Source organism: Salvelinus namaycush, chromosome 30 (assembly GCF_016432855.1).
Source record: "Salvelinus namaycush isolate Seneca chromosome 30, SaNama_1.0, whole genome shotgun sequence".
Classification (NCBI taxonomy): domain Eukaryota; kingdom Metazoa; phylum Chordata; class Actinopteri; order Salmoniformes; family Salmonidae; genus Salvelinus; species Salvelinus namaycush.
In genome coordinates, this window is record NC_052336.1 from 22,160,694 (window position 1) to 22,304,872 (window position 144,179).

A 144,179-nucleotide genomic window follows, 5' to 3' on the forward strand; every position below is an offset into this window, starting at 1 on the left:
CAATCCATAATAAAATAGACGAACTACGATCACGTATACCCTACCAATGGGACATTAAAAACTGTAATATCTTATGTTTCACCGAGTCGTGGCTGAACGACGATATGAATAACATACAGCTGGCGGGTTTTAAGCTTCTTCGGCAGGATAGAACAGCAGCCTCTGGTAAGAAAATGAGTGGATGTCTATGTATTTTTGGTGCATGAAATCTAAGGAAGTCTCAAGGTTTTGCTCGCCTGAGGTAGAGTACCTCATGATGAGGTACTCTACCTCAGGCGAGCAAATTCATGCACAGCTGGTGCATGAAATCTAAGGAAGTCTCAAGGTTTTGCTCGCCTGAGGTAGAGTACCTCATGATGAGCTGTAGACCACACTATTTACCAAGAGAGTTTTCATCTGTATTTTTCGTAGCTGTCTACATACCACCACTAACCGATGCTGGCGCTAAGACCGCACTCAATGAGCTGTATACGGCCATAAGCAAACAGGAAAACGCTCATCCAGAGGCGGCGCTCCTAGTGGCCGGGGACTTTAATGCAGGGAAACTCAAATCCGTTTAACCTCATTTCTACCAGCATGTTAAATGTGCAACCAGAGGGGAAAAAATTCTAGACCACCTTTACTCCACACACAGAGACGCATACAAAGCTCTCCCCCGCCCTCCATTTGGAAAATCTGACCATAATTCTATCCTCCTGATTCCTGCTTACAAACAAAAACTAAAGCAGGATGCACCAGTGACTCAGTCAACGTGGAAGTGGTCAGATGAAGCAGATGATGTGGTGTACAGGACTGTTTTGCTAGCACAAACTGGAATATGTTCCTGGATTCTTCTGATGACATTGAGGAGTACACCACATCAGTGAGCTAAAGGGTAGAGCTGCCGCTTTCAAGGAGCGGGACACTAACCCGGAAGCTTATAAGAAATCACTCTATGCCCTCTGGAGTGCCAAGTCTAGGTCCAAAAGGCTTCTTAACAGCTTCTATTCCCAAGCCTTAAAACTCCTGAACAGCTAATCAAAGGGCTACCCAGACCCCTCTTTTACGCTGCTGCTACTCTCTGTTTATTATCTATGCATGGTCACTTTAATTCTACCTACATGTACAGAAACAGACAGAAGCAAGGGGGAAAACGCTGGTAGGCTTGACAAACAAAAGAAACTGGCAACAGACAGAGAACTAAGGTACTAGGGATAATGGGGAAGATGGGCGACACCTGGAGGGGGGTGGAGACAAACACAAAGACAGGTGAAACAGATCAGATCATATTACCTCAATTACCTCGACTAACCGGTGCCCCCGCACATTGACTCTGTACTGGTACCCCCTGTATACTGTATAGCCTTACTATTGTTATTTTACTGCTGCTGTTTAATTATTTGTTACTTTTATTTTACATTTTTCTACTTATCTATTTTTTACTGAACACATTTTTCTTCTTAACTTCTTAAAGCATTGTTGGTTAAGGGCTTGTAAGTAAGCATTTCACTGTAAGGACTACAACTGTTGTATTCGACGGATGTGACAAATACAATTTGATTTGATTTGATACAAACAACCAAATAGTACAAACAGCAACAAAAAAGGTTCATACCCTGCTGTTCCATGAACCACTTTTTCACGTTTTGTGTGAACTCACCAACACTTGCAACACATTTTAAACCTTCTGGAAGTTGTTTGTAGTGCTTTTACAGCTTTTACAGAAAATGACAACTTTGTATTGTATTGACATTTGGAATATATTGTGTGGGTTGTGAGAGGTCGACTGAATACTGTAATGAAGTTCTGTCTCGAAGAGTAAAATGTGTCATCTTCTTTTGTACGTTTTTTTCATTTTTCATCTTCCTCTGGTTTTGTGTGTTCAAATGGAAGACTGAGGACAGCCAACCTGGCAGTGACACTCACATTACCAATACCAGATCTGCCTGAGAACAAAAGTCTGTTGTCAACCAATCCAGCACTATTGTTATCAATGTTCATTTCAAACTTTATTGAGATTTTTTATTTTGAGAATACTTGCCCTAAACTGTGGACCTTCGAAAGTGTCTACAAACCACCCACTTGTTTTGTACCAATACAATATCATGTCATTGTTTAGTTATGGAATGAAGGAAGGTGTTATCAGTACTGTTTTCGTGTGTGGTTTGTTCAACTATAAATCATGTGAGCCGACAGGATCTGATGTAATGCTGTGAGATCCTATCCCTCACTAGTTGATAAAACTGCAACAGAAAATACATATGTTGACGTAAGCTGAACTATAGCCTATTCATTGATGCTCGGCTCGAGCAAGCTGAAGTTCGGACTAGATTTGCATAAAACAAATGCAATGCCACCAGGTTCCTCTAAAGGTAACATAAACGTACATTTTGCAGTCACAAAATGATATATGACTATGAGCAATCATGACATAAGCTAACATTAGAAGAGAAGGGATTTTATTGTGTTCTCTCTACCAAGCACACAGTGGTTTGACGGACCATTTTCTCACCCCAAAAGGACATCAAATTGTGAGTGAAATCAACTCCTAGCATGTAAGTAAGTGTATGTGTTTGTGTGTGAGGAATATGATTCAATCATATTTTGTCGTTGTAAAGTTCAGCCATTTGAGTAGATTTTTTGTTACATTTTTTTACCTTTATTTAACTTGATAATGTTGTGTCGGTATCTTACCTGAGTGATGGCAAAATGATATGTCTGGTAATAAGCAGACATCACTGTGTTGATAATCAGAAAGCATGGCTAGGTTTTGTTAGTGCTGACGCATTGTTGAAAACAAACAGAATGTGTTAGGCATACGTTGTGGTATTAAGTAGTGTTAGCCTAGGTGTCAAGCTGAAATGTAATTCTCAGGCTGTGTAGTGTACTTTACTGAGTGTGATGTTGAATGAGTGGTAAGGACTATGACAGTATGTTGAAGACAAGGATGACTTTGTAATGTATGTTTTTGTCATTCATATTTTGTACTGTTCTACCCTTAAAACAGCCACAATGTTTCCTCTGCATCTACTCCTACTGATATCTGGAACACTGGCTATGAATTGCTCAAATTCAGGTACTAACACACTAATGATCTCAAACTGTGTTTCATTTTAATGCACTGTGGGACCAAATCAGTGGAGGCTGCTGAGGGGAGGAGGGCTCATAATAATGGGTGGAAGAGAGCTAATGAAATGGAAACCATGTGTTTGATGTATTTGATACCATTCCACCTATTCCGCTCCAGCCATTACCACGAGCCCGTCCTCCCCAATTAAGGTGCCACCAACCTCCTGTGGACCAAATATTGTATAAAGTATTGATAGGGAGGACTTAAGTACACTTGATTTGTGTTGATATTGATCACTGACAATGATGAGACAGCCTATAGGAAGGAGGTCAGAGAACTGGCAGTGTAGTGCCAGGACAACAACCTCTCCCTCAACGTGAGCAAGATAAAGGAACTGATCGTGGACTACAGGAAAAGGCGGGCCGAACAGGCTCCCATTTAACATCAACGGGTTGTAGTGGAGCGGGTCGAGAGTTTCAAGTTCCTTGGTGTCCACATCACCAATGAACTATCATGGTCCAAACACACCAAGACAGTCGTGAAGAGGGCACGACAAAACATTTTCCCCCTCAGGAGACTGAAAAGATTTGGCATGGGTCCCCAGATCCTCAAAAAGTTCTACAGCTGCACCATTGAGAGCATCCTGACCGGTTGCATCCCCGCCTGGTATGGCAACTGCTTGGCATCTGACCGTAAGTCACTACAGAGAGTAGTGCGTACGGTCCAGTACATCACTGGGGCCAAGCTTCCTGCCATCCAGGACCTATATAATATGCAGTGTCAGAGGAAAGCCCATAAAATTGTCAGAGATTCCAGTCACCCAAGTCATAGAGTGTTTTCTCTGCTACCGCACGGCAAGCAGTACCGGAGCGCCAAGTCCAGGACCAAAAGGCTAACAGCTTCTACCCCCAAGCCATAACACTGCTGAACAATTGATCAAATGGCCACCAGACTATTTACATTGACCCCCCCCCCCCTTCCTCTCCATTTGTTTTGTACACTGCTGCTACTCGCTGTTTATTATCTTTGCATAGTCACTTCACCCCTACCTACATGTACAAATTACCTCTAACCTGTACCCCCACACATTGACTCGGTACCGGTACCCCCTGTATATAGCCTCGTTATTGTTATTTTATTATTTTTTACTTTAGCTTATTTGGTAAATATTTTCTTAACTCTTCTTGAACTGCGCTGTTGGTTAAGGAAGCATTTCACGGTAAGGTCTACACTTGTTGTATTCGGCGCATGTGTCAAATAAAGTTTGATTTGATATTGGTACAATTGGTGTATTATTTTATACTGTTGTAATAATTAGACAAAAAGTTGTAAATAACCCCGTTCATGGTTGTTGTAACTCCTCATTTGAATTATGGGATATCAACCAAATAATAATAATACATGCTATTTCATTTCCATAGACAATAGCTTTTATTTAAACACCACAACTGGGGTGATTTCAATGGCAATAAAGATTCTACAAGAGAAGATCACCATCAACGATAAAGCTGAGGATACTTTGAAATGCTATTGGGCGTCCAGTGAAAGCTATGTTGATTGCACCTCAATGAATGTGACCTCAATGAACCTAACTGACTGTCGGACGGTGCCGATTTCTTTGGTCAATAACTCAATCAGCAAGTTCATCTTCAACATATGTGAGCAAGTCAACTTATTTTGTTTGTATATTCACAATATAGAAATTCTGGATGAAATGTGAAACTGTAGCTGTGATTCCTCTGTAATGTCATAGGTTTGATATAACCCCTCCTAAACTGTAATGTTAGTACAAGGCCCCTTTTTTGTCCCTCAGCTTCATCCACGTGTGAAGTCACCAATTGTACAGAGACAGCGATCAATGCCCTGGTGAGAGAGATACAAGACCATCCCAGTGAAGGTCCAAAGGAACTTAGAAGGATCTTGAACATACGAAGTATGTGTGCAGACCTGTTTAATAACAATCTGACCATGAGGATGATGTTTATTGGGTAAGTAACCAGCCAACCTATTTCCATTTACTTCTGACAGAGAGGTAACTTTGATAACCTGCCCTGTATCTGTGCTGTACTTGCAGCGTTGAACGGGGCCTCATACACAGCATCATGGACATCTCATTCACTGGAGAGTCTGTGTACTACGACCTCAGGGATCTGGCTCTGACTGTGTTCAACCTGGCCAACCTAACCAGTGCTGATGACAAGATGCTGCACATAAAAGTTCCAGAGGTAGGGCTGCTTTTATCTGGGTTTGTGTTTGGGCATCTTGTTTCAGATTGAGGTCAGAGAGGTACCCAACCTATAGAGCATGTGTAAATGCCAAATGTATACACTACCGTACAAAAGTTTGGGGTCACTTAGAAATGTTCTTGTTATTGAAAGAAAAGCAAATATGTTGGCCATTAAAATAACATTAAATTGATCAGAAATACAGTGTAGACATTGCTAATGTTGTAAATGACTATTGTAGCTGGAAACAGATGATTTTTAATGGAATATCTACATAGGTGTACAGAGGCCCGTTATCAGCAACCATCACTCCTGTGTTCCAATGGCACATTGTGTTAGCTAGTCCAAGTTTATCATTTTAAAAGGCAAATTGACCATTAGAAAACCCTTTTGCAATTATGTTAGAACAGCTAAAAACTGTCATGCTGATTACAGAAGCAATAAAACTGGCCTAGAAGGCCAGCATCCCGGAGTTGCCTCTTCACTGTTGACGTTGAGACTGGTGTTTTGCGAGTACTATTTAATGAAGCTGCCAGTTGAGGACTTGTGAGGCGTCTGTTTCTCAAACTAGACACTCTAATGTACTTGTCCTCTTGCTCAGTTGTGTACCGGGGCCTCCCACTCCTCTTTCTATTCTGGTTAAAGCCAGTTTGCGCTGTTCTGTGAAGGGACTAGTACACAGCGTTGTACGAGATCTTCAGTTTCTTGGCAGTTTCTCGCATGGAATAGCCTTCATTTCTCAGAACAAGAATAGACTGATGAGTTTCAGAAGAAAGTTAATTGTTTCTGGCCATTTTGAGCCTGTAATCGAACCCACAAATGCTGATGCTCCATTTACTCAACTAGTCTAAAGAAGGCTAGTTTTATTGCTTCATTAATCAGCTAACATAATTGCGAAAAGGGTTTTCTAATGATCAATTATCCTTTTAAAATGATAAACTTGGATTAGCTAGCACAACGTGCCATTGGAACACAGGACTGATGGTTGCTGATAATGCCTATGTAGATATTCCATTAAAAATCATCCGTTTCCAGCTACAATAGTCATTTACAACATTAGCAATGTCTTTACTGTATTTCTGATCAATTTGATGTTAATTTAATGGACAAAAACTGTGCTTTTCTTTCAAAAACAAGGACATTTCTAAGTGACCCCAAACTTTTGAACGGTATTGTATGTCCTGAGTAAATATGTTGTCTGTGTATATTTTATGTACATATTGTAATACTCTGACTGCAGAAGGGGACCCTCTAATGAGAATGAGTATAGTATGTCAGCACGGTACTTATTTTCTCGCTGAAATCCTTTAGCATCTCCCTGAGAACAACTCTTACATTTCGGAAATATGGATCCCTATTGATGCACTCCAGAACATCCCAGAGGGAAAGAGGAAAGTGGCCGTGGTCACCTATAAATCACCCAATCAGTTCTTGGTAGGACTTCTCATATAGTGCATCTATTCTATAATTCAATTCAATCATTCTTCCAATTCAATCAATTTAAATAAATTAAACATTTTGTGATTTGATGGACGAGGCTTTCATGAAATCGCAACCCTCATAATCCTCCAAGTCATTATCACCCTCTTCTATCCAGTTTAAAGAGGAACTCGTGAGAACCAGGGTCATGCGGATAGAGGTGGAGGGCGGCAGACAACTTGAGAACTTGACCACTCCACTGAAGATGAAGTTCAAATTGCTTGACACTATAATACCAGTAAATTGTCATCATACGATTTAGGATGTTCCTGTACAAAACAACATTTTTGGTGTTTTTGGCTCTGTACTCCAGAACTATGAGTACAGAGCCAATGACTATGAGGTTAAAGTTCAGACTGTCAGCTTTAATTTTAGGGTATTTTCATCCATATCGGGTGAACTGTTTAGAAATTACATCCCTTTTTGTACATAGTCTCTCCATTTTAGGGGACCAAAGGTATTGAGATTAATTCATTTATATGTGTATTAATTAAAGTAGTCAAAAGTTTAGTATTTGGTCCCATATTCCCAGCACGCAATGATTACATCAAGCTTGTGAATCTACAAACTTGTTGGATGCATTTCTTGTTTGTTTTGGTTGCGTTTCAGATTACTTTGTGCCCAATAGAAAGGAATGGTAAATAATGTATTGTGTCACTTTGGAGTCACTTTTATTGTAAATAACAATAGAGTATGTTTCTAAACACTTTAACACATTAATGTGGATGCTACCATGATTACGGATAGTCCTGAATCAATCGTGAATAATGATGAGTGAGAAAGTTACAGACGCACAAATATCATTCCCCTCACAAAAATGCTACCCTCCCCTGTTATTTTAATGGTGAAAGTTTAGCATGTCATAGCGGTATGATATTTGTACGTCTGTAACGTTCTCACTTGTCATTATTATTATTTATAAACGGTTCACCCGATATGGATGAAAATACCCTTAAATGAAAGCGGACAGTCTGCACTTTAACCTCATTGTCATCAAATCTGGAGAACAGAGCCAAAACATCAACAAAAATGTGTCACTGTCCCAATACTTTTGTTTCTCACTGTAGTTCACCGTTGATTCTATTATTGCATTACCGTATCAGTGGTTTTTCTCTACAGGTGAATTACAGCCTGTCATGTCAATATTTCAATGAATATGGTGGGTATATTTCTGTTCCAGTAGTAACAGTGTTTGCATACAACTACAGTCCTTTGCATACCACAGTCCTTTGCATACCACAGTCCTTTGAATACCACAGTCCTTTGCATAACATTTTGTTGTTGTCTCATATGACAATATAAGCTGTACACATACCGACTGCATTTGTGAATGACTAAAAAGGGTATTCTCTTCCAAAAAGGGAACATAAGCCTCCCAGACACTGTCTTTTGGAAAACGGATGGATGTGTTACTAAGATTAACGACAGTGTGGTGGAGTGTATCTGTAACCACGCTACCCCGTTTGCCGTGCTGCTGGTGATCCATTTATATTAAATCCATTGATCTATCTACATCATTCTATCATAAATGTCATCTGGTGTTAGTTGTCATGCCTTATCCATTCTTATCCCCTCCAGATCGCTGACCTATCTATTGGCAGTGTGCACTGGCAGGTCTTGTCTTACATCAGCTATATTGGCTGTGGCTTGTCTGCCTTCTTCACAGCCATATCCTTCCTCGCCTACGTCATTACCACGTATGTGACCCCACCTCACCAAAATGTCACGTGCCCACTTTTTCCTTCTTTCTCAATTTTGAATTGGATCACTTCCGTTGTATGTTTCATCCCGTGTCTATTTCAGCATGGCCCGTGTACTTATCCCTGCGTCTGTATAGATGACTGCACCCGTACTAGTCATCTATCCACCCTGTTATATCAGCTGTCTGATACTGTTGTACCCTTACTTTAGGAACTCCAGGGTGGACAACGCCAACAGCATCCACGTGTCACTAAGCGGGGCTTTGTTTCTGCTCAACACCTCTTTCCTGCTCAACGAGTGGGGGGCCAGCCTGAACATCAGGGGCGTGTGTATCTTCATTGCGGCGGCCATTCATTACAGCCTCCTCAGCTGTTTCACCTGGATGGCCATTGAAGCTGTCCACCTGTATCTCCTCCTGGTCAAGGTGTTCAACACTTACTACCGACACTATATGGCCAAGCTGTCTGCCATTGGCTGGGGTAAGTGAATCAGTTATAAACATGCTCTTTCAGGTGAGAGATAGTGGAACAAGACATTGCGTACATGGAACCGGGGTCAGATATGTGAATACACTCATCCTGTGTGTGCACTGTTCAGGGGTCCCTGGTATCATTGTGGGAGTTTCATTGGCAGTCAAGGATATCAAACCATTATATGGACCTACAAAAATGACTATGGCAGACACTAACCAGACAAATACAATGTGAGTAAATGTTATCTTTCTCTTATCAATACAATTTCATGGGTGGCCCAATGTACAGTATAGCTATGCTCCTAATGTGGAGATCAATAGGTGAACGTTAAGGACAAGGTGATTATGTGTTTGGTAAAGACCAGATGCAGTTTGTCCAATAGAATCTCTGTTTAATCACTGTGTCACTGCATTTAAAAAAATTCTGCTGCAGCTGCTGGATCATGGACATCCCCTTCTTCTACGGTATGAACCTGGCCTACTTCATCCTCATCTTTGTCTTTAACTCTGGAATTCTGTTAATGGTGACCACCCGGATCTGCCAGCTGCAGTGCTATGACAGTAAGGGCAAGCCTGGGAAGGCAAGCCTGGCCTGGAAGGACATCTGCACCGTCCTGGGTCTGACCTGCCTGCTGGGCATCACCTGGGGCCTGGCCTTCTTCAGCTACGGCTATGTCAACCTTCCCATCCTCTACCTGTTCAGCATTTTCAACTCCCTCCAAGGTGACCCAGGGAACATCACGAAAGACAGGGACAGAAAGAGATAGTAAAGCTGATGTAGAGGGGGTGAAGGGAAGAGAGTGGAGATCAAATAAGATTATGTACAAAGGGAGAGGAGTGACAGGTAGAGAAAATTGGCCCTGTGACCAGCCCCATGATCTTGAATAGTTTGAAAGCACCTATTATTGAGCACCTGTGTGGGTGGAGTCTGGGTGATGATCTGTCTGTGTTTCTCTCTCTAAGGATTCTTTATATTCCTATGGATCTGTGGCACTGCCAGGAAAGACAGGAGCACATCAGCAGCTCTGAACACCTCTACAGCCAAACCCAAGGAGGAGATGTATCCTGGCAAGAACCCCGACCAGTAAACAATGTCTGTCCACAATAGAGATCACTCATATCTACTTCGATGGCAAGGGGAGTTTTTGCTTTGTGTCTAATGGCATGTGCATTGTCTCTTTCTTTCTCTTTCACAAATATCATTCCCCTTGCCATCTAAGAGGTAGTCACCTCAAACAAGTACTTGGGAGTATGGCTAGACGGTACACTCTCAGCACATATCAAAGCTGCAGATTAAAGTTAAATCTAGACTTAGTTTCCTCTATCGTAATCGCTCTTCTTTCACCCCAGCTACCAAACTAACCCTGATTCAGATGACCATCCTACCCATGCTAGATTAGAGAGACATAATTTATAGATCAGCAGGTGAGGGTGCTCTCTCGAGCGGCTAGATGTTCTTTACCATTCGACCATCTGATTTGCCACCAATGCTCATTATAGGACACATCACTGCACTCTATACTCCTCTGTAAACTGGTCATCTCTGTATACCCGTTGCAAGACCCACTGGTTGATGCTTATTTATAAAACCCTCTTAGGCCTCACTCCCCCCTGTCTGAGATATCTACTGCAGCCCTCATCCTCCACATTCAACAGCCGTTCTGCCAGTCACATTCTGTTAAAGGTCCCTAAAGCACACACATCCCTGGGTCGCTCGTCTTTTCAGTTCACTGCAGCTGGCGACTGGATCGAGCTGCAACAAACACTCAAACTGGACAGTTTTATCTCAATCTCTTCATTCAAAGACTCAATCATGGACACTCTTACTGACAGTCGTGGCTGCTTTGCATGATGTATTGTTGTCTCTGCCTTCTTGCCCTTTGTGCTGTTGTCTGTGCCCAATAATGTTTGTACCATGTTTTGTGCTGCTACCATGTTGTGTTGCTACCATGCTGTGTTGTCATGTGTTGCCGCCTTGCTATGTTGTTGTCTTAGGTCTCTCTTTATGTAGTGTTGTGTTGCCTCTCTTGTCGTGATGTGTGTTTTGTCCTATATTTATATTTATTCATTTTTTAAAATCCCGTCCCCACAGGAGGCCTTTTGCCTTTTGGTAGGCCGTCATTGTAAATAAGAATTTGTTAACTGACTTGTCTAGTTAACTAAATAAATATATAAAGTTGTGTTGATGTATTTTCTTCTGTATCATTCCAATGTATTTATTGGGAAAGTGCTTTGAGAGAATGACTTCATTTGAAGTGTATGTTGTTTATGATTATCAACCTTCATTAATATGTGATCTCAAGTTGCTGAACTGACTGTTGCATAATTAACCAGTGACAAACCAAAGGATTTAGTTTCCTGTTTCAAATTAGTTCCTATAATGTTTTACAAGAAGAAAGTCCATGTACCATCAAAGTGAGTTTGTGCGATCTTGATGACATAGTGCAAGAAAACGTAAACTGTTACCTAGGTTTTTCTGAATTTTAGGATAAAGCCCACATAATACACGTTGAGACAAAGCACGCTTATGTGATAGACCTTTTCACACAGCCTCGTCATTATTAGTTTCACAATCTATCTCTTGCTTTTCCACAGTCTAACCAACTATGGAAAATGTGTTGCAATCTGGTCATGTTTTTTACATGTGAAATAATATCACTTCTGCAGAAAGTGTCTCACTGTGAGCAGTAGGTTCTCAAACTCACTCACATTTGACCATTTCCTTATGATTGGGAAACAGAGACATCCTCTTTTCTAGTGATTTTCTGGTGAGTAGCAGAATGAGTCTTAGAGATGTTGTAACGATGAAATCCGTATCAGAGAAATGCCACCATCTAGGATTTGTTTCTGATTCTAACTGAAATTATTTTAATATATTCATTTACCTAACATTAACCACTCAAACACCAACCCCCCCCCAAAAAAATGACTACAAAGGAAATATGCTTATAAGCTCTATTGTGTTATTCTTGATGATTTTATGTTGTATGATAACAAATTGAATCACCCACTAATAAAAGTGCTGTATTCATTCCATGCTGTGTTTACAATAGCCTACTTGTATTCCTCCAGTTTTGAAATGACTTCCTGTATGTACAAATATGTCCAACCCCCTCTCTAATTGTTGTGATGATATGAAATCAGGAAGCATCAACACACGAGCAAATATCAACAAAGATGACAGACCATTAACCCATCAGCGGTCACAGACTGAAAGAAAGAGTGATGAAGATCAGTGATTTAATTCTCATATTTATATGCATCCCTGCAACCCTGAGTACCAATGGTAAGCTCCTGTTTTGTTTCTATGTGTTGATCAGGTGTTAAAATGGATGGCATGTGTGGATGAGTATAGGTCAAGGTTATGTAAACATGTTTGGACATTCATGGACATCAGTGAAAATGGGTTGACCAGTTAAATATTAAAGTGCATTACTTATATCTGGGGTGGACAACCCTGGCCTGGAGAGCTGTCATATACAAATAAGATACCTAATCAAGGTCTGTTAAATATACGTGATTAGTTCAACCAGGTGTGTCTCAACTGGGCTGAAAAAAAGCTTGCACTCACTGCGGCTCTCGAGGACCAGGGTTTGCCACCCCTGATTGACGTGGTCCCCACTGAGGTTTTGTCACCCGCATTGGCTTTAGTGCTAGAGTGCCTACAGTGTTTTTTCATCTGGTTGTTTTGATGTGTTTGTCTTGAAATGAAGCATTGGTACCTTGTATGGATTTGAGTCATTTTCAGAGTGATACATGCACCATAATGGCTAACCTTGTCGATAACGTTTCCAGACTATCTTCCAAACTGTAAAGATGCTCTTGAAGATTGTCTTCGCCAAGAAGTGCCATGGACCAGGTACTCCAATAAAAGTCCTGTACCTATCATCCCCTATTGTAAGGGGATTTTAACGTGCCATGGATATTACGAAGAAAGTCAGTACCTGTTTATCATTTTAGCTACACAGTTAAACATCTACCTAGTCCATATGGGAATGTCCATTAGGTTTACATTTTTGTTATTTAGAGCTCTCATCCAGAGCAACTTACACTAGTGAGTGCTTACATATTTGCACTTTTACATACTGGTGGTCCCCTGTGGGAAACAAACCCACAACCCTGGTGTTGCAAGCACCATGCTCTACCAACTGAGCTACACAGGATTTGATATCCATGTATTAGAATGATTAAGTTGAATATAAGAAAGGGTCAAATCGTTTAAGATGATTTGTGTTTTTGGTAGGTGTTATGAGGATAGAATTACAAGATGCATTCAAAAGACCAGACTGCACATCCCAAACTTCTACAGATGGTCTGTCAACTCATCCAATCAGGTGAGATCATGAATTCATTGCTGTTGATCTCACAACCTTCTGGTTCAGTCATATATACCGGGGTGCAGCAACAAAGACTTCAGATACAGCCTAATCTCTTGTTTTTTTTTTACTGTTGCATATCGCAATTTTTGGTATTTCCGATGCACTAACAATTTAAATGTCCGTTAATAATTCCACCATAGGCAGAAGCGGGCACGGATTCTGGACACAGAGTGCACTTCCCTGCACATGCCCTCCAGAGAAGCAAGAGGAACGACTCTAATAGCACTGACTATGTGCACATTACTATGGCTGTACTCAACAGCTCTCTATTCAAGGTTGGTAACTGACTCATAGGCCATTCTTAGTTTTAGCTGAAACCAACCAATGGTAACGGACAAAATCGTATCACTGCTGCCATATCAGGTATACAATTTATCACTACAGTAAAACAATGAATATATGATTTAGTATCATGAATTCGTTAAATACAGATGTTTCCCTTGAGGAAGGATTTTATGAAAGCAAAAGGCACATTTGATCTCTGAATGACATTTGCTCCTCTGTTTCTTCTTTCTGTTGCACTTTCCTCCAATGTCGCCAACAGCTTGGTCCAGTTCGAGGCAATAGATCAGGGGAGGTCCTAAGGCAGTCTGTGCTGGCTGTGAGGGTGGGGGACCACGGTGTGAGTGACCTTGACCAGCCTGTCAGAATCGCCTTCAGAAACACAAATGTGGTGGGTGAATGGACAAACTGTGGAATGGAGGCCACTCGAACTTTAGACACTAATTGGACGAATAAGACTGTGACTGTGCATCTCTAAAACAAATATTAGTCTAGTCTATACTTCAATGAAGTAACCATACATTTTACACACTGTGTGTTTTACATTGCCTTTGTTTCAGGCTGAGAGAGGGACTTGTGTTTTCTGGAAGGACTCAGAAAAGAATAATGGCGAAGGTGGGGGCTATGGCTTGACTCATCTTTTAGTGGTTGAACCACTGCTGTGGACTACCATGTTATTTTCCCGTGTGTGTGGGTGTTTGTGTGTGTGGTTGTGACATTTGTGGCTTTTCTGTCTGCAGGGGACTGGAGCTCAGAGGGTTGTAATACCACCCTTATTCACGGAGAGTTTGTGTGCAGCTGCAACCATCTCAGCTTCTTTGCAGTGCTTGTGGTAAATACTTGCTACAGTTGTTTAAATAGATGATTACTTTCATTATTTGAATAACTCTATACAAAGCATAGCTGTGTAAGACATGCAAAGACTGATATAGAAGTCTTCAAAACACTCACTTTAAAGGGATACTTCACCCACGTGACAAAATGTCATAATGATTTCCTTACTGTATAAGCAGTCCATCGACAAGATATAACTGCAATCCATGCTTTGATTGGTTAACCTGGCCATGTTTTCCAAATGCTAATGTTTTAGCATTTTTTGGCACAAATCCAATGCAAGGCAATGATACAGATCTTATCATATTTTGCGCTTCATGTCCAAATCATCTATAAGTAAGTTAATTGTGCTGTGCAATCAATAGTAGATACTTTAGGATAATTTGGACATGAAGTGCGGAAAATGAAAATAGGTACCATTGACTTGCATTGGTTTTGTACCACCAACGCCAAAACGTTAATTTGGGTGTACTATCACTTTAATAATGACATAATTTTTTGTATGGTCAGTCCTACCTGGTAACATACTCTTGATTCCTTATCCTATTTTCCCACTGACAGAACTCAAAGTTGTCGGTAGACCCTGTGAATGCCGCCAACCTAGGCTACATCTCCTACATTGGTTCATCATTATCTGTGGTTTTCACAACAGTAAGCCTTGTCATGTACACATGTCTTTGGTAAGTATTCTCTTCCTTGAAAATAAACAGAGTAGTTAAACCATCCACAATGCAGCTACACAGTAGTAGACATTCATAAACGTACGTGTCAAAAATATTAAGCAATAAAATTCAAAGTAGAGGTAAGCAAGAGAACTCACTTTAGCCCTTTTAATATGTCCACAGACAAAGGCCTGATCACAGAAATAGAGCATAAATGGTATACATTATATAAACATCTCTGTGGGCCTGAGCCTCTTGTTTTCTGTCCCCATAGGAAGGGGAGTTCTGAACATTCAATAGGTATTCATGTGCATCTGACACGAGCGCTCCTGTTTCTGCACCTGTCCTACCTCTTGAGTGAGTGGTGGGTGTGGCATGAGGCTGATGGGGCTGAGGGACGTGTCTGTCTGGCCTTTGGGTTGATGCTGCACTGGGCTCTCCTGTCCACCTTCACCTGGTTGGCCATTGAAGGCTTCCATCTCTACATGCTGTTAGTCCGCATCTTCAACATCTATGTCAGGAAATACCTGCTCAAACTGAGCCTGTTTGGATGGGGTGAGATCACAAGTTTCACTCATAAGTATTTTTTTTTCTTTGACAGTTGAGTGATATTCTGCACCATACAATGTATAGTCTAAAAGCAGTCTTTGATCCCAGGCATACCCACTGTGACTGTGGTGGCCTGTGGTTTCTCAGGAGTCTACGGAAGACATAGCTTCTACATGAAGGGGGCCAATAATGGCTCATCAACAGACATGTGAGGTTCAATTCACAGTATTTTGTGACAGAAAGTTAATATTTAAATATATATATAGCCATGAAAACAAACAAAGGTTCAAATGGACTCGTCTAACTGCAGATGTTGGATAAGCAGTGCTACAGACAGCCCTGGAGTGGTAGTCAGCTACGTCACAGTGAGTGGATACTTGGGCCTGGTCTTCCTCTTCAACACAGCCATGCTAGGTGTGGTGGTGGTGAAGCTTTGGGGGCAGAGAGGGAAGGGTAGGATGTGGAAGGACTGGGCCACGGTCCTGGGTCTCAGCTGTGTGCTGGGAGTACCATGGGGGCTGGCGTTCTGCACCTACGGCCCCCTTTCTCTCCCTGGACTGTACCTCTTCAGTATATTCAACTGCTTCCAAGGTCAGTATCCTATCACACACAACCTCTCTAAGGAAAGATATATGATTGACTGCTTTAAATCTGAGTGATCGCTGAGTGATTTGTTGCTTTTCAATCCCTCCTACAGGTGTCTTCTTGTTCCTGTGGTTTCTTGCCCTTTTACATAAGGGCCGCCCAGAGCACTCCTCTGTGAAAGACTCTTCCAGTCAAAAGATGGAGACAAACCTCAACTGATACGTGCAACACATTCCAGCATACCTTTAGTAGTGTTTGCAGACCAAGTCCCATTCTACCCATGCATACACTGAGTTTAAACCAGAGGTGAAAGTCTAATTAATTTCTTCCCGGTACAGACCTCTTATACCGAGAAATAAAATGTATGGGCCTATTCATAGAACTACATATAGAACCCCTATTCATTCAATAGCATCTCTCTGGGCCTAGTCGTAAAGATTTGTCATTTCACTTTTAAAATGTATGACCTTTTATTATGGCATAAACACAACCAGTCATGATGTTTTCATCTGATTGTCAAACAAGGGCTCCTTTACTAGGCTACCCGCGCACATTCACCCACTCGCAATATATTTCCAGCCTCCAAACAGTGGTGAATGGAAAGAGACAGCTGTTACACAAAACACCAAAAAGTGTAATGGTATTTGGCGTCTGTTATTAGGCCAGAATGTATGCATCCACTGCTGTCTGCGTACATCTCGGTGTCGGCCACTCATCTCTGCCTTGGCATAATTTCAGTGTTTCTTTTCGTCAAACCACATTACATTTTGGAGCATTTGCCACCTGTTTTCATGTCCATTCGCAAAATGCTCCTGACTCTGACATGCGGTAATGATAAAACATAGTATAATAGGCTACATTTTTTTGTTGACATTTTGATTGAAATTATTGTGATAGGCTCATATTTTACCGGTACAGCGTACCCCCACCGTTTATTTTGTGGACGCCAGACCGTACCGCTTTACTTTCACCCCTGGTGTAAACATGACATTTATGATATGACACATAAAGTGTGACACATGGAGCAAATAGCCATTAGCACACAGCCTATCTACTGAATAAAATGGTGTTGTGGTGTTAATCAGATAATTGAATAATTTTATGTTTTCTTATTGTTTCATTAAAATAATTTACCAACACTATCTAACCTATGATTCAGCCTTTTCCCCAACGGTTTAATGATGCATAGAATGTCACTTTGAACTTTAATGTAATGTAATTTATTGTAGCAAGAGCGTGGTGAACGGATAGATGTGGTTATGGACAGCGAGGAAGAAGGAGAAGAGGTGAGTGTAGTGGAAAGATGTGTGTTGAGGAAGAATGGCGCCAAGTATAAACCATATTCTGCTGTCTCTGATGGCTCAGACATTGAACCTGACGAGAGTGAGAATGAATTACCTGTGGTGGCAGGTGTGTTGAAGACCCCTGAGCCCGTAGTCTCAGGCTGGATAGAAAAGATGTTGGGTACTGTGAAACCGGTGGAGGTTGCTCGAAGTGGACTTGTGATGATTTTCTGTATTTCTTCTGTCCAGAGAGAGTGGGTGCTTCTTTTATTTTTTATTTTATTTAACCTTTATTTCACCAGGTAGGCAAGTTGAGAACAAGTTCTCATTTACAACTGCGACCTGGCCAAGATAAAGCAAAGCAGTGCGACACAAACAACAACACAGAGTTACACATGGAATAAACAAACACACAGTCAATAATACAAGAAAAGGTCTATATACAGTGTGTGCAAATGAGGTAGGATGAGGGAGGTAAGGCAATAAATAGGCCATAGTGGCAAAATAATTACAATATAGCAATTAAACACCGGAGTGATAGATGTGCAGAAGATGAGTGTGCAAGTAGAGATACTGGGGTGCAAAGGAGCAAAATAAATAACAGTATGGGGATGAGGTAGTTGGATGGGCTATTTACAGATGGGCTATGTACAGGTGCAGTGATCTGTGAGCTGCTCTGACAGCTGATGCTTAAAGCTAGTGAGGGAGATATGAGTCTCCAGCTTCAGTGATTTTTTCAGTTCGTTCCAGTCATTGGCAGCAGAGAACTGGAAGGAGAGGTGGCCGAAGGAGGAATTGGCTTTGGGGGTGACCAGTGAAATATACCTGCTGGAGTGCTTGCTACGGGTGGGTGCTGCTATGGTGACCAGTGAGCTGAGATAGGGCTGGGCTTTACCTAACAAAGACTTATAGATGACCTGGAGCCAGTGGGTTTGGCAACGAATATGAAGCGAAGGCCAGCCAACGAGAGCATACAGGTCGCAGTGGTGAGTAGTATATGGGGCTTTGGTGACAAAACGGATGGCACTGTGATAGACTGCATCCAATTTGCTGAGTAGAGTGTTGGAGGCTATTTTGTAAATGACATCGCCGAAGTCAAGGATTGGAAGGATAGTCAGTTTTACGAGGGTATGTTTGGCAGCATGAGTGAAGGATGGTTTGTTGCGAAATAGGAAGCTGATTCTAGATTAATTTTGGATTGGAGATGCTTAATGTGAGTCTGGAAGGAGAGTTTACAGTCTAACCAGACACCTGGGTTTTTGTAGTTGTCCACATATTCTGCCACGCATATCTTGCCATGCGACTAGGGGCAAGATATGTGACTTGCTTTGCTCTGGAGCAACTGAAATTGTAAATTCATGTGTCTGTGACGCCCGACATTTGGTGCGACACAGACCCGGTGTCGAGCATGGTGAAACCGAGAAGACATTGTCTGTCCTTTTGAGTTTTGAAGCAGAGTCTTTACCTGTTAAAGTCATGTTAGAATATGTCAGTTATCCAGTGAGAGCTTTTGTGCCAAACCCACTAAAGTGTTTCAGATACCAAGTTATGGTCGTGTTGCAGCTGTGTGTAGGAGGGAGATTTTCGAGATATGAGAAGTGTGCAGGAGGGCATGGGACAAAGGAATGTGTAGTATTGTTGGGAAAAAACTGTGTGTCAATTGTGTCCAGTGAAGTGTCCAGTGCGAGAGAGACAGGCTGAGATTGCCAGGGTCAGAGTAGAACAGAAGGTGTCTTATGCTGAGGCAGTGAAGAGAGTAGAGGATGATTGGTCAAGGGTGAGTAGTAGGCCTAGGCCAATACAGATTGATATGAATTTGTGTTTCAGTAAGGTTGGCTTCTAAGCATTTATTGCCATGGATATCAACTGTACCGCAGAAATGGAACGCAAATCACAGAATATAGATGTTGTGGAGGCAGTTAGAGGACGTCCTCCGGAAGTTGTCATAATTACTGTGTAGGTCTATGGAAGGGGGTGAGAACCATGAACCTAAGTTTTGTATTCAAGTCAGTGTACCCAGAGGAGGACGGAAGATAGCTGTCCACCAGCTACTACACCATGGTGTTACCCTACAGAGTGCTGTTGAGGCTACTGTAGACCCTTCACTGCAAAACAGTGTGTTTTAATCAATTATTTGGTGACGTGAATATATTTAGTATAGTTTTATTGAAATAGGATAACTTTTTAAATGGGGAGGGGTGTTGCGACTGAACACTAAAGCAGGCAGTACAGTCACGTGAGTGAGAGGAGACAGAGCAGCATGCGTGCACATCATGACAACTTTTTACCAGTTGTAGGAAGACTACTTAGATTGTCATTATGGAGACACCCATTTCCAACCCGTTTTCCATTAAACATATTAATACGCTAGAACTGATGTGCATCAAGAAATAACGGCGACAACAGTAAAATGATTTTAGGCACTCTAGAGTGCATTAGATACATTCGCTCGCAGGTGGTTTAAGCTTAATTCTAATGTGGACTACTTATAGAAAAAAAGGCTTATACGCATGCTCAGTTCTTAGGTCTCGAGCGCTGCACGAGTGGACATTTGAAATGGAAGACATGGAACTCCCTAGCATGCGTCCGTTATAGGGAAAAGTCCACAATGAAACTGACATTAAATGTGGAGAATGATACATTTGCATCTGGAGGCTACTGTAGCCTACCATGTTATACAATAAATATGTTTAAATTACGATATCACTGGAGTCATTGCAAATCGATTTCTGCCACTTGTGTAGCTTACCTGGAGCTGACAAACATATTTAATCAGTGGTGAAAAAAGTAGTTCACCCAAATGTCATACTTGAGTAAAGATAGAAAAATAATAGAAAATGACTAAATTAAAAGTGAAAGTTGCCCAGTAAAATACTTCTTCAGTAAAAGTCTAAAAGTATTTGCTTTTACATATACTTAAGTATCAAAACTAAATATAATTGTTAAAATATACTTAATTAAGTATCAAAAGTAAAAGTATAAATAATTTCAAATTCCTTATATTAAGCAAACCAGACAGCACCATTTTCTTGTTTTTTAAATGTACAGATAGCCAGGCGCTATCTCCAACACTCGGACACCAGTCTCAACAGCAACAGTGAAGAGGCAACTCCGGGATGCTGGCCTTCTAGGCAGAGTTCCTCTGTCCAGTGTCTGTGTTATTTTGCCCATCTTAATCTTTTCTTTTATTGGCCAGTCTGAGATATGGCTTTTTCTTTGCAACTCTGCCTAGAAGGCCAGCATCCCGGAGTTGCCTCTTCACTGTTGACGTTGAGACTGGTATTTTGCGGGTACTATTTAATGAAGCTGCCAGTTGAGGACTTGTGAGGCGTCTGTTTCTCAAACTAGACACTCTAATGTACTTGTCCTCTTGCTCAGTTGTGTATCGGGGCCTCCCACTCCTCTTTCTATTCTGGTTAGAGACTGTTTGCGCTGTTCTGTGAAGGGACTAGTACACAGCATTGTACGAGATCTTCAGTTTCTTGGCAATTTCTCGCATGGAATAGCGTTCATTTCTCAGAACAAGAAAAGTCTGACGAGTTTCAGAAGAAATTTAATTGTTTCTGTCCATTTTGAGCCTGTAAACGAACCCACAAATGCTGATGTTCCAGATACTCAACTAGTCTAAAGAAGGCCAGTTTTATTGCTTCTTTAATCAGAACAAGTTTTCAGCTGTGCTAACATAATTGCAAAAGGGTTTTCTAATGATCAATTAGCCTTTTAAAATGATAAACTTGGATTAGCTAACACAACGTGCCATTGGAAAACAGGAGTGATGGTTGCTGATAATGGGCCTTTGTACGCCTATGTAGATATTCCATCAAAAGAATCTGCCGTTTCCAGCTACAATAGTCATTTACAACATTAACAATGTCTACACTGTATTTCTGATTAATTTGATGTTATTTTAATGGACAAAATTTGTGCTTTTCTTTCAAAAACAAGGACATTTCTAAGTGACCCCACACTTTTGTACGGAGTATATGTTTCAGTAGGATTGGATTTTTAGCATTTATAGTAATGGTTATCAACTGTACTGCATGGATGTAAGTCGCAGAAAATGTAGGTTGTGGTGTAGGGTTAGATGGTAGGGTATATGTTGATTTATTTATTTTGTGAAGATTTATTTTAAATATAAGGGAATTATACTCCAGTCTAGTAGGTGGCGGTAATGCAACATTTATTGGATGCCAACCGCCATTCAACCTCATAGAAGAAGATACAATAGTGGAAAAATAAGAACCCTGCCTCCTCTTTCACAAGTGCGACTATAGCTAGCTAGTTACGGTAGCGCCAGCTGGAGCAGTAGCCATGGATCCAAGCACCACTATTCTCCGGGTGAAAAGAAAGAGAGGAACTGACCCTGCCGATGCTTTGCTGCTTGCCTGTAAACGTATTCGACCAGAGACCACATCCCAGACCGCTGGGGAATCTGTGCCTGAGCCCGATGATACAGCGGTTGAGAATTCAGTCTTCAAACTCGTGGCGACCGTAGCATCACAGGTATGGGCCGCTGTCAAACCACGGTGTTTCGTGGGCGCTGGACACAATCGGCTGGTGCTGCTTAAGACACTCGAGTCTGCTGTTTAGCAAACTAACTATGGTTAGCTTATCAGCTGGTTAACGAACGTTATGTTTATTACTAGTTAGCTATCTGCATTAGATTTTCTCTCCAGCTCAAGTCATCCTTACTTAGCAAACTGGCTAGCTCGCTTTGTGTTGATTAGCAAGCTAGCTAACGTTAGCTGGCTAACAACACAGATGGCTATCGTTAGCAAACTAGCTAGCTAGCTAACCAGCCAGTCTGCCTGCGTTCTAGATAATGGTGCTGTGAAGTTAACGTTATCTGGTGTAACTGGCTTTTGTACACATGCAAAAGCAAGACATGCAAGACCATGGGACAATATTAATTTGTGTAGCTATGAGGAAATAATCCTTCGCAACACCTGTTTAGGTAGAAAATAACTTTTGTTGGCAGTTGACTTGTGTGGTCATGGTCCTGAAAGTCAGACAGTCATAGCTAGGTAGCTAGTTTCTATGACCTATTTCTTCTACATTGTTTTATTTTCAATCTTAATCTGTTTTTAGCACTCAAACAGTTCAGTTAGCTAAGTTAATTTAGTGAATATTTAATGTAATGTACTGCCAGTCTTATTAGTCTCTCAACCCTCTTTGTTAGGATAACTGTTAACCAACATTGTCACTATCCTCAGGATGCCCCGGTCCAGACACATGTTCGTGAAGCACTGACCCGCCCCCGCATGGCCCACGCCCTGCGCCCCTCCGCAGGCAGCTCCCAGAGGATTGTGGGAGATCTACGGAGCGCTAAGTGGAGCACCAGGCGGGATGAGCGATACAGGATCCTCTCCAGCCATCGAGCAGGGCTGCCTGCAGAACAGCCCCCCTCAACGCAGCCAGAGCCCACAGAGGAGGAGCCAGGCAAAAATGCCTGGAGCCTGGGTGAAGTTCAGGTGTTTGACATTATCCAGGAAGATGGGGACCAGGACAAAGCTTCTAGCAAGGTAAGTGTGAGCTGGGCTCCCTAATGTTTAGCTAGAGCTGGGGAAATGTTCTTAAAACCAGGATATCCTATGTAAACATATCAGTGCCAACAGTTCCCATATGATGAATTAAGTTGATCCAGATTGTAGCCTACGTGCCACTGACACACATGCCTAATATTTGGATGGCTTGAATTTGATGCTTATTGTGTGACTGCACTCTATTTGCCAGTTGCTGACCCCTGACCCAGAGACTATCCTGTGTAACTCGATGAAGATGATCCGTGAGAAGCTGAGTGTGTCTGGAGAGGGTGTGGGTGTTGAGCATCGTGAACGGGAGGATGACTACGTGTATGACCTTTACTACCAGGAAACAGTCGCAGCAGGCTGGATCCAGGACATCCTGTCCGTCAGGCCCTACTCAGACGAGGGAGAGTTGGTAAAGATCAGAACACAATACTCAAATGCAATGCACATTCATGATACAAGTATGACCATTCACAGCCATGCAGATAACTTAGCCTAACACATAGACCAATCTCAATTGTACCTGCATAATTGATTTGGTAAACCGCTGTGATATCTGACTAATCTCGTCCTCCAGCCGACTCTTTCTCTTTCAAACTGTCTGGTTTCACAGCGCCTCAGAAAGGGACTTGAATGGAGCCTATGGCAGGAATGGGAAGAAGTCCAGCTGGATTTCATTAGCTGATCTGTCACCACCATCTAGCAGAACCCTCAGAACCTCCCCTCTACATTGGGGATTTCAAAGTGCAAGCAGTAAAAGTGATTTTAGGCTAAACAAGGAAGTGAAATGGGAAAGTTTTCAAACTGTGCCCAAACTCAGAATCAATTGGGCTTCCCAAAACTATGGTTGCCGTTATAACTTAAAAGAATTCTAATAGAGATGTAGCAGGCTCTCTCACACCTCGATTTTAACCCATGCCACTTTCAATTCAAGGCCCACTTTGTTGCACTGTGTTTCCAGGCTCTATATGCGGTAGCAATTGAGCCTGGGATGAGGTTAGTATCTGAATAACATAAAATGGTGCAGGAGGAATAACCTTGATGTCTTGGTTTTCCAGGTGCCTGACTTGGTGGTGAATGAGGAAGAAGTGTATGAGGACGAGGATGATGAGAATGAAGAGGGGAACTGGAGGAATGACTACCCAGATGAAGACGGTGAGGATGGCAGCGACAGAGAGGAGCGCTATGGAGGTAGGCTAGTACTTTTTTCATTGTACAAATTTCACAAAAGCTTCACGCAATGATTATCAAAGCTCCCATATTAAGAATAGTTGGGTTACTAGTTTCTCTCCGGAACCTAATTTTGCCGTTCTCATCCTGAAGGGCACTGGGAAGAGGAGCACTCGTACAGTCGGAGATCCTGGGACCAGTACCAGAGCGAGGTGATGCAAGAGTTGGATGATGACGATGGAGACAAGGATGACTCCGACTGATCTCCAACTTCGAGTATTGGTGGATGTGTTTGAGTGTCCTTTTTTACTGTACAAGTGTTGGTGTGAATTTGTGTGAGATGTCGCACAACCGTGGTATGCTTTGTGTGCTTCTTGTTAAATTTGTATGTTGGTGAGATGGTTTGGACTGCGTGTTTGCCTTTTGTGCATGTTAGTATGTACATGTAAGCGTATGGTAGTGAATCATTGTGTGTTAATGTTTGGGGATACATTCCCTGTCACATGGAGATTGTACTCTTGATATGTGAGCGATGTTTGAAAGATTAACTCAATCCCTTTTGTAAATATGTAGATGTGTATAAAATAAAGCTTTCAAAATAAATGTGCATTATTGCTGTAATGAATTAAAATATACTGCAAACTGGGTAAGTTTTATTGATAAATTAGAACCATCAAATCTTCCATGGGGCATTTCGTGAAGCTAGATTTAGAAGTTAGTTGGCTCAGTCATGTTTGCCAGCTGTCATTCCCCAGAAAAAATATACTCAAGTTCAGTGGCTTCATTAGGTATTGGCCCAGGAGATCCTTTGCATGGTTGATTTACATGTACAATAAAGTGAACATTTGTTTAATTCACTGCTGCTGCCCCAATAAGCCCATCAAGTGATCCCAAACTGTTGGTAAAGCTGACATGACCTCATGAGTAACCCTCCAAAAACCATGTTGGCATTTGCCATTGCTGAGATTACATGACATTTAGTTGGGGCTGCTGCACATTTTCCAAAGCAATACAGAGAATGGGTGGGATTGGTTTTTCAGGTTAATGAATATTGTATAATTTGATAGAGGTCCAGCCCCATTACAGAAAATGTAATGTATGGACAAATAGTTTACATAATTGAATACTACGTTAACCTTTGAGGTCAGTCAGCAGTTCACAGAAAATTTTGCTTGTGATAAAAATGGAAGTTTTCCAGAGGGCTGGAAAAAACACTGAACTAAAGGACAGTAGTGCTGTGGTGAACCACATAGCAGACGGAGTCATTTGTTCCCCTTTTTGAAAAAATCATCCATAACTCAAAAGCTCCACAAAAACACAGACCTTTCCATCACTTTTAAGAAATACATTTTAATATTTATAAAAATCAGTCTGTTTGCATGTCCCTTTGGGGTATGTTGAGTTGCACCCCCTTTGGCCCTCAGAACAGCCTCAAGGTGTCGAAAGCATTCCACAGGGATGCTGGCCCATGTTGACTCTAATGCTTCTCACAGTTGTGTCAAGTTGGATGGGTGTTGGACCATTCTTGATATACACGGGAAACTGTTGAGCGTGAAAAACCCAGTAGAGTTGCAGTTCTTGACACACTCAAACCGGTGCGCAGGACAGCAGCTACCATACCCCATTCAAGGGCATTTAAATATTTTGTCTTGCCCATTCACCCTCTGAATGGCACACATACACAATCCATGTCTCAAGGCTTAAAAATCCTTTAACCTGTCTCCTCCCCTTCATCTAAACTGATTGAAGTGGATTTAATAAGGGATCATAGATTTCACCTGGATTCACCTAGTCAGTCTATGTCATGGAAAGAGCAGGTGTTCCTAATGTTTTGTACACTCTATATGTTTTTGACAGGCACAGCACATTAAAATTCTAAAAATGAAAGTGTACTCAGATCATAAAACAAAATTGTCTAACCTCTCTAGGTCATTCCATCACAAGATAAGAGATGTATTGCCATCTTACATGGATCTCCAGCCCTTGAGAAGGGAGAGACCTCCACAGGCTCTGATGTGGATCTCACCCCCTCAGCTCATACACCAGGCAGGGGACAATGCTATGTCAGGAGATGGGGAGAAGTGAAACTATGAGTAGGATAATGACATAAGGAGGAGGGGATGTCCCAGAGTACTGGTCAGATGACCATGGCTTTCCTTGGGATCTGTCCTTGCCCAATACTTAACTTCACATGAACCATCAGGCACCAGGTTGGCGGCAGTGAAAAGCAACTGGAGTCCCACACTGTCACCTCTCTATACCTGTCTGTGCGTGTAAATGTGTGTATAGTGTCCCAAATTGCAAACTCCAGACTAATGTAGTAGTTAGACATTCAGGTAAAATGTTTAACTATTCCCTTGTTTTTGCAAAAGAGGTGAATTTCCATGAGTTGGTCCCATGTGTCTGTTTGTGAATTACAAAGGGAGGTGGGTAACATGGTAAGAACTTTATGTCATGGTTGGGAGTGAGGTTTACTCACTGATGTCCATCTCGGTGAGCACACAGAAACAGGTGAGCTGGGTAAAGCGTGTGAAAGTACCTAGCACAAGAGAAAGAAAGAGTTAAGAGCAATCAGAAACGCACTAAAAGAAATTACTGATTCCACATCTCTCAATGGAATTATTGTAAACTATTATACAAGACAGGAATATAAATCAGTTCTTATTTGAAAACAGGCTGAGGAAAGGGTCTTATTTAGAGAGGGTAACTCACGTAGTAACTTCGTAATGTAGGGTGGGCGTTTGGACTCGGGCAGGTGGATGCCCAGGAAGTAGACTGGCACTCCTGAGAGGGCAATGGCGATGCCAATGAGAGAGTTGATGGTGTCACTGTACAGTGGCACTGCCACGAGGAACACAGTGCAACAACAGAAGATGATGGGGTACAACAGGGTCAACTGCACACAGGAACACAAGGACAGACATGGAAGGAAGAAGAAGAAAATAACATGTATTGTTGCCTTACATGTAACTACTTATCTTTAGTTTATTAATTGATAAAGTATGAACATATTGGTTCATGGGTGAGACAGTCAAGTTATCTCATCTCACCTTGAGTGGTCTGGGTCTGTCTGGTTCCTTCCAGCGCAGGTAGATCTGCCCGGCGATAGACAGACCCATAAAGAACCAGTAGCTGAAGCTGTAGTAGTTGATCAGCTGGAAGACATCCTCCACAGTCAGGTATACCAAGGCCATGGCACACTGTGGATACACACACACACACAAAAAAAGACACTGGTCAACAGAGGCTGAATATATGACTCGCCAGCAGGGGGAGACATGGCTCATCAGCATCATCCACACCAGATAGTTAGGAAGCTGCACTGGGCGAGATGATTCTACTTTGTTTGTTTGGCATAGAAGTTGATGAAATTGTTCTAAAGTATGCGATGTAAGTGATGTAAGGAAAGGGGTTGCTTACGTTGAAGATCAGAGCAGGGACAGGAGTATACCTCTCCGCATGAATCATTGATAAGGCGTCCGGGAGGTGACCTTCACGAGCACCCACGAAGAACAGCCTGCCAACGACAGAGGTATCACTTAGAGATTGTGTTGAGCGATTAGTGCTTTTTTTGGTCGGTTCAGTTTCGGTTAGATTATTTAATGCACTATGCATTATGTGGGTTGAACAACACAGAATTTAAAAAATCATAAAAGTCCCATGATGGTAGTGCCTGCCCATTACTGTTTATCACTTATTAATCACCAGTTATTCACATGATTTTACTTAAATTATTTCAGTTGTTGTATAAATTACATTTGATGACTTTATTATTTAATTCCAATTCATCACCTCATCTCTATAGAGCTCCTGCCTATGTTGTCTGACAAAATCACATTTTCTTATATTTAACCTTTATTTAACTAGGTAAGTCAGTTAAGAAATTATTATTTACAATGACGACCTACCCCGGCCAAACCTAGACGACGCTGGGCCAATTGTGCGCTGCCCTATGGGACTCCCAATCACAGCCAGATGTGATACAGCCTGGATTCGAACCAGGGACTGTAGTGATACCTCTTGCACTGAGACGCAGTGCCTTAGGCCGCTGCGCCACTCGGGAGCCCAAACTATTTCAATAGTTCTTCAAAGTAAATAAGGCATACTTTTATGACTGCTGAATACCAACTGTCCATCACTTAGATCATGTATTTTCTGGTAGAGATACCTCACGAAGCAACTGCTCGCTATCCCTCTCAATCGCGCCTCTTCTGTCTCTCTCCGTGGCTAAACCAGACAAATAGCCGTACAATGGATTATGGTCATTGTAGTTAATAATCACGTTTTCTGCGCTAAACTATGTAGAAAATTGGCCTATTGGTAACTACAACTCCCTGCTACATCGCACAGTTCAGGCATGATCTGATTTATGACTAGTGAAACTGCAGCCAACGTGTGCATTGAGACCTAAAAAAAAAAGAACAAAACGGAATTCAAATAATTTAACAGATGTCGGTCAATTACAAAAATAACATACATTTCGGTTAATCGCTCAGCTCTAGCGGCCACTAGAGTATCTGGACAACATAATGGTAAATCTGTGGCATACAGCATACACTATATATACAAAAGTATGTGGACACCCCTTCAAATTAGTGGAATCGGCAATTTCAGCCACACCCTTTGCTCACAGGTGTTTAAAATCATGCAATCTCCATAGACAAACATTGGCAGTAGAATGGCCTTACTGAAGAGCTCAGTAACTTTCAAATTGGCACAGTTATAGGGTGCCATCTTTCCAACAAGTAAATTAGTCAAATTTCTGCCGTGCTAGAGCTGCCCCGGTCAACTGTAAGTGGTGTTATTGTGAAGTGGAAATGTCTAGGGGCAACAATGGCTCAGCCGCGAAGTGGTATGCCACACAAGCTCACAGAAAGGGACCACGAGTGCTGAAGAGTTCCAAACTGCCTCGAAGCAACGTCAGCAAAAATAACTGTTCTTCGGGAGCTTCATGAAATGGATTTCCATGGCCGTGCAGCCGCACACAAGCCTAAGATCACCATGCACAATGCCAAGTGTTGGCTGTAGTGGTGTAAAGCTCGCCGCCATTGGACTCTGGAGCAGCGGAAACGTGTTCTCTGGCAGTCCAACGGACGAATCTGGGTTTGGCAGATGCCAGGAGAACACTACTTACCCGAATGCATAGTGCCAACTGTAAAGTTGGTGGAGGAGGAATTAATGGTCTGGGGCTTTCATGGTTTGGGCTAGGCCCCTTAGTTCAGTGAAGGGAAATCTTAACGCTACAGCATACAATGACATTCTAGACGATTCTGTGCTTCCAACTTTGTGGCAACAGTTTGGGGAAGGCCCGTTCTTGTTTCAGCATGACAATGCCCCCGTGCACAAAGCGAGGTCCATACAGAAATGGTTTGTCGAGATCGGTGTGGAAGAACTTGACTGGCCTGCACAGAGCCCTGACCTCAACCTCAACCTCATCCAACACATTTGGGATGAATTAAAACGCTGACTGCGAGCCAGGGCTAATCGGCCAACATCAGTGCCCAACCTCACTAATGCTCGTGGCTGAATGGGTACGAGTCCCCGCAGCAATGTTCCAACATCTAGTGGAAAGCCTTCCCAGAAGAGTGGAGGCTGTTTTCGCAGCAAATTTTCTTTTCTTTTTTATTTCACATTTATTTAACCAGGTAGGCAAGTTGAGAACAAGTTCTCATTTACAATTGCGACCTGGACAAGATAAAGCAAAGCAGTTAGACACATACAACAACACAGAGTTACACATGGAGTAAAACAAACATACAGTCAATAATACAGTAGAAAAATAAGTCTATATACAATGTGAGCAAATGAGATGAGCTAAGGGAGGTAAAGGCAAAAAAGGCCATGGTGGCGAAGTAAATACAATATAGCAAGTAAAACACTGGAATGGTAGATTTGCAGTGGAAGAATGTGCAAAGTAGAAGTATAAATAATGGGGTGCAAAGGAGCATAATAAATAAATACAGTAGGGGAAGAGGTAGTTGTTTGGGCTATTTATAGATGGGCTATGTACAGGTGCAGTGATCTATGAGCTGCCCTGACAGCTGGTGCTTAAAGCTAGTGAGGGAGAAGTGTTTCCAGTTTCAGAGATTTTTGTAGTTCGTTCCAGTCATTGGCAGCAGAGAACTGGAAGGAGAGGCGGCCAAAGGAAGAATTGGTTTTGGGGGTGACCAGAGAGATACACCTGCTGGAGCGCGTGCTACGGGTGGGTGCTACTATGGTGACCAGCAAGCTGAGATAAGGGGGGACTTTACCTAGCAGGGTCTTGTCGATGACCTGGAGCCAGTGGGTTTGGCGACGAGTATGAAACGAGGGCCAGCCAACGAGAGCGTACAGGTCGCAGTGGTGGGTAGTATATGGGGCTTTGGTGACAAAACGGATGGCACTGTGATAGACTGCATCCAATTTATTGAGTAGGGTATTGGAGGCTATTTTGTAAATGACATCGCCGAAGTCGAGGATCGGTAGGATGGTCAGTTTTACGAGGGTATGTTTGGCAGCATGAGTGAAGGATGCTTTGTTGCAAAATAGGAAGCCAATTCTAGATTTAACTTTGGATTGGAGATGTTTGATGTGAGTCTGGAAGGAGAGTTTACAGTCTAGCCAGACACCTAGGTATTTGTAGTTGTCCACATATTCTAAGTCAGAACCGTCCAGAGTAGTGATGCTGGACGGGCGGGCAGGTGCAGGCAGCGATCGGTTGAATAGCATGCATTTAGTTTTACTTGTATTTAAGAGCAGTTGGAGGCCACGGAAGGAGAGTTGTATGGCATTGAAGCTCATCTGGAGGGTTGTTAACACAGTGTCCAAAGAAGGGCCAGAAGTATACAGAATGGTGTCATCTGCGTAGAGGTGGATCAGAGACTCACCAGCAGCAAGAGCGACATCATTGATGTATATATACAGAGAAGAGAGTCGGCCCAAGAATTGAACCCTGTGGCTCCCCCATAGAGACTGCCAGAGGCCCAGACAACAGGCCCTCCGATTTGACACAAATGGGGGGACCAACTCCATATTAATGCCCATGATTTTGGAATGAGACGTTCGCGAGCATACTTTTGGCAATTTAGTGTACCTCCGTAGCCATTACCAGAAAGTAACTCCAGATGGCTTTTATTATAGAACGTCAATATAAAAACCATTGGAGCTCAACATAACCAGAGATCTAACCAGATGGAACATGGGAATCGAGGCCTTAGACTGTACAGCAAGACTATAAAGTTTAGGGCATTGTATGGGAGTGTGAGTGTGTGTATGTATGTGTGTGTCACAGGGTTTACCTGGATGCGGCGATAATAGATGCGTTTAGCCCTCCGTAACAGGACAGAGCCACAGCGATGGGGATGGTCCAGCTCATCACTCCCAGAGTGTGGTCGGCAAACGTCTACAGAGGAGATTTTTTTTTGTTTTAACACAGAATCTCAAAAACACACTTTTCCAGGGGGCACTTTTACACATTTATAAAGAAAGATCCATATCTAAATGGGAGTCTGTCGGACTCCAATTAAACATCCAGACTCTCACTGGGCCGGGCCAGCCGACACAGTTGCCTGAGGGTGAGCAGACACTTATAGAATCAAAAGACAAACAGGCCTAGGAACAGAAGATCAACTCAATGTATACATAAATAAAAAGCAAGGGCATTAATCGCCTGGTAATAACTTCAACATGTAGCATGTGGGTCGGCGCTGCATTTACCTCTCAAACTACATTTCCGGAAATCAGAGCAATAATCTGCTCTTCAACAGCTCTATTCCATGATATAAAAGTGAGAGCTCTTAATTCTGAACTCACCACAGCCACGGCATCACTGGCGAGGATGGCACTCATGTCCAGCACGGCGTAGTAAGCCACGTTAGTCATGATATATATGATCGTGACGATGGGCATGGAGATGGCAATGGACAGGGGCAGGTTCCTATGGAAACAGGGTAAGAGTTCAAACATTATCATTCATACAGTATACGTCTCTCTCTCTGCTTGGCATATACTCTTACCGGAGTTTACTTGCTTAAACCTACAGTGCAACATGGTGGTAAGGATACATGTCAATGGCGTTAATGTGTGAATGTACATACAGTAGGTTCTACTTTGGAATAACAGCCAGCTGCCAGCGATCACTATGGCACTCCATTATCTACCACTGCATTTACACATCCTTGTTACCAAAGCTTCCTCCAATTAGTAACAGAACCCAGTTACCGTTCTAGCACGGGAGCGGAGCAGTTTGTGCTTCAGCCGACCTCTCGGCTAAAGCACAAGCAGATCTGTGGCCAGGCTAGTTAATGACTGACTATAAAGGCGGAAATCAAACCGGTCAATAACGGTATGTTTGGTATGTGTTTGTCAGGGTGTCAGGATGAGTACCTCTCTGGGTCCTTGATCTCCTCGGTAACAAAGTTGAGTGTGTCCCAGCCTGAGTAGGAGAACAGGGCAGAGTACAGGGCCAAGGCAATGTCTCCTGGGTCTGTAGAAGAGCCCTGGAACGACGCCTCAAAGTTCACGGTGTATCCTGAGAGGATAATTACTAATTACAATAATTACTATACAACCTCTCATGCAAATAAGATAAAAATCTGATATGAAAAGGAATCAACAGTAGTGTGTTGGCAGCAGTGTTAGTGTCACTGACCTTGGCATAGTTTCACTATGCCTGTGATGATGATGACGACGAGGGCGAGAACTTTGGCGTAAGTGAAGACATCCTGCACCCTGGTGCCCCACTTCACGTAGGCCGAGTTGATGAACGTCAGCAAACCTAGGCCAACCAAAGACAGTGTTCACACAACATCAGCAGACTAGTACTTAGCAGACGACTGGTAAAGATCAAAGATCAGAGCCAAATTATTTTACTGTGCTGTGAGACTTTCAATCACACAGCCCTCTTTTAATTAGTTACATGTTATGTGTTACAATTCACAGGTCACATGATGAGAGGACTCGAAGCTTCTTAACTCAGAGTAGTTCTGCCTGCTCTGTTCTGTTGGGCTTCTGTCTGTACAGATGCACAGTCCAGTGAGTGCACACACATGCATGAAAACAGATTTGGAATCAGTTAAAATGTACACCCTGTAATGCAGGAACAGTATGTACTATTTCTTGGCCCAAATGTTAGCATACCTGTCTGCTGAAGTAGCGAAGGGTTACTGAAAATGGGTATGATGTAGGAAGGTACTGGAAAACCTAGAGAGCAAGTCCTACTAAGAGCAATTTGAGAGCATTTTAGTGACTCAACTTTAATTTAACAGTCTGCTAATATTCTATTTTTACAGTGTCTGGATTTTCAGAGAGTGTCCTTTGACACTTTGTTTGCCACTTGTGAGAGAAGGATAAAGGGAAAAGTGAGGCAGAGAGTGCATAAGCGCGTCATAAGTGTTTACTCACATATGCAGGCGGCTGCGATGAGGCGCGAGGCTGAGTAGGGTGGCTCACACGTGGGGAACAGTGGCTGCACCAGGTAGTTAGCGAACGTTATGGCGATGACCGCCTGACTGGTGGGCTCAATGATGAGCAGTGATGTCCACAGGCGAATAAAGGCAATGAATGGACCAAAGGACTCCAGGATATAGGCATAGCTGGCCCCGGACTTGGTGATGGTGGTGCCCAGCTCTGCGTAACACAGAGCGCCGACCACTGAGAATATTCCACCGATGGCCCAGATGACCAGCGACAGGCCGTAGGAGGCGCTGTAGATGAGCACACCCTTGGGAGACACGAAGATGCCCGAGCCAATCATGTTGCCCACGATGAGGCTGACTCCGTTGAGCAGGGAGATCTCCTTCTTCATCTGCATGCTCTCTTTAGCCTGCTCGGGGGCCACGGCTGAGGTGGAGTCGGGGTGGGAGGAGCCCCCGTTTAGCTTCCTGGACTCGTCCTGGTTCCCCATGCTGGGATTGTCTGTCTGGGGTCCTAGCTGGCTGGCTACTTCTGGGAAAAGGGCCCCCTCTGACTAGGTGCTATCTGCCCTAAGAGACTAGAGACAAGAAAGGAGAAGACAGAGAATTAGAGATTTGAAAGAGAGAAAGAAAACTAGCATGGCTAATGCCTCTGAAGCAAATCCCTCTAATCTCCTTCAAGCCCACTCACCTGTGCAGCGGAAACCTCTGCAGCTCTGGGAGGCCCCATCATCGCCCATCATCTCACACCCATGTCTAAACTGTATGCACGTTTTAAAGAAATAATTGACAATAACCCTCCTTTTTAATTTCCACATGTAGCAAGCAGTTTTACAATTGCATCGTCTATGACAATGTTTGACAGCCATCGTCGACGGTGACGACATTGTGATGTCACAAACAATGGTGTAGTATATTTGAATTTGACTGCACGGCAACATGCCATAGGCCTAATACATTTCAATACATATGTGGTAGTTAGACTATAACATAATGCAAGAGAACAATGTAGATTGTAGAAAGAGCAGAGCGCACCAACACAGCCCGAAATGTCAGATAGGCCTATATTATCGGCTGTTTGGAAAAAGGGCCCTACACATAGGCTACTGTGAATACAAATTGCAGTAAACGTTACTTTCACAAGTTAAACTTATAAACAAATATGTATAATATTGTCGAAGCGTTTAGCCTTTTAATGTCCTTAAATTGCACAACCGACAAAATCGGGTAGAAGCTCTCGCAGCAACACTTTCAATAAGCAGAAACAAAAAAAATAGGCTAAATGAATGATGAGTCTGTTTTATATAGCTTACAAATTGTGCATTTATATAAAAGTCAACAATCAGATTAAATAAATTATTATTTAGCCTATAACAATCTTTATAACACATGAATGAACATTGATTTAGGCTAAAAAACGAATAGGCCTATTATTCCTTTTGCCTATCGAACTGTAAAAATCATAAATATACAATGAGATAAAACGAATTATTTATATATTTTTTTATAACCTTTAAAAACGAATGAACATTGGCTTATGCTAAAAACGAATAAGCCTATTAGGATATGGCTTTTGCCTATCGAACTGTACAAATCCTTTCATATGGGGCTACAAGTTTCAAAATAAATAAAGTAGCCCAAACAAAATAAGTACGAAAATAAACAAAATTAGTGCAAAAAACTGTGCAAATAAGTCTTTCAAGATCTATGTCTCTCGATTAAGATGAACCTGGATTTGAATATAGGCTACATTTAAAATGTAATAAAAAAGTGCAATGAGGAACCATTAGGTTGAGTTGTTTTTTACCATGTCTTAGGCCCCATAAAAAGTTTCTGGCAAGGAACACCTACATGTTCACCCAGTGGCGAACTCAGCAGGATGATGGACTTGCAAATACTTTGCTCTGAGTATTTTTCATACAGGAGGAATAAAGGCCTAGTTCAAAACTATATCTGGTGCTTCAGCACCCTCATCACCCCTACTTCCCACGGCTATGCTGATATGAGTATTTTTATGGACAAGAGAAACTAAGCCCTACCAATTTGAAAATCATGCAGCCTAGACTAGATCAAAAATAACTTGGTGTAACACTGTTTAGACCTAGCAATGTGTCCTTCATATATCTACAATCTATAGCAAAAAAATGCCTTAAATGATAACAAATAAAGTACATTCTTTGGGGCGAACCCTGCAATATAGTTTTCATGCATCTAATTAGCCTATTTCTCAGCCGCGGCAGCCCGCCTCGGCCTCCTCACCTAATTGGTTATCAAAAAAATTTGGTGAATCAGGTCAGACTCGGATGGAGAGTGAAGGGGTTCTTCAAGATGGACAAACAAAAGGCAAGACCAAGTGGTGCACAAAAACACCCCCCAAATAACTTTGTGGGAAAACTAGAAAAAGACAGGAGCAAGGGGAGAACCGGTGGTAGGCTTGACGAACAAAACAAACTGGCAACAGACAAACAGAGAACACAGGTATAAATACACTGGGGATAATGGGGAAGATGGGCGACACCTGGAGGGGGGTGGAGACAAGCACAAAGACAGGTGAAACAGATCAGGGTGTGACAGTCTGAGTGTTGGAGTGTGCCCCTGGCTATCCGTTAATTAAAAAAACAAGAAAATAGTGGCGGCTGGTTTGCTTAATATAAAGAATTTGAAATTATTTATACTTTTGATACTTAAGTATATTTTAGCAATAACATTTACTTTTGATACTTAAATATATTTAAAACCAAATACTTTAAGACTTTAATGACAGTTCCTCTAGTGAGAGTGCCGACTCTCCTTCTCCTCCTCTCCCAGGAAACCAAGCTGACGACTGCCAAAGACCCAGTGGCACTCATGAGAGCAGGAGGAGTGTTCTGTGAACACTGATAAGCCTACGAGTGATGAGATGGATTGCCCCAACAGTGTGAAGTCCGAGTTCCAATATGTAATATAAATAGGATACCAGCTAAATACTGTATGTCCAGTGGCTTGCGAAAGTATTCACCCCCTTTGGCATTTTTCCTATTTTGTAGCCTTACAACCCGGAAATAAAAAATATTTTTTGGGGGTTTGAATCATTTGATTTACACAACATACCTACCACTTTGAAGATGCAAAATATTTTTTATTGTGAAACAAACAAGAAATAAGACAACTTGAGCGTGCATAAATAACTATTCTCCCCCCAAAGTCAATACTTTGTAGAGCCACCTTTTTCAGCAATTACAGCTGCAAGTCTCTTGGGGTATGTCTCTATAAGCTTGGCACATCTAGACACTGGGATTTTAGCCCATTCTTCAAGGCAAAACTGCTCCAGCTCCTTCAAGTTGGATGGGTTCCGCTGGTGTACAGCAATCTTTAAGTACAGCAATCTTTAAATAGATTCCCGATTGGATTGAGGTCTGGTCTTTGACTAGGCCATTCCAAGACATTTAAATGTTTCCCCTTAAACCTCTCGAGTGTTGCTTTAGCAGTATGCTTAGGGTCATTGTCCAGCTGGAAGGTGAACCTCCATTCCAGTCTCAAATCTCTTGAAGACTGAAACAGGTTTCCCTCAAGAATTTCTTCAATTCTGACCAGTTTCCCAGTCCCTGCCAATGAAAAACATACCCACAGCATGATGCTGCCAACACCATGCTTCACTGTGGGGATGGTGTTCTCGGGGTGATGAGAGGTGTTGGGTTTGCGCCAGACATAGCATTTGCCTTCATGGCCAAAAAGCTACATTTTTGTCTCATCTGACCAGAGTACCTTCTTCCATATGTTTGGGGAGTCTCCCACATGCCTTTTGGCGAACACCAAACGTGTTTGCTTATTTTTTTCCTTTAAAAAACGTGTTTGCTTATTTTTTTCCTTTAAGCAATAGCTTTTTTCTGGCCACTCTTCCATAAAGCCCAGCTCTGGAGTATACGGCTTAAAGTGGTCCTATGGACAGATACTCCAATCTCCGCTGTGGAGCTTTGCAGCTCCTTCAGGGTTATCTTTGGTCTCTTTTTTGCCTCTCTGATTAATGCCCTCCTTGCCTGGTCCGTGAGTTTTGGTGGGCGGCCCAACACTAACCGCTAGGCTACCTTATTCAAGACAGTCTCAAAATACTGCCCCTTTAAGACATATAAAAATCTCTTTACCTGACTCGCTTTTCAAAGAGGGCTAGAAATGCACACATTTTGTGCTCTTGCAGGAAGCAACCACTCCCCCATTGTTGACTAGAAATTAGCTATAACTGGGCTAATAACTCCATAACTAGCAAAGAATATGAACAAATGTGCACAGGTGGCTACAGGATCTCAAAACAAGCGCATCTACTCAGTCCACTTCAAAGTGAATGGCACAGATCCATATATGGATATTTGCATATATGCCTACTGCAGCTCTGATTGGTTATGGCGAGAGTACGGGCCTGAGTCATGCCTTTCAGTGCAATAGATTTCTATTCCTATGCGCTTTCTGCCTACAAGAGAATCTCATGCACAGTTCGTTTTGCTTACTAATAAGTCTTGCATAGTTTGTTACATTGAAAGTGGCTAATATTGGTTGATTCGAGCAATTCCCACAGTAGAGCGAAACGTTGATAGTGTTTACTAAAGGGGAAAAGTTCAGTGAAGTTCAATCTCATGCTTCTCTGCACAGGCTGATATTTATTCTGTGTGACAGTCTGAGGGGAGCTGTGCAGTTTAGAGGGAACATTGATGACAGTCCCATGCAAATACTCTGGCCTCTATTACCGGAAGAGCAAACTTTGCATGGCACTTTATTTTAGGGTTTTTGTAACGAGTGCACTGAGAGTCGGGAAGTAAGTTCAGGGAGTGAGCGTTTTAATAAATAAACGTAACATAATACAAACCACGAACAACGCACAGACATGAAACGGAAACAATAACGCCTGGGGAAGGAACCAAAGGGAGTGACATATATAGGGAAGGTAATCAGGGAAGTGATGGAGTCCAGGTGAGTCTGATGCAGTAACCGAAAGGTTGCTAGATCGAATCCGCGAGCTGACAAGGTAAAAATCTGTTGTTCTGCCCCTGAACAAGGCAGTTAACCCACTGTTCCTAGGCTGTTAATTTAAAAAACAAATTTGTTCTTAACTGACTTGCCTAGTTAAATAAAAAAAGAAGCTTAGTAGCCAATAGGTAGAGGGTAGCATAATTTGTATGATCCTCTGTAATAATGGTACTGGAAAAATGAATTTTATTTTGTAAAGTGGTTTCTTGCATCAAACAAGAACATTTTCAGTCACCTCCTTGTCTGAAGGACAAGTGGATAAACAGGTTAATGTCAAGCCCTGCATGTTTTTTTCAAAGGTCTCATGGAATGAAGGCCTACATTGAACACCACACATTTGCTGCTACTGTAGGCTGAATGATAGAACAGCTATTTCCATGTTAAAATGTTATGGGATACATTTTTCTTTGATGTTTTTGATGGTAGGCCACTCTGGTAGGCCTGCATTATGATCAAATAGCCACAGTAGCCTACTTGGCCACTGTTAAAACTGTAACTTCAAGCGGGTACAGCCTCAGTGTTCACAGTAAACACGTGCCGGAAGTTGGAGACAACAATTTGCGCCAAAAAAGTTTGAGGGAACATTGACTGTCATTTCACTATGATATGCCCTATACATGCCGACTGTGAGAGAAAAAGGTGGTGGTTATTTGAACCTGAAACAAAACAGGGGTTGTGTTTCTGAGCTGCCCTGTCTGGAAGGAGCTCTGCTTTTGTTTCTTCTCATGAAATATGTACAGATTCTCACGCCCATAAGGTGTATACTGTATCAATGACATATCAAACCCTAGTGCTATGTAATGGTAGGAGAGTGCGATATATTGTCTTTTGAGGTATACCAGTATGGATTTTTACAATACCGTCGATAAAGGTATTTTGATACAGTGCTAAATTAATGAAAAGTTGGACAAATTGGACTAGTTTACTGTCAGTTGTCCTAGTTTGGTTTGGTTGAATATAAAACAATCAGAATGGAATAAGCCCATTTAAACCACTTAGAATTCATTGGTTGTCATCCACTACTCATGAAACATATTTAGAACTTCTTTTATTCAGAAGAATAAAAAACAGTCAAATACCGCCATACCGTCAAAAATAAGTTAAATATTGTGAAATGATACACTACATGACCAAGAGTATGCGAACAGTTGGTCCCCCCTTTGCTGCTGTAACAGCCTCCACTCTTCTGGGAAGGCTTTCCACTAGATGTTGTAACATTGCTGCAGGGACTTGCTTCCATTAAGTGCATTAGTGAGCGGGCACTGATGTTGGGCGATTAGGCCTGGCTTGCAGTCGGAGTTCCAATTCATCCCAAAGATGTTCAATGGTGTTGAGGTCAGGGCTCTGTGCAGGCCAATCAAGTTCTTCCACACCGATCTCGACAAACCATTTCTTTATGGACCTAGCTTTGTGCACGGGGGCATTGTCATGCTGAAACAGGAAAGGTCCTTCTCCAAACTGTTGCCACAAAGTTGGAAGCACAGAATCGTCTAGAATGTCATTGTATGCTGTAGTGTTACGATGTCCCTTCAATGGAACTAATGGGCCTAGCCAGAACCATGAAAAACAGCCCCAGACCATTATTTCTCCTCCACCAAACTTTAATGTTGGCACTATGCATTGGGGCAGGTAACGTTCTCCTGGCATACGCCAAAACCCAGATTCGTCCGTCGGACTGCCAGATGGTGAAGCGTGATTCATCACGCCAGAGAACGCGTTTCCACTGCTCCAGAGTCTAATGGTGGTGAACTTTACACCACTCCAGCCGACGCTTGGTGATCTTAGGCTTGTGTGTGGGTGATCGGCCATGGAAACCCATTTCATGAAGCTCCTGACGAACAGTTCTTGTGCTGATGTTGCTTCCAGAGGCAGTTTGGAATTAGGTAGTGAATGTTGCAACCGAGGAAAGATGATTTTAGTTGACCGGGGCAGCTCTATCAGGGCAGAAATTTGACTTTAATGGATTTCGCCTTTGAGTTGTCTTGCTGAAATTTTCTTACTCTTTCAAATGACTGCTCGACTTGTTGACTGCTCGATCCACACAGCAGACATTGTAGGTCATAGGTTAGGAATGCTGTGTTTTTAATTTTTTTCACCTTTATTTAACCAGGTAGGCTAGTTGAGAACAAGTTCTCATTTGCAACTGCGACTTGGCCAAGATAAAGCAAAGCAGTTCGACACATACAACAACACAGACTTCCGGCGCCGACAGAGAGGGCCGCCTCGCTTCGCGTTCCTAGGAAACTATGCAGTATTTTGTTTTTTTATGTGTTATTTCTTACATTGTTACCCCAGGTAATCTTAGGTTTTATTACATACAGTCGGGAGGAACTATTGGATATAAGAGCAACGTCAACTCACCAACATTACAACCAGGAATACGACTTTCCCGAAGCGGATCCTCTGTTTTGCCCACCATCCAGGATAATGGATCGGATCCCAGCCGGCGACCCAAAACAACGACGCCGTAGAAGGCGCAGACGGAGCGGTCTTCTGGTCAGGCTCCGTAGACGGGCACATCGCGCACCGCTCCCGAGCATACTACTCGCCAATGTCCAGTCTCTTGACAACAAGGTAGACGAAATCCGTGCAAAGGTAGCCTTCCAGAGAGACATCAGAGACTGTAACATTCTTTGTTTCACGGAAACATGGCTCACTCGAGACACGCTATCGGAGTCGGTACAGCCAGCTGGTTTCTTCATGCATCGCGCTGACAGAAACAAGCATATTTCTGGTAAGAAGAAGGGCGGGGGTGTATGCCTTATGATTAACGAGACGTGGTGTGATCATAACAACATACAGAAACTCAAGTACTTTTGTTCACCTGACTTAGAATTCCTCACAATCAAATGCCGACTGCATTATCTACCTAGAGAATTCTCTTCGATTATAATCACAGCCACATATATCCCCCCCAAGCAGACACATCGATGGCCCTGAACGAACTTAATTTGACTCTATGTAAACTGGAAACCACATATCCTGAGGCTGCATTTATTGCAGCTGGGGATTTTAACAAGGCTAATCAGAAAACAAGGCTCCCTAAATTCTATCAGCATATCGATTGCGCTACCAGGGCTGGCAAACCCTAGATCATTGCTATTCTAACTTCCGCAACGCATATAAGGCCCTCCCCCGCCCTCCTTCCGGGAAAAGCTGACCACGACTCAATTTTGTTGCTTCCAGCCTATAGACAGAAACTAAAACAGGAAGCTCCCACGCTCAGGTCTGTTCAACGCTGATCGGATTCCACGCTTTAAGATTGCTTCGATCACGTGGACTGGGATATGTTCCGCATTGCGGCGAACAAGAACATTGACGAATACGCTGAGTTGGTGAGCGGGTTTATTAGTAAGTGCATCGGCGATGTCGTACCCACAGCATCTATTAAAACATTCCCAAACCAGAAACAGCGGATTGATGGCAGCATTCGCGCAAAACTGAAAGCGCGAACCACTGCTTTTAATCATGGCAAGGTGACCGGAAACATGACCGAATACAAGCAGTGTAGCTATTCCCTCCGCAAGGTAATCAAACAAGCTAAGCGTCAGAATAGAGACAAAGTAGAGTCGCAATTCAACGGCTCAGACACGAGAGGTATGTGGCAGGGTCTACAGTCAATCACGGACTATAAAAGGAAAACCAGCCCCGTCGCGGACCAGGATGCCTTGCTCCCAGACAGACTAAACAACTTCTTTGCTCGCTATGAGGACAATACAGTGCCACCGACACGGCCCGCTACCAAAACCTGCGGGCTCTCCTTCACTGCAGCCGACGTGAGCAAAACATTTAAACGTGTCAACCCTCGCAAGGCTGCAGGCCCAGACGGCATCCCCAGCCGCGTCCTCAGAGCATGCGCAGACCAGCTGGCTGGTGTGTTTACGGACATATTCAATCAATCCTTATCCCAGTCAGCTGTCCCCACATGCTTCAAGAGGGCCACCATTGTTCCTGTTCCCAAGAAAGCTAAGGTAACTGAGATAAACTTCTGTCATCATGAATTGCTTTGAGAGACTAGTCAAGGACCATATCATCTCCACCCTACCTGACACCCTAGACCCACTCCAATTTGCTTACCGCCCCAATAGGTCCACAGATGGCGCAATCGCAATCACACTGCCCTAACCCATCTGGACAAGAGGAATACCTATGTGAGAATGCTGTTCATCGACTACAGCTCAGCATTTAACACTAGTACCTTCCAAACTCGTCATCAAGCTCGAGACCCTGGGTCTCGACCCCGCCCTGTGCAACTGGGTCCTGGAACTCCTGACGGGCCGCCCCCAGGTGGTGAGGGTAGGTAACAACATCTCCACCCCGCTGATCCTCAACACTGGGGCCCCACAAGGGTGCGTTCTCAGCCCTCTCCTGTACTCCCTGTTCACCCACAACTGCGTGGCCATGCACGCCTCCAACTCAATCATCAAGTTTGCAGACGACACTACAGTGGTAGGCTTGATTACCAACAATGACGAGACGGCCTACAAGGAGCAGGTGAGGGCCCTCGGAGTGAGGTGTCAGGAAAATAACCTCACACTCAACGTCAACAAAACAAAGGAGATGTTCGTGGACTTCAGGAAACAGCAGAGGGTGCACCCCCCTACCCACATCGATGGGACAGTAGTGGAGAGGGTAGAAAGTTTTAAGGTCCTTGGCGTACACATCACGGACAAACTGAAATGGTCCAACCACACAGACAGCGTGGTGAAGAAGGCGCAGCAGCGCTTCTTCAACCTCAGGAGGCTGAAGAAATTCGGCTTGTCACCAAAAACACTCACAAACTTCTACAGATGCACAATCGAGAGCATCCTGTCGGGCTGTATCACCGCCTGGTACGGCAACTGCTCCGCTATAACCGTAAGGCTCTCCAGAGGGTAGTGAGGTCTGCACAACGCATCACCGGGGGCAAACTACCTGCCCTCCAGGACACCTACACCACCCGATGTCACAGGAAGGCCTAAAAGATTATCAAGGACAACAACCACCCGAGCCACTGCCTGTTCACCCCGCTATCATCCAGAAGGCGAGGTCAGTACAGGTGCATCAAAGCAGGGACCGAGAGACTGAAAACAGCTTCTATCTCAAGGCCATCAGACTGTTAAACAGCCATCACTAACATTGAGTGGCTGCTGCCAACATACTGACTCAACTCCAGCCACTTTAATAATGGAGGAATTGATGTAATAAATGTATCACTAGCCACTTTAAACAATGCCACTTCATATAATGTTTACATATAATACATTACTCATCTCATATGTATATACTGTACTCTATACCATCCACTGCATCTTGCCTATGCCGTTCTATACATCACTCATTCATATATTTTTTGAATGTACATATTCTTATTCATTCCTTTACACTTGTGTGTATAAGGTAATTGTTGTGAAATTGTTAGGTTAGATTACTCGTTGGATATTACTGCATTGTCTGAACTAGAAGCACAAGCATTTCGCTACACTAGCATTAACATCTGCTAACCATGTGTATGTGGCAAATAAAATTTGATTTGATTTGAGTTACACAGAGAATAAACAAACATACAATCAATAATACAGTAGAAAAATCTATATACAGCATGTGCAAATGAGGTAGAATAAGAGAGGTAAGGCCATAGTGGCGAAGTAATTACAATATAGCAATTAAACACTGGAATGGTAGGATGTGCAGAAGATGAATATGCAAGTAGAGATACTGGGGTGCAAAGGAGCAAGATAAATAAATAAATACAGTATGGGGATGAGGTAGATTGGATGGGCTATTTACAGATGAGCTATGTACAGGTCGCAGTGGTGGGTAGTATATGGGGCTTTGGTGACAAAACGGATGGCACTGTGATAGACTGCATCCAATTTGTTGAGTAGAGTGTTGGAGGCTATTTTGTAAATGACGTCGCCGAAGTCGAGGATCGGTAGGATGGTCAGTTTTACGAGGGTATGTTTTAGATGTCGACCGATTAATCGGAATGGCCGATTAATTAGGGCCGATTTCAGGTTTTCATAACAATCGGAAATCGGTATTTTTGGACACCGATTTGGACGATTTTTAAAAAATATATATATTTTTTTTACACCTTTATTTAACTAGGCAAGTCAGTTAAGAACACATTCTTATTTTCAATGATGGCCTAGGAACGGTGAGGTAACTGCCTTGTTCAGGGGCAGAACTGTCACGACTCCTGCCGAAGGTGGCTCCCCTTCCTGTTCGGGTGGCGCTCGGCGGTCGTCGTCACCGGCCTACTAGCTGATCCTTTTTTCCCCCTTTTATGTTTATTGGTTTCACCTGTGTCTAGTTTAGGCTGATTGGTTGGGCTTTATTTACCAGCCGGCCCGCCTGCTGGTTGTGCGGGATTATTTTTCGATGTACATGTTGTACACGGTTGTATGTCACGGTTGTCCGTGTGTTTGGGTTTTGCTGGACTGTTTAAGTCCCCCGTGTTTGGGGCATTTGTTTTGGTCGGCATCTGTTCACTGTTGTGGTGCAATAAAAGTAAACGCTACCCTGAACTCTCTGCTTCCTGCGCCTGACTTCTTCCCCACTACACCCCGGGCGTTACAAGAACGACAGATTTTTACCTTGTCAGCTCGGGGATTCGTTTTTGCAACCTTCCGGTTACTAGTCCAACGCTCTAACCACCTGTCTTACATTGCACTCCACGAGGAGCCTGCATGGCAGGCTGACTACCTGTTACGCGAGGGCAGCAAGAAGCCAAGGTAAGTTGCTAGCTAGCATTAAACTTATCTTATAAACAACAATCAATCTTAACATAATCACTAGTTAACTACACATGGTTGATGATATTACTAGTTTATCTAGCGTGTCCTGCGTTGCATATAATCGATGCGGTGCCTGTTAATTTCTCATTGAATCACAGCCTACTTCGACAAACGGTTGATGATTTAACAAGCGCATTTGGGAAAAAAGCACTGTCATTGAACCAATATACTAACCGTAAACATCAATGACTTTCTTTAAAATCAATACACAAGTATATATTTTTAAACCTGCATATTTAGTTAATATTGCCTGCTAACATGAATTTCTTATAACTAGGGCAATTGTGTCACTTTTCTTGCGTTCCCTGCAAGCAGTCAGGGTATATGCAGCAGTTTGGGCCGCCTGGCTCATTGCGAAATGTGTGAAGTCCATTTATTCCTAACAAAGGTCGTAATTAATTTGCCAGAATTGTACATAATTATGACATAACATTGAAGGTTGTACAATGTAACAGCAATATTTAGACTTAGGGATGCCAGTGCCGTATTTCACTGAAAGAATAAACGTTTTGTTTTTCGAAATGATAGTTTCCGGATTCGACCATTTTAATGACCAAAGGCTCGTATTTCTGTGTGTTATTATGTTATAATTAAGTCTATGATTTGATAGAGCAGTCTGACTGAGCGATGGTAGGCACCAGCAGGCTCGTAAGCACTTTTGTGTGTTTGCCAGCAGCTCTTGCGCTGTTTATGACTTCAAGCCTATCAACTCCCGAGATTAGGCTGGTGTAACCGATGTGAAATGGCTAGCTAGTTAGCGGGGTGCGCGCTAATAGCGTTTCAATCGGTGACATCACTCGCTCTGAGACTTGGAGTAGTTGTTCCCCTTGCTTTGCAAGGGCTTTTGTGGAGCGATGGGTAACGATGCTTCGAGGGTGGCTGTTGTCAATGTGTTCCTAGTTCGAACCCAGGTAGGGGCGAGGAGAGGGACGGAAGCTCTACTGTTACACTGGCAATACTAAAGTGCCTATAAGAACATCCAATAGTAAAAGGTATATGAAATACAAATGGTATAGAGAGAAATAGTCCTATAATTCCTATAATAACTACAACCTAAAACTTCTTACCTGGGAATATTGAAGACTCTTTCATATGTTCTCATGCAAGGAACTTAAACATTTAAACCAAATTGAACATGTTTCATTATTTATTTGAGGCTAAATTGATTGCATTGATGTATTATATTAAGGTAAAAGAAAAGTGTTCATTCAGTATTGTTGTAATTGTCATTATTACAAATACTTTTTTAAAAATTAAATCGACCGATTAATCGGTATCGGCTTTTTTTGGCCCTCCAATAATCGGTATCGGTGTTGAAAAATCATAATCGGTCGACCTCTAGTATGTTTGGCAGCATGAGTGAAGGATGCTTTGTTGCGAAATAGGAAGCCGATTCTAGATTTAATTTTGGATTGGAGATGTTTAATGTGAGTTTGGAAGGAGAGTTTACAGTCTAACCAGACACCTAGGTATTTGTAGTTGTTCACATATTCTAAGTCAGAACCATCCAGAGTAGTGACGCTGGATGGGCGGGCAGTGATCGGTTGAAGAGCATGCATTTAGTTTTACTTGCATTTAAGAGCAGTTGGAGGCCACGGAAGGACAGTTGTATGGCATTGAAGCTCATCTGGAGGTTAGTTAACACAGTGTCCAAAGAAGGGCCAGAGGTATACAGAATGGTGTCGTCTGAGTAGAGGTGGATCAAAGAATCACCAGCAGCAAGAGCGACATCATTGATGTATACAGAAGAGAGTCGGCCCGAGAATTGAACCCTGTGGCACCCCCATAGAGACTGCCAGAGGTCCAGACAACAGGCCTTCCGATTTGACATACTGAACTCTATCGGAAAAGTAGTTGGTGAACCAAGCGAGGCAATCATTTGAGAAACCAAGGCTGTTGAGTCTGCCAATAAGAATGTTGTGATTGACAGAGTCGATGAATACGGCTGCACAGTAATGTCTGTTATCGATGGCGGTTATGTGTAGCGCAAAATTTTACATGGCGTTATTAAGTCATGTACCTACGTTACATAGGTATGCACGGTACCTTTGACATCGGTTTTTAACATTGGCGTTAAACTAGACATTGATGTTGGTATTTTTAGCTAATATCGTCCGATTCCGATATGTTCACCGATATGTCGTGCATCCCTTGATGACAACCAATGATTTCTAAGTGGTTTAAATGGGCTTTCTCCATTCTGATTGTTTTATACTCAACCAAACTAGGACAAAACTGACAGTAAACTAGTCCAAATTGTCCAACTTTTCATTTATTTAGCACTGTATCAAAAATACCTTTATAGACGTTTTTTTTTTTTTTTTTTTTTAATACCTGTACGTGGATCAATACCAGTATACATTAAAAGACTATATATTGCCCAGCCTTACCACCATACTCACAAGGTCTCTACACAAAGGAAAGTAATGACTTATGACTATGAATCTTTTAAATTACCAGCCTTTCGTTTTCAGTAAAAGGATCATTCTGGGGTGAGGCTTATCAAAATCTCTCAAACTACATAGACATAAATCATGCACCTGCCCAATGTTCCCTCAAAAAAAATTAGGCCCTGAGCAAATTTCAGGTCTGCTGAGCACAAACCTGAACATTGTGAAAATTCAGTGCAACTTCTGCCGAGCATTTACTGTTAACACTGAGGATGTACCCACTTTAAGTTCGTTTTAACAGTAGACTGCTGTGGCTATTTGTTCATAACGTAGGCCTACCAAACATGCAACCATCAAAAACAATGGAGAAAAATGCATCCCATAACATTTTAACATGGAAATAGCTGTTCTATCATTCAGCCTACAGTAGCAGCAAATTATTACACAGCCCCCATGGATTTTGAGTAAGCACTGTGACAACCAACCCCGTTCTCCCCTACAGGGAAATCGAGGATTTGAATTTTTAGCCGAAATGAGATTGATTGTCGTCTGTTTCTAAAACAATATTGACATGTTTACTGTAATGTTCAGTAAAACATACAGTAAAACCCTATGCAAACGCAAGGGACCAGTTATTTTTTTAAATCTTCTTTCCAGGAAATAACAACGTCCATTATCTTACATGGCAGGTAGGCTGTGAATCAGGCATTTACACTAACTAGTGAAATTAGTAGTAACCGCTACATTTGTATCGGCTATTTGTCTTACCTTTTTCTTGTTTTCTGTTTATCCCTCTTGACGACCTGCCAAGATGTGTGGCTGCGGCATTCCCACTGAGCACACAGCAGAGATCAATTATCATAGTCACGTGACAGCGGCAATAAACGATCACATGAATGGATACCGTCTCTCAAATACAGTATATTGGAACACCTGTATGATTCACTATTTATTTTCCTCTCAAATAAGTTTAAAAAATATATATATACTTTGTGTTCACAGTGTATTTCTTTGATTTACAACTGCACTGGACCAAGAAACAAAAATGAAACAGATTTTTCACTTCAACGTAAAATAATTACCTGGAATCAATTATTCAGAAATCAAATGAATTTGGTTGGAGGCAAGTGAAGTGCTTCTCGTTTACTGTGTAATTTCTCACCTGTGGTAATTTGCAGGTGCCTTCGGGGTGAAAATAGCTATTCAACCACTTTTGAAGCGAGAGAACTGTCACGAATCCCGCTTCCTGAGTCTGGGTTTGCCTGTGTGTCTGTCCTGGAGTGTGTTTCAGGTGTCCTGGAACGCACCCTGTCTGGTTGCCGGGCGAATTAGCTTGTTGGGAGATTGATGTTCACCCGCACCTGTGTCCCATCAGTAATCTGCACACCTGTCCTGATCATCATCTCTCCCCTTCAAAAGCTCTGACCTGACTTCCATTCCCTGCCGGATCGTTAGCCATGAACAGTATGTTGTGCCATAGTATCAGACTCCAGTTGGATAGTATTTGTTTTGTTATTTTTGTTTACGTATTGCTTGCCTTGAACTTACCTCCGTTTGTTTTGCCTTCAGTTACTCACCCGGATCATTCACCCCATTCACGCCTGGTCGACGGAGGATTCCGCTACTCCATTGGATTCACCTATTTACTCCCATCAATTCACCACCGCTGCCCGCTACGCCACCTGGATATATCTACCCATTCACATTTACTTGTAAATAAATACTCACCTTCTTCCTACGCTCCTTGTCCTGGTCTGCTTCTGGGTTCAATTTTGAAAGAACGTGACAGAACGATCCGGCCAAGGATGAACCCAGCGGACCTGGACTCCGTTTGCCATGCCATTACCCAGCAGGGGAAGACATTGGGACAACACAATACGGCGCTACAGGAGATAGCGAGTTCAATCCAGAACTTATCTGCTAGCTTGACACAAATCCAGGATCAGCTCAGTTTGCCGGCGATTCATTCACCACCTGTTTCACCCATCTCACCTGCCGGGTCTGGAGCGGTTTCCTTCCGTGAACCCAAGGTACCGACGCCTGATAAATATGAAGGGGATTTGGGAAGATGCCGTTCGTTTCTTATGCAGTGTGGGTTAGTGTTTGATCTGCAGCCCCATTCTTACGCCACGGACAAGGCTAGGATAGCCTTTGTTATTGAACTGCTGCGTGGAAGAGCTCTGGAATGGGCTTCAGCCATTTGGGAACGACAGGGAACCTGCACGGCTTCATATCAGGAGTTCACGGGAGAGATGAGAAAGCTTTTTGATCATCCAGTCCGAGGTAAGGACGCAGCTAAACGTTTGTTCTCTCTTCGCCAAGGAGCTCGCAGTGTGGCAGATTTTATGATCGAGTTCAGGACATTGGCGGTGGAGAGTGGTTGGAATGAGGAGTCACTACAAGCGGTTTTTTACAAGGGGTTGTCGGAGGAACTTAAGGACGAGCTGATATCTTATCCAGAGCCTAGTGACCTAGACAGCTTGGTCACTTTATCTATTCGGGTAGATAATAGAGTCCGAGAGAGAAGGAGGGAGAAGCAGTGGGGCCCATCCAATCAATCAGCCACTCGGTTACCATTCGGTTCAGGAAGTGAACCAGAAAGTATTGATCGTTATTCCCCACACGGTATTAGTGGAGGGGTCTTGCCACCAGATTCTGAACCAATGCAAGTGGGGCGACACGGGCTAACTAAGGAGGAGCGCCAACGTAGACGTAAGACCAACAGCTGTTTCTACTGTGGTAGCTCGGGACATTACATCTCCGCTTGTCCACAGCGCCCGTTAAACTGCCCGGCTCGCTAGTTTTGGGAGGAATTTTAGCGAGCCAGTTTCAATCTCTCAAGGATCCTGTCAGACCCCGTTTTCCTGCGACCCTTATGAATAAGGATCAGAGCTTAGAGATGAACGCTCTTATCGATTCAGGTGCCGATGGCAGCTTTATTGATGCCGACTTGGTGGAACAGCTGGGGCTTTCCAAGGAGCAATTGCCGGAAGCCATTGAAGCAACCACTCTGAACGGGAGTAGTCTGGCACGGATCACTATGAGGACTGAACCGGTTAAGATGTTGGTGTCGGGGAATCATTCAGAGTTGATCTCCTTCCTCATTCTGTCCTCGCCCCATGTTCCTCTGGTTCTTGGTTACCCCTGGCTGAAGGAACACAATCCCTCGTTTGATTGGGTGACGGGTAAGGTAACTAGTTGGAGCATTGAGTGTCATGCTAACTGCCTTAGGACTGCCTGTTCTCCTGCTGTTTCCAGTCAGGTCAGTGACTCTGCTCCTCCTGATTTGTCTCTGGTTCCAGAAACATATCACGAGTTGGGTGAAGTATTCAGTAAACAGAAGGCTCTGTCCCTTCCTCCCCACCGACCTTATGACTGTGCGATTAATCTGTTTCCTGGAGCTGCCTTTCCCAAGGGACGGTTATACAGTATCTCTCGACCTGAACGTGAGGCCTTGGAGACCTACATCAAGGAGTCTCTAGCTGCAGGTCTCATTCGGCCCTCGTCATCACCTCTGGGAGCAGGATTTTTTTTTGTGAGCAAGAAGGATGGCTCTCTTCGACCGTGTATTGATTATCGGGGGTTGAATGATATTACGGTCAAGAACAAGTATCCCCTTCCCTTGATGAGCTCGGCTTTCGATTCCTTACAGGGTGCTACGGTTTTTACGAAGCTTGATTTACGTAATGCGTATCATTTGGTTCGGATCAAAGAGGGGGACGAGTGGTTGACTGGGTTCAATACTCCGATGGGACATTTTGAGTACCAAGTGATGCCGTTTGGACTGACCAACGCTCCGGCTGTGTTCCAAAGTATGGTAAATGACGTTCTGAGAGAGATGATTGGAATTTTTGTGTTCGTTTACCTGGATGATATCCTCATCTTCTCGAAGGAGCTTTCTAGCCACGTTCTGCATGTCAAGCAGGTCCTGCAGCGGTTATTGGAGAACCGTCTGTTCGTGAAGGCTGAGAAGTGTGATTTTCACGCCCACACGACGTCATTTCTCGGGTACATCATATCCAGGGGAGAGATCAAGATGGACCAAGAGAAGGTTCGGGCGGTTCGGGATTGGGTCCAGCCCGGTACGAGATTGCAGCTCCAGAGATTTCTGGGGTTTGCGAACTTCTATCGGAGGTTTATCCGTGATTACAGCCGGGTGGCCGCCCCTTTAACTGCCCTGACGTCTTGCACCAGAGTTTTCTGTTGGACTCCTGAGGCAGACCGAGCATTTCTGGACTTGAAGAGCCGATTCACCAACGCCCGGATTCTCTCTCAACCTGACACTTCCCGTCAGTTTGTTGTTGAAGTGGACGCGTCTGATGTGGGGGTGGGCGCCATCCTGTCCCAGCGTAGCTCCACTGACGGTAAACTCCATCCCTGCGCTTTCTACTCTTGTCGTCTTTCTCCAGCTGAAAGAAACTACGATGTGGGTAACCGGGAGCTTCTCGCTGTGAAGCTTGCCTTGGAGGAGTGGCGTCACTGGTTGGAGGGAGCGGAGCAACCGTTTGTGGTCTGGACTGACCACAAGAATCTGGCTTACGTGCAATCGGCTAAACGTCTCAACGCCCGTCAGGCCAGGTGGGCGTTGTTTTTTGGACGCTTCAATTTTTCCCTGACGTTCCGACCTGGGTCGAAGAACGGGAAGGCGGACGCCCTGTCCCGGATGTTCTCTAAGACGGAGGAGAGTGGGGCCAAGACTGAGACGATTCTTCCCCAGAATGTTGTCGTGGGAACCGTTACATGGAGGATTGAGGAGGATGTGATGGCGGCCCTTCGGACGCAGCCCGGCCCTGGTAACGGTCCACCCGGTCGGTTGTTCGTGCCTGAGTCGGTCCGTTCTGCTGTTCTTCAGTGGTCCCACGCCAGCAAGATAGCTTGTCACCCTGGCGTTGCTCGGACTATGTCGCTACTGCGCAGACGATTTTGGTGGCCTGCCATGGGAGAAGATACCCGGAGGTTTGTTGCCGCATGTCCTGTTTGTGCTCAGAACAAAAGTACCAATCGGCCCAGCTCTGGGCTTCTTCACCCCCTACCTATTCCTCGGCGACCTTGGTCGCATCTGGCCCTGGATTTTGTCACAGGATTGCCCCCTTCTGTTGGGAACACGGTCATTCTGACCATTGTGGACAGATTCAGCAAGTTTGCTCATTTTGTCCCTCTCTCCAAGCTTCCATCGGCTACGGAGACGTCTGAGATCTTGGTTAGGGAGGTTTTCAGGGTCCACGGATTGCCCAGTGACATTGTTTCTGACCGTGGTCCTCAGTTTACCTCTGCTGTCTGGAGATCTTTCTGTTTGGCCATTGGAGCTACAGTCAGTCTCACTTCTGGATTTCATCCACAATCTAATGGTCAGGCGGAGAGAGCCAACCAGAAGATGGAGTCCACGCTGCGTTGTCTTGTCTCCTCTGATCCTACCTCTTGGTCATCTCAATTACCCTGGGTCGAGTATGCCCATAATACCCTTCCGTCATCTGCCACTGGGATGTCCCCCTTCCAATGCCTGTACGGTTACCAACCTCCTTTGTTTCCTTCTCAGGAAAGGGATCTCTCGGTTCCCTCTGTCCAGACCCACATTCGTCGTTGCCACCGGACCTGGCATCGGGCCAGGAAGGCTCTCCTTAGAGTGTCTGACCGGTATCAGATCCAGGCGAATCGTCGCCGTATTCCTGCCCCAGCTTATACGGTCGGAGATAAGGTTTGGTTGGCTACACGGGATCTTCCTCTACGGACTGAGTCGAGAAAGTTGTCACCGAAGTTCATTGGTCCGTTTGTAGTGGAGAGAATCATTAATCCTGTTGTGGTTCGACTCAAGTTGCCTGCAACTCTTAGAGTACATCCCACCTTTCATGTCTCCTGCCTCAAGCCGGTTCACCTCAGTCCTCTGTTGCCCCCTCCTCCTCGTCCTCCTCCTCCTCGGATGATCGGAGGTGGTCCTGTCTACACGGTGCGCCGCATCATGGACTCCAGACGGCGGGGTCGAGGGTACCAGTATTTAGTGGATTGGGAAGGATATGGTCCAGAGGAGAGGAGTTGGATTCCTCGGCGTCAGATCCTGGATGACGACCTGCTTCGTGACTTCTACCGCCTCCACCCTGGCGCTCCAGGTAGTCCGCCCGGTGGCGTTCGTCGGAGGGGGGGTACTGTCACGAATCCCGCTTCCTGAGTCTGGGTTTGCCTGTGTGTCTGTCCTGGAGTGTGTTTCAGGTGTCCTGGAACGCACCCTGTCTGGTTGCCGGGCGAATTAGCTTGTTGGGAGATTGATGTTCACCCGCACCTGTGTCCCATCAGTAATCTGCACACCTGTCCTGATCATCATCTCTCCCCTTCAAAAGCTCTGACCTGACTTCCATTCCCTGCCGGATCGTTAGCCATGAACAGTATGTTGTGCCATAGTATCAGACTCCAGTTGGATAGTATTTGTTTTGTTATTTTTGTTTACGTATTGCTTGCCTTGAACTTACCTCCGTTTGTTTTGCCTTCAGTTACTCACCCGGATCATTCACCCCATTCACGCCTGGTCGACGGAGGATTCCGCTACTCCATTGGATTCACCTATTTACTCCCATCAATTCACCACCGCTGCCCGCTACGCCACCTGGATATATCTACCCATTCACATTTACTTGTAAATAAATACTCACCTTCTTCCTACGCTCCTTGTCCTGGTCTGCTTCTGGGTTCAATTTTGAAAGAACGTGACAAGAACACCCACTGGGCACAGATAACAATTATTCGTCTATTCCACATTGGTTCAACGTAATTTCATTGAAATGACGAGGAAACATTGATACAACAAGTGTGTGCCCAGTGGGCAATATATTTGAGCGCAACAGTAATAGGCAACAATTATAGAAGTAGACGTACTTTACGCCACTGGATGAAAATTACATCCTCTATTAAACATCTTCCTTTGTTTCTGAGTGCATGAACTCAAAAACCAACAAGAGCTGCTTGAGTGTCAAGGACGAGTCTTGATCTAATGTTGTCGTTATAGATTCATTTACTTTATTATACAACTCCAAATATTCAGCTCATTAGGCTATTCACACAGACAGTGCTTGGGGAAATTACTGTCTTCTGTTCTCAGCATGACGTTAAACAGACCAACAACAACAAAAATATGTACACTATAGCCAATACTTCACTGGGCGTCTCATTTGACAAGACCCCTTTTTACCCTTTTAGTACATAAACGTCTTTAGACTCTACTTGTGTGACAATTGGTACTGTGTGAAGCCGGTGGTAGTGTGAAGACCAGACATGCAATTAGGCATGTACTGTTAAAAGGAGTGTTGCGTGAGATGGGCAACAAAATCAAAGGGTACCCTGAGGGGAATGTGACAATGACCTATAGGTTCAAGGATTTAACAGGTTTACAAACACAAATAACCAACAAAAGTGGCATAAAATTAGACTCAAGTTCAGTTATTTTATCTGATAAAATAATCATCTTGTTACAAGATACCAAGTCAGACACTGCTGAACAGGACAATCCAAACTATTTTGAACATATAGTTTTGTACAATATGTACTTTACAAACAGTCTGTCAAAAGACGAGCAACATTGTGGCACCACACAATAACCCACAGAGCAGAGAGGGTCACAAGTCATGACACAACACAGAAAATGTAGCATCTAATATAGAACAAACTGTTTTTTGTGTGCTAGTTCAGTAGTCCCTCAACACATAGTTAACACTCATTATCGCTAGTGATGGGTCATAAACATGATCAAAGCAGATTAATCATCCACACAGCTATTCACTTTCATTGGTTTCTCTCCAACACGATTGTTTCTATCATTTGACTGTCACAGAAGCTTACTCTAATCAAACATTTGATTGACATCAACTTCAGAGGTAGCACCACTGATTGAATACTCAAGACTTATCAAAGGCATGGACAGGTGTGTCCCCAACATGGATCTCTGTGGATATAGATGAGTCATTGCAGCTGTTCTGATGAAGTTAGGAATCTCAGGTTCTCCAATTGATATTCACTCTGACTGACTGTGGTCTGTATTAGACCTGAGTGAGTATAGAATAGATTTGGTTAGGGTTCCTCAGCTCTTCATTCCAAGGCTCCAGTCTCAATTGACACTCTCTGAAATACAGTATGACATGATAAACCGTGAACAGATACATTTGGTTAGGGGCCCTTCGCTACACAACCCCCACTCTAATAACAATCCATCCACCTTCAGTGAGACATCTGTGGAGGGCCACGATTGGTGGCAATGGACATCAGACCGAGGGTGGTAGCTACCAGAGAAGCTGCATGTTCCCCCTGACAGGCACAGGTGTCCAGTAGGGAGCGTGTGCGAGCGGTCAGTGTCAGAGATGACCTCACAGGCCTCCGGGGGAAGGGCTCGCCGTGAGATGAGCACATCCAGCAGGTTGTTGAGTCGTCCCTCCGTCATGCCTCGAATGATGCCTTCACGTCTCTCGCGCAGGATACGACAATAGCTCACCGCCATCGGAGTCGTAGAAACACACCGTGCAGCTGCTGACGAAGGAAGGGTGAAGTTTCAGGGATGACACAAGAACTATAATATCACATCTCTCTCAAACACTCATAAAACACAAATCATGTAAAGAGGACTTTGAGAAAAATACTGAGACAACTCCGAGAAAGAGGACAAGAGACAAGTAGTAGCTATCTGATATGAAAGACAGTAATACGTACAGTAGATTATTTCACTGAAGACTGAAATTCATAGCCCTACTAGACAAGTTACCCTCTTATTCAACACACTGGTCACAATCATAAATGTCTAGTAGCCATGTATTGCTTTTTAAAAAGAACATGTTTTTGACTCAGAGCATTTACTGGGACAACAGACAACTTATAGAGAGAAACAAAGATCCTCAAGGGAGGAAACGCATTGGATACTGATAAGACTGTGAAAGGATGGCCATGCAGGAAACCAGCAATCCCCCAAACTGCACTGCACTGTACATAAGTTTGCAGACAAAACTGGGTAATAGGTGGGATGTCTAAGCTTAAACACATTTTCTACCATGGGAGCTGGCAGTGGGCTGGTTGAGAGGGCTCTGTCTGAGTGCTTTGGAGGGGCTGGAGGAGAGTGGGGGTGGTGGGCTCTGTCTCTGGGAGACGCCTCCTGTCCCTCTGGAATGCTCAGGACCCGGTCCACTGCTGGGACATCTGGGACTGGTGGAAGACACCACAGAGCCAGTCACACAGTCTGGGGAGAGAAACGTTGCTGTTAGACTGTTCAAGAATAGATATCAATTAATTATTATTTAATAAAGAAGATAAACAACAGGGTAGTTTCACTGACAACAAACTGAGCATATTCACAAACTGCTCTAATTATCAATCAGTTTGAAGTTCTTACCCTGACAGTGCTTCCTCTGGGGTGCTTCCCCTGTATATATGGCTGTAGTGGGACTAGGGAGTGTTTCACTAGGGCAGGAAGTCTGTGGAAAGAGCAGTGTCTTGTTGCCCACATATTTAGTGTCTCCGGAACCAGCGCAGGCCTAGTAATGAGATATGTACATATTGTTTTCAATGTAAGACATCACAAGCATTAAGTACAATCAGAATATCACAAAAAAATGTGAACCAAGCTCACTTCTAGGTTGTTTATCTCAATGGGAATGTCCTTCACAGGATGTATTTTAGAATCATGTAGCGCCCTCTCCTGGTAAAGGGACAGAAAACACATACACATGTTTGCTCATGATTAGTGGCTGGTCTATTTACCGTTTTCAGCAATAACTGTTGAGAGATTAAAAGCACATGAAACATATCCTGATTTCCTCAGTCAAAACAAACCGATAGCAGATCAGGGTTGTGGAAATAGAGAATATCGGACTTCGGAGTGTAATATTAGAACTTATTAAATGAGGATGATCCGTACCTTGCTTTCCCTCATCCTGAGGGTAGCCCTTGTCATGGCATCGGGATCAAAGGTTGCTATGGCGCTCCTCAGTTCCAGTGCACAGTCTATGGACAGAGAGCCAGAGAAAGAAGAAGACATGAGAAAGATGTATGCCAAGTAAACATCACATTGACCATAATGCACCAAAAGTTCCCGTTTTTTTTTATACCCACATGGCAGTCATAGGCAAGGAAATACATGGATATGAACTAACACCAGAAAATAAACAATTGAACACAATTTAGATGAGAAGACTCAAAGACACTTATTGATTAAGTGGCAGAAGTAAGGTATGGAATTGTATCTCTCAGTCATGGCGTGTGGAACAGATAGGAGGTGGGTGCTGCAAGTGGTTCTGCCTGTCACTTGTCCTCACCAGGCAGGTAGGTAAGCAGTCAAGGACGGGGGTCTTGTAGGGAGAGATCAAAGTCCAGGCACAGCTGCTCTCTTCACCATTGTCTATCTATACTCTGATTCACCCTCACAGACAGACTTACCCTCTGCTGTTGGACGGCTGTGTGGGTTAGTGCTCCAGCAGTTGGTCATCAGCTGAGAGAGGGTATGGCAGTGGGGTACATGTTTGGGTAGCAGCTCATCCTTCAGGCCTGAACCAATCCCATCATCACCTGAAAGCAGCTGGAGCAAATCTGCTTGGGCATAAACAATGACAACGATGTGTTACAAATGACAAATGTAATAAAATATTGAGACTGTATGATATACGGCCAGGTATAATCTAGTCTCTGCTGATAGAAACAGAGTTGTGCTTTGAATAGACAGAAATAAATAGAAACACCTCCACATGGTTGTCTTCTGTTCAACGTCTCCCACAGCAGCACGCCAAAGCTAAAGAGAGAAGATGTTAATTGGGTAGCTGCATGTTCATTAGTAAAGGCATCTGTAGAAGTGGTAAACCCCTCCTTCCCCACCTGGTACATTTAATTGGTGAATATGACTGTTTGAAGTGGCAGGATCATGAAAGGTGACCTCACCTGTACATGTCTGCCTCCACAGAGGGTGTGGTGCCAGTCAGGGCCTCAGGAGACAGGTACACCAAGTCCCTGAAGCAGGGCCCTCCTCCAGCAGAGAGAGAGGAGCCAACCCTCCACTGCCTGGGCAGGCCCCAGTCACTCACCTGGAGGTAGGAACATGAACACACAGATGAACATAAATGACAACACACACAAACATAAACACCCCCACAGATTAACATAAACACCCACACACAAACCGACAAAAAACACCTGCTCTAACACAGACTCAAACCCACATACGTACACTGTAAAGCTTACACCTGTAACTGTTCACAATACACCATATCCCATGGAAAATATACCATCAATCAAAGGGAGTTCTTTCTCACATTAGTTTCACCACTCAGAGAGAAGACTTTTGTCTCTGTAGTACAGGACTGGGTCAGTTATCAGTCACTGTTCTCTACCTTGGCCCGGTACTGCTGGTCCAGGAGAACATTGGTGGGTTTCAGGGCCTGGTGGGGGAGTGGTATGCAGTGGAGGTGGCACAACCCCTCTGCCACATCTAATAGGATGCCTAGCCTGAAACTCATGGGTAGACCTGGATACAGCTGGGTCTGACAGGGATAACAAGGGTTACAATCATTCAAAAGATGCAGTATCAAATCTATTCACTTCATTATAATGGATAATAAATAAAAGGGATCTGAAAGAAAAGCACATGACAACACAAAGTTGAAATTGTGAACTGAAAATACTAAAGAATTCAACATGACCACAACACAACTTACTGTATGTAAATACAGTTTAACCACAGATAGACTAAATCATGTGCAGTGTCACGTCTACTGTCTGAACTTTCTCCTGAAACAGGAAGAGCTCTTTGTGTAAATAAGGCAGTGACAGTGCTGATGACAGATAGATTTCTTTTTGCATCAGCCAGGGGCTTTCCAGATACAGCATGTGGGTGACAAGCACAGCATTGTTCTCCATGAAGACACAGGAATTGTAAATAAAGCAATCAAAAGAAGGACATTATTTGACTAACTTTATGTGCTTCTATCGACCACCAGTTTGTCCACCAGTTTGTTGATACACTGAGTGTCCAAAAACTTTAGGAACACCTGCTCTTTCCATGAGTTAGACTGACCAGGTGAATCCAGGTGAAAGACATGATCCCTTATTGATGTCATTTGTTAAATCCACTTCAATCAGTGTAGATGAGGAAACAGGTTAAAGAAGGATTTTTAAGCCTTGATGCAATTGATACATGGATTGTGTGTGTGCCATTCAGAGGGTGAATTGGCAAGAGAAAATATTTCAGTGCCTTTGAACGGGGTATGGTAGTACGTGCCAGGCGCATCGGTTTGTGTCAAGAACTGTAACGCTGCTAGGTTTTTCATGCTCAACAGTTTCCCGTGTTCATCAAGAATGGTCCACCACCCAAAGGACATCCAGCCAACTTGACACAACTGTGAGAAGCATTGAAGTCAACATGAGCCAGCATCCCTGTGGAACATTTGTAGAGTCCATGCCCTGACAAATTGAGGCTGTTCTGAGGGCAAAGAGCGACTCAATATTAGGAAGGTGTTTTTAATGTTTGGTGTACTCTGTGTCTACTGTATGCTGCAACCAAGGGAAGTTGCAGAACCAACTTAGATTAATCAATTAGCCAACTGCCACACACTATACATGCATATTCATATTTGAGTTAGACTGAGTGCGTATATATAACACTGACCTGGTATAGTAGAGAATGTAGAGAGCCCTCTGGCATCCAGTCATACAGCAGGCCCATCAGACACCAGGCCTTGTACACACCCAGAGGAACCAAAACCCGCTCTGAATGGACTTGTCTGACCACAGCCACATCTCTCATCCACTCAGTCCACTCACTGGGGAAGAAGAGAACACACAGTAAACACACCACATAGAAACATATGCAGTAAACACATAAAAACACACAAACCCTCAAACAGACACGCACCTGCTGAAGTGGTCTTGGTTCACAAGGCTTTTGTTTACACTAAACAAGTAACCGCAATAATGTGTCAGATTTTTATTTTATTTTGGAAAGTGGTGTGTGTATGTGTGTGTGAGAGAGAGAGAGAAAGAGGGAGAGCGCAGCACCCGACCTCACCCTCCTAGAATCTGAAGTAAAATGTTAACTGTTTGCTCATGATCTGGTGCTTCTGTTCCCAACAAGGGCCTACAGCAGCACCTATAATACAAATAATGGGGTTTCAAAAAAGGTTCAATTGCCAGGACCACAAATACAAATTCCATCTAGACACCATTGACCTAGAGCACACAAAACAACACACCTACCTCGGCCTAAACATCAGCACCACAGGTAACTTCCACAAAGCGGTGAATGATCTGAGAGACAAAGTAAGGGCATTCTAAGCCATCAAAATTAACATAAAATTCAACATCCCAATTAGGATCTGGCTAAAAGAGCCTTTATATTCTACAACCACCTAAAAGGAAGTGATTCCCAAACCTTCCATAACAAAGCCATCACCTACAGAGAGATTAACCTAGAGAAGTGTCCCCTCAGCAAGCTGGTCCTGGGGCTATGATTCACAAATACACGACAGAGCCCCAGGACAGCAGCACAATTAGACCCAAACAAATCATGAGAAAACAAACAGATAATTACTTGACACATTGGAAAGAACTAACAAAAAAACGAAACAAACGGGAATGCTCTTTGGCCTTAATGATATTTGGCCTTCTCCCTGCAGGCAGTCACTGAGTCCGAGGTGGTAAAGGAGCTCCTTAAACTTGACCCTTTCTTCTTTAAGGTTGCTGACCCTATCATCGCTAAGCCTATATCGAACCTTTGTAACCTGTCTCTCCTTTATGGTGAGGTTTCCATTGCTTGGAAGCGAGCCATGGTTCGTCCTTTATTTAAAGGGGGAGATCAAGCTGATCCTAACTGTTATAGACCTATTTCTATTTTGCCCTGTTTATCAAAAGTGTTGGAAAAACTTGTCAATAATCAACTGACAGGCTTTCTTGATGTCTATAGTATTCTCTTGGGTATGCAATAAGGTTTCCGCTCAGGTTATGGATGTCTGACTGCAACCTTAAAAGTCCTCAATGATGTCGCCATTGCCCTTGATTCTAAGCAATATTGTGCTGCTATTTTTATTGACTTGGCCAAAGATTTTAATACAGTAGACCATTCCATTCTTGTGGGCCGGCTAAGGAGTATTGGTGTCTCTGAGGGGTCTTTGGGCTGGTTTGCTAACTACCTCTCTCAAAGAGTGCAGTGTATAAAGTCAGAAAATCTGCTGTCTCAGCCACTGCCTGTCACCAAGGGAGTACCCCAAGGCTCGATCCTAGGCCCCACGCTCTTCTCAATTTACATCAACAACATAGCTCAGGCAGTAGGAAGCTCTCTCATCCATTTATATGCAGATGATACAGTCTTATACTCAGCTGGCCCCTCCCCGGATTTTATGTTAAATGCTCTACAACAAAGCTTTCTTAATGTCCAACAAGCTTTCTCTACCCTTAACCTTGTTCTGAACACCTACAAAAGAAAGGTAATGTGGTAATCATTTGGTAAGAAGAATGCCCCTCCTCTCACAGGTGTCATTACTACCTCTGAGGGTTTAGAGCTTGAAGTAGTCACCTCATACAAGTACTTGGGAGTATGGCTAGACGGTGCACTGTCCTTCTCTCAGCACATATCAAAGCTGCAGGCTAAAGTTAAATCTAGACTTAGTTTCCTCTATCGTAATCGCTCCTCTTTCACCCCAGCTGCCAAACTAACCCTGATTCAAATGACCATCCTACCCATGCTAGATTACGGAGACATAATTTGTAGATCGGCAGGTAAGGGTGCTCTCGAGCGGCTAGATGTTCTTTACCATTCGGCCATCAGATTTGCCACCAATGCTCCTTGTAGGACACATCACTGCACTCTATACTCCTCTGTAAACTGGTCATCTCTGTATACCTGTCGCAAGACCCACTGGTTGATGTTTATTTATAAAACCCTCTTAGGCTTCACTCCCCCCTGTCTGAGATATCTACTGCAGCCCTCATCCTCCACATACAACACCCGTTCTGCCAGTCACATTCTGTTAAAGGTTTCTGGGTCGCTCCTCTTTTCAGTTCGCTGCAGCTAGCGACTGGAATGAGCTGCAACAATACTCAAACTGGACAGTTTTATCTCAATCCCTTCATTCAAAGACTCAATCATGGACACTCTTACTGACAGTTGTGGCTGCTTTGTGTGATGTATTGTTGTCTCTATCTTCTTGCCCTTTGTGCTGTTGTCTGTGCCCAATAATGTTTGTACCATGTTTTGTGTTGCTCTCATGTTGTTGTTATGTTGTGTTGCTACCATGCTCTGTTGTCATGTGTTGCTGCCTTGCTATGTTATTGTCTTAGGTCTCTCTTTATGTAGTGTTGTGTTGTCTCTCTTGTTGTGATGTGTGTTTTGTCCTATATTTATATTGTATTATTTTTTAAATGTTAAATCCCAGGCCCCCGTCCCCGCGGGAGGCCTTTTGCCTTTTGGTAGGCCATCATTGTAAATAAGAATTTGTTCTTAACTGACTTGCCTAGTTAAATAAAAGGTTAAATAAAATAAAATAAATCAAATGAAACAGAGAGTCTTGCTGCTGTGATGGCACACTGGTATTTCACATAATAGATATGGGAGTTTAAAATGTGATTTGTTTTCAAATTCTTTGTGGGTCTGTGTAATCTGAGAGAAATGTGTGTCTAATATGGTCATACATTTGGCAGGAGGTTAGGAAGTGCATCTCAGTTCCAGCAGAATACCTGACCACTGTGACTGACCCAAAATTAAGGAACACTTTGACTATGTACAGACTCAGTGAGCATAGCTCTTGTTATTGAGAGAGGCCGCCATAGGCAGACCTGGCTCTCGAGAGAAGATGAGGTGGAAACTGAGATGCACTTCCTAACCTCCTGCCAAATGTATGACCATATTAGACACATATTTCTCCCAGATTACACAGACCCACAAAGAATTTGAAAACAAATCACATTTTAAACTCCCATATCTATTATGTGAAATACCAGTGTGCCATCACAGCAGCAAGATTTGTAACCTGTTGCCACAAGAAAAGAGCAACCAGTGAAGCACAAACACCATTGTAAATACATACTATATTTATCTGTCTACTTATTTTCCCTTTCGTAGCCTTTCAACTAGTTGCATATTGTTGCAACACTGTACAAGGCTAGTAATACAACTTTTAAAATGGCTCTATTATTTAGAAACTTTTGAGAGTGTAATGTTACTGTTAATTTCTGATTGTTTATTTCACTTTTGTTTATTATCTACTACACTTGCTTTGACAATGTCAACATGTTTCCCATGCCTATAAAGCCATTTGACTTGTAGAGATAGATTTTGTCATTGCATTTGAGCTTGATATTTGCCATCTTTACCTTCCACCTGCAGTGCGAGACGAGAGGACCTTGATTGAAACCTGTAGCTCTGTTCTCCGGTAAGTACCCCGAAGACACCCGCCTGCGCTGGTTCGGCACAATATCACATTTAGCACGTCCTCTTGATGAACAGTTTCCACCGCCATCTGATTTTATTTTATCTTGCTTGTTGCTTTGCCATGGATTAATGTATTTGTCTTTCACTGCACTGACAAATTGAACAGCAAGCATCGAGTTGCCGCGTGTGCTATGAAGACAGTGTATGTATATCGACACGATTGGCTGCTTTGTTCACGGAAATCTCCTGGCTAGCTACAGAAGGCTATAAAATGAGGGATGAAGTCATTTTTTTGGCAATGGCGTAACAACAGATAAAGGCAGCGGCATAACTTGGCTTGAACAACTCCTGATTCAACTACCCACTGGTCAAAAACGGATTGAACCAACGTAGTTTCCACGTGATTTCAACCCGCAAAATCTACATGACAATGTTTAATCAACGTGGAAAACTGAGGGCATTTCGTCTTTTTTCACCCAACGTTTAACCTAAATGACAATGACATAGTGAATGTTTTTGTTAGTTGACAACTCAACCAAAAGTGAAAGGGCTGAAGAGGATTTCCCCATGCCTCCTGTAGAGGGCTGTTAGGGGACAGAGTTGGGAAATTAATTTTCTCAGTCTTATGTTTCTTAGAACCTGTCTAAATTAACTAATAATGGATTTATTAAAATATCAGCACATACTCCCACTGGTAACCAACAGGTGCCGGCATGCAAACAGGATGTATAAAAGGCTTATGCGGGCAAGCATTTTGTGAAAATGGAACTGTTTGAAAAGTGCTCATATAAACATTGGCCAAGTATTTTATTTTATTTTTTACAGGTAACATACAGTCAATTCTGTCGGAACAGTGTAGAAAACAGAAAAGTGGGTAGGCTATTGGACTACTTACCCTAAGCCCCCTGTTTATATAGGTATATATAGTATATTTCACTAGTGCAGGCTTCCTGACACAGATGGTATTTAAAGTCAGTTGGTTGCAGCCCTTCTGCTTGGAAGGAGGGAAAAAGTACATTATGTAAACCTTTTTTAAAATAGAATAGCATATTTTGAGTTTAATGATGTTACTGGTCTGTGTAGCCTATAGGCTGCATGTCTGTGCCATGCAAATGAAATCAATAGTTCATTATCTTGTTCATTAAACAGTCAACACACATATTTTACAGTAAGAAAATTATGGAATATAACAGAATAAAACAACTTACACTACCGGTCAAAAGTTTTAGAACACCTACTCATTCAAAGGTTTTTCTTTATTTTTACTATTTTCTACATTGTAGATTAATAGTGAAGACATCAAAACTATGAAATTACACATATGTAATCATGTAATAACCCAAAAGTGTTAAAAAAATCTATTTATTTTATATTTGAGATTCTTAAAATAGCCACCCTTTACCAGAGAAGTTAACTCCCCAGTCGCTGTGCCCACAAAGTGGTTTTCAGCCAACCAGCGGAATGTCGCAGAGTAGCCTGCGGAATACACCACATGTCAAAGCGACTAGTGCCTTCGCACACAGGGCGACAGCCCACCACAGTCTATGCGACAGCCACCGGTGACCATAGCAATGAAATAAACAAACATTGTCAACATGCGAAAAGAATAATCGCTATAACAACATAAGCATACATTAAAACGTATTTACATGCAACAGAAATTATTCACAAAAAAATCTATGACAAAACAATGATTTTTTATTGTTAAACGTGACAGTAAGCAGATTGTGCTCGCCAGCTAACTTAGCTAGCTAGCTAGAGTGGGGAAGTTAGCTGTGATGGTGTGATAACATTGACTGGTGATGATCAATGTACTGCAGTAGCCTATTAGGCCTTATAATTAGCCAACGAATGATGGGATAATATGAATGAGCTTCTTCAGCTACACATAGCCTAACTTTTCACCACGCATGCTACGTTTTCTACTGTGATTTGTCAACAATGAAAGGCACTTCTTGAAAAAATAGAGCAGAAGCCAACGGGCTGTGTTGGAGAAGATCAAAACAGCAGTGTATCATGGATAAATTGTGACTGACTGATCTACAAATAATAATGAGTTGTTATTTATGATGCAAGGTGATTTGTTGATCAGTCAGTAAGCAGTCGCTTTGATGCTCTCGAACACGGTCATGTTCTCCTCTCCACCTGGATAGAATACCACCCCCACCTAGGCTTAATTGAAAATGTATGGGCCACCGCTGTTTGTCAGCACCTTAATAGAGATAGCCAGCTTGTAGTCCTAACCTCTTGTTCTTTCAGCCATTCCTACAGTGTGTTGAAAATAAATGGGGGAAGAAAAGGGTCTGGGATAAACACAGAAAATAAGGTATGAGGTTAACACACGCTTAGGAGATCATATACGTTTTTTTTAACGAGATAATATCAATAAGTTAACATGACCTTAATGAATTATGAAGTCTTTATGTGCTTTTTGAAATAAAAAATGCTACAAAATTCACAAAATGTGACTAGCTGCTGAAGATTTTCATAGAACAAAACGTATAAGATCTCCTAAACTTGTCAACCTCACCTTATTTTCGGCGTACATCACAAAATCCTACAAAAACGGCATCAATTTCCACTTAGACTTTGTCCAATGAACCATGGCGGAGTTAGTGCCTACAAAAAGACGCCATTGCTATTTCTCTCTGGATTGGCTCATTCTCAAACCCGCGATCAGTGGCACGCGAGCTGCCGCCTAGCCAATCTCCTTCTTCTTCCATGAGGTTTAACGGTAGTTTGTATCCAATAAATGTTGCATTACCGCCACCTACTAGACTGGAGTACAACTCCCTTATACTTTGCTTGAATTTTTTTTAAAATAAAATATACAAATAGCATACCATCTAACACAACACTCACAAAAAAATTATCTAATAACCCAACACACCTCCATGCTTTGTAAGGGCTATATGACCAAGAACGAGAGTGATGGAGTGCTGCATCAGATGACATGGCCTCCACAATCACCTGACCTCAACCCAATTGAGATGGTTTGGGATGAGTTGGACTGCAGAGTGAAGGAAAAGCAACCAACAAGTGCTCAGCATATGTGGGAACTCCTTCAAGATTGTTGAAAAAGCATTCCAGGTGAAGTTGGTTCAGAGTTCATCAAGGCAAAGGGTGGCTACTGTAACGGTGTTCCTCCTCCTCTTCATACGAAAAGGAGGAGACCCGGTTTATAATCATGAATAAACATCCTCTATATTCAATACAAATAATAATATAAATAAGTACGCTATTATTGCAACCAAGTTTAAACAGGCTTCTTTACAAACCTTTCTTTGTGTCCCAAGAAACACATGTTCTTGAGTGACTTGTCTGAAAAAGATAAGTTACAAAAGGGAGATAAGAGGCAAGTAGGGACTAACATATTTAATTCACCACTAGATGGCGACCTGGATACTGAACAACAACACATACCAAATACTGTATATCTGTCTGGCATGCAAGATTAGCTTCAATCATATTTTACAAGTGCTACTGTTGACCGACTCACACACTGAGTCAGACCAGAAAGGATCAAGTGTGCAATTATGTGAACACAACATTTTCAATTTAACTGATACACCAGAATCAATCAAAATATCTAAAAGTGATAACAATAAGACCATGCTGAGATAAAGTACAGAAACACTAAACACTACAACTACACAACAGAAAGTTAACTTTACTCTAACTGTACAACTGTTTAAGGATACAAATCTACTGTACTCAGGGGCAACACCCCTGTGATGTACAGTATTGAATAAAAAGCTACTTGCTACAGTACAATTGTTAGAGTGACTATTTCTGAGATGAAGCAGACATCTTTTTCTACAAATCTTTCACATTGTTTCCTTTTGTTTCTGAAAGGGCTTTTGAAGTGGTTTGTGCTCGGAGGGTTTGAGACAGTAAAATACATCAAGGGAAGGAAATGGCGTGCTTCAAGTCAACTAAGACACACAGATGCATTCAGGCAAGCACGCACACACTTACTGGTATTGCAGAATGATGGAAACCAATCCTGATTGGCTCTGGAAGGTTGGTGATGATCTCATTCTCCACAGTGATTCCCACCACATCTTCTAGAATCCTGATGTCATTCTGGTCTGCCTTAGAACTCCCCTGTGAACACGACAACCAGAATCACAACTACACTTCATACTATACGGGTCGGTTTCCCCGGACACAGATTAAACTTCGTCTTGGACTAAGAAGCATGTTCAATGGAGAATCTTCATTGTCTAATTCTTAGCTTAAATTATGTCCGGAAAACCGGTCCTGCTATAAGGAAGCATTACCAATGGTTTGGTGTTTTAGTGTAAACTGTAATGTACAGTTTACATAGACTAGGTTAGCAGCCAAGTGAAAAACCCAATTGGCTCTTACCTGGAATAAGATACTGTTTTTGAAGTAGGTGCAGACAACCTTGACCTTTTTCTTTTCTGGAGGTTTCAGACAAGAAGGCAGGTGAACTGATGGAATCATTTGAGGAGGAACTCCTTGAGGCGCCTGCACAACACCAACACACAAGTTAGTTATAATAATCATATAACATTACGTGTTTGTGTGTCTGTGTGTGCGTTTATGGTCTTACAGGCAGAGTGATGTTGTAGCCCTGAAAGCCTTCCTTCATCTCCACCACAGAGCTCAGGGCACAGGGCAGCACCACGTTCCCCAGCACCTTGGACCTCATCACTGTCTCCTCTATCCTACAGACCAATACAGACAGTATTTACAACCCACTCTATCTCATACAGGTCATTTCTATGCATTACATACAGTGCCTTTGGAAAGTATTCAGACCCCTTGACTTTTTCCACATTATGTTACGTTACAGCCTTATTCTAAAATGGATTAAATAGTTTTTCCCCGCCCTCATGAATCTACCCAGAACACCCCACAATGACTAAGCAAAAACAGGCTTAGAAATTGTAGCTCATTTATAATAAAGAAAACCCTGAAATATCACATTTACATAAGTATTCAGACCCTTTATTCAGTACTTTGTTGAAGCACCTTTTGGCAGAGACTACAGCCTTGAGTCTTCTTGGGTATGATGCTACAAGCTTGGCACACGTGTATTTGCAGAGTTTCTCCCATTCTTTTAGTCAGAACATATTAAGAACAAATTCTTATTTTCAATGACGGCCTAGGACCAGTGGGTTAACTGCCTTGTTCAAGGGCAGAACGACAGATTTGTACCTTGTCAGCTCAGGGATTCGAACTTGCAACCTTTCGGTTACTAGTCCAACGCTCTAACCACGCAGCCGGTCTTCTCTGCAGATCCTCTCAAACTCTGTCAGGTTGAATGGGGAGTGTTGCTGCACAGCTTTTTTCAGGTCTCTCCAGAGATGTTTGATCGGGTTCAAGTCCGGGCTCTGGCTGGGCCACTCAAGGACATTCAGAGACTTGTCCCGAAGCCACTCATGCGTTGTCTTGGCTGTGTGCTTAGGGTCCTTGTAGAAATAGTCCTATAATTCCTATAATAACTACAACCTAAAACTTCTTACCTGGGAATATTGAAGACTCTTTCATATGTTCTCATGCAAGGAACTTAAACATTTAAACCAAATTGAACATGTTTCATTATTTATTTGAGGCTAAATTGATTGCATTGATGTATTATATTAAGGTAAAAGAAAAGTGTTCATTCAGTATTGTTGTAATTGTCATTATTACAAATACTTTTTTTAAAATTAAATCGACCGATTAATCGGTATCGGCTTTTTTTGGCCCTCCAATAATCGGTATCGGTGTTGAAAAATCATAATCGGTCGACCTCTAGTATGTTTGGCAGCATGAGTGAAGGATGCTTTGTTGCGAAATAGGAAGCCGATTCTAGATTTAATTTTGGATTGGAGATGTTTAATGTGAGTTTGGAAGGAGAGTTTACAGTCTAACCAGACACCTAGGTATTTGTAGTTGTTCACATATTCTAAGTCAGAACCATCCAGAGTAGTGACGCTGGATGGGCGGGCAGTGATCGGTTGAAGAGCATGCATTTAGTTTTACTTGCATTTAAGAGCAGTTGGAGGCCACGGAAGGACAGTTGTATGGCATTGAAGCTCATCTGGAGGTTAGTTAACACAGTGTCCAAAGAAGGGCCAGAGGTATACAGAATGGTGTCGTCTGAGTAGAGGTGGATCAAAGAATCACCAGCAGCAAGAGCGACATCATTGATGTATACAGAGAAGAGAGTCGGCCCGAGAATTGAACCCTGTGGCACCCCCATAGAGACTGCCAGAGGTCCAGACAACAGGCCTTCCGATTTGACATACTGAACTCTATCGGAAAAGTAGTTGGTGAACCAAGCGAGGCAATCATTTGAGAAACCAAGGCTGTTGAGTCTGCCAATAAGAATGTTGTGATTGACAGAGTCGATGAATACGGCTGCACAGTAATGTCTGTTATCGATGGCGGTTATGTGTAGCGCAAAATCTTACATGGCGTTATTAAGTCATGTACCTACGTTACATAGGTATGCACGGTACCTTTGACATCGGTTTTTAACATTGGCGTTAAACTAGACATTGATGTTGGTATTTTTAGCTAATATCGTCCGATTCCGATATGTTCACCGATATGTCGTGCATCCCTTGATGACAACCAATGATTTCTAAGTGGTTTAAATGGGCTTTCTCCATTCTGATTGTTTTATACTCAACCAAACTAGGACAAAACTGACAGTAAACTAGTCCAAATTGTCCAACTTTTCATTTATTTAGCACTGTATCAAAAATACCTTTATAGACGTTTTTTTTTTTTTTTTTTTTTAATATCTGTACGTGGATCAATACCAGTATACATTAAAAGACTATATATTGCCCAGCCTTACCACCATACTCACAAGGTCTCTACACAAAGGAAAGTAATGACTTATGACTATGAATCTTTTAAATTACCAGCCTTTCGTTTTCAGTAAAAGGATCATTCTGGGGTGAGGCTTATCAAAATCTCTCAAACTACATAGACATAAATCATGCACCTGCCCAATGTTCCCTCAAAAAAAATTAGGCCCTGAGCAAATTTCAGGTCTGCTGAGCACAAACCTGAACATTGTGAAAATTCAGTGCAACTTCTGCCGAGCATTTACTGTTAACACTGAGGATGTACCCACTTTAAGTTCGTTTTAACAGTAGACTGCTGTGGCTATTTGTTCATAACGTAGGCCTACCAAACATGCAACCATCAAAAACAATGGAGAAAAATGCATCCCATAACATTTTAACATGGAAATAGCTGTTCTATCATTCAGCCTACAGTAGCAGCAAATTATTACACAGCCCCCATGGATTTTGAGTAAGCACTGTGACAACCAACCCCGTTCTCCCCTACAGGGAAATCGAGGATTTGAATTTTTAGCCGAAATGAGATTGATTGTCGTCTGTTTCTAAAACAATATTGACATTATGTTTACTGTAATGTTCAGTAAAACATACAGTAAAACCCTATGCAAACGCAAGGGACCAGTTATTTTTTTAAATCTTCTTTCCAGGAAATAACAACGTCCATTATCTTACATGGCAGGTAGGCTGTGAATCAGGCATTTACACTAACTAGTGAAATTAGTAGTAACCGCTACATTTGTATCGGCTATTTGTCTTACCTTTTTCTTGTTTTCTGTTTATCCCTCTTGACGACCTGCCAAGATGTGTGGCTGCGGCATTCCCACTGAGCACACAGCAGAGATCAATTATCATAGTCACGTGACAGCGGCAATAAACGATCACATGAATGGATACCGTCTCTCAAATACAGTATATTGGAACACCTGTATGATTCACTATTTATTTTCCTCTAAAATAAGTTTAAAAAATATATATATACTTTGTGTTCACAGTGTATTTCTTTGATTTACAACTGCACTGGACCAAGAAACAAAAATGAAACAGATTTTTCACTTCAACGTAAAATAATTACCTGGAATCAATTATTCAGAAATCAAATGAATTTGGTTGGAGGCAAGTGAAGTGCTTCTCGTTTACTGTGTAATTTCTCACCTGTGGTAATTTGCAGGTGCCTTCGGGGTGAAAATAGCTATTCAACCACTTTTGAAGCGAGAGAACACCCACTGGGCACAGATAACAATTATTCGTCTATTCCACATTGGTTCAACGTAATTTCATTGAAATGACGAGGAAACATTGATACAACAAGTGTGTGCCCAGTGGGCAATATATTTGAGCGCAACAGTAATAGGCAACAATTATAGAAGTAGACGTACTTTACGCCACTGGATGAAAATTACATCCTCTATTAAACATCTTCCTTTGTTTCTGAGTGCATGAACTCAAAAACCAACAAGAAGAGCTGCTTGAGTGTCAAGGACGAGTCTTGATCTAATGTTGTCGTTATAGATTCATTTACTTTATTATACAACTCCAAATATTCAGCTCATTAGGCTATTCACACAGACAGTGCTTGGGGAAATTACTGTCTTCTGTTCTCAGCATGACGTTAAACAGACCAACAACAACAAAAATATGTACACTATAGCCAATACTTCACTGGGCGTCTCATTTGACAAGACCCCTTTTTACCCTTTTAGTACATAAACGTCTTTAGACTCTACTTGTGTGACAATTGGTACTGTGTGAAGCCGGTGGTACAGTGTGAAGACCAGACATGCAATTAGGCATGTACTGTTAAAAGGAGTGTTGCGTGAGATGGGCAACAAAATCAAAGGGTACCCTGAGGGGAATGTGACAATGACCTATAGGTTCAAGGATTTAACAGGTTTACAAACACAAATAACCAACAAAAGTGGCATAAAATTAGACTCAAGTTCAGTTATTTTATCTGATAAAATAATCATCTTGTTACAAGATACCAAGTCAGACACTGCTGAACAGGACAATCCAAACTATTTTGAACATATAGTTTTGTACAATATGTACTTTACAAACAGTCTGTCAAAAGACGAGCAACATTGTGGCACCACACAATAACCCACAGAGCAGAGAGAGGGTCACAAGTCATGACACAACACAGAAAATGTAGCATCTAATATAGAACAAACTGTTTTTTGTGTGCTAGTTCAGTAGTCCCTCAACACATAGTTAACACTCATTATCGCTAGTGATGGGTCATAAACATGATCAAAGCAGATTAATCATCCACACAGCTATTCACTTTCATTGGTTTCTCTCCAACACGATTGTTTCTATCATTTGACTGTCACAGAAGCTTACTCTAATCAAACATTTGATTGACATCAACTTCAGAGGTAGCACCACTGATTGAATACTCAAGACTTATCAAAGGCATGGACAGGTGTGTCCCCAACATGGATCTCTGTGGATATAGATGAGTCATTGCAGCTGTTCTGATGAAGTTAGGAATCTCAGGTTCTCCAATTGATATTCACTCTGACTGACTGTGGTCTGTATTAGACCTGAGTGAGTATAGAATAGATTTGGTTAGGGTTCCTCAGCTCTTCATTCCAAGGCTCCAGTCTCAATTGACACTCTCTGAAATACAGTATGACATGATAAACCGTGAACAGATACATTTGGTTAGGGGCCCTTCGCTACACAACCCCCACTCTAATAACAATCCATCCACCTTCAGTGAGACATCTGTGGAGGGCCACGATTGGTGGCAATGGACATCAGACCGAGGGTGGTAGCTACCAGAGAAGCTGCATGTTCCCCCTGACAGGCACAGGTGTCCAGTAGGGAGCGTGTGCGAGCGGTCAGTGTCAGAGAGGCAGAGATGACCTCACAGGCCTCCGGGGGAAGGGCTCGCCGTGAGATGAGCACATCCAGCAGGTTGTTGAGTCGTCCCTCCGTCATGCCTCGAATGATGCCTTCACGTCTCTCGCGCAGGATACGACAATAGCTCACCGCCATCGGAGTCGTAGAAACACACCGTGCAGCTGCTGACGAAGGAAGGGTGAAGTTTCAGGGATGACACAAGAACTATAATATCACATCTCTCTCAAACACTCATAAAACACAAATCATGTAAAGAGGACTTTGAGAAAAATACTGAGACAACTCCGAGAAAGAGGACAAGAGACAAGTAGTAGCTATCTGATATGAAAGACAGTAATACGTACAGTAGATTATTTCACTGAAGACTGAAATTCATAGCCCTACTAGACAAGTTACCCTCTTATTCAACACACTGGTCACAATCATAAATGTCTAGTAGCCATGTATTGCTTTTTAAAAAGAACATGTTTTTGACTCAGAGCATTTACTGGGACAACAGACAACTTATAGAGAGAAACAAAGATCCTCAAGGGAGGAAACGCATTGGATACTGATAAGACTGTGAAAGGATGGCCATGCAGGAAACCAGCAATCCCCCAAACTGCACTGCACTGTACATAAGTTTGCAGACAAAACTGGGTAATAGGTGGGATGTCTAAGCTTAAACACATTTTCTACCATGGGAGCTGGCAGTGGGCTGGTTGAGAGGGCTCTGTCTGAGTGCTTTGGAGGGGCTGGAGGAGAGTGGGGGTGGTGGGCTCTGTCTCTGGGAGACGCCTCCTGTCCCTCTGGAATGCTCAGGACCCGGTCCACTGCTGGGACATCTGGGACTGGTGGAAGACACCACAGAGCCAGTCACACAGTCTGGGGAGAGAAACGTTGCTGTTAGACTGTTCAAGAATAGATATCAATTAATTATTATTTAATAAAGAAGATAAACAACAGGGTAGTTTCACTGACAACAAACTGAGCATATTCACAAACTGCTCTAATTATCAATCAGTTTGAAGTTCTTACCCTGACAGTGCTTCCTCTGGGGTGCTTCCCCTGTATATATGGCTGTAGTGGGACTAGGGAGTGTTTCACTAGGGCAGGAAGTCTGTGGAAAGAGCAGTGTCTTGTTGCCCACATATTTAGTGTCTCCGGAACCAGCGCAGGCCTAGTAATGAGATATGTAAATATTGTTTTCAATGTAAGACATCACAAGCATTAAGTACAATCAGAATATCACAAAAAAATGTGAACCAAGCTCACTTCTAGGTTGTTTATCTCAATGGGAATGTCCTTCACAGGATGTATTTTAGAGTCATGTAGCGCCCTCTCCTGGTAAAGGGACAGAAAACACATACACATGTTTGCTCATGATTAGTGGCTGGTCTATTTACCGTTTTCAGCAATAACTGTTGAGAGATTAAAAGCACATGAAACATATCCTGATTTCCTCAGTCAAAACAAACCGATAGCAGATCAGGGTTGTGGAAATAGAGAATATCGGACTTCGGAGTGTAATATTAGAACTTATTAAATGAGGATGATCCGTACCTTGCTTTCCCTCATCCTGAGGGTAGCCCTTGTCATGGCATCGGGATCAAAGGTTGCTATGGCGCTCCTCAGTTCCAGTGCACAGTCTATGGACAGAGAGCCAGAGAAAGAAGAAGACATGAGAAAGATGTATGCCAAGTAAACATCACATTGACCATAATGCACCAAAAGTTCCCGTTTTTTTTTATACCCACATGGCAGTCATAGGCAAGGAAATACATGGATATGAACTAACACCAGAAAATAAACAATTGAACACAATTTAGATGAGAAGACTCAAAGACACTTATTGATTAAGTGGCAGAAGTAAGGTATGGAATTGTATCTCTCAGTCATGGCGTGTAGAACAGATAGGAGGTGGGTGCTGCAAGTGGTTCTGCCTGTCACTTGTCCTCACCAGGCAGGTAGGTAAGCAGTCAAGGACGGGGGTCTTGTAGGGAGAGATCAAAGTCCAGGCACAGCTGCTCTCTTCACCATTGTCTATCTATACTCTGATTCACCCTCACAGACAGACTTACCCTCTGCTGTTGGACGGCTGTGTGGGTTAGTGCTCCAGCAGTTGGTCATCAGCTGAGAGAGGGTATGGCAGTGGGGTACATGTTTGGGTAGCAGCTCATCCTTCAGGCCTGAACCAATCCCATCATCACCTGAAAGCAGCTGGAGCAAATCTGCTTGGGCATAAACAATGACAACGATGTGTTACAAATGACAAATGTAATAAAATATTGAGACTGTATGATATACGGCCAGGTATAATCTAGTCTCTGCTGATAGAAACAGAGTTGTGCTTTGAATAGACAGAAATAAATAGAAACACCTCCACATGGTTGTCTTCTGTTCAACGTCTCCCACAGCAGCACGCCAAAGCTAAAGAGAAAAGATGTTAATTGGGTAGCTGCATGTTCATTAGTAAAGGCATCTGTAGAAGTGGTAAACCCCTCCTTCCCCACCTGGTACATTTAATTGGTGAATATGACTGTTTGAAGTGGCAGGATCATGAAAGGTGACCTCACCTGTACATGTCTGCCTCCACAGAGGGTGTGGTGCCAGTCAGGGCCTCAGGAGACAGGTACACCAAGTCCCTGAAGCAGGGCCCTCCTCCAGCAGAGAGAGAGGAGCCAACCCTCCACTGCCTGGGCAGGCCCCAGTCACTCACCTGGAGGTAGGAACATGAACACACAGATGAACATAAATGACAACACACACACAAACATAAACACCCCCACAGATTAACATAAACACCCACACACAAACCGACAAAAAACACCTGCTCTAACACAGACTCAAACCCACATACGTACACTGTAAAGCTTACACCTGTAACTGTTCACAATACACCATATCCCATGGAAAATATACCATCAATCAAAGGGAGTTCTTTCTCACATTAGTTTCACCACTCAGAGAGAAGACTTTTGTCTCTGTAGTACAGGACTGGGTCAGTTATCAGTCACTGTTCTCTACCTTGGCCCGGTACTGCTGGTCCAGGAGAACATTGGTGGGTTTCAGGGCCTGGTGGGGGAGTGGTATGCAGTGGAGGTGGCACAACCCCTCTGCCACATCTAATAGGATGCCTAGCCTGAAACTCATGGGTAGACCTGGATACAGCTGGGTCTGACAGGGATAACAAGGGTTACAATCATTCAAAAGATGCAGTATCAAATCTATTCACTTCATTATAATGGATAATAAATAAAAGGGATCTGAAAGAAAAGCACATGACAACACAAAGTTGAAATTGTGAACTGAAAATACTAAAGAATTCAACATGACCACAACACAACTTACTGTATGTAAATACAGTTTAACCACAGATAGACTAAATCATGTGCAGTGTCACGTCTACTGTCTGAACTTTCTCCTGAAACAGGAAGAGCTCTTTGTGTAAATAAGGCAGTGACAGTGCTGATGACAGATAGATCTCTTTTTGCATCAGCCAGGGGCTTTCCAGATACAGCATGTGGGTGACAAGCACAGCATTGTTCTCCATGAAGACACAGGAATTGTAAATAAAGCAATCAAAAGAAGGACATTATTTGACTAACTTTATGTGCTTCTATCGACCACCAGTTTGTCCACCAGTTTGTTGATACACTGAGTGTCCAAAAACTTTAGGAACACCTGCTCTTTCCATGAGTTAGACTGACCAGGTGAATCCAGGTGAAAGACATGATCCCTTATTGATGTCATTTGTTAAATCCACTTCAATCAGTGTAGATGAGGAAACAGGTTAAAGAAGGATTTTTAAGCCTTGATGCAATTGATACATGGATTGTGTGTGTGCCATTCAGAGGGTGAATTGGCAAGAGAAAATATTTCAGTGCCTTTGAACGGGGTATGGTAGTACGTGCCAGGCGCATCGGTTTGTGTCAAGAACTGTAACGCTGCTAGGTTTTTCATGCTCAACAGTTTCCCGTGTTCATCAAGAATGGTCCACCACCCAAAGGACATCCAGCCAACTTGACACAACTGTGAGAAGCATTGAAGTCAACATGAGCCAGCATCCCTGTGGAACATTTGTAGAGTCCATGCCCTGACAAATTGAGGCTGTTCTGAGGGCAAAGAGCGACTCAATATTAGGAAGGTGTTTTTAATGTTTGGTGTACTCTGTGTCTACTGTATGCTGCAACCAAGGGAAGTTGCAGAACCAACTTAGATTAATCAATTAGCCAACTGCCACACACTATACATGCATATTCATATTTGAGTTAGACTGAGTGCGTATATATAACACTGACCTGGTATAGTAGAGAATGTAGAGAGCCCTCTGGCATCCAGTCATACAGCAGGCCCATCAGACACCAGGCCTTGTACACACCCAGAGGAACCAAAACCCGCTCTGAATGGACTTGTCTGACCACAGCCACATCTCTCATCCACTCAGTCCACTCACTGGGGAAGAAGAGAACACACAGTAAACACACCACATAGAAACATATGCAGTAAACACATAAAAACACACAAACCCTCAAACAGACACGCACCTGCTGAAGTGGTCTTGGTTCACAAGGCTTTTGTTTACACTAAACAAGTAACCGCAATAATGTGTCAGATTTTTATTTTATTTTGGAAAGTGGTGTGTGTATGTGTGTGTGAGAGAGAGAGAGAAAGAGGGAGAGCGCAGCACCCGACCTCACCCTCCTAGAATCTGAAGTAAAATGTTAACTGTTTGCTCATGATCTGGTGCTTCTGTTCCCAACAAGGGCCTACAGCAGCACCTATAATACAAATAATGGGGTTTCAAAAAAGGTTCAATTGCCAGGACCACAAATACAAATTCCATCTAGACACCATTGACCTAGAGCACACAAAACAACACACCTACCTCGGCCTAAACATCAGCACCACAGGTAACTTCCACAAAGCGGTGAATGATCTGAGAGACAAAGTAAGGGCATTCTAAGCCATCAAAATTAACATAAAATTCAACATCCCAATTAGGATCTGGCTAAAAGAGCCTTTATATTCTACAACCACCTAAAAGGAAGTGATTCCCAAACCTTCCATAACAAAGCCATCACCTACAGAGAGATTAACCTAGAGAAGTGTCCCCTCAGCAAGCTGGTCCTGGGGCTATGATTCACAAATACACGACAGAGCCCCAGGACAGCAGCACAATTAGACCCAAACAAATCATGAGAAAACAAACAGATAATTACTTGACACATTGGAAAGAACTAACAAAAAAACGAAACAAACGGGAATGCTCTTTGGCCTTAATGATATTTGGCCTTCTCCCTGCAGGCAGTCACTGAGTCCGAGGTGGTAAAGGAGCTCCTTAAACTTGACCCTTTCTTCTTTAAGGTTGCTGACCCTATCATCGCTAAGCCTATATCGAACCTTTGTAACCTGTCTCTCCTTTATGGTGAGGTTTCCATTGCTTGGAAGCGAGCCATGGTTCGTCCTTTATTTAAAGGGGGAGATCAAGCTGATCCTAACTGTTATAGACCTATTTCTATTTTGCCCTGTTTATCAAAAGTGTTGGAAAAACTTGTCAATAATCAACTGACAGGCTTTCTTGATGTCTATAGTATTCTCTTGGGTATGCAATAAGGTTTCCGCTCAGGTTATGGATGTCTGACTGCAACCTTAAAAGTCCTCAATGATGTCGCCATTGCCCTTGATTCTAAGCAATATTGTGCTGCTATTTTTATTGACTTGGCCAAAGATTTTAATACAGTAGACCATTCCATTCTTGTGGGCCGGCTAAGGAGTATTGGTGTCTCTGAGGGGTCTTTGGGCTGGTTTGCTAACTACCTCTCTCAAAGAGTGCAGTGTATAAAGTCAGAAAATCTGCTGTCTCAGCCACTGCCTGTCACCAAGGGAGTACCCCAAGGCTCGATCCTAGGCCCCACGCTCTTCTCAATTTACATCAACAACATAGCTCAGGCAGTAGGAAGCTCTCTCATCCATTTATATGCAGATGATACAGTCTTATACTCAGCTGGCCCCTCCCCGAATTTTATGTTAAATGCTCTACAACAAAGCTTTCTTAATGTCCAACAAGCTTTCTCTACCCTTAACCTTGTTCTGAACACCTACAAAAGAAAGGTAATGTGGTAATCATTTGGTAAGAAGAATGCCCCTCCTCTCACAGGTGTCATTACTACCTCTGAGGGTTTAGAGCTTGAAGTAGTCACCTCATACAAGTACTTGGGAGTATGGCTAGACGGTGCACTGTCCTTCTCTCAGCACATATCAAAGCTGCAGGCTAAAGTTAAATCTAGACTTAGTTTCCTCTATCGTAATCGCTCCTCTTTCACCCCAGCTGCCAAACTAACCCTGATTCAAATGACCATCCTACCCATGCTAGATTACGGAGACATAATTTGTAGATCGGCAGGTAAGGGTGCTCTCGAGCGGCTAGATGTTCTTTACCATTCGGCCATCAGATTTGCCACCAATGCTCCTTGTAGGACACATCACTGCACTCTATACTCCTCTGTAAACTGGTCATCTCTGTATACCTGTCGCAAGACCCACTGGTTGATGTTTATTTATAAAACCCTCTTAGGCTTCACTCCCCCCTGTCTGAGATATCTACTGCAGCCCTCATCCTCCACATACAACACCCGTTCTGCCAGTCACATTCTGTTAAAGGTTTCTGGGTCGCTCCTCTTTTCAGTTCGCTGCAGCTAGCGACTGGAATGAGCTGCAACAATACTCAAACTGGACAGTTTTATCTCAATCCCTTCATTCAAAGACTCAATCATGGACACTCTTACTGACAGTTGTGGCTGCTTTGTGTGATGTATTGTTGTCTCTATCTTCTTGCCCTTTGTGCTGTTGTCTGTGCCCAATAATGTTTGTACCATGTTTTGTGTTGCTCTCATGTTGTTGTTATGTTGTGTTGCTACCATGCTCTGTTGTCATGTGTTGCTGCCTTGCTATGTTATTGTCTTAGGTCTCTCTTTATGTAGTGTTGTGTTGTCTCTCTTGTTGTGATGTGTGTTTTGTCCTATATTTATATTGTATTATTTTTTAAATGTTAAATCCCAGGCCCCCGTCCCCGCGGGAGGCCTTTTGCCTTTTGGTAGGCCATCATTGTAAATAAGAATTTGTTCTTAACTGACTTGCCTAGTTAAATAAAAGGTTAAATAAAATAAAATAAATCAAATGAAACAGAGAGTCTTGCTGCTGTGATGGCACACTGGTATTTCACATAATAGATATGGGAGTTTAAAATGTGATTTGTTTTCAAATTCTTTGTGGGTCTGTGTAATCTGAGAGAAATGTGTGTCTAATATGGTCATACATTTGGCAGGAGGTTAGGAAGTGCATCTCAGTTCCAGCAGAATACCTGACCACTGTGACTGACCCAAAATTAAGGAACACTTTGACTATGTACAGACTCAGTGAGCATAGCTCTTGTTATTGAGAGAGGCCGCCATAGGCAGACCTGGCTCTCGAGAGAAGATGAGGTGGAAACTGAGATGCACTTCCTAACCTCCTGCCAAATGTATGACCATATTAGACACATATTTCTCCCAGATTACACAGACCCACAAAGAATTTGAAAACAAATCACATTTTAAACTCCCATATCTATTATGTGAAATACCAGTGTGCCATCACAGCAGCAAGATTTGTAACCTGTTGCCACAAGAAAAGAGCAACCAGTGAAGCACAAACACCATTGTAAATACATACTATATTTATCTGTCTACTTATTTTCCCTTTCGTAGCCTTTCAACTAGTTGCATATTGTTGCAACACTGTACAAGGCTAGTAATACAACTTTTAAAATGGCTCTATTATTTAGAAACTTTTGAGAGTGTAATGTTACTGTTAATTTCTGATTGTTTATTTCACTTTTGTTTATTATCTACTACACTTGCTTTGACAATGTCAACATGTTTCCCATGCCTATAAAGCCATTTGACTTGTAGAGATAGATTTTGTCATTGCATTTGAGCTTGATATTTGCCATCTTTACCTTCCACCTGCAGTGCGAGACGAGAGGACCTTGATTGAAACCTGTAGCTCTGTTCTCCGGTAAGTACCCCGAAGACACCCGCCTGCGCTGGTTCGGCACAATATCACATTTAGCACGTCCTCTTGATGAACAGTTTCCACCGCCATCTGATAGTAGGAACAGAAACCAGTCGACTCTATAATAATACAACTTTTTTTTATTTTATCTTGCTTGTTGCTTTGCCATGGATTAATGTATTTGTCTTTCACTGCACTGACAAATTGAACAGCAAGCATCGAGTTGCCGCGTGTGCTATGAAGACAGTGTATGTATATCGACACGATTGGCTGCTTTGTTCACGGAAATCTCCTGGCTAGCTACAGAAGGCTATAAAATGAGGGATGAAGTCATTTTTTTGGCAATGGCGTAACAACAGATAAAGGCAGCGGCATAACTTGGCTTGAACAACTCCTGATTCAACTACCCACTGGTCAAAAACGGATTGAACCAACGTAGTTTCCACGTGATTTCAACCCGCAAAATCTACATGACAATGTTTAATCAACGTGGAAAACTGAGGGCATTTCGTCTTTTTTCACCCAACGTTTAACCTAAATGACAATGACATAGTGAATGTTTTTGTTAGTTGACAACTCAACCAAAAGTGAAAGGGCTGAAGAGGATTTCCCCATGCCTCCTGTAGAGGGCTGTTAGGGGACAGAGTTGGGAAATTAATTTAAAAAAGGTTTACATAATGTACTTTTTCCCTCCTTCCAAGCAGAAGGGCTGCAACCAACTGACTTTAAATACCATCTGTGTCAGGAAGCCTGCACTAGTGAAATATACTATATATACCTATATAAACAGGGGGCTTAGGGTAAGTAGTCCAATAGCCTACCCACTTTTCTGTTTTCTACACTGTTCCGACAGAATTGACTGTATGTTACCTGTAAAAAATAAAATAAAATACTTGGCCAATGTTTATATGAGCACTTTTCAAACAGTTCCATTTTCACAAAATGCTTGCCCGCATAAGCCTTTTATACATCCTGTTTGCATGCCGGCACCTGTTGGTTACCAGTGGGAGTATGTGCTGATATTTTAATAAATCCATTATTAGTTAATTTAGACAGGTTCTAAGAAACATAAGACTGAGAAAAATAGAATAGCATATTTTGAGTTTAATGATGTTACTGGTCTGTGTAGCCTATAGGCTGCATGTCTGTGCCATGCAAATGAAATCAATAGTTCATTATCTTGTTCATTAAACAGTCAACACACATATTTTACAGTAAGAACATTATGGAATATAACAGAATAAAACAACTTACACTACCGGTCAAAAGTTTTAGAACACCTACTCATTCAAAGGTTTTTCTTTATTTTTACTATTTTCTACATTGTAGATTAATAGTGAAGACATCAAAACTATGAAATTACACATATGTAATCATGTAATAACCCAAAAGTGTTAAAAAAATCTATTTATTTTATATTTGAGATTCTTAAAATAGCCACCCTTTACCAGAGAAGTTAACTCCCCAGTCGCTGTGCCCACAAAGTGGTTTTCAGCCAACCAGCGGAATGTCGCAGAGTAGCCTGCGGAATACACCACATGTCAAAGCGACTAGTGCCTTCGCACACAGGGCGACAGCCCACCACAGTCTATGCGACAGCCACCGGTGACCATAGCAATGAAATAAACAAACATTGTCAACATGCGAAAAGAATAATCGCTATAACAACATAAGCATACATTAAAACGTATTTACATGCAACAGAAATTATTCACAAAAAAATCTATGACAAAACAATGATTTTTTATTGTTAAACGTGACAGTAAGCAGATTGTGCTCGCCAGCTAACTTAGCTAGCTAGCTAGAGTGGGGAAGTTAGCTGTGATGGTGTGATAACATTGACTGGTGATGATCAATGTACTGCAGTAGCCTATTAGGCCTTATAATTAGCCAACGAATGATGGGATAATATGAATGAGCTTCTTCAGCTACACATAGCCTAACTTTTCACCACGCATGCTACGTTTTCTACTGTGATTTGTCAACAATGAAAGGCACTTCTTGAAAAAATAGAGCAGAAGCCAACGGGCTGTGTTGGAGAAGATCAAAACAGCAGTGTATCATGGATAAATTGTGACTGACTGATCTACAAATAATAATGAGTTGTTATTTATGATGCAAGGTGATTTGTTGATCAGTCAGTAAGCAGTCGCTTTGATGCTCTCGAACACGGTCATGTTCTCCTCTCCACCTGGATAGAATACCACCCCCACCTAGGCTTAATTGAAAATGTATGGGCCACCGCTGTTTGTCAGCACCTTAATAGAGATAGCCAGCTTGTAGTCCTAACCTCTTGTTCTTTCAGCCATTCCTACAGTGTGTTGAAAATAAATGGGGGAAGAAAAGGGTCTGGGATAAACACAGAAAATAAGGTATGAGGTTAACACACGCTTAGGAGATCATATACGTTTTTTTTAACGAGATAATATCAATAAGTTAACATGACCTTAATGAATTATGAAGTCTTTATGTGCTTTTTGAAATAAAAAATGCTACAAAATTCACAAAATGTGACTAGCTGCTGAAGATTTTCATAGAACAAAACGTATAAGATCTCCTAAACTTGTCAACCTCACCTTATTTTCGGCGTACATCACAAAATCCTACAAAAACGGCATCAATTTCCACTTAGACTTTGTCCAATGAACCATGGCGGAGTTAGTGCCTACAAAAAGACGCCATTGCTATTTCTCTCTGGATTGGCTCATTCTCAAACCCGCGATCAGTGGCACGCGAGCTGCCGCCTAGCCAATCTCCTTCTTCTTCCATGAGGTTTAACGGTAGTTTGTATCCAATAAATGTTGCATTACCGCCACCTACTAGACTGGAGTACAACTCCCTTATACTTTGCTTGAATTTTTTTTTAAATAAAATATACAAATAGCATACCATCTAACACAACACTCACAAAAAAATTATCTAATAACCCAACACACCTCCATGCTTTGTAAGGGCTATATGACCAAGAACGAGAGTGATGGAGTGCTGCATCAGATGACATGGCCTCCACAATCACCTGACCTCAACCCAATTGAGATGGTTTGGGATGAGTTGGACTGCAGAGTGAAGGAAAAGCAACCAACAAGTGCTCAGCATATGTGGGAACTCCTTCAAGATTGTTGAAAAAGCATTCCAGGTGAAGTTGGTTCAGAGTTCATCAAGGCAAAGGGTGGCTACTGTAACGGTGTTCCTCCTCCTCTTCATACGAAGAGGAGGAGTAGTGATTCGACCAAGGCGCAGCGTTGTGATATGACATGATATTTATTTAAACAAGACGAAAACAAACTATACTTGACTAACTAACAAAACAATAAACGATGTAGACAAACCTGGACGTAAGAACTTACATGTAACACGAAGAACGCACGAACAGGGAAATGACTACATAAAAACCGAACGAACAAAATGAACAAACAAACCGAAACAGTCCCGTATGGTGCAACATAGACAGACACTAACACAGGAGACAGACACTAACACAGGAGACAACCACCCACAACAATCAATGTGAAAACACCTACCTTAATATGGCTCTCAATCAGAGGAAATGAAAACCACCTGCCTCTAATTGAGAGCCATATCAGGTCACCCTTTAACCAACATAGAAACACATAACATAGACTACCCACCCAAACTCACGCCCTGACCGTCAAACACATACAAAATAACAGAAAACCGGTCAGGAACGTGACAGCTACTTTGAAGGAGGTTAAATATAAAATGTATTTTTATTTGTTTAACACTTTTTTTGGTTACTACATGATTCCATATGTGTTATTTCATAGTTTTGATATCTTCACTATTATTCTACAATGTAGAAAATAGTAAAAATGAAGAAAAACCCTTGAATGAGTAGGAGTGTCAACTTTTGACTGGTACTGTATCTGACCTGGATCATCATTTTGTCCATGTGATGATTTTATGACTGGCCTTGATGACTCAGACAGAGGAAGTGATATTTGTTGAGACTGATGAGGTAGACACAGGTGATGGAGGTATAAAACAGAAATAGAGAAGAGCATGGCCTATGTGTCTATCTTTATTCCTGTTTCCATTTACTTTAAGATGTGGTTAGAGCGTTACGCTATTTAACAATAGGCTACAATGTATGAGTGCATAATGAGTAGGTTGAATTGTTTGTGGGTATGAAAAGACTGTGTCTTATTAAACACTATGTTTTACTCACACCTGCCTTTGGGCATTAAAAGCTCAGGGAGATAGTGTGGACACAATCGGTTTGCTGTATCTAAGTCTGGTAACAGTAAATTCTAATGTATGCTAAATATAGTCAATCCTCTTCTTAAGAATGGACATCTCATTGACAGCCTAAAAGAGACATAAGTATCAGTTTGATGGTTTACTTCCTCATTCTCCCCCACTCTTTCCATCATGTGTTTTTACAGTGCATTTACCCTGCTCCCTGTCACTCTGAAGTAACCCAGTGTGTGGGCCACGTAAAAACCCTGTTGTGCAAGTTTCCACACAGTCACTGTAATCATCCTGCAATCATGAAACACTCTGTTTTCCTTTCGAACCTCTGCAATTTACTGTAAACCAGAGCTACAGCGTCATACACTGAGTGTACCAAATATTAGAACACCTTCCTAATATTGAGTTGCACCCCCTTTGGCCCTCAGAACAGCCTCAATTTGTCGGGGCACGGGCTACAAGGCGTCGAAAATGTTCCACAGGGATGTTGGCCCATGTTGACTCCAATGCTTCCCACCGTTGTGTCAAGTTGGCTGGATGTTCTGTGGGTGGTGGACCATCATTGATACACACAGGAAACTGTTGAGTGCGAAAAACCCAGCAGCATTGCAGTACTTAACACACTCAAACCGGTGCGCTTGGCACCTACTACCATACCATGTTCAAAGGCACTTAAGTCTTTTGTCTTGCCCATTCACAATCCATGTCTCAAAGCTTAAAAATACTTCTTTAACCTGTCTCCTCCCCTTCATCTACATTGATTTGAAGTGGATTTAATGAGGGATAAGGGATCATAGCTTTCACCTGGCTTCAACTGGTCAGTCTATGTCATGGAAAGAGTAGGTGTTTAATGTTTTGTACACACATTGTAGTTGTATACAGTGCAGGTATTTCGCTTATGAATTGTTAAGATCAATTATTACATATTTTTGGAGTTGTGCCTGGTGGTCCTGGTGTTCTTTTCTTATACAGTAAACTTTTATTGAAGCAATATACATTTACAGCCACACAAATACAATATTACAATACGTTTTCAAAAGTTGCAAAATATATACACACAATAATGGCAGTGGCACAACCAGTCATGTTTTCTAAAAAATAAATCTCTGTCCAATAAAGTGCAAAACATAGTCCAGTAACTATGATCTGAAAATACAGTGTTTGTCACAGAATAGAGCAAGTTGCCAACTTCAGCCAAATGTCATTGTACAATGCCTGCTGTCTTTCAGATGATGGCCTGAGTGACACTTCTATGAGTCCTTTTCTGAGTAAAGTAACTACCATTCTCTGGAAAACTATGTATGAACGTTTTCTACATATGTGATTCTACAACATGATGAATGGGTAAATGACAAGACTAAGAAGCTAAAGTGCTACTTCAAAAGTTTGAAATGAGCGATGACAGATATCTATGAAATGATAAGTTTACACAGAATAAAACAAGCTTATCAAGGTTCGCCCTGGGCTTATAGCTGAAATCTGTAGGGGTGAAACTGCCACATCCGTTTGCAATATTACAACAAAGACGTTACTTCAAATAACGAACACACATTTTTTTCATTGCACATGCGATAGATCAGCAGAGTACTATGACATTTTTTTACCAGGATGCATCTCTGCCCCATAATAAAAGAATAACAAATGTGCCTGGAGTGACCAGTGGCGCTGTTTCACCTTATGTGAATTATAGCTTTAAGCTTTAATCTTGACAGTATTTTTTTTACAGTCACTCAGATATGTGTATGGAAATGGCTTGTATAGTGCAATATTCTGAATCTCAACCCCAGAGTTGGAATGTTCTGAGTGACAGAGGTACATTGCTCCTCCTTTAGCCTACAAAAAAATGGTATCCCATGTACCCCAGCTCAGCTCTTCTCCTGCAGCATGTGTTGCCTGGTGGAAGATGCTGTGCTACCATCCAAACTAGACCTCGATTGTTTCCGCATCCGATCAAGAATGTAGAATCGGAGCATCAGGAAGAAACCTATGGGACAGACCACACAATGTTTCAGATTAGTTCTGTGATGGACCAATAATACATTACAGAAGCTAGAATCTATGCTCCAGAATTAGATTCCAGATTCTGAATTCAAAACAGCCTATAATCAACATCATTCTAAGCTATCTGTAACAGCTAAATGCTTAATGAATGTCACTTATTATCAACAGTAGTGAAACAAATGACATGGGAAGAAATCCATATACACTACCGGTCAAAAGTCTTCTCATTCAAGTTATTTTTTTTTTTTTTTTTTTTTTTTACATTGTATAATAGTGAAGACATCAAAACTATGAAATAACACATATGGAATCATATAGTAACCAAAAACATGTTCAACAAATCCAAATATATTTGAGATTCTTCAAATAGCCACCCTTTGCCTTGATGACAGCTTTGCACACTCTTGGCATTCTCTCAACCAGCTTCATGAGGTAGTCACCTGGAATGCATTTCAATTAACAGGTGTGCCTTCTTAAAAGTTAATTTGTGTAATTTCTTTCCTTGTTAATGCGTTTGAGCCAATCAATTGTGTTGTGACCCAGTAGGGGGGGTGTACAGATGATAGCCCTATTTGGTAAAAGACCAAGTCCATATTATGGCAAGAACAGCTCAAATAAGCAAAGAGAAACGACAGTCCATCATTACTTTAAGACATGAAGGTCAGTCAATAAGGAACATTTCAAGAACTTTGAATGTCTGAAGTGCAGAACTTTGAAGTGCAGTCGCATAAACCATCAAGCGATATGATGAAACTGGCCCTCATGAGGAATGGAAGACCCAGAGTTACCTCTGCTGCAGAGGATAAGTTCATTAGAGTTACCAGCCTCAGAAATTGCAGCCCAAATAAATGCTTCACAAAGTTCAAGTAACAGACACATCTCAACATCAGCTGTTCAGAGGAGACTGCCTGAATCAGGCCTTCATGCTCAAATTGCTGCAAAGAAACCACTACTAAAGGACACCAATAAGAAGATGAGACTTGCTTGGGCCAAGAAACACGAGCAATGGACATTAGACCAGTGGGAATTTGTCCTTTGGGTTGGAGTCCAAATTGGAGATTTTTGGTTCCAACCGCCATGTCTTTGTGAGACGCGGTGTGGGTGAACGGATGATCTCCGCATGTGTATTTCCCACCGTAAAGCATGGAGGAGGAGGTGTTATGGTGTGAGGGTGCTTTGTTGGTGACACTGTCTGTGATTTATTTAGAATTAAAAGCATACTTAACCAGCATGGCTACCACAGCATTCTGCAGCGATACGCCATCCCTACTGGTTTTGGCTTAGTGGGACTATCATTTGTTTTTCAATAGGACAATGACCCAACACACCTCCAGGCTGTGTAAAGGCTATTTGACCAAGAAGGAGAGTGATGGCGTGCTGCATCAGATGACCTGGCCTCCACAATCCCGACCTCAACCAAATTGAGATGGTTTGGGATGAGTTGGACCGCAAAGTGAAGGAAAAGCAGCCGACAAGTGCTCAGCACATGTGGGAACTCCTTCAAGACTGTTGGAAAAAGCATTCTAGGTGAAGTTGGTTGAGAGAATGCGAAGAGTGTACAAAGCTGTCAAGGCAAAGGGTGGCTGTTTGAAGAATCTAATATAAAATATATTTTGATTTGTTTAACATTTCTTTTGGTTACTACATGATTCCATATGTGTTACTTCATAGTTTTGATGTCTTCACTATTATTCTACAATGTAGAAAATAGTCAAAATAAAGAAAAACCTTTGAATGAGTGGGTGTTCCAAAACCTTTGACTGGTGGTGTAGGTATTTTAAAAAGGTCACACCAGCAATAAAGAGCAGCTTTTTTTGTGAACTTCTAGCAGACAGAGCTATACACTAGCTTCTAATCTAAGCATGTAGCTAATAGCTAGTGAATACAACCGTAAATCGGTTGCAGGGAGGTTTTTCCTGATATGCGGTTGAACCAGAACACTTTTACAGGGCATTGTTTCAAAGCAACACAATAGACGGTTGGCTCTGACAGCCTCCTCTAGTCATGTGACCATATTAACCTTTTGATAGACTCAACAGAGGAACCTGTCTCCTCCCCTTGGACCTACCCTGTAGGGAGTTGAGGATGCAGAAAAGGAAGAGGATGAACTCAGAGAGCTGTCCAAAGTCCAAGAATCCCAGGCCCCACGTGGTCCCGAACAGGCAGCTGAGACCCCAGATACTGAGGAACGCCACCTTGTTCTTCCGCCACTCGTCTCGGTTCTGGATATTTCTCAGGACCAGGAAGAGCATGATCAGACCAGAGAGGACCACTACAGCCAGGAAGGTCAGGTTGATGAAGTAATGGGCTAGTAGGCCTACAGAGCGTGGAGACACATCCATCCAGCACCTAGAAGACCATGGTGAAAAAGCATGAATCACTGGGCTAACTTACTCATCACCTCAGTCAATGTCAAAACTTTAACTACTGTTCATCTTACAGGTACAGTAGATCCAAAGTGCACTCACATCAAGTAGGGGTTGTTGACATCTTCACTGGACACAACCTCTATCACACCATAGACTTTTCCAATGGCAAGCAGTACAATGACCGGAACAGCTGGGAGACCTGGACAGAGGATCAAAATGATGGTAACAGTCAATGGTTTAAAGGTGAATTCAAGTCCATTGTATTCATCTACCAATGGGCAGTGGAATATAAACCAATTCTTTGTGTATGTTTCCACTCACCAAAGCCAACCAGGTGCCAAACATAAGGATTGGGGGAGGGGCTGAACACCATGTAGACCAACCAAAAAGTGTGAAACACTTCAATAAACATCCAGGAGAAGGAACTGAGCAGAGCATAGTGGAGAGCCGCTCCAAAAACCCAGCATGCCTTGTTACCGCCCACGTTGGCCACAGTTCCTGTCAGGAAGAAGAGGAGGCTAAGAAGGAACAGTGCCATGGCCAGACCCCGATGGACCGCATTGGACTGGTCCTTCGCTCTCCTGCCACAGTGCAAGAAGAGGAGAGAAAGTTAGTGAGAGAGATGGAGGGAGGGAGGAAGGGGATGGGGGATGGAGGGAGGGAGGGAGGTTATGAAACGAATATCACTCATATTTTTCAAGCATTTAGGATTTCCCATGATCTCAGATATTTGCACAACATGATTAGGAAGTATTGTGACATGTTGAGGCCTGGTAGGAGATATTATGCATAGGACAGGCTGCAGGGAGACAGATCATTGCATGTGAGGAGAAGTACCTCTGTGTGTTAAGGAAGTAGATGAGGACAACACAGCTCAACGTAGAGGCAGCACAGCCCATTGATGTAATGACAGTTAGAGCCACCAGATGGCGGACTGGTCCTGGTTCCAATTGCTGAGGTGAATAGAAAACAAAACCAAGTTTAGGACTACTATTACCAATCTACTTGAGATGAGTTCTTATTTATTTATTCAAATGATTGCCCATGTAAATATTCTAGATAGAGGTTATAGCTCACCACTAGGATGGCAAAGTATGTGAGATGATTACAGTGGCACTCTGTGTACTCCACACCTTTCTGTATGGTCTCACAACCTTCCTTTTTCCATGTGACCTCTGCTGGATCTGCAACAATTAAACCAATACCAATAGCCGTAGCAAGACCTGGAAATGCTAACACTGCATAATTAAGCGTTAAGGCCCAAGGTGGTGTGGTATATGGCCAATATACCACAGGTAAGGGCTGTTCTTACACACGACGCAACGAGAAGTGCCTGGATACAGTCCTTAGCCGTGTTATATTGGCCATATACCACAAACCCCTGAGGTGCCTTATCGCTATTATAAACTGGTTACCAACATAATTAGAACAGTAAACAAGTAATTTTGCGTCATACCTGTGGTATATTATCTGATATACCACGGCTTTCAGCCAATCAGCATCCAGGGCTCAAAAGACCCGGTTTATAATCATGAATAAACATCCTCTATATTCAATACAAATAATAATATAAATAAGTACGCTATTATTGCAACCAAGTTTAAACAGGCTTCTTTACAAACCTTTCTTTGTGTCCCAAGAAACACATGTTCTTGAGTGACTTGTCTGAAAAAGATAAGTTACAAAAGGGAGATAAGAGGCAAGTAGGGACTAACATATTTAATTCACCACTAGATGGCGACCTGGATACTGAACAACAACACATACCAAATACTGTATATCTGTCTGGCATGCAAGATTAGCTTCAATCATATTTTACAAGTGCTACTGTTGACCGACTCACACACTGAGTCAGACCAGAAAGGATCAAGTGTGCAATTATGTGAACACAACATTTTCAATTTAACTGATACACCAGAATCAATCAAAATATCTAAAAGTGATAACAATAAGACCATGCTGAGATAAAGTACAGAAACACTAAACACTACAACCACACAACAGAAAGTTAACTTTACTCTAACTGTACAACTGTTTAAGGATACAAATCTACTGTACTCAGGGGCAACACCCCTGTGATGTACAGTATTGAATAAAAAGCTACTTGCTACAGTACAATTGTTAGAGTGACTATTTCTGAGATGAAGCAGACATCTTTTTCTACAAATCTTTCACATTGTTTCCTTTTGTTTCTGAAAGGGCTTTTGAAGTGGTTTGTGCTCGGAGGGTTTGAGACAGTAAAATACATCAAGGGAAGGAAATGGCGTGCTTCAAGTCAACTAAGACACACAGATGCATTCAGGCAAGCACGCACACACTTACTGGTATTGCAGAATGATGGAAACCAATCCTGATTGGCTCTGGAAGGTTGGTGATGATCTCATTCTCCACAGTGATTCCCACCACATCTTCTAGAATCCTGATGTCATTCTGGTCTGCCTTAGAACTCCCCTGTGAACACGACAACCAGAATCACAACTACACTTCATACTATACGGGTCGGTTTCCCCGGACACAGATTAAACTTCGTCTTGGACTAAGAAGCATGTTCAATGGAGAATCTTCATTGTCTAATTCTTAGCTTAAATTATGTCCGGAAAACCGGTCCTGCTATAAGGAAGCATTACCAATGGTTTGGTGTTTTAGTGTAAACTGTAATGTACAGTTTACATAGACTAGGTTAGCAGCCAAGTGAAAAACCCAATTGGCTCTTACCTGGAATAAGATACTGTTTTTGAAGTAGGTGCAGACAACCTTGACCTTTTTCTTTTCTGGAGGTTTCAGACAAGAAGGCAGGTGAACTGATGGAATCATTTGAGGAGGAACTCCTTGAGGCGCCTGCACAACACCAACACACAAGTTAGTTATAATAATCATATAACATTACGTGTTTGTGTGTCTGTGTGTGCGTTTATGGTCTTACAGGCAGAGTGATGTTGTAGCCCTGAAAGCCTTCCTTCATCTCCACCACAGAGCTCAGGGCACAGGGCAGCACCACGTTCCCCAGCACCTTGGACCTCATCACTGTCTCCTCTATCCTACAGACCAATACAGACAGTATTTACAACCCACTCTATCTCATACAGGTCATTTCTATGCATTACATACAGTGCCTTTGGAAAGTATTCAGACCCCTTGACTTTTTCCACATTATGTTACGTTACAGCCTTATTCTAAAATGGATTAAATAGTTTTTCCCCGCCCTCATGAATCTACCCAGAACACCCCACAATGACTAAGCAAAAACAGGCTTAGAAATTGTAGCTCATTTATAATAAAGAAAACCCTGAAATATCACATTTACATAAGTATTCAGACCCTTTATTCAGTACTTTGTTGAAGCACCTTTTGGCAGAGACTACAGCCTTGAGTCTTCTTGGGTATGATGCTACAAGCTTGGCACACGTGTATTTGCAGAGTTTCTCCCATTCTTTTAGTCAGAACATATTAAGAACAAATTCTTATTTTCAATGACGGCCTAGGACCAGTGGGTTAACTGCCTTGTTCAAGGGCAGAACGACAGATTTGTACCTTGTCAGCTCAGGGATTCGAACTTGCAACCTTTCGGTTACTAGTCCAACGCTCTAACCACGCAGCCGGTCTTCTCTGCAGATCCTCTCAAACTCTGTCAGGTTGAATGGGGAGTGTTGCTGCACAGCTTTTTTCAGGTCTCTCCAGAGATGTTTGATCGGGTTCAAGTCCGGGCTCTGGCTGGGCCACTCAAGGACATTCAGAGACTTGTCCCGAAGCCACTCATGCGTTGTCTTGGCTGTGTGCTTAGGGTCCTTGTCCTGTTGGAAGGTTAACCTTCACCCCAGTCTGGGGTCCTGAGCTCTCTGGAGCAGGTTTTCATCAAGGATCTCTCTGTACTTTGCTCCGTTCATCTTTGCCTCGATCCTGACTAGTCTCCCAGTCCTTGCCGCTGAAAAACATCCCCACAGCATGATGCCACCACCACACTTCACTGTAGGGATGCTGCCAGGTTTCCTCAAGACTTGACGCTTAGCATTCAGGTCAAAGAGTTCAATCTTGGTTTCATCAAACCAGAGAATCTTGTTTCTCTGAGAGTATTTAGGTGCCTTTTGGCAAACTCCAAGCGTGCTGTCATGTGCCTTTTACTGAGGAGTGGCTTCTGTCTGGCCACTCTACCATAAAGGCCTGATTGGTGGAGTGCTGCAGAGATGGTTGTCCTTCTGGAAGGTTCTCCCATCTCCACAGAGGAACTCTTGAGCTCTGTCAGAGTGACCATCGGTCAGGTCACCTCTAGGTCACCAGGCTGCTCGTTATGGCGCTCACCTGTCACCATCGTTACATGCACCTGCGCGTCATCAGACTCACTTGGACTCCATCACCTCCCTGATTACCTTCCCTCTCCCTTTGGTTCCTTCCCCAGGCGTTATTCTGTCTGTTCCTAGGTCATGTCTGTGCGTTGTTTGTGATACGTGTTGGTTTCATTTACTTATTAAAACACTCACTCCCTGACCTTGCTTCCCGACTCTTAGCACACATCGTTACAGAATAACGCCTCACCTAAGGGAAGCATCAGGCAGTCTTTTTTTTGTGTCAGTGTAAATGACGTCAGGTCCGGGAGCCGCTACAGGCTCTCATGCCTCAGCCGGATCGCCAGGCTCTCATGCCTCAGCCGGATCGCCAGGCTCCCCTGCCTCAGCCGGTCTGTCAGGTTCCCGCACCCCAGGCGGCGACAGGTTCCCGCGATCAGCAGGGGTGACCGGTCCGCTCCTGATCCCCGGAATCGTCCCTTTGGTTGGCGTCCTGCTGCTGGACCCGAACGCGCCAGGGAGGGGGTACCGTCACGTATGCTCTCTCTCCGGAGCTCTAGGTCACCATGCTCCTGCGTCTCAGCCGGATTGACAGGTTTCCTGCGCCTTAGCAGAGGTGACCGGTCCGCTCCTGATATCCGGGATCGTCATTTTGGTCGGCGTCCTGCGGCTGGAGACGTGCGTCTGGGAGGGGGTACTGTCAGGTGTGCTCCCTCTCCGGCCTCTAGGTCACCAGGCTGCTCATAATGGTGCACACCTGCCACCATCGTCACGTGCACCTTCGTGTCATCAGACTCACCTGGGCTCCATCACCCCCCTGATTACCTTCCCTATATATGTCACTCCTTTTGGTTCCTTCCCCAGGCGTTATTGTTTCTGTTCATGGGTCATGTCTGTGCGTTGTTTGTGTTACGTGTTAGTTTCATTTATTTATTAAAACACTCACTCCCTGAACTTGTTTCCTGACTCTCAGCACACATCATTACAGCTATTGTGTGTACAGTCGTGGCCAAAAGTTTGCATATACTCCAGAATGTTATGAAGAGTGATCAGATGAATTGCAATTAATTGCAAAGTCCCTCTTTGCCATGCTAATGAACTGAATCCCCAAAAAACATTTCCACTGCATTTCAGCCCAGCCACAAAAGGACCAGCTGACATCATGTCAGTGATTCTCTCGTTAACACAGGTGTGAGTGTTGACGAGGACAAGGCTGGCGATCACTCTGTCATGCTGATTGAGTTCGAATAACAGACTGGAAGCTTCAAAAGGAGGGTGGTGCTTGGAATCATTGTTCTTCCTCTGTCATCCATGGTAACCTGCAAGGAAACACGTGCCGTCATCATTGCTTTGCACAAAAAGGGCTTCACAGGCAAGGATATTGCTGCCAGTAAGATTGCACCTAAATCAACCATTTATCGGATCATCAAGAACTTCAAGGAGAGCGGTTCAATTGTTATGAAGAAAGCTTCAAGGCGCCCAAGAAAGTCCAGCAAGCGCCACGACCGTCTCCTAAAGTTGATTCAGCTGCGGGATCGGGGCACCACCAGTACAGAGCTTGCTCAGGAATGGCAGCAGGCAGGTGTGAGTGCATCTGCATGCACAGTGAGGCGAAGACTTTTGGAGTATGGTCTGGTGTCAAGAAGGGCAGCAAAGAAGCCACTTCTCTCCAGGAAAAACATCAGGGACAGACTGATATTCTGCAAAAGGTACAGGGGTTGGACTGCTGAGGATTGGGGTATAGTAATTTTCTCTGATGAATCCCCTTTCCGATTCTTTGGAGCATCTGGAAAAAAACTTGTCCGGAGAAGACAAGGTTAGCACTACCATCAGTTCTGTGTCATGCCAACAGTAAAGCATCCTGAGACCATTCATGTGTGGGGTTGCTTCTCAGCCAAGGGAGTGGGCTCACTCACAATTTTGCCTAAGAACACAGCCATGAATAAAGAATGGTACCAACACATCCTCCGAGAGCAACCTCTCCCAACCATCCAGGAACAGTTTGGTGATGAACAATGCCTTTTCCCGCATGATGGAGAACCTTGCCATCAAGCAAAAGTGATAACTAAGTGGCTCGGGGAACAAAACATCGATATTTTGGGTCCATGGCCAGGAAACTCCCCAGACCTTAATCCCATTGAGAACTTGTGGTCAATCCTCAAGAGGCGGGTGGACAAACAAAAACCCACAAATTCTGACAAACTCCAAGCATTGATTATGCAAGAATGGGCTGTCATCAGTCAGGATGTGGCCCTGAAGTTAATTGACAGCATGCCAGGGCGGATTGCAGAGGTCTTGAAAAAGAAGGGTCAACACTGCAAATATTGACTCTTTGCATCAACTTCATGTAATTGTCAATGAAAGCCTTTGACACTGAAATGCTTGTAATTATACTTCAGTATTCAATAGTAACATCTGACAAAAATATCTAAAGACACTGAAGCAGCAAACTTTGTGGAAATTAATATCTGTGTCATTCTCAAAACTTTTGGCCACGACTGTACATTGCTTTTGGGCATGTGATAGTGATATAGAAACTGCTGTACAATAGATGGACGTTTTGTGTACAAACCAGCCACCACCCACTAATCACAATGAGCTCAATTTTCTGTTTGTGGTCCTAAGCTCTGCAGCTCACTCATAATAGATGACATCATACTTCACTACTGCCCGAGCATGTTTACAACCACATCTTGCCATGCTGGTTAGTCAACTCAGGAGGATAGGCATAGCCATAGAGGATAAAGGAGTTTGAGATGTGACATGGAGGGGTGTAATTCAAAACAAAGAGGTAAAACTTACATGTTCACCTTATCACCAGATCCCTGACTCGCCTCATCACAAAACTCGTTTTCTGAAAGGCAAAGAATCCATTCAGAAACAGTGTAGTATTTATATTTTCAAGACTGTATAACACACCCAAAATGTACTTAGATGAACAATACATTATTAAAGTTGATTTCCTCATCAGACAATTTAACTGACAACCTAAAGGCTTGCTTACTGCAGTTGATAATTTCGCCAAAGAACTCATAGGCTGGGTGTGTTTTGTAACTTATGATATCATCCCGTTGTGTCGCGTTGAGTATCCCGTACGTCGAAATCCCTTTGTTTTCGCCTTGGGACAGGTCAGTGCAGCAGTTCCCCTGTAGACCAGACGGCCAGCACAGAGTGTGGTTCTGTCCTTTCACCTCTACCCAGAGCTGGTCCAGAAGGGGCTCCCAGTACACACAGAAGGGTCTCTCTCTTGCCTCTGGGCTCGGATCCAGCTTGATGACAGAGGAGTTCTCACATTGGGCCGTTATCTCACCTCGGATGGACAGGGAGCTCTCATTGGCTGAGATGGTGATGGTGCCACAGCCCCTTTTCAAATCGTGAGCCAGAGTTAAGAGCCCGTTGCCATGGCGCCAGGTTCCACACATTTTGAAGTCCCTGTCGTTTTCCCCTGATCCTGTTTGGACAATAGTTTTTGAGAATTATTTATGTTTTACTTTTAAACTTTTTAAGAAACAGAATCCCTCTCAGTTCATACAGTATTTTGCTTTATTTGTAGGACATTACAAATAAAATGTTCACTTACCTGATGCAAAGAGGGCAAAGAGAAAGATCATCCACAGGGTCCCTCCAAACCCCTGGTTGGGCTCCATTGTTACTGTATGGTTTCACCTTTGACCTCTATAGAACGGCAAGAAGAACAACACATTTGTAAAACATGAATACTGCTCAACTTTAATTAGTGTTCTGTGAAAAGCAGGATAGATCTGTCCCAGGGTGATTGCAGTCAGTCTTTCAAACACATATCTGTACCATTCCTTCCAGGGGCGATTCTCTAATTATTTACCCTGTCTTCTCTAAACAACACATTTCCTAGACACCATTCCTCTTCTTAGATACACTTATTCTTATTTATTTTTTAAAATAATTAACTATTTCCTTATCAATAAAAACATTTGTTCTAAAAATACATTCAGTGTCCTTTATTGAGTTCGTATCAATGAGAACACTCTTTCCTTCCAACGATCACACGGACACCAGTCACTGTGTCTTGTATTCACCGAGTCTTCAATGACAAGTATGTGTTCTGAGGTCTCACAGATGCAGACTTACCAATGAATGAAATGCTAATTCACTGTCTTCACACTAATTCCCTTTTTGAGAACTAAAATATCTATATCGTATTAGCTATTCTGCAGAAGACATGTAAAACCCATGTGGCTGCTGCCATGGAGATCGACGTATCTTCCCACAGACACACACCACAGTCTTTTATTTCAAATCCAACTGAGTTGTAGTAGCAGACAAGTGACCTACATGTGCACAATTTAAAATGTTGGGGAAGCTACTCTGAAAATATAGTTTACCAAGCTACACTCTTACAAAAAAAGGGTTCCAAACAGGTTCTTCAGCTGTACCCATTGGAGAACACTTTTTGGTTCCAGGTAGAACCCTCTGTATGAAGGGTTCTACATGGAACCCAGGACGGTTCTACCTGCAACCAAAAAGGGTTTGTCAAAGGGTTAGAGAGCACCTTTCTTTCCTAAGAGTGAATAGAGATGACGTCACACTGGAAGAAATTAAGCTACGCTAAAGCTACCCTGAAGAAAATGTAGTTTACTTAACTAAAGTTACTTGGGAAAAGTAGTTCACTACACCCAAACTACTTTGTGAAAAATGATCATATGTAAATCTGAAATGTCATAGACTACAAATTGCAAGAACAGATCACTTGGGTAAAATGTTACAGAATGTTTAATTTAGCCTATTAAACACAAAAATTGTGTTTCAAGTAAGAATTATGCAGGTCTAATGCCGAAAAATAAAGGAAATTCTTGCCTACTTCACCCATATTTTATTTTTGTTAAAAAAGTAGTGTGTAGTTCCAGTAGTTAGCTACACCACTACATGGAAGCTAGCTAAGGGTAAATTTCGCTACATTAGTAAAATATGTTTAGTGAGATCTAGCTCTAATTTGGCTAACAGAGCAAAAATCCCATCTACTGGTATTAAGGTAATTCTTGCAGGGAAATGATCTTCATGCTGTACGACTCAGAGGGCGGTATATGGTGTAGATGTCTCCCACATTACCTCAGGAGGAAAGATTTGAATCTTTATTTATTATTTTTATTTCTTTTTTATTTCACCTTTATTTAACCAGGTAGGCTAGTTGAGAACAAGTTCTCATTTACAACTGCAACCTGGCCAAGATAAAGCAAAGCAGTGTGACACAGACAACAACACAGAGTTACACATGGAGTAAACAATAAACAAGCCAATAACACAATAAACAAGTCAATGACACAGTAGAAAAAAAGAAAGTCTATATACAGTGTGTGCAAAAGGCATGAGGTAGGTAGGCAATAAATAGGCCATAGGAGCGAATAATTACAATTTAGCAGATTAACACTGGAGTGATAAATGAGCAGATGATGATGTGCAAGTAGAGATACTGGTGTGCAAAAGAGCAGAAAAATAAATAAAAACAGTATGGGATGAGGTAGGTAGATTGGGTGGGCTATTTAGAGATGGACTATGTACAGCTGCAGCGATCGGTTAGCTGCTCAGATAGCTGATGTTTAAAGTTGGTGAGGGAAATAAAAGTCTCCAACTTCAGCGATTTTTGCAATTCGTTCCAGTCACTGGCAGCAGAGAACTGGAAGGAAAGGCGAGATATAACTTCTGGAATGTGTGCTACGGGTGGGTGTTGTTATCGTGACCAGTGAACTGAGATAAGGCGGAGCTTTACCTAGCATAGACTTATAGATGACCTGGAGCCAGTGGGTCTGGCGACGAATATGTAGCGAGGGCCAGCCGACTAGAGCATACAGGTCGCAGTGGTGGGTGGTATAAGGTGATTTGGTAACAAAACAAATGGCACTATGATAGACTGCATCCAGTTTTCTGAGTAGAGTATTGGAAGCTATTTTGTAGATGACATCGCCGAAGTCGAGGATCGGTAGGATAGTCAGTTTTACTAGGGTAAGTTTGGCGGCGTGAGTGAAGGAGGCTTTGTTGCGAAATAGAAGCCGATTCTAGATTTGATTTTGGATTGGAGATGTTTAATATGAGTCTGGAAGGAGAGTTTACAGTCTAACCAGACACCTAGGTATTTATAGTTGTCCACATATTCTAAGTCAGAACCGTCCAGAGTAGTGATGCTAGTCGGGCGGGTGCGGGCAGCGAACGGTTGAAAAGCATGCATTTGGTTTTACTAGCGTTTAAGAGCAGTTGGAGGCCACGGAAGGAGTGTTGTATGGCATTGAAGATCGTTTGGAGGTTAGTTAGCACAGTGTCCAAGGAAGAGCTGTTGGCCGGGGTTGGAGTAGCCAGGAGGAAGGCATGGCCAGCCATTGAGAAATGCTTATTGAAATTTTCGATTATCATGGATTTATCGATGGTGACCGTGTTACCTAGCCTCAGTACAGTGGGCAGCTGGGAGGAGGTGCTCTTGTTCTCCATGGACTTTACAGTGTCCCAAAACTTTTTGGAGTTAGAGCTACAGAATGCAAATTTCTGCTAGCCTTTGCTTTCCTGACTGGCTGCGTGTATTGGTTCCTGACTTCCCTGAACAGTTGCGTATCGTGGGGACTATTCGATGCTATTGCAGTCCACCACAGGATGTTTTTGTGCTGGTCAAGGGCAGTCGGGTCTGGAGTGAACCAAGGGCTATATCTGTTCTTAGTTCTGCATTTTTTGAACGGGGCATGCTTATCTAAGATGGTGAGGAAATTACTTTTAAAGAATGACCAGGCATCCTCGACTGACGGGATGAGGTCAATATCCTTCCAGGATAACCGGGCCAGGTCGATTAGAAAGGCCTGCTCGCAGAAGTGTTTTAGGGAGCGTTTGACAGTGATGAGGGGTGGTCGTTTGACCGCGGACCCATAGCGGATACAGGCAATGAGGCAGTGATTGCTGAGATCCTGATTGAAAACAGCGGAGGTGTATTTGGAGGGCAAGTTGGTCAGGATAATGTCTATGAGGGTGCCCATGTTTACGGATTTAGGGTTGTACCTGGTGGGTTCCTTGATGATTGGTGTGAGATTGAGGGCATCTAGCTTAGATTGTAGGACTGCCAGGGTGTTAAGCATATCCCAGTTTAGGTCACCTAACAGAATGAACTCTGAAGCTAGATGGGGGGCGATCAATTCACAAATGGTGTCCAGGGCACAGCTGGGAGCGGAGGGGGGTCGATAGCAGGCGGCAACAGTGAGAGACTTATTTCTGGAGAGATTAATTTTTAATCTCTTTACACTACAAAAGTATATTTCCTGGGACTAGTTTGTGTCGTCAAAGTAGTGTAGTGTAAAGAGGCCCTACGATTGAGGCGACAGGACGGGATTTTAGCTAGCTAACGTTAACAATGCTAGCTATTTTTGACAAACTTTGCTAGCTAATGGCAACATTAGAGAGATGGCAAAGTAAATTTGACGACATGATAATGATGGCAAAGTTGTGTCCTACTAATTATTTGCCTACTTTAGCAATGCCATCGTGATTTAGACTAAATAGTCATTAGTCCCCTTTCAGAATGACTGGACATCAGTCAACTTTTCGGCAGCAATATAGTGGACAGCGGCTTTAGAACGTTTATTACAATGGCATTACACAAAGGAATGATGGCAGTGCAAGCTATTGGCGACATGCTTTGGTTTCTGTGGGAAAACTGTACTCCTCCATAACAGAAGACAGACAAAAACTGCACACAGCCATTGAACCACAATCTAGTGGGGTTTGCGAAGGAGACAGTTTACGTACAACATACCTAAGAAACCTGTCACCTGCAAATGATACACACGTACAAGCACTGAGCTAAATGTTGACACAGAAAGGTTTCCTATAGGTGAAGGCCTATTCTCATCTATGCAAAAATGTATTTATTATGTAATGAGTGTGAGCACCAACACAAGTGAGATATCGATCAATCCCACAATAGGCCTACTGTAAAAACAGCATCATATGACAGATGTCACAAACAGAACAGTGAATGCCGTTTTCTATAAAGTATGTCTGGATTGTGGTGTCTGTACTTCCCTTTGTGGTAAGGTGTGACTTCCCGGTGGTTTCAGGTGTTGAGAAACTTCTCCATTTCCACAAACTTTTCTCCTTTGACTGTTTAAAAAAAAATGTTTTAACCATGTCTTTACCTATCCTGCTTCCCTACACAATATTTGTACTTTGCTCAGTTAGGAATTCGTTGTACACTTCAGGAATAAGGATGGGCATTCGTTTTAGTTTTAGCAGCAGTAGCAGTTTGTCTTCTTGCACTGGGGCATGAGGGGGACTGCAGTAAAATGCTCTAACTCAGTGGTATTCAAACTTTTTCAACAACAAAAACATTTGTTCATAAGCACTTCTCGGGACCCCACCCAAAATATAATGAAACAACCTTAAAATAGTTACATAAACATTTTTACATCAACAAATAACCTTCAATTCCTTACATTTCCATCTCTTATCAAAATTAAAAGAAACCAATAAATACATTTACTCAAAATATACAGTACCAGTCCAAAGTTTTGACACACCTACTCATTTCAGGGTTGTTTAAAAAAAAACGATTTTCTAAATTGTAGAATAATATTGAAGACATCAAAACTATGAAATAACACATATGGAATCATGTAGTAACCAAAAACGTGATAAACAAATCAAAATATATTTTATATTTGAAATTCTTCAAAGTAACGACCCTTTGCCTTGATGACAGCTTTGCACACTCTTGGCATTCGCTCAACCAGCTTCATGAGGTAGTCACCTGAAATGCATTTCAATTAACAGTTGTGCCAGTTAAAAGTTAATTTGTGGAATTTCTTTCCTTTGAGCCAATCAGTTGTTTTGTGACATGGTAGGAGTCGTATACAGAAGACAGCCCTATTTGGTAAAAGACCAAGTCCATATTATGGTAAGAACAGCTCAAATAAGCAAAGAGAAACGACAGTCCATCAATATTTTAAGACATGAAGGTCAGTCATTGCGGAACATTTCAACTTTTAAAGTTTATTCAAGTACAGTCGCAAAAACCATCAAGTGCTATGATGAAACTGGCTCTCACAAGGACCGCCACAGGAAAGGAAGACCCAGAGTTACCTCTGCTGCAGAGGATAAGTTCATTAGAGTTACCAGCCTCAGAAGTTGCAGCCCAAATAAATGCTTCACAAAGTTCAAGTAACAGACACATCTCAACATCAACTGTTCAGAGAAGACTGCCTGAATCAGGCCTCCATGGTCAAATTGCTGCAAAGAAACCACTACTAAAGGACACCAATAGGAAGAGGAGAATTGCTTGGGCCAAGAAACACAAGCAATGGGTATTAGACCAGTGGAAATCTGTCCTTTGGTCTGATGAGTCCAAATTTGAGATTTTTGATTCCTACCGCCGTGTCTTTGTGAGACGCAGAGTAGGTGAACGGATGATCTCCGCATGTGTGGTTCCCACCGTCAAGCATGGAGGAGGAGGTGTGATGGTGTGGGGCTGCTTTTCTGGCGACACTGTCAGTGATTTATTTAGAATACAAGGCACACCGTCCCATCTGGTTGGCACTTAGTGGGACTATCATTTGTTTTTCAACAGGACAATGACCCAACACACCTCCAGGCTGTGTAACAGTTATATGACCAAGAAGGAGAGTGATGGAGAGCTGCATCATTTGACCTGGCCTCCACAATCACCCGACCTCAACCCAATTGAGATGGTTTGGGATGAGTTGGACCGCAGAGTGAAGGAAAAGCAGCCAACAAGTGCTCGGCATATCTAGGAACTCCTTCAATCAAGACTGTTTGAAAAGCATTACAGGTGAAGCTGGTTGAGAGAATGCAAAGAGTGTGCAAACTGTCATCAAGGCAAAGGGTGGTTACTTTGAAGAATCTCAAATATTAAATATATTTTGATTTGTTTAACACTTTTTTGGTTACTAGATGATTCCATATGTGTTATTTCATAGTTTTGATGTCTTCACTATTATTCCACATACAATGTAGAAAATAGCGAAAATAAAGAAAAACCCTGGAATGAGTATGTGTGTCCAAACTTTTGACTGGTACTGTATATATGTTTTTAGTGTCTTTCTCAAACGTTTTTATATTGTCCAACACATCAATCTGTATTCTTAATTTTTTGTTCCTAAAAAATGTAGAAATACTAAATAATAATAATTTGGCGACCCCGACTTTGAATACCACTGCGAGTCTATGTGAAACTCTGCTGAACATACCAGTAAGATCTACGCATCAACCCACCAGGCAGGTCTAAACTTGATGCTTTATATCGCCCTTGCATGACCTACTCCCTTGTAGCCAAGTCAACAAGCAGTGTTGCACACCTTCCCTATCTGTCAAATTACAACTAAAGTGGGCATCAGATAATTTGCCAACAAGTTGAAGTACAAAAACAGTGTAACAGTAGTGTTATTATCATGCAAAAAGTGAGCACAATAAGAGAGGTCTTGGTTATTTGTCCATGAGTAAATGCAATACAGCACATTTATGAAAGTATGAAGACAACGTCAAATATCAGACAATCGTCAACAGCATGGTCTTTATGGATTATACAGTGGACTATACCTTAACCATACTTAGAAGAAATGCACAGTCTCCCCCACCACATAATCAGACTTCACATAATCAACAAGTGCACACACGGTGCTCAGTTCTCTTCTGTTTGAGAAGGGCGAACCCGACCTCCACCCAGTCTCTGCCCCCACCCCCTCTCCATTGTTCAAGCCGAGGGCCTAAATGCAGTGAAAGAATGTCCCTTTTCACTTCTCAACTTTGTATGCGTGTGTGTGTGTGTGTGTATGCGTGTGTGTGTGTGTGTGTGTGTGTGTGTGTGTGTGTGTGTGTGTGTGTGTGTGTGTGTGTGTGTGTGTGTGCTCAAGGCCACAAAGCATATTGTATAGTAGCTAGCCAAATAACGCATGAGCTTGGTGTCAAATATGAGTCATTGTCATTGTGTAAGCAACTTAAGTTTACATTTTGATACTTCTGATGTGACAGAGGTAAATTCACACACACAAAATCTGAAAATATATTTGAACTACTTACTGTAATATTTTTTCACACTTCCCCCACCCGTTTCACCCTTTCTTTTCAAAGATGCTGCATGTGTGAAATTGTGGCCTCAATTGAAACTTCCGCTATCCCTTGAACTCTTGTTCAAACATTTTTTTCTTTAATAAGATGCAGTATTTTAAGCTGCAACCCTTTTTTCTTTAAGCTGCAGTATTTTGATGTATTCAACAACAGTGATTCATCCGATCTGTCACGGACAGCATCTGTATATCACTTCAGAGTAGTATAGCTCTGAGTGGCAAAGCAGTCAAAGCAAGTGTGAGTCAGACAGACATGCAACAAGCTTTACTCCACCACCTTTTGCCTGAGAAGAGCAAACAGAGCATAAATGCCCCGCTATGGCAGAGAAATGCGACCTGGTCCGTGACATCAGAGCTAAACAAAAAAGCTCTGTTGTGGCCCTAAGCTAAACAAAGAGCGTGAATAAAGTTCAAGGGTCAAACGATGGTCCAGCATCTGCTTTAGCTATGTTGACCAGTGTCCCCTCAAAGACCTGATTTCAGCCATTTAGATGAACAGGTGGGCAGAGTAGTTGGTTCAGATCAGAGATGAAAGCAAAGCTAGGAAACTCAGCTGTTTCAAGAGGGCCAAAACAAAGATGAAGGTACCAAAAATATTCACATTTACTACATTTTAATTTAGGGGTAAACAGTTCATCCAGTAATTTAATATGACTTTAATATTGCTTCCTTCTGTGAGGAAGCTATGGCCCAGTAAGCATCAACATTGCCAATGGGGTGGGAGGTAGCTTAGCGGTAAAAAAAACAAACTAGAGTCGATTTTATTTTACCTTTATTTAACTAGCCAAGTCAGTTAAGAACAAATTCTTATTTTCAATGACGGCCTAGGAACAGTGGGTTAACTGCCTTGTTCAGGGGCAGAACGACAGATTTATACCTTGCCAGCTCGGGGATTCGATCTTGCAACCTTCCGGTTACTAGTCCAACGCTCTAATCGATGTCCGTTCCCCTGCGGGAATCTAATTAGCATAAGAAAAAAATCCCCATAAAAATCTATCAGTTTAACCTAGAGATACAGTGCATACGGAAAGTATTCAGACCCCTTGACTTTTGTTACGTTACAGCCTTATTCTAAAATTGATGAAATCGCTTTTTTCCCTTATCAATCTACACATAATCTACCATAATGACAAAAACAAAAAACTGAAATATCACATTTACATAAGTATTCAGACCCTTTACTTAGTACTTTGTTGAAGCACCTTTGGCAGTGACTACAGCCTCGAGTCTTCTTGGGTATGAGGCTACAATCTTGGCACACCTGTATTTGGGCAGTTTTTCCCATTCTTCTTTGCAGATCCTCTCAAGCGCTGCCAGGTTGGATGGAGAGCGTCGCTGCACAGCTATTTTCAGGTCTCTAGAGATGTTCGATCGGGTTCAAGTCCGGGCTCTGGCTGGGCCACTCAAGGACATTAAGAGACTTGTCCCGAAGGCACTCATGCGTTGTCTTGGCTGTGTGCTTAGGCTCCTTGTCCTGTTGGAAGGTGAACCTTCGCCCCAGTTTGAGACCCTGAGCGCTCTGGAGTAGGTTTTCATTAAGGATCTCTCTGTACAGTATTTTGCTCCGTTCATCTTTCCCTCGATCCTGACTAGTCTCCCATACCATTCTGCTGAAAAACACCCTCACAGCATGATGCCGTAACCAACATGCTTCACCGTAGGGATGGTTGTCCATTTCCCCCGATTGCTCCGTTTGGCAGGGCGACCAGCTCTAGGAAGAGTGCTGGTGGTTCCAAACTTCTTCCATTTAAGAATGATGGAGGCCACCGTGTTCTTGGAGACCTTCAATGCTGCAGACATTTTTTGGTGCCCTTCCCCAGATCTGTGCCTCTACACAATCCTGTCTCGGAGCTCTACGGACAATTCCTTCGACATCATGGCTTGGTTTTTGCTCTGACATGCACTGTCAACTGTTAACCCCCAACAACAACTGCTACCTGGGCGCCTATGATGATTAACGCAGACCCCCGCACCTCTCTGGTTCAGAGGGTTTGGGTTGGGTTTGGGTTTAATATGGGAGACATATTTCGGTTGAATGCATTCAGTTGTGCAGCTGACTAGGTTTCCCCATTTCCTAAGGTGCATTTAGTTAATGCCAGTAGTTATTGAACTTTGCAGTCTTTTGCATTTTGTCCCAATGTTTATAGCAACAATTGTAATCTGCTGGTTAAAAGGCTTATACTGATACAGGAACTGTATTATTTTGCCAACCTGGCAAGCAAGCAGACAAACATTAAACGGCACCAAAACCATCACCCATCACCCAAGCATTGGTATAAATACTAGCAGCACCTCATTCTTCGATTCTGCATTTCACAATAGTAATACCATTAAATTATGCCTACTAAAAGTAAGAACAGATAGAATTTTGATGAAATTAAGCCAAAATCAACTGTCACATACTTCAGAGCAAGTTATTTATGTGTTGGTCAACCTGACAAAGAAAGTTATCAAGTTAACGGAACATATTCCTATCAACAACAGAAAGAAAGAAGAAAGGAAAGAAAACACAAATGTAAGAACTGGTTTGTAACGGGTTGTAGACTAATTTAGCGCAATGTGAAGCAGGCCAAATCTGAGGTTCACTATTAGACCCTAAAATACAGAAACACCTGCCTCTGCTTTGTCAATAAATGAATTGACTACACACTGCATTTATTAACCGGTAGGCTACACATGTGTTCTGGTGAAATTAGGAAAACAATTAAATATCACAGATGAATGTAGTAAAAAACGGGTTTACATTTGTTTTGTTTTTGTTACCTTTTACACAGTCGGACCCCGTCTGCGCCTCTGCTGAACGTGGTGGTTATGGTTTTCCGTCGATTGTTTTCCGTCGATGTCTGAAGATGTGTGTCAGAGGTCCTCCTATAAGCGATGCTCTTCACAACTCCACACGCGGACTCTACGCTAGTGACAGAAACATAAACTGACCGTGTGAAGTGGAAGGCGAAAAAATCCGGATACCTCCCCAAAGCTCAGACACACACTCACACTCACAGCAGCGTGTGAAAATGAGCTCAGTCATATATGACTGAAAGTTACTCTTTCAAAGACTCGGGTATTTTTAAATGTCATTAGGCAACTTTCAGACACTTCAGACCATCCGTCACTGCACTGGCACCCGTGCTACACAGTACAGCCACAAAGAAAAGGTCCAGTATTGTTTGAGCTGCCTAACCCTGTACAGAAAGCCACTCCTTAGGGAATAGCTGTCAGCACGGACAACGTGTGAGCGCCAGACTGCCTGCGGGTGGTTGGTAAGAGGAGGGCCACTGTTTGGTGAGCTTTCTCTCTACAAGAAGAATAGAAAGTAATAGGCTATTCACTATACAATCTATTGTAGGCTATAACGTGTTCCTAGCTCTCACTTTCTGTATGTTTTCTTAGAGAACGTCATTATCTATAAGTGAAGTCTACATACTACTGTATGTCTTATTGTTATGCTCTGTTATTTCCCCAAGGTTATCAGCAGTAGGCTCGCCAACTGTGATATTGTGCCACGTTAATGTTTAACCATGGGTAACAATTACCTGTAGACTTTGACAATTGACATTTTGTCAAGTCACATTTTCCATGAAAAACCTTCTCACAGGAAGGAGAGAGAGAAGGAGGTAGAGGCTCCTCTTCTGTCTTCAGCTGTCTGTGTTTGTGTGTCTGTACAGGAGGGTGTGCACGTGAGTGCATGTGAAGTAAGCAGGCTAACAAAGGGATACTTGTCTGTGGAGTGGAAGTAATTTCCTGTTTTATTTTATTATATGGCTGTTGCCCTCAACGAGATAAGGATAAGTCCCACTTCACTGGTGATGAAAGGTGTCTGCTGATTCTCTGTGGCTTGTTTTTGTGTTCGGTATCGGGAATAGGACAATACAGAATTCATATAGGCATAGGGGGCTACAGTTGAGTCACAACTGGCCGTCCGTCCAGCAATGCATGCACCCGGACACCCCAATCCAGCCTACCCCAGGATTTAAAAAGGGAAGCAGAAATTTGTCAAGCCTCCATATATGAGACAAAGAGGAATATTAAACAACGTCACTATCTCTTTGTCAATCTCCAGACAGTGGTTATAATGGTTGATGATTAGGCTTTTTAACTATTAGGACATAAGAGTGTTTTTGTGGTGAAGGTAGTAGGCTATTAACTGTGGCAGTCAGTTAAGTAACAACTTCACAATGGTTCCTCAGCACTCACACACACACACATGCCTATCATCTGTTCTAGAAGGTCTGTCATTTGTTAAAGATTTGTAAAACAGTGATGGTCTTTGATAAAATTGCATGTTGGTGTAGTTTTCACTGGGAGACCAATAGGTAGTGATGAGTCAGCTTAGCTGCATGCCTTTATGGGTTCGGTGGCCTCTGTCTGGACTCCAACATCCTGCAATTATGGTTTTCACCTTCAACCTTTCATAAACAAATATCAAACACAAATGTGCTTTGCTTTTAACCACTTGTGAAAAAAAATCTATTTTTTTTGCAGAGAAGTCATCATAAAAATGTAGAAATAAGATGTGAACTTGGTGTTAAAGGAAGCTGCACTTCCTCAAACCTTTCTTTGAGAAATCATGTCATTTGTAGGAGGTTTCATTCACTTGTTAATGCTCTGAAGCTCAAAGCTTAAAACATTACGTATCACCTCAGACAGTATCAGGTAGATTTACCTCGTACACATACACACACACACACACACACACATACACACACACGTCTTAGGTCTTACCCTATTAAATATTTGATGGATGCAAACCAAGACACTTGGACTCACATTCTCTGAGGCCTCCTCTTGTTATTGTCCAAGTCAATGGTTTCATAGCGATTTGGGGCCTCACCACTAACTCCAGTCAATGGTTATAGCACCTAAAGCCACACCAAAGAGTATAATACCACATTCACAGCAAACACAAAGATGTAATAGTATTTTGGACCTGTAATGCTGAGTTCACTACACTTTGGTATCATAGCTCTTTGGCATCTCTGAGTTTATGTGCCCTCATTGTCACCACAGGCCCAATCATGATTACACATGTATGTATTGTAGTTGTTATTCCAGGGTGGTGAACATTGAGACTGGCTACCTGCCAATGAGGTGCCAGCAGACTTCTTAAAACCACCGCCCGTATCTCTACTCCCACACCTGTTTTGTCTAACTCCTACTACCAACGGTGATAGAATGTGGGGGAAATCCAGGTGGTGGCCTCACAGGAGAGATAATATCTGTTTATGTGAGAGACTCCACACACTTAAAGCTGATATTGTAGGGTTTCCCAGACTATAGCCTATGTTCTTCAAAATTTAGTTGAGTGTGTACTGATGATCAGTGGTGTAAAGTATTTATACAAAATACTTTAAAGTACTACTTAAGTCGTTTTTTGGGGTATCTGTACTCTACTTTACTATTTATATTTTTGACTACTTTTACTTCACTACATTCCTAAAGAAAATAATGTACTTTTTACTCCATACATTTTCCATGACACCCAAACGTATTTGGACAGGAAAATGGTCCAATTATCACACGTATCAAGAGAAGACGTGGTCATCCCTACTCCCTCTGATCTGGCAGACTCACTAAACACAAATGCATTGTTTATGTTAGCAGTTGATGGTATTCTTCAAAAACACAGACCCCAAAGCAAATTGGGGAGAAAAATATGTTATTCAAAGAGAACAAATTAAAGTAGTTATGCTGGGAAGTAGATGGTAGATGTTCATTCTTCCCGGTCCTCATTGATTCTTCACAGAACAAAGTGACAGGATGTAATTCATAACCCCCAACCCTAGCCTGTGGTTGACCAATTAGAATTCCTTGCAGTAAAATTGGGCCAATGGCCAAATAACAAGTATCCTGTTTCAGGCTCAATGTATAGATCATTTCGACCCAATGAAAACTTGACACATGTAGCTATGAGTCCAGGACTGAAACCTCTACACAGATTCTAAACAGATGTTGGACTGAAAAACAACTATTTCCATTGATCGTTAATTCCCTATTGACCTCTAGTCCTCTGCGTTGTGTATTATCTTAAAATATTCTTACATTTGTAAATTATTTCTGAGTGTTGGAAAACAAGAAAATGGTGCCATCTGATTTGCTTAATATAAGGAATTTGAAATGATCTATACTTTTACTTTTGGTACTTGAGTATATTTGAGCAATTACATTTACTTTTGATACTTAAGTATATTTAGAACCAAATACTTTTACTCAAGTAGTATTTTATTGGGTGACTTTCACTTTTACTTGAGTAACTTTCTATTAACGTATCTATACTTTTGCTCAAGTATGACAATTGGGTACTTTTTCCACCACTGCTGATGATTGGGTGCTGTTTGTATAGTTCCTGGCAGGTGGAGTTAATCTAACAGTTAAACGCTGATAAAAATCTCTTATTTTAGATAGAATGCAAACACTTCCCCTCTAGTCTACATGACCTGTGTGCAATCAAACAAGCAAAATGTGAGTATAGAGACAAAGTGGAGTCGCAATTCAACGTCTTAAACACGAGACACGTGGCAGGGTCTACAGACAATCACAGACTACAAAAGGAAAACCAGCCACGTCACGGACACCGACGTCTTGCTCCCAGACAAACTTAACACCTTCTTTGCCCGCTTTGAGGATAATACAATGCCACTGACGCGGCTCTCTACCAAGGACTTGGGCTCTCCTTCTCCGTGGCCGACGTGAGTAAGACATTTAAACGTGTTAACCCTTGCAAAGCTGCCGGCCCAGACGTCTTCCCGAGCCGCGTCCTCAGAGCATGAGCAGACCAGCTGGCTGGTGTGTTTACAGACATATTAAATCTCTCCCTATCCCAGTCTGTTGTCCCCACATGCTTCAAGATGGCCACCATTGTTCCTGTACCCAAGAATGCAAAGATAACTGAACTAAATGACTATCACTCCGTAGCACTCATTTCTGTCATCATGAAGTGCTGTGAGAGACTAGTCAAGGATCATATCACCTCCACCTTACCTGTCACCCTAGACCCACTTCAATTTGCTTACCGCCCCAATAGGTCCACAGACGATGCAATTGCCATCACACGGCACACTGCCCTATCCCATCTGGACAAGAGGAACACCTATGTAAGAATGCTGTTCATTGACTACAGCTCAGCATTCAAGACCATAGTATCCTCCAAGATCATCATTAAGTTTGAGTCCCTGGGTCTCATCCACGCCCTGTGCAATTATGTCCTGGACTTCCTGACGGGCCGTTCCCAGGTGGTGAAGGTAGGAAACGTCTCCACTTCGCTGATCCTCAACACTGGGGCACCACAAGGGTGCGTGCTCAGCCCCCTCCTGTACTCCATGTTCACCCATGACCGCGTGGCCATGCACGCCTCCAACTCAATCATCAAGTTTTCAGATGACACAACAGTAGTAGGCTTGATTACCAACAACGACGAGACAGCCTACAGGGAGGAGGTGATGGCTCTCAGAGTGTGGAGTCAGGAACATAACCTCTCACTCAACGTCAACAAAACAAAGGAGATGATCGTGGACTTCAGGAAACAGCAGAGGGAGCACCCCACTATCCACATTGACGGGACAGTAGTGGAGAAGGTGGAAAGTTTTAAGTTCCTCGGCGTACACATCACGGACAAACTGAAATGGTCCACCCACACAGACAGTGTGGTGAAGGCGCAACTGCGCTTCTTCAACCTCAGGAGGCTGAAGAAATTTGGCTTGTCACCTAAAACCCTCACAAACTTTTACAGATGCACAATTGAGAGCATCCTGTCGGGCTGAATCACTGCCTGGTACAGCAACTGCACCGCCCACAACCACAGGGCTCTACAGAGGGTGGTGCGGTCTGCACAAAGCATCACTGGGGAAAAACTACCTGCCCTCCAGGATACCTACAGCACTCGATGTCAGGAAGGCCAAAAAGATCATCAAGGACAACAACCACCCGAGCCACTGCCTGTTCACCCCGCTACCATCCAGAACGCGAGATCAGTACAGGTGCATCAAAGACTGAAAAACAGCTTCTATCTCAAGGCCATAAAACCATTAAACAGCCATCACCAGCACAGAAAGGCTGCTGCCTACATAAAGACTTGAAATCATTGGCCACTTTAATAAATAGAACACTAGTCACTTTAATATTGCCACTTAAATAATATTTACATATCTTGCATTACTCGTCTCATTTGTATATACTGTATTCTATACTATCAATTGCATTTTAGCCTATGCCGCTCTGTCACTGCTCATCCATATATTTACACTACCATTCAAAAGTTTGGGGTCTGTCAGAGTCGTGTGTATAGGTGGCAGGGAAGTCAGGCGCAGGAGAGTCAAACGGAGTGTAAATGGAGTCTTTTAATAAATGTCCACTTAACATAAAACCAAATGCATGCTTTTCAACCGGTCGCTGCCTGCACCCGCACGCCCGACTAGCATCACCACCCTGGATGGTTCCGACCTAGAATATGTGGACATCTATAAGTACCTAGGTGTCTGGCTAGACTGCAAACTCTCCTTCCAGACTCATATCAAACATCTCCAATCCAAAATCAAATCGAGTCGGCTTTCTATTTCGCAACAAAGCCTCCTTCACTCACGCCGCCAAACTTACCCTAGTAAAACTGACTATCCTACCGATCCTCGACTTCGGCGATGTCATCTACAAAATAGCTTCCAATACTCTACTCAGCAAACTGGATGCAGTTTATCACAGTGCCATCCGTTTTGTTACTAAAGCACCTTATACCACCCACCACTGCGACCTGTATGCTCTAATCGGCTGGCCCTCGCTGCATGTTCGTCGTCAGACCCACTGGCTCCAGGTCATCTACAAGGCTATGCTAGGTAAAGCGCCGCCTTATCTCAGTTCACTGGTCACGATGGCAACACCCACCCGTAGTACGCGCTCCAGCAGGTGTATCTCACTGATCATCCCTAAAGCCAAAACCTCATTTGGCCGCCTTTCCTTCCAGTTCTCTGCTGCCTGCGACTGGAACGAATTGCAAAAATCTCTGAAGTTGGAAACTTTTATCTCCCTCAACAACTTTAAACATCTGCTATCTGAGCAGCTAACCGATCGCTGCAGCTGTACATAGTCCATCGGTATATAGCCCACCCAATTTACCTACCTCATCCCCATACTGTTTTCATTTATTTACTTTTCTGCTCTTTTGCACACCAGTATCTCTATTTGCACATGATCATCTGATGATTTATCACCCCAGTGTTAATCTGCTAAATTGTAATTATTCGCTCCTATGGCCTATTTATTGCCTACCTCCTCATGCCTTTTGCACACATTGTATATAGATTCTCTTTTTTTTTCTTTTTTCCCCCTACTATGTTATTGACTTGTTTATTGTTTACTCCATGTGTAACTCTGTGTTGTTGTCTGTTCACACTGCTATGCTTTATCTTGGCCAGGTCGCAGTTGCAAATGAGAACTTGTTCTCAACTAGCCTACCTGGTTAAATAAAGGTGAAATAAAAATAAAAAAAATAAAAAAATGCTCCAAACACTAATATGTACATACATAAAATAAACATGGTTACGAGGACCTGTCGCGCACCTATACAACCAGAAACAACACTGACATAAAACAATCTCTGACAAAGACATGAGGGGAAAGAGGGTTAAATACACAACAGGTAATGAATGGGATTGAAACCAGGTGTGTGGGAAGACAAGACAAAACCAATGGAAAATGAAAAATGGATCAATGATGGCTAGAAGACCGGTGACGTCGACCGCCGAGCACCGCCCGAACAAGGAGAGGCAACGACTTCGGCAGAAGTCGTGACAGTACCCCCCCTGACGCGCGGCTCCAGCAGCGCGTCGACGACCCAGAGGGCGAGGTGCAGGGCGATCCGGATGGAGACGGTGGAATTCTTTTAACATGGAAGGATCTAACACGTCCTCCACCGGAACCCAGCATCTCTCCTCCGGCCCGTACCCTCCCAGTCCACGAGATACTGAAGGCCCCTCGCCCGACGTCTTGAATCCAAAATGGATCGAACAGAGTACGCCGGGACCCCCTCGCTGTCTAGACGAGGCGGAGGAACATCACGCACTTCAGCCTCCTGGAGCGGGCCAGCCACCACCGGCCTGAGGAGAGACACATGGAACGAGGGGTTAATACGGTAATTAGTGGGCAGTTGTAACCTATAACATACCTCGTTCACTCTCCTCAGGACTTTAAACGGCCCCACAAACCGCGGACCCAGTTTCCGGCAGAGCAGGCGGAGGGGCAGGTTTCGGGTCGAGAGCCAGACCCTGTCCCCTGGTGTGAACACCGGGGCCTCACTGCGGCGACGGTCTGCGCCAATTTTCTGGCGCTTATGGCGCGCTGAAGGTGGACGTGGGCTGCCTCCCAGGTTTCCTCAGCGCGCCGAAACCAATTGTCCACCGCAGGAGCCTCGGTCTGACTCTGATGCCAAGGAGCCAGAACCGGCTGATACCCTAATACACATTGAAAGGGAGTAAGGTTAGTGGAGGAGTGACGTAGCGAGTTCTGGGCCATCTCTGCCCAGGGCACGAACTTCGCCCACTCCTCCGGCCGGTCCTGGCAATAAGACCGCAGAAACCTACCCACATCCTGGTTAACTCTCTCCACCTGCCCATTACTCTCGGGGTGAAAACCTGAGGTAAGACTAACCAAGACCCCCAGACGTTCCATGAACGCCTTCCAGACCCTTGATGTGAAGTGGGGACCCCGATCAGACACTATATCCTCAGGCACCCAATAGTGCAGGAAAACGTGTGTAAACAGGGCCTCTGCAGTTTGTAAGGCCGTAGGGAGACCGGGCAAAGGGAGGAGACGACAGGACTTCGAAAACCGATCCACAACGACCAGGATCGTGGTGTAACCCTGTGAAGGTGGAAGATCAGTCAAAAAATCCACCGACAGGTGCGACCACGGCCGTTGTGGAACGGGTAAAGGTTTTAGCTTACCTCTGGGCAGGTGTGTAGGAGCCTTGCACTGGGCGCACACCGAGCAGGAGGAAACATAAATCCTCACGTCCTTAGCTAAAGTGGGCCACCAGTACCTCCCATCAAGACAGCGCATCGTCCGACCTATCCCAGGATGACCAGAGGAGGGTGACGTGTGAGCCCAATAAATCAATCGGTCGCGGACAGCAGACGGAACGTACAGACGACCAGCTGGACACTCAGGGGGAGAGGGCTCTGCACGTGACGCCCGCTCAATGTCCGCGTCCAGCTCCCACACTACTGGCGCCACCAAACACGAAGCTGGGAGTATGGGAGTGGGATCCATGGACCGCTCCTCTGTGTCATACAGCCGAGACAATGCGTCTGCCTTAACGTTCTGGGAGCCTGGTCTGTAAGAAAGAGTAAACACAAAACGAGTGAAAAACATGGCCCACCTTGCCTGGCGAGGATTCAGTCTCTTCGCCTCCCGGATGTACTCCAGATTGCGGTGGTCAGTCCAGATGAGAAAAGGGTGTTTAGCCCCCTCAAGCCAATGCCTCCACACCTTCAAGGCTTTTACGACAGCTAACAGCTCCCGGTCCCACACATCATAGTTTCGCTCCGCCGGGCTGAGCTTCTTCGAAAAGAAAGCACAGGGGCGAAGCTTCAGTGGAGCACCCGAACGCTGAGAGAGCACTGCTCCTATCCCAGCTTCGGATGCGTCCACCTCCACTATGAATGGCAAAGAGGGATCCGGATGAGCCAACACAGGTACCGAGGTAAACAGAGTCTTCAGGTGCCCAAAAGCCCTGTTCGCCTCAGCCGACCACTGCAAGCGCACCGGGCCCCACTTTAGCAGTGAGGTAATGGGAGCAGCAACCTGACCAAAACCCCGGATAAACCTCCGGTAGTAATTGGCAAATCCTAAAAAACGCTGCACCTCCTTTACCGTGGTTGGAGTCGGCCAATTACGCACGGCTGCAATGCGGTCGCTCTCCATTTCCACTCCTGATGTGGAAATCCGATGCCCTAGGAAGGAGATGGATTGTTGGAAGAATAAGCATTTCTCAGCCTTGACATATAGATCATGCTCCAACAGGCGACCAAGCACCCTGCGCACCAGGGACACATGCTTGGCGCGTGCAGCGGAGTATATCAGGATATCATCGATATACACCACTACACCCTGCCCGTGCAGGTCCCTGAAGATCTCATCTACAAATGATTGGAAGACTGATGGAGCATTCATCAACCCATATGGCATGACAAGGTACTCATAATGACCTGAGGTGGTGCTAAATGCTGTCTTCCACTCATCACCCTTCCGAATACGCACCAGATTGTACGCACTCCTGAGATCCAATTTTGTGAAGAAGCGTGCCCCGTGCATTGACTCAATAACTGTATTTATCAGAGGTAGCGGGTAACTATATTTCACCATGATTTTATTGAGACCTCGATAATAAATGCACGGGCGTAAACCGCCATCCTTCTTCACAAAAAAGAAACTCGAAGAGACGGGTGAAATGGATGGCTGAATGAACCCCTGACGCAGGGATTCAGAGACATACTTCTCCATAGCCACCGTCTCCGCTTGCGACAGGGGATACACGTGACTCCTGGGATATGCAGCGTCTACCAGGAGATCTATCGCACAATCCCCCCGTCGATGGGGTGGTAATTGAGTCGCCTTCTTTTTACAGAAGGCGAGAGCCAAATCGGCATATTCTGGGGGAATGCGCACGGTGGAGACCTGATCTGGACTTTCCACCATAGTAGCACCAACGTTAACCCCTAAACACCTACCTGAGCACTCTCGCGACCACCCCGTGAGAGCCCTCTGTGGCCAAGAAACAGTGGGGTTATGACAAGCTAACCAGGGTAGGCCTGGCACCACAGAATACGCAGGAGAATCAATAAGGAAAAGACTAATCTTCTCCTTGTGCCCCTCCTGCGTTATCATACACAAAGGCGCGGTGACCTCCCTGATAAACCCTGACCCTAATGGTCGACTATCTAAGGCATGAATAGGGAAAGGCATATCCACAGAAACAATAGGGATTCCTAAACTATGAGCTAAACTTTTATTAATGAAATTCCCAGCCTCGCCTGAATCTACTAGCACCTTATACTGGGAATGCAGGGAAAAATCAGGAAAAGTGACAGAGACAAACTTTAGTGCAACAGAGGGCTCTGGATGAGAATGGTGCCTACTCACCTGGGGTGATGCCAGAGTGCCCTGCCTGCCTTCTCTATTCCCAGAGGAACCAACCCGGCACCGACCAGCAGTGTGCCCTCTGCGACCATAGATGGTGCTCGAGCGGGAACCCCCTCCGGTCTCCCTGCGCACCATCCCTCCCAATTCCATAGGTTCGGGAGAGAGGGTGCGGGAGGATGGAACAACCAGACCCCGATTTAGACGTCCACGAGTAGCCAGCATGTTATCCAGCCTGATGGACATGTTTACTCAACACCAGTTTACTCAACTAGTCTAAAGAAGGTCAGTTTATTTGCTTCTTTAATCAGGACAACAGTTCTCATTTGTGCTAACATAATTGCAAAAGGTTTTTCTAATGATCAATTAGCCTTTTAAAATTATAAACTTGGATTAGCTAACACAACGTGCCATTGGAACACAGGAGTGATGGTTGTTGATAATGGGCCTTTGTACGCCTATGTAGATATTCCATTAAAAATCAGCTGTTTCCAGCTACAATAGTCATTTACAACATTAACAATGTCTACACTATATTTATGATCAATTTGATATCTTAATGGACAAAAAATGTGCTTTTCTTTCAAATACAAGGACATTTCTAAGTGACCCCAAACTTTTGAACAGTAGCATATATTTATATATCCTTATTCCATTCCTTTACTTAGATTTGTGTGTATTAGGTATCTGTGTAATTGTTAGATATTACTTCTTAGATATTGCTGCACTGTCGGAACTAGAAGCACAAGCATTTTGCTACACTCACTATAACATCTGCTAACCATGTGTGTGTGACCAATAACATTTTATTTTAGTTAGAGTTGAAGTCAGAAGTTTACATACACCTTAGCCAAATACATTTAAAATCAGTTTTTCACAATTCCTGACATTTAATACTAGTAAACATTCCCTGTCTTAGGTCAGTTAGGATCACCACTTTATTTTAAGAATGTGAAATATCAGAATAATAGTAGAGAATGATTTATTTTAGCTTAATTTCTTTCATCACATTCCCCGTGGGTCAGAAGTTTACATACACTCAATTAGTATTTGGTAGCATTGCCTTTACATTGTTTAACTTGGGTCAAATGTTTCGGGTAGCCTTCCATAAGTTTCCCACAATAAATTGGGTGAATTTTGGCCCATTCCTCCTGACAGAGCTGGTGCAACTGACTCAGGTTTGTAGGCCTCCTTGCTCGCACACGCTTTTTCAGTTCTGCCCACAAATGTTCTATAGGATTGAGGTCAGGTCTTTGTGATGGTTACTCCAATACCTTGACTTTGTTGTCCTTAAGCCATTTTGCCACAACGTTGGAAGTATGCTTGGGGTCATTGTCCATTTGGAAGACCCATTTGCGACCAAGCTTTAAGTTCCTGACTGATGTCTTGAGATGTTGCTTTAATGTATCCACATAATGTTTCCATCCTCATGATGCTATCTATTTTGTGAAATGCACCAGTCCCTCCTGCAGCAAAGCACCCCCACAGCATGATGCTGCCACCCCCGTGCTTCACGGTTGGGATGGTGTTCTTCAGCTTGCAAGCGTCCCCTTTTTCCTCCAAACATAACAATGGTCATTATGGCCAAACAGTTCTATTTTTGTTTCATCAGACCAGAGGAGATTTCTTCAAAAAGTACGATCTTTGTACCCATGTGCAGATGCGAACCGTAGTCTGGCTTTTTTATAGCGTTTTTGGAGCAGTGGCTTCTTCCTTGCTGAGCGGCCTTTCAGTTTATGTCGATGTAGGACTCATTTTACTGTGGATAAAGATACGTTTGTACCTGTTTCCTCCAGCATCTTCACAAGGTCCTTTGCTGTTGTTTTTGATTTTCTCATGATGTCAAGCAAAGAGGCACTGAGTTTGAAGGTAGGCCTTGAAATACATACACAGGTACACCTCCAATTGACTCAAATGATGTCAATTAGCCTATCTGAAGCTTCTAAAGCCATGATATAATTTTCTGGAATTTTTCAAGCTGTTTAAAGGCACAGTCAACTTAGTGTATGTAAACTTCTGACCCACTGGAATTGTGATACAGTGAAATAATCTGTCTGTAAACAATTGTTTGAAAAATTACTCGTGTCATGCACAAGTACTATAGTTTCTAACCGACTTGCCAAAACTATAGTTTGTTAACAAGAAATTTGTGGAGTGGTTGAAAATGAATTTTAATGACTCCAACCTAAGTGTATGTAAACTTCCGACTTCAACTGTATTTGTCTGGTATGATATAACATTTGAATAAGGAAAGACAATCCTAATTTCTGCTCCAACATGCTCCCAAGCACCGGTTTAATAATTTGGAATGTGCATATCACCCACACAATTTTCAAAGATAGGTAGTTTGATGTTTTCAGTGGGTAGCCTACTTTTTTTATCTCCCATTCTTCTGCTGATGTTATCTTATTTAAAAAGTAGAATAACAAATGTTCTTCCCCCTTCCCCACCATCTCCTGTTGAGAAGTTCTGTCCTGAGGCAGTAGCCAGCATCTAATCTTCTTTCTGTGTCTGCCCACAAGCAACATTGTAGCTGACTGACTGTGTGGTCAGTGGCATCTCTCACAATACTGTAGACAGATGGCATGGGTTTGGCTTGGGCTGACAAAGACAACCACAGATGGACCTTGTCCCCTGCATTATTAAAACGATTTTAACTGAACATAGGGACTCACTAGGACACTGAACGACCCTGCGATTACATAAGGTCCTCATCTGCTGTGTCCTGTCACCAAGGCGACGAGTGTGCCCAGGGACCAGCTAGTCAGCATTGCTCCTCCCCCAGACTCTCTCTCAGCAGTCAGTAAGCCACTGAGCTGCCTCTTTACAGCCATTGCCATATAGATAGAGCTTGTTTAGCCATTGAATGACTGTATCACTTTTACTGGAGTACTGTATCATAAAAAAACAAATCTCACAAAATAGCCATATTGATAGGATTGTACTTTGGTCATTTTGATAAAGGAGTAATACATCCCAATGCTATGGTTTATGGCTACTGAGTAGTGTGTATATTTCAGAACCATCGAACCCGGGGAAGTTGTAAGAACGTGTGGAGACCAGCTCTGTTGCTTGTAAGAGAGTCTACATGATTACAGAGTAAACATGCAAAGGTTTCCATTATATCACTCCATACTTACTCACTCACTCACTGAACTCATTTCCTCATCTTTCCCAGCGGCCTCACTGTAGTATGCTGTTTAGTTAGGTTATATGAAAAACATTCAATTCTGTGCTTAACTGTTCAATTATCTGCTGTTTTTCCCTGGCCTTACTTGATATGGATCCTGACACCCCTTACAAAAAAACATGTGAGCTGTATTCAAATACCCATACTACATACGTAATGAGTATATACTACATACTATATATTATTAGTTCATTTTAGTATACTGTCAACGAACAGTATGCTTTCAGTTGTGCGTACTAGCTCTTAGGCTGTCTACCGGAAGTTGATGCTGTTGCTATGCAACCTCTTGTTAGCTAGTTTTCATAACAAATTACTAGTTAGACATTTTCAATCTGGATTGCCAGAGTGCGCTCGTAAATTCAGAGCTTTGTCAGATTGTTAGTTTGTAAATTCAGAGTGTTTTGCTCTCGGAGCGCACACTGGAAGCTCGGGACGAGGAGTAGGGTTGATTTGAGCGTTCTGACCTTACAACAGCAGTCAAGCACCCAAGCTTGCTAGCTCCTTCCAGACACAAATGAGACCACTCTGACAATTTTAATCGCCCTAGTAGAGCTGGTTAGGCAGTTTTCATGTTATCCAGAGCGTTGGTAACCGTAACTGTGCTGTTAATTACGCTTTTTAGCCAGGTGTTGAGCGCTCGTCAATTCATTATTCTGTGCTCTAGTACACTCAGACAAGAGTGCTCTGAAATCGAAGTAGATAGCCAGAGCAAATTTACGAAAGCACCCGAATGTCCATTGAGAACGCACAACGACTATACCATTTAGCGAAGCTAAGAATGATGGGAATAATCAAGTCAATAAACGTTGGGTAGTTAATTAGATAGCCTATAGTTAATATACTGGCAAGTTTGATGTATAAGTAGCCAACTAACGTTAGGTAGCGAGCTAACAATATACCGGCACATACTGTTGTAATGATACACTATGTAGTTTGTAAGGACAGCATAGCTAACAAATTGTCAGCCAACATAACACGTAAGGTAACTTATTTGAAAAGTCATTACTTTATTACATTGCTCAACCTTTTCTTAACATTCGTCAGAATTAGTTAAAGAAATGAATTTGTATCCGCCCTCGTTGTACTTCGACTGCATATTTTCCGCCATTTTCTTCAAATCTGGAAACGATGTGAAGCCACTCCCATTTCCTGAAGAATTGCATTATGGACCCTAAAGTACGGAAATGGTGTCCTCTGCGTGTATACTTCATATTTGGGCGAATTTAGTATGACATAAGCATACTATATTCTCAATTCACGTCACAAATAGTATGTTTAGTGCGGTTAGTATGAGTATTCGAACACAGCTGTGGTTTAAGACACGTGTGAAGTTTCACATGTTAATTTTTCCTCATGTGAAAAAGAAATTCCCACGATTTTTCCCCACATTTGTTTTATTATAGTTATTATTTTTGACCACTTCCAACTACAGCTGGTGTCCCATCCAGGGACGACCCTGCTTAGCTTCAGAGGCAAACCAGCAGTGGGATGCAGGGTGCTATGTTGATGGAATGAATATCCCAGAACTTACACCTGGACAAAAGGCAGCAAAAGCAAAGGCCAGGGTAACTTAATTAAAGATAGGGAAAATTGCAGGAAAGAGGAACGTGTTTAATTTAATTGCGTTGAACCCTGACATTTTTTTTTTTGAGCTACAATGAATTTGCTCTGGCATTTAAAAATGAAATCCTTGCAATTTTTTTGTTGTTGCTATCAATACTTTAGGGTTTATGTTTCTTTAAATATCATAATTTTTGTTTGCAATACTAATAATTTTGTGTTCGACTACTGAGGTTTTGCTTGATATTAATGGCACAAAAGTAACTCAATCACTAGAGTAAAACATCTGTCGATGTGCCCTTGAGCAAGGCACTAAACCCCAACTTTCTCCAGGCTGCCATAATTCTATGGCTTACCCTGTAAAACAACACATGCACCTACAGTGGGGCAAAAAAGTATTTAGTCAGCCACCAATTGTGCAAGTTCTCCCACTTAAAAAGATGAGAGAGGCCTGTAAATTTCATCATAGGTACACTTCAACTATGACAGACAAAATGAGAAAAAAAATACAGAAAATCACATTGTAGGATTTTTTATGAATTTATTTGCAAATTATGGTGGAAAATAAGTATTAAATAGTAAATAAAGTAAATAATTTAGTAAACTAAATAGTTTGTTAAGTAGTTAACAAAATAGCTACTCAGACTATCTGCAATGACACTTTTTGACTCATCACATACTGTACACTGCTGCTACTGTTTATTATCTATCCTGTTGCCTAGTCACTTTATTCCTAGTTATATGTACATACTGTATCTTCCTCAATTACCTCGTACCCCTGCACTTCGACTCGGTACTGGTACCCTGTGTATATAGCAAAGTTATTGTTACTCATTGTGTATTATTACTTTTCCGTTATTTCTCCATTTTCTTTCTGTCTGCATTGTTGGGAAGGGCCCGTAAGTAAGCATTTCACTGTTAGTCTACACCTGTTGTTTACAAAGCATTTGACGATTACCATTTTTTTTACAAGTTATTCTCCTCACGTGACAAATGTAATGCATATGAAAATATGGTTTCACGTGTAAAAATGTAAGCTCAACATTTGAAAAAAGATATTTCACTTGTGAAAATGCAAATTTGACAAAAATGCTATTTTTTTTTGTAAGGGACGTCTGTTTTACAGGAAGGCACATGGGGAAGAGGGGGATGGGGAGGCAGAATAATTTATCAGTCTTTGTGCCTTAATAAAAATATTATTTCTGACTCAGCTGGGATTTAATTTATTTTTGGTCAGTGTGTATCACCTCTGACCTCCTCCTCTTGCATCCCCTCAGAATTTCCTCCCAATCATATCGGTGTGATCAGGCATGTATCTGATTTGATTATTTCCGTTCTCATATGACAGTGAAATGTGTAGAAATGTGTTTAAGTCATCCTTAACAGTCAGATAAAAATTTATGTTTCAAGTTGAATTTTAACCCTGAATATGTAATTGGAGTATTGTTCCTCATTACATACGAATCCTTGTGACTCAGATGTTACTGGTTATCCCTCATCATACTAGATAGGGGCACTGAGTCATTTCATGGTTTTCTAATGTGAACACAGCACCATTGAGAATGTTTCAGTACCAGATATGGTGTATTCTTGGCTGGTTTTCATACTCTCATACTTTATAGACTTTAAAAGATATTGCCTCAGATTAACCTCGGCCCCTAGAAACAGTATTGTGTTGTCGACTGTATGTCTGTCTACACAGTGAATGAAGCAATTGCACTGAGGCTACAGTGAACTTTCTAAAAAGTTAATATATAGCGCCACGTTTGGTCAAAATCTATATTGCATGCAATTAACAAGGAAAAGCACAGAGATCAACATTCCATATAACGCAGGTCTACTGTTATTTGATTTACATGTTTATAGTCCTCCCCTGCTGTGTGTTTGTAGGTAAAGCACAGCTGACAGTTGTGGTGTCCAGTGATGCAGAGGAAGAGAGCAAAATTCCAGGTCCCACAGGATGGGAAAGAGTTGATTGTGCAGAAAGTGATTATCTTATTCTCAGCAAAACCATATTCCTCCAGTTTCTCACATACCAAACATGGCTGACATAAGAGAGCTCAGTTTCTCTGCACATTCACCATCCTCTTTGAAGTTAAAGCTGAGAGAGAGAGAGACTTCATTCACAGCTTTTTCCCTGCAAGACAGAAGAAAGAGGGATGGTGTGGAAAATAGAGTAATTGTTGTGACAGCATATGCACTCTGATACACGGATTCACAGTCATGCTGTATAATGCTGGGCCAATTGCGCGCCACCCTATGGGACTCCCAGTTATGGCCAGATGTGACACAGCCTGGGATCGAACTCAGTGCCTTAGACTGCTGCGCCACTCGGGAGGCCCAGTGACTTCCTTTTTTATGCCCCAATTCTGCAATACTTGTATTTTTATTTTATTTCACCTTTATTTTACCAGGTAGGCCAATTGAGAACAAGTTCTCATCTACAACTGCAATCTGGCCAAGATAAAGCAAAGCAGTGCGACAAAAACAACAACACAGAGTTACACATAAATAAACGTACAGTCAATAACACAACAGAAAACTCTATGTACAGTGTGTGCAAATGTAGAAGAGTAGGGAGGTAAGGCAATAAATAGGCCATAGAGGCGAAATAATTACAATTTAGCATTAACACTGGAGTGATAGATGTGCAGATGATGATGTGCAAATAGAGATACTGGGGTGCAAAAGAGCAAGAAGATAAATAACAATATGGGGATGAGGTAGTTGGGTGTGCTATTTACAGATTGGCTGTTTACAGGTACAGTGATCGGTAAGCTGCTCAGACAGCTGATGCTTAAAGTTAGAGAGGGAGAAATAAGTCTCCAGCTTCAGTGATTTTTGCAATTCATTCCAGCCATTGGCAGCAGAGAACTGGAAGGAAAGGTGGCCAAAGGAAGTGTTGGCTTTGGGGATGACCAGTGAAATATACCTGCTGGAGCGCTTGCTACGGGTAGGTGTTGCTATGGTGACCAGTGAGCTGAGATAAGGCGGGGCTTTACCTAGCAAAGACTTATAGATGACCTGGAGCCAGTGGGTTTGGCGACGAATATGTAGCGAGGGCTAGCCAACGAGAGCATACAGGTCGCAGTGGTGGGTAGTATATGGGGCTTTGGTGACAAAATGGATGGCACTGTGATAGACTGCATCCAGTTTTCTGAGTAGAGTGTTGGAGGCTATTTTGTAAATGACATCGCCGAAGTCAAGGATCGGTAGGATAATCTGTTTTACGAGGGTATGTTTGGCAGCATGAGTGAAGGATGCTTTGTTGCGAAATAGGATTCCGATTCTAGATTTAATTTTGGATTGGAGATGCTTAATGTGAGTCTGGAAGGAGAGTTTACAGTCTAACCAGACACCTAGGTATTTGTAGTTGTCCACATATTCTAAGTCAGAACCGTCCAGAGTAGTGATATTAGTTGGGCAGGCGGGTGCGGGCAGCAATCGGTTGAAGAGCATGCATTTAGTTTTACTAGCATTTAAAAGCAGTTGGAGGCCACGAAAGGAGTGTTGTATGGAATTGGAGCTTGTTTGGAGGTTTGTTAACACAGTGTCCAAAGAAGGGATAGATGTATACAGAATGGTGTCGTCTGCGTAGAGGTGGATCAGAGAATCACCAGCAGCAAGAGCGACATCATTGATGTATACAGAGAAAAGAGTCGGCCCGAGAATTGAACCCTGTGTGCACCCCCATAGAGACTGCCAGAGGTCCGGACAACAGGCCCTCCGATTTGACACACTGAACTCTATCAGAGAAGTAGTTGATGATCCAGGTGAGGCAGTCATTTGAGAAACTAAGGCTATTGAGTCTACCAATAAGAATGCGGTGATTGACAGAGTCGAAAGCCTTGGCCAGGTCAATGAAGACGGCTGCACAGTACTGTCTTTTATCGATGGCGGTTATGATATCATTTAGGACCTTGAGCGTGAATGAGGTGCACCCATGACCAGCTCTGAAACCATATTGCATAGTGGAGAAGGTACGGTGGGATTCGAAATGGTCGGTGATCTGTTTGTTAACTTGGCTTTCGAAGATTTTAGAGAGGCAGGGCAGGATGGATATAGGTCTATAACAGTTTGGGTCTAGAGTGTCTCCCCCTTTGAAGAGGGGGATGACCGCGGCAGCTTTCCAATCTTTGGGGATCTCAGATGATACAAAAGAGAGGTTGAACAGGCTAGTAATAGGGGTTGTAACAATTTCGGCAGATAATTTTAGAAAGAGAGGGTCCAGATTGTCTAGCCCAGCTGATTTGTAGGGATCCAGACTTTGCAGCTCTTTCAGAACATCAACTGTCTGGAGTTGAGTGAAGGAGAAGCGCGGTGGGGCTTGGGCAAGTTGCTGCAGGGGGTGCAGAGCTTTTGGCCGAGGTAGTGGTAGCCAGGTGGAAAGCATGTCCAGCCGTAGAAAAATGCTTATTGAAATTATCGATATATTGTAGATTTATCGTAGATTTATTGGTGGTGACAGTGTTTCCTATCAATCAATCAATCAAATGTATTTATGAAGCCCTTCTTACATCAGCTGATGTCACAAAGTGCTGTACAGAAACCCAGCCTAAAACCCCAAACAGCAAGCAATGCAGGTGTAGAACCACGGTGGCTAGGGAAAACTCCCTAGAAAGGCCAGAACCTAGGAAGAAACCTAGAGAGGAACCAGGCTATGAGGGGTGGCCAGTCCTCTTCTGGCTGTCCCGGGTGGAGATTATAACAGAACATGGCCAAGATGTTCAAATGTTCATAGATGACCAGCAGGGTCAAATAATAATAATCACAGTGGTTATCGAGGGTGCAACAGGTCAGCACCTCAGGAGTAAATGTCAGTTGGCTTTTCATAGCCGATCATTCACAGTATCTCTACCGCTCTTGCTGTCTCTAGAGAGTTGAAAACAGCAGGTCTGGGACAGGTAGCACGACAGGTTCCATAGCCTCAGGCAGAGCAGTTGAAACTGGAGTAGCAGCACGGCCAGGTGGACTGGGGACAGCAAGGAGTCATCAAGCCAGGTAGTCCTGAGGCATGATCCTAGGGCTCAGATCCTCCAAGAGAGAAAAAGAAAGAAAGAGAGAAAGAGAGAAAGAGAGAGAATTAGAGAGAGCATACTTAAATTCACACAGGACACCGGATAAGACAGGAGAAATACTCCAGATATAACAGACTGACCCTAGCCCCCCGACACATAAACTACTGCAGCATGAATACTGGAGGCTGAGACAGGAGGAGACGGGAGACACTGTGGCCCCGTCCGACGATACCCCTGGACACGGCCAAACAGGCAGGATATAACCCCACCCACTTTTCCAAAGCACAGCCCCCACACCACTAGAGGGATATCTTCAACCACCAACTTACCATCCTGAGTCAAGGCCGAGTATAGCCCACAAAGATCTCTGCCACGGCACAACCCAAGGGGGGGGGCCACCAACCCGGACAGGAAGATCACGTCAAACTTCTCAAGTGATGCACCCCTCCTAGGGACGGCATGGAAGAGCACCAGTAAGCCAGTGACTCAGCCCCTGTAATATGGTTAGAGGCAGAGAATCCCAATGGAGAGAGGGGAACCGGCCAGGCAGAGACAGCAGGTGGTTCATTGATCCAGTGTCTTTCCATTCACCTTCACACCCCTGGGCCAGACTACACTCAATCATAGGACCTACTGAAAAGATGAGTCTTCAATAAAGACTTAAAGGTTGAAACCGAGTCTGCGTCTCTCACATGGGTAGGCAGACCATTCCATAAAAATGGAGCTCTATAGGAGAAAGCCCTGCCTCCAGCTGCTTGCTTAGAAATTCTAGGGACAGTAAGGAGGCCTGCGTCTTGTGACCGTAGCGTACGTGTAGGTATGTACGGCAGGACCAAATCGGAAAGATAGATAGGAGCAAGCCCATGTAATGCTTTGTAGGTTAGCAGTAAAACCTTAAAATTAGCCCTTGCCTTATCAGGAAGCCAGTGTAGAGAGGCTAGCACTGGAGTAATATTATCACATTTTTTGGTTCTAGTCAAGATTCTAGCAGCCGTGTTTAGCACTAACTGAAGTTTATTTAGTGGTTTATCCGAGTAGTAGGAAAGTAGAGAATTGCAGTAGTCTAACCTAGAAGTGACAAAAGCATGGATACCTTTTTCTGCATAATTTTTGGACAGAAAGTTTCTGATTGTTGCAATGTTACGTAGATGGAAAAAAGCTGTCCTTGAAACAGTGTTGATATGTTCATCAAAAGAGAGATCAGGGTCCAGAGTAACGCCGAGGTCCTTCACAGTTTTATTTGAGACGACTGTACAACCATCAAGATTAATTGTCAAATTCAACAGAAGATCTCTTTGTCTCTTCGGACCTAGAATAAGCATCTCTATTTTGTCCGAGTTTAAAAGTAGAACATTTGCAGCCATCCACTTCCTTATGTCTGAAACACAGGCTTCCAGGGAGGGCAATTTTGGGGCTTCACCATGTTTCATCGAAATGTACAGCTGTGTATTGTCCGCATAGCAGTTAACATTATGTTTCCGAATGACATCACCAAGAGGTAAAATATATAGTGAAAACAATAGTGGTTCTACAACGGAGCCTTGAGGAACACCGAAATTTACAGTTGATTTGTCAGAGGACAAACCATCCACAGATTTCGTCAGATAAGATCTTAACCAGGCCAGAACTTGTCAGTGTAGACCAATTTGGGTTTCCATTCTCTCCAAAATAATGTGGTGATCGATGGTATCAAAAGCAACACTACGGTCTAGGAGCACGAGGACAGATGCAGAGCCTTGTTCTGACTTAAATAAAAGGTAATTTACCACCTTCACAAATGCAGTCTCAGTGCTATGATGGGGTCTAAAACCAGACTGAAGCGTTTCGTATACATTGTTTGTCTCCAGGAAGGCAGTGAGTTGCTGCACAACAGCTTTTTCATTTTTGTTTTAAAGGAATGGGAGATTCGATATAGGCCGATAGTTTTTAAAAATATTTTCTGGGTCAAGGTTTGGCTTTTTCAAGAGAGGCTTTATTACTGCCACTTTTAGTGAGTTTGCTACACATCCGGTGGATAGAAAGCCATTTATTATGTTCAACATAGGAGGGCCAAGCACAGGAAGCAGCTCTTTCAGTAGTTTAGTTAGAATAGGGTCCAGTATGCAGCTTGAAGGTTTAGAGGCCATGATTATTTTCATCAATGTGTCAAGAGATATAGTACTAAAAAACTTGAGTGTCTCCCTTGATCCTAGGTCCTATCAGAGTTGTTCAGACTCAGGACAACTGAGCTTTGGAGGAATACGCAGATTTAAATAGGAATCCATAATTTGCTTTCTAATGATCATGATTTTTTCCTCAAAGAAGTTCCTGAATGTATCACTGCTGAAGTGAAAGCCATCCTCTCTTGGGGAATGCTGCTTTTTAGTGAGCTTTGTGACAGCATCAAAAATACATTTTGGATTTTCAGTTGGAAAAATAGGATGATCGAGCAGCAGTGAGGGGTCTTCGATACTGCACGGTACTGTCTTTCCAAGCTAGTCGGAAGACTTCCAGTTTGTTGTAGCACCATTTCCGTTCCAATTTTCTGGAAGCTTGCTTCAGAGCTCGGGTATTTTCTGTATACCAGGGAACTAGTTTCTTATGACAAATGTTTTTTGTGTTTAGGGGTGTGACTGCATCTAGGGTATTGCGCAAGGTTAAATTGAGCTCCTCAGTTTGGTGGTTAACTGATTTTTGTACTTTGACGTCCTTGTGTAGGCAGAGGTAGTCTGGAAGGGCATCTAGGAATCTTTGGGTTGTCCGAGAATTTATAATATGACTCTTGATGATCCTTGTTTGGGGTCTGAGCAGATTATTTGTTGCGATTCCAAACGTAATAAAATGGTGGTCCGATAGTCCAGGATTATGAGGAAAAACATTAAGATCCACAACATTTATTCCATGGGACAAAACTAGATCCAGAGTATGACTGTGGCAGTGAGTAGGTCCGGAGACATGTTGGACAAAACCCACTGAGTCGATGATGGCTCCGAAAGCCTTTTGGAGATGGTCTGTGGACTTTTCCATGTGAATGTTAAAGTCACCAAAAATTTGAATATTATCTGCCATGACTACAAGGTCCGATAGGAATTCAGGGAACTCAGTGAGGAACGCTTTATATGGCCCAGGAGGTCTGTAAACAGTAGATATAAAAAGTGATTGAGTAGGCTGCATAGATTTCATGACTAGATGCTCAAAAGATGAAAACGTCTGGGTTTTTTTGTAAATTGAAATTTGCTATCATAAATGTTAGCAAAACCTCATTTGCGGGATGCACGGGGGATATGGTCACTAGTGTAACCAGGAGATGAGGCCTCATTTAACATAGTAAATTCATCAGGCTTAAGCCATGTTTCAGTCAGGCCAATCACATCAAGATTATGATCAGTGATTACTTCATTGACTATAACTGCCTTGGAAGTTAGGGATCTAACATTAAGTAGCCCTATTTTGAGATGTGAGGTATCACAATCTCTTTCAATAATGTCAGGAATGGAGGAGATCTTTATTCCAGTGAGATTGCTAAGGCGAACACCGCCATTTTTAGTTTTGCCCAACCTAGGTCGAGGCACAGACACGGCCTCAATGGGGATAGCTAGGAGCTAGGGGAGTTAGAGCCCTGTCTATATTCGTAGATAAGATGAGAGCACCCCTCCAGCTAGGATGAAGTCATCACTCCTCAACAGGCCAGGCTTGGTCCTGTTTGTGGGTGAGTCCCAGAAAGAGGGCCAATTATCTACAAATTCTATCTTTTGGGAGGGGCAGAAAACAGTTTTCAACCAGCGATTGAGTTGTGAGACTCTGCTGTAGAGCTCATCACTCCCTCTAACTGGGAGGGAGGCAGAGACAATTACTCGATGGTGACACATCTTCCTAGTTGATTTACACGCTGAGCGCTATGTTGCGCTCGGCGTCTCAGACCCCGTAACGGGACGAGTAGAGACCAGAGAAGGCCTCTGATTCCGACTCGCTGCTTAATGGGCAGAACCTGTTGAAAGTTTCTGTCGGCAGAATGAGCGACACCGGTTGAGCATTCCTACAGCATTTCCTTCCAGAAGCCATGAGAAAGTTGTTCGGCTGCGGGGACTGTGCGAGGGGATACTTACTGGTGGCACAGACTCTGTTTCATCCTTTCCTACACTTAAATTACCCTTGCCTAACGATTGCGTCTGAAGCTGGGCTTGCAGCACAGCCATCCTCGCCATAAGGTGATCGTTCTCCTGTATATTTTGAGTACAGCGACTGCAATTAGAAGGCATCATGTTAATGTTACTACTTAGCTTAGGCTGGTGGAGGTCCTGACGAACCACGTCCAGATAAAGCATCCGGAGTGAAAAAGTTGAATGAAAAAAGTTGAGCGAGGGAAAAACAAAAAATATAAACGGTAATTAAAAAGTAAAAACCCTCAAGTTGGCAGGAAGCAAAGTAAGGTTAGCAACAAAACACACAGCAGCACGTAAACCCATTCCTAGCCTCAGTGCAGTTAGCAGCTGGGAGGAGGTGCTCTTATTCTCCATGGACTTCACAGTGTCGCAAAACTTTTGGGAATTAGTACTACAGGATGCAAATTTCTGTTTGAAAAAGCTAGCCTTGCCTCCCGGGTGGCGCAGTAGTCTAGGGCACTGCATCGCAGTGCTAGCTGCGCCACCAGAGTCTCTGGGTTCGCGCCCAGGCTCTGTCGCAGCCGGCCGCGACCGGGAGGTCCGTGGGGCGACGCACAATTGGCCTAGCGTCGTCCGGGTTAGGGAGGGTTTGGCCGGTAGAGATATCCTTGTCTCATCGCGCTCCAGCGAATCCTGTGGCGGGCCGGGCGCAGTGCGCGCTAACCAAGGGGGCCAGGTACACGGTGTTTCCTCCGACACATTGGTGCGGCTGGCTTCCGGGTTGGAGGCGCGCTTTGTTAAGAAGCAGTGCGGCTTGGTTGGGTTGTGCTTCGGAGGACGCATGGCTTTCGACCTTCGTCTCTCCCGAGCCCGTACGGGAGTTGTAGCGATGAGACAAGATAGTAATTACTAGCGATTGGATAACATGAAAATTAGGGAGAAAAGGGGATACATTTATTTAAAAAAAAAGATTTAAAAAAAAGAAAAAAAAAGCTAGCCTTAGCTTTCCTAACTGACTGTGTATATTGATTCCTGACTTTCCCTGAAAAGTTGCATATTGCGGGGGCTATTCGATGCTAATGCAGAACACCACAGGATGTTGTGAGATGGTAAGATGGTGAGGAAATCATTTTTAAAGAGCAACCAGGCATCCTCTACTGACGGGATGAGGTCAATATCCTTCCAGGATACCCGGGCCAGGTCGATTAGAAAGGTCTGCTCGCTGAAGTGTTTTAGGGAGCGTTTGACAGTGATGAGAGGTGGTCGTTTGACCGCGGATCCATAGCGGATACAGGCAATGAGGCAGTGATCGCTGAGATCCTGGTTGACGACAGCAGAGGTGTATTTAGAGGGCAAGTTGGTCAGGATGGTATCTAAGAGGGTGCCCATGGTTACGGATTTAGGGTTGTACCTGGTAGGTTCCTTGATGATTTGTGTGAGATTAAGGGCATCTAGCTTAGATTGTAAAACGGCCGGGGTGTTAATCATATCCCAGTTTAGGTCACCTAACAGTACGAACTCTAAAGATAGTTGGGGGCAATCAATTCACATATGGTGTCCAGGACACAGCTGGGGGCTGAGGGGGGTCTATAACAAGTGGCAACAGCGAGAGACTTGTTTCTGGAAAGCTGAAGCTCAAATTGTTTGGGCACAGACCTGAATAGTATGACAGAACTCTGCAGGCTATCTCTGCAGTAGATTGCAACTCCGCCCCCTTTGGCCATTCTATCATGTCGGAAAATGTTGTAGTTGGGGATGGAAATGTCAGGATTTTTGGTGGCCTTCCTAAACCAGGATTCAGACACGGCTAGGACATCCGGGTTGGCGGAGTGTGCTAAAGCAGTGAATAAAACAAACTTAGGGAGGAGGCTTCTGATGTTAACATGCAGGAAACCAAGGCTTTTACAGTTACAGAAGTCAACAAATGAGAGTGTCTAGGGAATGGGAGTGGTTCTGGGGGCTGCATGGCCTGGGTTAACCTCTACATCACCAGAGGAACAGAGGAGGACTAGGATAAGGGTACGGCTAAAGGCTATAAGAACTGGTCGTCTAGTGCATTCGGAATAGAGAGTAAAAGGAGCATATTTCTGGGCGTGGAAGAATGGATTCAAGGCATAATGTACAGACAAGGGTATGGTAGGATGTGAGTACAGTGGAGGCAAACCTAGGCATTGAGTGACGATGAGAGAGGTTTTGTCTCTAGCAGAACCAGTTAAGCCAGGTGAGGTCACCGCAGGTGTGGGGTTGGAACAAAAGGGCTATCTAAGGCATATTGGGCAGGGCTGGGGGCGCTACAGTGAAATAGGACAATAATCACTAACCAAAACAACAATAGACAAGGCATATTGACATTAGGGAGAGGCATGTGTAGCCGAGTGATCATAGCGTCCAATGAGTAGCAATAGATGAGTCAGAGGGCCGATTCAGGGCCGTAGTCGCTACTATGCTAGGCGAGCTGGAGACACGGCGATTCAGACAGCTAGCGGGCCGGGGCCTCCTGCGACTTCGCAACGGAAGAGCCTGTTGAAACCACCTCAGACGATTACGTCGGCAGACCAGTCGTGATGGATCGGTGGGGCTCTGTGCCGGCAGTAAAGGGTCCAGACCATTTGGCAAAATAGTTATTGTAGCCCAAGAATTGGCTAGTGGATCTCTTCGGCTAGCCGGGAGATGGGCTTAGCTCGAGGCTAGCTCAAGGCTAACTGGTGCTTGCTTCGGGACAGAGACGTTAGCCAGGAGTAGCCACTCGAATTGCAGCAAGCTAGCTGCGATGATCCGGTGTAAAGGTTCAGAGCTTGCGGTAGGAATCCGGAGATGTGGTAGAGGAAAAGCAGTCTGATATGCTCTGGGTTGATATCGCGCTGTGCAGACTGGCCGAGCTGAGGCTGGTTGGAGTCCGAGTTAACGGTGAAGACCGCTAGCAGTAGCTAACTGATTACTAGCTAGTAGCTAGTTAGGTGGCTAGCTTCTGATGGGGGTTCCGGTTCTAAAGTATAAAAATAGCTGTGGTAGATCCGTACCACATTGGGTGAGGCGGGTTGCAGGAGAGTATACTCAGTCCGCAGACTAGGAAAGTGAGATTAAGGAAAGTGAGATTAAAATATATACAAAATATATACCAAAAAAAACAATATTTACACGGGACAGGACGGGACAAGACAAAACATGTCCGACTGCTACTCCATCTTGGCTTCGAACTATCAAGTGAACTTGTGTAGCACTGGGTGGGGAGCAGAATCTAAGTTTCTTAGCTAGCCCAGGAAAGTCCCTGTGCTCTGCTCTAGATCTGAGTGTATTATTGTGTGGTCTCTGTGAATCCTTGTTGAAGTGTACACCACCTTCACGCTGATCCTAACAACTCAGAGGCTTGGCTTCTCTCTACGAGCTCTACTTTGAGGTGTCCCCTCTACTTACTCTCTCTCTATCTGCACTCTCTCTCTCCTTCTCTACTCCGCATATCCCTCCTCCTCTTCTTGGATGTCTCCCTGCTGTGACTGGGCAGCTCTTCAGTGAAAGTTTCCTGGCTTTGAAAACAACTCCAGGGCTCCACAATGTGACGTAGCATTAATTTGTTTTCTTTGGAAGCGACCTGTGCATGACTTTTTGCATTGACTTGTGTGTGCTTATTTGTGTGCGTGTACTCTATGAACTTTTGAGTAAGTAGGAGTGTGGGTGAAATATTCACTCATGTATACATGATGATGACTCCTTCTGTGGTTTGTATGACTTCTCATGAACCAGATATACAGAAGACATGCTGATCTTTCAGCACAGCGAGCCCCAGAGACTAGCTGCTGGGCTGGGGAAGAACAGAAGGAGAACCCCCTGGCCCCATCTACCCTTCCCTCCCTCTTCGCCTAGCCCCATCCTGCTCCACACTGCATAAACTAGGCCTAAGCAGATGTGCTTGACTGAAAGTGCGTTTGTATTACATGCATTTTCCCAAACATTTGAGAGGGCTGCTGGCTGTGGCGCAGTAGGCAGGGGAGAACAAGAAATACTATTTCTTCCTTTCTTACTGTTCACAGAGTATACTAGGCTCTCTGCCTGAAGAATCCCCTGCTTGATTTGTGGGGATGGTCTCCCATCCCTTGTTCAAAGCTGATGGCTGAATAGAAGTGACAGTGCAATTTTATGTCCTGTTATGTTTTACATGTTGCTAATGTAAATAAATAATGCTCATACTTCCTGTACAGTCCAGCTGAGACTTGCAAAAATGAAAATCAGCCAGGCAAACAAAACAAAACAAATTGAGTAGCAATGCAAACCTGTAGTAATAATGGGTTAGAAAAAGGATGGACTCCCCCTTTCATAATTTCTATCAGTGTCCTAGTCCCCCCACCCAGACCACAGTTATGTGAGGCTCCTGGCTGTGTGGAGACTGAGAGGAAACCCCAGGGGAAGTGACCTCATCATCAGCTATTAACAATCATCCTGAGAAGGCCTGTGGGCCTGCTCAGCTCCCTAGGGAACAGGAGAGAGAGTGCTGTGAGAGAGGAGTGCAGTCAGAGCGCCCACGACAGTGCACATGTCATTCTGTCCTTGGCCTCCATATTGTTGCACTCGTCTCTGAAGCATTCTTCACCACCCCCTCTTCCCCCACAGGGTGAAGAAAAGCTGCAATTGTTATAACAGATAACAGTTAGACAGGATTATACATAACACAATGAAATCATTGATTTGAAGGGATGTGCCTCTTTCCGTCGCTCACCTTCTCACCTCCACCTCGTCCTTCACCTCTAACCTCAGGTACGCCCAATACAACACCTTATGGGTAGAGTCAGGAGTTTTTCCTGACCTCTTGACCCAACCAGGAAAACCTATAGGCACTAGTTATAGCTAAAACCCATGCTAAAGACTATTACACTAATATTCTAGTGTAATAGAGGCTAGTATTTTCTTTGCCCTTACTCATGGAATAGATTACTGCGAGATATTAAAATCTCCCCTTAAATTAATACAATATTTTTCTGGCAGGGGTTTTATGGTCTCTCCTCAGTCCCTCTGGTTTAATTTACCACCTCTGGCTCCCTGGTTGTCTCCCTGGGAGGGGGTGCAGACCACTCCACACTGATGGACAGGCTCCCACAGACAATGATAGACTAGGGAGAGAGAGTTACTTTGGCAGCAGGCCCTCTCTCTGTACTGCAGAGTTTGTGCAAAGAGTAATCCATGCCTGCCATCATCAATCAACTGAAGCATTTTTTGTGGATCTAGCACCCTGCTAAGTGTTATAGTCTCCATGGATACGCCCACTTTTTGGGTAATTTAAGATCTAACAGTTTGGTGGAGATATATGTTCAATCCATTGAAAGAGTGTATAATGTGTCGAAATGTTAGCATTACTTTATGTGTTTGCCACAAATGTTCTGGAGAACGGAGATCACATACATAATTTATCAAAGGAAGATGTTTGAGTTCCAACAGTGCAGCTGATGTAATGCACTGAAAAAACTATTACTGGTGAGAAAGCACACACACTGTAGAGGTATCTAGGTCGCACTCTGTGAAGTTGTAGCCTACATAAAGAGAGAAAGCTTGGATCCTCTTCCTTAAAAAGTTGAAGGAAAAACACTTTTAATCTGCATCGTTGTCTTTGATATGTAAGAGACATTTGCAATTCAGCAAAACGTGTTACAGTACATTGGCTGTTTATTTAACCATGGATATGATTATATAATCAAGGATATTCTTCCCATACTTCCATTCTACAAGGGGTAGGCTACAGATATTCACAGTTGGCTACATTATGTCCTTACTTGTTTTTTCTTATCTCCTTGACTGTTTAAACCTTTTGTGAAAAGGAATCTGGTCTTAACCATGACTCATAAATACAATGTTTGTCACGACTTCAACCGAGGCAGGCTCTCCTTCCCGTTCGGGTGGCGCTCGGCGGTCGTCGTCACCGGCCTACTAGCTGCCACTGACTCTTTTTCCTCCCCCTCCTTATGTGTTTATTTGTATCACCTGGTTTGAGGGAATTGGTAATTAGTGTGGCTTTATTAGTCAGCCAGCCTGTCTGCTTCTTTGTGCGGGATTGTTCGTCTGTTACTTTGGATTTCGGGAGTGGTTCGTGTATTATGTACTGGTGTTGTCTCCGTGTTTGTAGACAGGTGTTTATGACACCCAGTAAGTCCGTGTTGGACATTTTGGTTTGCCGGTTGGGAATTAAAATCACCGTATTGAAGCTCTGCTGTTCCTGCGTCTGATTTCACACCCCCTGACACCTAGAGCGTTACAATGTTGTAAAATGTGAGTGATACAGTTGCTATGTTAATGCAAAAGGATGGAATTAAATGGTTTACAACCTTTGCACAGGGTTTGTGATTTATGCCCAATCAAAGTGTGAATGCACAATTCGATTGGCCATTTAAATTGGAACGCCGTTTGAGTCTTTGCGTGTCAAAAAACATGCACGTCAAATAACACAATTCTATTATAGAATGTTGTGTGTGCTGAATTTGCACGTGCAAGCCAAGCGCCACCATTACGATCACTGTCAAAGCTGTACAATACCGTGTTGGTAGTAATAAGGCATGATTTGTTCGACCGAATGTGAAAACGTCTGTGTAAGCATTTGATATTAGATCAGGATCAAACGAGCAGGATCAAAAAGGTTTGCAAATATCTTTGATACAGATGTTAGCAACTTCTGGGGTAACTAGCTAGCTTTAGCTTAGTACATAGCTAGCACCAATGCAACCAGCCTGAAAACTATAAACAATAGAAACTGCAGTCATTTTCAATATTCATAGCAATGATTTAGGAATCCATGTGAGTATTAGCTACGTAGCCATCCAGCTAGCTTCATCTGACTACTATACTGTAATGAAACTGGCAGGGAGCAGGTCTCGAAGCCTCGACCTTCTAGCCCGAAGATCAGCACGCTATCAGTACAGGTGCATCAAAGCTGGGACCTAGAGACTGAAAAACAGCTTCTATCTCAAGCCCATCAGACTGCTACACATCAATCACTCACTCAGAGAGGCTGCTGCCTGCATTGAGACCCAATCACTGGCCACTTTAATAAATGGATCACTAGTCACTTTATACAATATACTCTAAATAATGCCACTTTAATAATGTTTACATACAGTTGAAGTCGGAAGTTTACATACACTTAGGTTGGAGTCATTTAAACTAGTTTTTCAAACTCTCCACAAATTTCTTGTTAACAAACTATAGTACTTGTGCATGACACAAGTAATTTTTCCAACAATTGTTTACAGACAGATTATTTAACTTATAATTCACTGTATCACAATTCCAGTGGGTCAGAAGTTTACATACACTAAGTTGACTGTGCCTTTAAACAGCTTGGAAAATTTCAGAAAATTATGTCATGGCTTTAGAAGCTTCTGATAGGCTAATTGACATCATTTGAGTCAATTGGAGGTGTACCTGTGGATGTATTTCAAGGCCTACCTTCAAACTCAGTGCCTCTTTGCTTGACATCATGGGAAAATCAAAAGAAATCAGCCAAGACCTCAGAAAAAAAATTGTAGACATCCACAAGTCTGGTTAATCCTTGGGAGCAATTTCCAAACGCCTGAAGGTACCACGTTCATCTGTACAAACAATAGTACGCAAGTATAAACACCATAGGACTACGCAGCCGTCATACCGCTCAGGAAAGAGATGCGTTCTGTCTCCTAGAGATGAACCTCCTTTGGTGCGAAAAGTGCAAATCAATCCCAGAACAACAGCAAAGGACCTTGTGAAGATGCTGGAGGAAACAGGTACAAAAGTATCTATATCCACAGTAAAACAAGTCCTATATCGACATAACCTGAAAGGCCGCTCAGCAAGGAAGAAGCCACTGTTCCAAAACCGCCATAAAAAGCCAGACTACAGTTTGCAACTGCACATGGGGACAAAGATCATACTTTTTGGAGAAATGTCCTCTGGTCTAATGAAAAAAAAATAGAAATGTTTTTCCATAATGACCATCGTTATGTGTGGAGAAAAAAGGGGGAGGCTTGCAAGCCGAAGAACAGCATCCCAACCGTGAAGCACGGGGGTGGCAGCATCATGTTGTGGGGATGCTTTGCTGCAGGAGGGACTAGTGCACGTCATAAACTAGATGGCATCAGGAGGCAGGAAAATGATGTGGATATATTGAAGCAACATCTCAAGACATCAGGCAGGAAGTTAAAGCTTGCTCGCAAATGGGTCTTCCAAATGGACAATGACCCCAAGCATACTTCCAACGTTGTGGCAAAATGGCTTAAGGACAACAAAGTCAAGGTATTGGAGTGGCCATCACAAAGCCCTGACCTCAATCCTATAGAAAATTTGTGGGCAGAACTGAAAACGCGTGTGCGAGCAAGGAGGCCTACAAACCTGACTCAGTTACACCAGCTCTGTCAGGAGGAATGGGCCAAAATTCAACCAACTTATTGTGGGAAGCTTGTGGAAGGCTACTCGAAACATTTGACCCAAGTTAAACAATTTAAAGGCAATGCTACCAAATACTAATTGAGTGTATGTAAACTTCTGACCCACTGGCAATGTGATGAAAGAAATTAAAGCTGAAATAAATCATTATCTCTACTATTATTCTGACATTTCACATTCTTAGAATAAATTGGTGATCCTAACTGACCTAACACTGAATTTTTACTAGGATTAAATGTCAGGAATTGTGAAAAACTGATTTTAAATGTATTTGGCTAATGTGCATGTAAACTTCCGACTCCAACTGTATCTTACATTACTCATATCATATGTATATACTGTATTTTATACCATCTATTGTATCTTGCCTATGCCGCTCGGCCATCGCTCATCCATATCATTACATGTACATATTCTCATTCACCCCTTTAGATTTGTGTGTATTAGGTAGTTGTTGGGGACGTGTTAGATATTACTGCACTATCTGAACTAGAAGCACAAGCATTTCTCTACACTCGCATTAACATCTGCTAACCATGTGTATGTGACAAATAAAATTAGATTTAATTTGATATCGACTGTGCCCCAAAAGCATGCTCGAGCGGCAGAGTCGATATCCTCTTTTCTAAACCCAGGGTCGTTACAATACTATGGCTTGACCGGACCGGGTTATGTGTTGTGAAGCAAGCCACAATAATTATTTGCCACAACAGTGGAATTTGTGGTTCGCCTTTAAAATAAAAGTCCCTCTTTGAAAGTGATGCAAAAGGTTACAATTGGTGAAATCATGCCATATTTAGACTTGATCATGTTAATTAAACATGGATGGAGTGTTGGAATGTGGAGCAATGAAATTGGGTATCAGTCTACTAGGTGACACCCAGAGAACACAACTGTGAAGAGTTTGACTGTGGGAAATCACCTCCCCAGTCAGCCTATTGTGCGTATTGGCATTCTTATTGCACTGTACAGCCTTACCTAACGATTGGGGATCAGTGAAATGGGTTATCAGCCTACTCAGTACCCAAGTGCTTTTTCCCCCCAAAGTCCTCAGAGTTATCAAGCTCCAAAACATCCACATTGTATTATTTTTCCTCTGGAATAGTGTTCAATACAACATAGTAGGTTGACTGGTACAATAAATGTGTCTCAATTCACAGTGGTTTCAGAGTCCCGCAATAAGAGCTACGACGCTAATGTTCTCTGGGTGTCACTGAGTAGACTGTCAATAATCCACAATCCATAGGGAAGGCTGTAAAGAGAAATAAGTATGCCCTCAATGCAATTCTAGTCTAATACGTCCAGTGTGATTTCAACAGATTTTTGTCAAATTAACAAATGATTGCCTTTTGTTGATTTTATATAAGAACATTCCAACCTCGTTTAGCATGATCTATTCCATTATGGCATGATTCCACTATTTGTATTGTTTGCATGACTTTCAGTGAGATACTTTTATTTTAAAGGCAAACTGCAAATTACACTATTGTGGCTATCTTCACATAGGTGTGTCCGAACACCATTAATCAAATAAGAACAGTCTTATAAATTATAAGTATTTTAGATGATGACACTTAGCTAGATAGATAGCTAACTATAGCTACTGAAACAGATTATGTCGTTTTTCTATGTTTTTTGGGGAAGAACATTGTTTGCAACCATATATCTAGCTAGTTTTTTAATCTGCGCTCGTGCGGCAGCGGCACCCGCGCCAGACAAAACTGGACCAGCGTCATAGCATACGTATCCGTGCATCGTTGTGACATATGAAATTCGAGTGATAGTGTAATCAATGTGCAATAATTACGTCGATAATGAATGAACGTGTTCAATTATTATGTGACGTGCAGTCATATTCGGGTCCTGATTGGTGAACAATCTTATTTGACACGTCAGATAGTGTTATTTGACGTGTATATTTTTTGACAGCAAAAACACAAACGGCGTTCCATATTTAGGCAAATTCTCAAACTGTCAGTAGGCTAGATGGACGGTTTCAAAGCGTCGTCTTTGCCGCCGCCCTCATCTCCAAGTCCCACCCCTTTTCGCTTCCCCACTCGGTCAGCCATACCTCCAATTCCCAAGGAAAAATTCCTGTAGGAAGAATGACGGTAAGACTAGCGAAGAGAGGGTAGCGACTTCTATCCAACAAATATCGCATCAAGTGGCATTTAGAATAAACTGAAATTGTGCCATTATAAAGGTATGTGCATATATGTATTTTATTCTGCAGAGGACAGCTAGTTTCACTTAAAAGCCACAGCTTGCTTTCAACACTGGGGTGTCAAATGACAGACAACACGGCAGAATTCCATGCAGGAAAGCCCAGTCTGATCCGTTTCTGTCCTTGTGTGTGCATAGATATTATTCAACATTAGTGAATAAATATAATATGTTTGTCTGTATGTTGACTAACTTGACAATGTTGATACATTGTTACAAACCCATTATTGCTCGCTTTTACTACAGAATTACCACACCATGAAGTTGATATAATGGAATTATTTTTTCGTCACCACCTAGATCGCTGGTAGTATTGTAGCTGTCAGGAGTTATTTCTTCTCTGTTTGAGTTGACCGACATTTCCACTGTGAAATGGCTTTGCTTATGAATTGCATTGACGCGCTTATAACTCGTTTATAACGAGTTATAACGAGTGATTGATACTGTACCTCTTATTGAAGAAACAATCATGCTATATTACAGTATTTGCTACGACAATTTTAGAGGACTGTTGAATGATACCGTTGAATGATACTGAATAACAGGTTTGTGGAGTGACACGTTTTTTACATTCAGAGGTATCGTTCTTGGGGAATCCATCTGCTGAAAGTTTTGTGCCATCATTGTTGTCAAAGAAATCAGCATGGAAGTTAGTTTGTTCTACAGGACTGGAAATCTCTGCATGATCTTTTTCTAAATACACATTTTTGTCTAGGCCTACTTTGTTGGAAATTCCATTGTTACATGGCTTGCATGCAACTTTTCCCTTCTTTG

The 144,179-nt window shown here is 42.9% G+C and overlaps 7 protein-coding genes across 9 annotated transcripts in view; 3 read left to right on the top strand and 4 right to left on the bottom strand.

The window, feature by feature from the left end:
* Nucleotides 1-12,095: 12,095 nt before the first annotated feature.
* Nucleotides 12,096-17,353, top strand: LOC120025135 (adhesion G protein-coupled receptor G3-like). Its single transcript, XM_038969578.1, has 12 exons — nt 12,096-12,212; nt 12,722-12,785; nt 13,170-13,260; nt 13,446-13,580; nt 13,850-13,978; nt 14,148-14,202; nt 14,328-14,419; nt 14,983-15,101; nt 15,358-15,638; nt 15,741-15,840; nt 15,943-16,223; nt 16,330-17,353. Exons 1-12 carry the CDS (start codon nt 12,152-12,154, stop codon nt 16,434-16,436), a joined length of 1,515 nt encoding a protein of 504 aa, XP_038825506.1. The 5' UTR covers nt 12,096-12,151; the 3' UTR covers nt 16,437-17,353.
* A 4,388-nt stretch (nt 17,354-21,741) lies between these two features.
* Nucleotides 21,742-24,844, top strand: LOC120024956 (probable RNA polymerase II nuclear localization protein SLC7A6OS). The gene is made up of 5 exons (XM_038969343.1): nt 21,742-22,003; nt 22,714-23,022; nt 23,234-23,440; nt 24,087-24,219; nt 24,352-24,844. Exons 1-5 carry the CDS (start codon nt 21,812-21,814, stop codon nt 24,459-24,461), a joined length of 951 nt encoding a protein of 316 aa, XP_038825271.1. The 5' UTR covers nt 21,742-21,811; the 3' UTR covers nt 24,462-24,844.
* A 1,110-nt stretch (nt 24,845-25,954) lies between these two features.
* Nucleotides 25,955-34,003, bottom strand: LOC120025156 (Y+L amino acid transporter 2). The gene is made up of 9 exons (XM_038969610.1): nt 33,580-34,003; nt 32,828-32,953; nt 32,563-32,707; nt 31,990-32,113; nt 31,476-31,579; nt 27,619-27,715; nt 27,249-27,398; nt 26,911-27,094; nt 25,955-26,737 (listed from the first exon to the last, which is right to left on the bottom strand). The coding sequence occupies exons 1-9, from the start codon at nt 33,986-33,988 to the stop codon at nt 26,670-26,672; spliced, it is 1,407 nt and encodes a 468-aa protein (XP_038825538.1). The 5' UTR covers nt 33,989-34,003; the 3' UTR covers nt 25,955-26,669.
* A 20,736-nt stretch (nt 34,004-54,739) lies between these two features.
* On the bottom strand, nt 54,740-64,372 carry LOC120025388 (receptor-interacting serine/threonine-protein kinase 2-like). Of its 2 annotated transcripts, none has more exons than XM_038969941.1 (11): nt 64,075-64,372; nt 60,377-60,530; nt 59,103-59,252; nt 58,654-58,796; nt 58,458-58,507; nt 58,159-58,308; nt 57,641-57,726; nt 57,353-57,421; nt 57,116-57,257; nt 56,777-56,962; nt 54,740-56,259 (listed from the first exon to the last, which is right to left on the bottom strand). In XM_038969941.1, exons 1-11 carry the CDS (start codon nt 64,218-64,220, stop codon nt 55,847-55,849), a joined length of 1,689 nt encoding a protein of 562 aa, XP_038825869.1. In that variant the 5' UTR covers nt 64,221-64,372; the 3' UTR covers nt 54,740-55,846. The 2 variants fall into 2 exon arrangements, with proteins under 2 accessions (XP_038825869.1, XP_038825868.1); XM_038969940.1 differs by having other exon boundaries at nt 54,740-56,262.
* An 8,090-nt stretch (nt 64,373-72,462) lies between these two features.
* Nucleotides 72,463-82,153, bottom strand: LOC120025385 (receptor-interacting serine/threonine-protein kinase 2-like). The gene is made up of 11 exons (XM_038969934.1): nt 81,812-82,153; nt 78,114-78,267; nt 76,840-76,989; nt 76,389-76,531; nt 76,193-76,242; nt 75,894-76,043; nt 75,376-75,461; nt 75,088-75,156; nt 74,851-74,992; nt 74,512-74,697; nt 72,463-73,997 (listed from the first exon to the last, which is right to left on the bottom strand). Exons 1-11 carry the CDS (start codon nt 82,084-82,086, stop codon nt 73,684-73,686), a joined length of 1,719 nt encoding a protein of 572 aa, XP_038825862.1. The 5' UTR covers nt 82,087-82,153; the 3' UTR covers nt 72,463-73,683.
* A 4,936-nt stretch (nt 82,154-87,089) lies between these two features.
* Nucleotides 87,090-98,373, bottom strand: LOC120025058 (adhesion G-protein coupled receptor G5-like). The gene is made up of 13 exons (XM_038969495.1): nt 98,307-98,373; nt 97,731-98,177; nt 97,529-97,580; nt 93,370-93,484; nt 93,162-93,284; nt 92,769-92,897; nt 92,069-92,111; nt 91,524-91,630; nt 91,284-91,399; nt 90,768-91,027; nt 90,546-90,645; nt 90,146-90,426; nt 87,090-88,060 (listed from the first exon to the last, which is right to left on the bottom strand). The coding sequence occupies exons 1-13, from the start codon at nt 98,371-98,373 to the stop codon at nt 87,942-87,944; spliced, it is 1,959 nt and encodes a 652-aa protein (XP_038825423.1). The 3' UTR covers nt 87,090-87,941.
* Nucleotides 98,374-143,230: 44,857 nt separating this feature from the next.
* LOC120025320 (coiled-coil domain-containing protein 102A-like) overlaps nt 143,231-144,179 on the top strand; it is a 67,624-nt gene continuing 66,675 nt past the window's right edge. The window contains exon 1 of one of the 2 annotated variants that reach the window (XM_038969818.1): nt 143,231-143,293. The gene's annotated coding sequence lies outside the window, so the exon portion shown is untranslated. Of the gene's footprint in view, nt 143,386-144,179 lie in introns of both variants that reach the window. The other variant, XM_038969817.1, reaches the window with a different exon arrangement.

Excerpts from the sequence above, each read along its gene's own strand:
- LOC120025135 (XM_038969578.1), top strand. The coding sequence starts at position 12,152 with ATGAAGATCAGTGATTTAATTCTCATATTTATATGCATCCCTGCAACC. Across the intron at positions 12,213-12,721 it reads TGCAACCCTGAGTACCAATG|ACTATCTTCCAAACTGTAAA; the intron begins GTAAGCTCCTGT and ends TAACGTTTCCAG. Across the intron at positions 16,224-16,329 it reads TATATTCAACTGCTTCCAAG|GTGTCTTCTTGTTCCTGTGG; the intron begins GTCAGTATCCTA and ends TCCCTCCTACAG.
- LOC120024956 (XM_038969343.1), top strand. The coding sequence starts at position 21,812 with ATGGATCCAAGCACCACTATTCTCCGGGTGAAAAGAAAGAGAGGAACT. Across the intron at positions 22,004-22,713 it reads TGGCGACCGTAGCATCACAG|GATGCCCCGGTCCAGACACA; the intron begins GTATGGGCCGCT and ends CACTATCCTCAG. Across the intron at positions 24,220-24,351 it reads CAGAGAGGAGCGCTATGGAG|GGCACTGGGAAGAGGAGCAC; the intron begins GTAGGCTAGTAC and ends CTCATCCTGAAG.
- LOC120025156 (XM_038969610.1), bottom strand. The coding sequence starts at position 33,988 with ATGCAGATGAAGAAGGAGATCTCCCTGCTCAACGGAGTCAGCCTCATC. Across the intron at positions 32,708-32,827 it reads CATAGTGAAACTATGCCAAG|GATACACCGTGAACTTTGAG; the intron begins GTCAGTGACACT and ends TTATCCTCTCAG. Across the intron at positions 31,580-31,989 it reads CCAGTGATGCCGTGGCTGTG|ACGTTTGCCGACCACACTCT; the intron begins GTGAGTTCAGAA and ends TCTCCTCTGTAG.
- LOC120025388 (XM_038969940.1), bottom strand. The coding sequence starts at position 64,220 with ATGGCGGTGGAAACTGTTCATCAAGAGGACGTGCTAAATGTGATATTG. Across the intron at positions 57,422-57,640 it reads TCAGGATGAGGGAAAGCAAG|GAGAGGGCGCTACATGATTC; the intron begins GTACGGATCATC and ends TCCCTTTACCAG. Across the intron at positions 57,258-57,352 it reads TTGAGATAAACAACCTAGAA|GCCTGCGCTGGTTCCGGAGA; the intron begins GTGAGCTTGGTT and ends TCTCATTACTAG.
- LOC120025385 (XM_038969934.1), bottom strand. The coding sequence starts at position 82,086 with ATGCTTGCTGTTCAATTTGTCAGTGCAGTGAAAGACAAATACATTAAT. Across the intron at positions 75,462-75,893 it reads CAGCCGTCCAACAGCAGAGG|ACTGTGCACTGGAACTGAGG; the intron begins GTAAGTCTGTCT and ends CTCTGTCCATAG. Across the intron at positions 74,698-74,850 it reads CCAGAGGAAGCACTGTCAGG|ACTGTGTGACTGGCTCTGTG; the intron begins GTAAGAACTTCA and ends TTCTCTCCCCAG.
- LOC120025058 (XM_038969495.1), bottom strand. The coding sequence starts at position 98,373 with ATGGAGCCCAACCAGGGGTTTGGAGGGACCCTGTGGATGATCTTTCTC. Across the intron at positions 97,581-97,730 it reads TGGCGAAATTATCAACTGCA|AAAACGAGTTTTGTGATGAG; the intron begins GTAAGCAAGCCT and ends TTTGCCTTTCAG. Across the intron at positions 90,427-90,545 it reads GTCAACAACCCCTACTTGAT|GTGCTGGATGGATGTGTCTC; the intron begins GTGAGTGCACTT and ends ATGGTCTTCTAG.